Source organism: Siphateles boraxobius, unplaced genomic scaffold (genome assembly GCF_051911475.1).
Source record: "Siphateles boraxobius isolate OS27281-9 unplaced genomic scaffold, OSU_SipBor_1 1, whole genome shotgun sequence".
Classification (NCBI taxonomy): Eukaryota; Metazoa; Chordata; class Actinopteri; order Cypriniformes; family Leuciscidae; genus Siphateles; species Siphateles boraxobius.
The window spans coordinates 10,603,553-10,747,731 of NW_027508699.1; the positions used below are offsets into that span (position 1 = coordinate 10,603,553).

General features: G+C 40.0%; 5 protein-coding genes and 1 long non-coding RNA gene across 7 annotated transcripts in view; 3 read left to right on the forward strand and 3 right to left on the reverse strand.

The window, feature by feature from the left end:
- Positions 1 to 7,583: 7,583 nt before the first annotated feature.
- Positions 7,584 to 44,422, forward strand: ephb3a (eph receptor B3a). The gene is made up of 16 exons (XM_077202309.1): positions 7,584 to 7,995; positions 11,650 to 11,714; positions 15,077 to 15,361; positions 16,302 to 16,689; positions 20,656 to 20,811; positions 22,395 to 22,730; positions 23,355 to 23,479; positions 23,869 to 24,025; positions 24,849 to 24,957; positions 30,380 to 30,432; positions 31,122 to 31,244; positions 32,545 to 32,792; positions 36,457 to 36,672; positions 38,498 to 38,647; positions 39,596 to 39,789; positions 42,593 to 44,422. The coding sequence occupies exons 1-16, from the start codon at positions 7,932 to 7,934 to the stop codon at positions 42,699 to 42,701; spliced, it is 2,778 nt and encodes a 925-aa protein (XP_077058424.1). The 5' UTR covers positions 7,584 to 7,931; the 3' UTR covers positions 42,702 to 44,422.
- Positions 44,423 to 67,562: 23,140 nt separating this feature from the next.
- On the reverse strand, positions 67,563 to 85,491 carry mfsd8l2 (major facilitator superfamily domain containing 8-like 2). Its single transcript, XM_077213456.1, has 12 exons — positions 85,416 to 85,491; positions 85,056 to 85,241; positions 84,881 to 84,943; positions 82,913 to 83,032; positions 82,759 to 82,838; positions 81,417 to 81,714; positions 81,010 to 81,083; positions 73,112 to 73,325; positions 72,505 to 72,627; positions 72,218 to 72,348; positions 68,713 to 68,821; positions 67,563 to 67,750 (listed from the first exon to the last, which is right to left on the reverse strand). Exons 1-11 carry the CDS (start codon positions 85,489 to 85,491, stop codon positions 68,741 to 68,743), a joined length of 1,446 nt encoding a protein of 481 aa, XP_077069571.1. The 3' UTR covers positions 67,563 to 67,750; positions 68,713 to 68,740.
- A 7,288-nt stretch (positions 85,492 to 92,779) lies between these two features.
- kcnmb3 (potassium calcium-activated channel subfamily M regulatory beta subunit 3) lies at positions 92,780 to 102,185 on the forward strand. Its single transcript, XM_077214628.1, has 5 exons — positions 92,780 to 92,862; positions 96,484 to 96,696; positions 100,479 to 100,653; positions 101,507 to 101,533; positions 101,699 to 102,185. The coding sequence occupies exons 1-5, from the start codon at positions 92,780 to 92,782 to the stop codon at positions 102,086 to 102,088; spliced, it is 888 nt and encodes a 295-aa protein (XP_077070743.1). The 3' UTR covers positions 102,089 to 102,185.
- Positions 102,186 to 103,636: 1,451 nt separating this feature from the next.
- kcnmb2a (potassium large conductance calcium-activated channel, subfamily M, beta member 2a) lies at positions 103,637 to 115,603 on the reverse strand. Its single transcript, XM_077204354.1, has 4 exons — positions 115,506 to 115,603; positions 113,460 to 113,630; positions 113,127 to 113,322; positions 103,637 to 104,057 (listed from the first exon to the last, which is right to left on the reverse strand). The coding sequence occupies exons 1-4, from the start codon at positions 115,550 to 115,552 to the stop codon at positions 103,773 to 103,775; spliced, it is 699 nt and encodes a 232-aa protein (XP_077060469.1). The 5' UTR covers positions 115,553 to 115,603; the 3' UTR covers positions 103,637 to 103,772.
- A 441-nt stretch (positions 115,604 to 116,044) lies between these two features.
- Positions 116,045 to 127,389, reverse strand: LOC143723296 (uncharacterized). The gene is made up of 3 exons (XR_013197128.1): positions 127,289 to 127,389; positions 127,082 to 127,133; positions 116,045 to 116,341 (listed from the first exon to the last, which is right to left on the reverse strand). It is a non-coding gene; the product is annotated as an uncharacterized LOC143723296 (long non-coding RNA).
- Positions 127,390 to 132,170: 4,781 nt separating this feature from the next.
- tbl1xr1b (TBL1X/Y related 1b) overlaps positions 132,171 to 144,179 on the forward strand; it is a 34,203-nt gene continuing 22,194 nt past the window's right edge. Inside the window, exons 1-5 of one of the 2 annotated variants that reach the window (XM_077202419.1) lie at positions 132,171 to 132,427; positions 134,745 to 134,809; positions 138,000 to 138,100; positions 140,653 to 140,798; positions 140,885 to 141,095. In XM_077202419.1, coding sequence (XP_077058534.1) covers positions 138,043 to 138,100; positions 140,653 to 140,798; positions 140,885 to 141,095 — 415 coding nt within the window. In that variant the 5' untranslated portion in view covers positions 132,171 to 132,427; positions 134,745 to 134,809; positions 138,000 to 138,042. The remainder of the gene's footprint in view (positions 132,428 to 134,744; positions 134,810 to 137,999; positions 138,101 to 140,652; positions 140,799 to 140,884; positions 141,096 to 144,179) is intronic. The other variant, XM_077202492.1, reaches the window with a different exon arrangement.

A 144,179-nucleotide genomic window follows, 5' to 3' on the forward strand; every position in this document is an offset into this window, starting at 1 on the left:
TTGCTAGCTAGCTTACCAATTTAGGCTAATATTTACCTAAACGTTTAAATGGTTTTATACGTTGCTAAATCACCAATGTGCATCATACATATTTTTAGACCTGGACAAATTTGCTTTGATGTAAGAGCCATTACATCTGTTATGCTAAAATTTTACATTGACAAGCCAAAAACAGTTTTTAAAGTAAATGGGTGCCTGCCACTCCTCCCATGTGCATGCATCTCCTTTTCACAGTCTGGCAGAAATGATGGGTGGTTCCAAAATATATGTTCACTTGACAATAGAAGTGTACGGTTGCCAAGATACAGGGGTTCAGCTTACCCACTGGCTCATCTTACCCCACTCTCCCCTAACTTGTGTAATAAGTACAATGAGTGACAATAGTTTTCTGAAAATGCTTTACAATGAATCTGTCTGCCATCTAGGAGAACCTATTAAGATATTAAAAATGTCATTTATGAATTTCTCTCCTATGTGCTCTTTTAATTCTCAACAGATTGAATCAAAAGGGACAGAAAACAACATGTGGAAGGAATTCATGCTTTACTCTGAATATTACATACAGATTTGAGCAATTTCCTGCTGACCAAATGTTAGTTGATTGCCCTCTAGCATAATTTGGGCCACCGCAAAATGAGGATAAGTGATTTTTACCACGCACTTACAAGGCTTTATTTATTGTACTTGTCTCTGAGCCCTGGCACCGCCTTTGAATCAGCCTCTGGCACCGCAGACAAGGGCTTCAATTTGGGCTGTAGCCATTTTGTGGATTAATATCGGGCTTAATGGAAAGAGATGTGGCCATACAGCCAAGTGGGTGACATATAATTCATTAATGCAAACTGTTGGCCCAAGGTAACGCACTGACCTAGTAATATTTACTCAAGCGTAAATTAGCATCTAATGACTCCATACAGGTATTACGTGGAAAGGGGAAGCGACGTTGAAACTGACAGGAATCAGAGCGGGCAGCGGGGACCTTTCTGCATGCCCTCTACCTTTGAAAGAAGATCAGATTTCAGTGCTTTTCTGAAGTTTTAACCAGATGTGTGTTCTTTCAAAGACAACTGGCAGGCTCAGAATGGATATCAGTCGGCCTTTATGGGAAACAACTCTGTAAACAATTTGCACATAAACAATTGCAGGCAAATTGAGGAAACCCTCCCCCTTGTCCAGGGGACTAGAGTTTCAAATATGCACATGGAAGTCATGAAGACCATTACATGGTTTGTTTTTGTATGCAAGGGCCCAAATATCGTATGTCGGTTCATGCTTCTGCTGGAGTCTGTGTCATGGTGAAGCCAGATTTTATTTCCCCGGATAGTTTGTGAGAGTCTGTCGGTGTGGCAGTCATATAGAACAGCCTGGGTAAAATATTCCCGTGCCCAACTCCCCCCAACCCCCCACCCCCACCCGGAGAGCTGGTTTTCATTCACACTGTTATCTGAACCCACTCCCAAAAGACACACAGTCAAGCGATGCCAGACCCTGCTTAGTGTTTGATCTACAGCTTTAATTGATTGAAAACTATGATGGTGCCTTTGAGGGAGGCTGGCAAACGCAACGTCAGAATAGGTTCAAGGGTATAGAAGGAGACACGAATTTGGATTATTTGGCCCTTATACCAGCTGTTATCAATTCGGCGAAGGTAAAACAATGAATAAATAGCAAATTGAAACTCAGAAGGCAGGAAAACTGATCAACAGCACTGAATCGCATCTCATGCTTATCACCACCCTGATGTCAGTTATTGAGTTGCACCTGTTCAGCACTGGGATTTAGTTTAATAAACTGACTGTAAGTAAAAAATAGAAAAAGAGAAGGGCGTGTGCCAGTTACTGGTGCTTGGGGATTTAGTTATAATGAAATCTTCTGTAAAAATCACTTTTTGGGTGATATTAAAATTAAAAAAGGCAGCTATGAACCCATTAAGAATGAAGAAAGAAAATCTTTCAGCACTGTATTAGGAAAGATGATGTCTCAATACTGTTTATAGCAAAACAACTGAAATAAGTCTTAGGGACAATTATTAGTTCTGAAATATATGGGTTGGTTAATTTAAAATGTTTTTAATGGACAATGTACTGAGAAACTTTTTACTCAGCTGGAACAACAAATCAAATCTATCAAAAATTAAGGAATTGCTTTTGTGCCATGTGAAATTCAATCATCCCAATAAGCATGAAACTGCTTTTAAATGTCAGTAGAGATTCAATTGCTTCCATTTTAGTAATTGGTCTAGTACATTTTCTGTGATTTATTCTGCAGGGTCTCAATTCACTATCCAAAAGTTAGGGTCAAAGAAACTAATACTTTTATTCAGCAAGGACGCATTAAATTGATCAAAAGTGATAATAAAGACTTTTACAGTTATGAAAAAATGCTGTTATTTCTTTTTCTATTCATCAGAGAAATATGGTTTCCAAAAATAAAAAAAAATTAAGCAGTACATCTGTTTTAAACCATGATAATAATACAAAATGTTTCTTGAGGCGCAAATCAGCATAATAGAATGATTTCAAGTCAAGTCAAGTCACCTTCATTTATATAGCGCTTTTAACAATATGGACTGTTTCAAAGCAGCTTTACAGAGATAATAGGAAATTAACGTAACAGAGATCGTTTTGGCTTTACAGCAGCTCTAGAATTTCTGAAGGATCATTTGACACTGAAGACTGGAGTAATGATGTTGAAAATTCAACAATCTCAAATGTATTAGAAACATATATAAAAAAATATTGAAATATTTCACAAAATACTATTTTTTACCAATAAAACCAACTTTTGGTTGGACTATTATTTTCAGTAACCATATACTGGATTTTACGCAAATACTCATTATTCGCCAAAAAAAATCCTGCAAATTTAATTTAAATGCGAAGATTGCTATGTGAAGCCACAGGGATCACAAAACTCCAACCGCTAACTCACTCACTAAGCAAAACTTAATTCAAATTCCCAGACTGGGTAGATTAGTAAAAATACAGTGTAAAAAGTGCTAAAACCCAAACATAATTTCCTCTCCACAAGGACCTACTTAATCAATGCTACGGACAAGTGCAGACAGGGGGAACACTCTCCAAATGGAAAATGAATTCTGAGTCAGCCCACTGGAGATTAAAAACGGGCTGCAAATGAATAATGGAGGAAGACCATGGAGCAAAAACAGCACGAAAAATGTGCTGAGTCATCAATATACCTTATTGAGATTGTCTCCCAATGAAAAAGCACAGCTGAAAAAAGAAACAATCCTAATGGAAATGTTTTCAGTTCATTTTTGTTGTCTAGTTAAGGGATCCATTCCTGAGGTGGAAAACTGGGCAATGAAGAGATTCATATAATCTATCCTGGACTCGTTTGTATAAAGTTTCTCAAGTAAAAGTGCTGATATAGGATATCCGCCAAATCTCATTCCGCAGAAGAAGACCAAAACTAATCCAAAATCACCACCCCTGCCTTGAAACCTGACAATTATTTACCGGTGTGCGGCTCTCTTTACAGTCTTAACTACAGATGACAGAGCCTGCTCGAAATCGCAGAGAAGCATGACTGAATGTTTGTCTAATGAAAGTAACAGACTTGAAACATGAAGTCCTTTTTTTCACAACCAGCTCAATGACCAGAACTGAGCTCAAACTTGAACAAGTAGGCTTATTTGCAGATATGGCAGAAACACAACGCATAAACAGGTAAGTGATGATGCTTGAGATTGTTTGCAGATGAGATAAACTTGTATTGTTGGCTTTGGGTCTTTGTCTTACTGAATCGTTGGAGCACACACACATGAAGGAACAACATTTCCAATAACTCCGCACACTGAGAGTCTGGTTGGGCCAGACAAAATCACGGAAGATGCTGGATTGTAAACAGAAGCGTAGGGGTAAGGCATGTGGCAGAAAGATTTGACGAAATTGACCCAAGTTCGATTCCGCCTTTTGCTGAACTCGCTCTACTCCCTTTTCCAATCACATATCAGAAAGGCATTTATTATCAATAAAAAGGAAGAATATATTTGAAAAGTGGAAATAAAGTGTCTATAATCAAGTGTTTTTTGGTTAGTGTAGGTGTAGGGAGGGCTTTATTGTCCCAATAAGGCAGCATCCATTTAATAATTGTAAAAAAATATTATCATTTACAGTCGGTTATTATTGCATACCGTTTAAGGTACAACAACACTGAGGTGCAAATATGATCTGCCACTATTTATAAGTATAAATAGCATATAACTACTATTTGCACACATTGCAAAGAAAATACCTTTTTTAACGTTGTGTAAATAGAATCTATTGCTATTTTCACTTAGTGTAAATAGCATATCGCTAAGCAAAGGCTGCTATTTTCACTTCATCTAAATAGAATCCATTGCTATTTAAACTTAAAGTAAATAGCAGCAATCACTATTTGTACTTAGTGTAAATAGCATCTAGTTGCTATTTGCAAATAGCAGCTGCCATTTAAATATTCACTTAGTTGTCACCAAACTAAGCTGCCTTAGAAACCTGTCCAAAGTCAGTTTCGTGAGGTACCTTTGTACACAAACACTGGCTGCAAAGTCATTGCCTGATAAAGCAGCAAGGCAACAAGTCTGTTGCCTAAACTTTCAGACACAGTCCATGACTGAGGGAGTGTGTGCTCTTTATAGTGCTGGTGATGAGGGCTTGAGTTCCAGGTGTGCGTGGTTGGGTGCCAGGGAGGATTATGGGGACTGCTGTCCATGACACACATGATGCCACAGGAATGAAGTTGTGAATGGCAGTGAAGTGATTCAACTGATGGTGTAGGTCACATGATAATGACAAGAAGCGGGTGTAGTATTTACAGACACCATCAACCAACATGACCATATTAAAAGGTGGCGATTTCATATGAATTCGTATGACTTGATACTTTTTAGAGTGTTTGCTCATCTGCAATATGTCGTTTCCTGTCAGATGTAATACATTTACTGTAGAAGATGTCTTTAAGATGTTTAAGATTTAGAATGTATGTTAAACCGCCTTTTCTAAGACGCTTATCAGAAGTTTTTACACAGCAGATGCTTTCCAGATGAACAGATCTTTAGCAGACATCTTACAGACGTACCTGTGCTGAGTGCACCTTTAAAATAATGAAATAGCGAAACTGAAACAAAAAATATCACTGCCGATATCTATTTTCAAACAGTGGAGCATTCAAATTCATGAACTGATAATAAAAAAAACTTGAATACAAACTATAACTGAAGTGATCCTGTTCTTCAGTGTTGACAGGGACAAAGCTATTCAAAATAGTGGATATAATGAGACAAAATGTAACCTTCTGTGTCCCATTGTTTGCTACACCCATGCTGTTTTGCATGTCAACATTTGGTTCTTGTCACTGGGTAGTCTCTAAATCATAATTGAGGGTCAGTGAAGCCTTGATGATCTCTACAAAGAAAGGAAAACAATGTGTGTGATGAGGTGTTTTGAATAGCAAGAGGAAGTGGGTCACAGCTATGGTCTGTTGCTTCTGTAATGATCAAATGCTTAAACGACTGAAAACATATCCATTATCTGGTCGTAGTTTGCCAAGTTCAGGGCTAAAGAGAAGAGAGCAGCGACCATTGCGATAGCATTTACCAGCTTAACTCTTGGTTTCAGAGAAAGCTCAATATTCCTGTGATTCGCAGGCTCAGCAGTGACAAACTGAAACCTGTTTTCATCGCCACACCTGTCTATTGCACCCGTGTGGCCCGAGCAGCTCTATATTTCAGCAGTGTCTTGAAAGCGAGCCACAAAGGGGGAGTGCTTTAACCACCTCTGTCAGCTTACTGTATTGACTCGGCGTATGGCCCTCCGGTACCCTCCCTCTGTTCTCCTTCATCTTTCTCTCTTCTTCCTGTCTTCTGTTCCCCAGCCAACCTCTGCCAGTGGCTAACTGTCCAAACACTAAAAAACAAGCTCCTGTTGACATCCGCCTCTTGAAACAGATGTGAGGTTGCCCATGAATTTTAAGTATTGCGTGCGTTACAAGGGTTGAATTTGTGTAGCACATGGTGAGATCAGTGTCTTTCAGCATTTGCTGGTGAAAGCAGGACTAAATCATATGATCAGACGTTATCAAATCTCTGAGATTTAAGTGTTCTCTGAACCAGGTAATATTTGCATCATCAAAGATTATCTTACCCGAAGATCGAAGCCGTTTCCCTCAAGAGTCTGAATTGTGTTCCCTTTACCGCAAATCTTTGAATGATCTCCCCTGATTTCCCAGTTACCATGATGCAATGATTGGGTTAAAGTGTAGTGTAGTGTGTCTGTTGGGTTGTATTTCAGCGTGTGAATCATATATTTTCCCAGAGATTATATCATGTTCTTTGCTGTTATGACTTCAAACTGAAGTTTTTACAACGATCTTCCAGCAAGTCGAGGTGTTAAGACCAAACAAAAGGTTTTGTGAGAAAAAAGGGGTAAATTGTTTTGCATTACAGGTTTTTGCAAGTTATTTTTAGCAACAGAAGGGCAAAGGTGTAAAACTATTTTATAGATAATTCCATAATGAAATGCTTAAGTGAATCAAAAAATGTATTTAATAAATAAATAAAAGGACAACAACTGGAACAATCCGACAGTGCTGTTCATTATCTCCTAGACACAAAACAAAACACAATGAAGCAAATACAAAATCTAAACAAAACATATTCTAAATACATCTACAATGCATCTCTCTGTCAGAGTCCCCAAGTGGCTTTTTACTTGAAATGTAATGCATGATAAATTATCATTATTGTATGGTTAATTATACATTGTTGCAATCCTTCCTTTCTAAAAATGTCTTATTACCATGACAAAAGACTCATTTTTTTCTCACTAATCTTACTGTTGTTTAATTAAATGTATTTGTACTTGATGAGTGTTAATTGGTTTTTATAATGCACTTTAAAATTAGTAATTAGACTTTCATGAAAACATAAGTAATGAAATAATTTATGGAAGACACACTTACGGAAAATGTTATTCTCTCTGTTTCCCCTTTCAAAACTGTGCGTAATTTCTTCATGTGAAACCAAATAAAAAATAGTTAGATCAAAATGAATCCAAAAGGTTAGATTGGATTAGCTAAAAAAATGTGTTGTGTAATAAGTACCAGATTACATTTCAGAAGTAATATGTGCAGCACGAAATCATTCATTTACAGCTTTGAAGATTGTTTACAGTATCCCATAACCTTCCTGTCAACATGCAGCCCATTATTTAATCAGTAGAAAACTGGATGATGTTTTTTCTTTTTTTTCTTTTTTTTTTTTATTGGTGTTGGGTGACTATTACACAAATATCCTAGTCGTGGCCATTTGCCAAGTCAATCCCTTCTAAAATACAGAACACCAATTCCTGCAGTAAACAAACAGTGAGTGGCGCTGTGCATCAAAGAATACCCATACATTAGTGATTTGCCACAATTTGCCAATGGGGATTCTGTTTTCCCTTATAAAGGTATTTTCAATAAAATGGATACAGGTCGATTTAACACTCTCTTAAAAAAAATAAATGAAATGCATAAATAAAATAACTTGGGGGAGTACTTAGTCTGTAAGTTATCAGCGGAATCCCGCAGGGTTTTGCCTTGGGACCAATAGAGCTTTCGCCCCCCATCATTCCTCGCAACTGACACTCCTCCGTGCAGTCGCAGAGAATCAACAGCTTCTTTCACACGGAGGATGAGGATGATGCCACACATGTAGAAGACCATGATAAACTACGCTCACGAAAGAGGTCGTGGATTCCGTGGTGCGAACAGTTGTGAATGAAAAACCTGAAGACAACCAAACCAAGAGGAGCTGGGCATTTTTCTCAGGCTGTAATTTCTCAAGGCGTGAATTCGCCCCTCCAGTCTCTGTATGCTGAGATTTAACGAGACTTTCTGTCCCGCTGACATATAGACAAAACGCTATTCATGTTGCAACCTCAAGCTTCATGACAATGGATTATTCGCTGTTTTTATACAGCCTTTGGGTTCCCGTTATACTCGCTGTTGAGGGTAAGTGAAAACGCTCTTTGTTACGGTGCGACTCGGTCTCCTGGTGTTATGGTTATCAGCTGGGTATTCCTTTTATGAAATAAATAAATGCGGAATATATCATAAAAACTGTAGGCTACTGGACTAAAGCTTTTTCGTACCGCGCGGACTGTTAGTGCTCGAAAACTTCGCGTTCGACAAAAACTTAAATGTCTTGGTGCGATTTTGCCTTTTATTCTTCGGACAACATTCAGTTGAATATGCAGTCGGCTGCAAATATACAATATATTTGTGCGTTTAAAGTCAATAGGTTACATGAAAAGAGGGAATTCGGTATGCTATAGCCTTTACTAGCAATACCATGGTTTGTGTCAGTTACTGAATCATCATTACATTTGTGTCCCATTATTCTGAAGAATTCTGATTTCCAAAGGTATGTTTTATTCCGTATGGTATTCTATTTCTGAAGCTTTACCAGTAAGATGATCAGTGAGATGTTTGTGTTATCATAACACTGTTATGGCATGTCCATGTATTGATACAGACGATGTTTGTCCACATGCTCCTTGCCTTTGTTTTTATAACAAAACGTAAAAAAAAAAAAATTAATAAAAAAAAGACTAAATCAATTATATTAGTAATCGTTTTGTTAAATGAAGAAATTCTTTACACATCCAAGAATCTATTTAATTCGCTTGCAAGTGTTGAGTCTTGTGAGCTTATGATCATTGTTCTGCTTTGATCATTTCTAAAAAAATCGCATGTAGTTGTTATATTTTAAGATGTGCTTTGTGCTGCTTGTGACACATGGTTTAGGACTGCTGAAAGCCCCCTGTTGCTCTGGTGAGACACATTTCAGGTTACAGGCTTCACATTAAAGGCTTTTACCCAGGTTGTGATGATAGCAGCATCACGATCAGTGTAATTGCCACACATGTTAATTGGCTTGCATGATCACAGCTGTTCAAAGGACTATAGTACTTGGTGAGAAAAAGGAGTCGCTTCAAAGTAACAATGCATTTTTAAATTAAATCCAAGACAGTTGCTATCCTGAAACGTGCCAATTAACATTGAGCCTAGGTGTGGTTACAGAATAGCTATTGATACCTTAGTCTCCTCATCATATGTTCAAGCCCCCAAAGCCAAATGTAATTTAAAATTATACATTATATATTTATATAGAATTGTGTATATATAAAATAGGCATATACTGTAAAATATTAATAAGATCTATTGTCGAAAAATGCATAAAGGCAATTAGTCTTGCTTTCTTGTAATTAGAGTCTATAGGCAATTATTAATTTCACATTCAAAACAAATTACTGCTTAGCAATGTTCTATGTTACAAAATGACAGTCTCAAGGCAGGATTTTGTTACATATTTGTATACATAGCTGGCATCATTATGCACCTTGGTCACGTCCCAGTAATTCTTAACTACACTGAAGCCCGATACTCCTTCACCTTGGCCTTGACTACCTCGATTCTTCATCAGTTTCAGCGTCAGGATCTCAATCGATATGATGTGTGTGTGTGTGTGTGCGTGCGTGCGTGCGTGCGCGTGTGTGTGTGTGTGTGTGTGTGAGAGAGAGAGAGAGAGAGAGAGAGAGAGAGAGAGAGAGAGAGAGAGAGAGAGAGAGAGAGAGAGAGAGAAAGAGAGAGTAGGTGTTTGACTCATAGTTTCTGAACTGGTTTCTTAACAGACTATATTAGTGACACTTCCAATGGAGGTCAAGTGAGCGAGGCACCTCATGACAAGAGGAAAAGTGTAAAGCTGCATCCAGGCTCCCCTGTGTCAATTCAGTCCATCTGTCAGAAGCCTTCCAGGCACTATGGCATATAAATATAAAACAAATGAGAAGGGTTTTAGCCCAGTTAGTGGTTGTCATTACTGTGGATTAAAGTAGGGTGATTGCACCGATTTGCGCATTTCACTGCACTGCTTTCCCATTATTTTTCTATGCTAAATGAATGTGTTTAACTATTGCACTCACATCTTGCGTCTTTTGCAGTGTCTCGTGCATGACAAGGTTATAAAAAGGCCTCAAATTAACTGCCCCCCCCCCCCCCCCCCATTACACTATAGTGTCTCATATTTTTTAATTCAAAAACTCTGTGTGGATGGCCCTTTAATCTGACTGACAGAGAATATATTGCATATAACGCATAACACAAAAAATGATACACACTTGTAGCATACCTTGCTTGTGTTGTGTCCGCTGCACATCACTTTTGTACACGCCTTATGTTAAGTCCAATTGTAGTCCAATTGACATGTACACATTCTGAATGATACCAACCTACTGTACAATCTCATATCGAGTTTGCAAAAACTGGATTTGTTTGATTTAATTCGCACTAAAGGCTCGTTCATACCAAGAACAGTAACTATAATGATAATATTCCATACCATGTCTTGTCATCTGTTTACATTGCTTTTACGTCATTTGTTGCTTTAAATGCTCAAGTTCATTAAGGTGTAAGAATTCTGATTGGCTAATCGGCTGATTGGTAATTTTTTATCAATAGCATTCCTCTGTGTCGTTATCATTATAGTTGTGGTATGTACTTCACATCTCATAGCATTAAATAATTATTCAATTGTTATGGTTATCGTCCTTGGTGTGAACGGGCCTTTTTTCTGAATGAAAACCATTTTTTAAAATTGCATGTTAATATACTTCTTGTAATAAAACAAATGAGCACCATTATTATTTTCCTCCTGCAAACACTGTAAAACTGCCTTTAAAGGTTGTTTGCTTTTCTTTATAGTTTTACATTCTAAAAGTCTAGTGGAGTTACAAACTATATCAAAGGATAATGATGTGTTTTGTAAATCTGCTGACTGTACAATACAACATTTCAAAGAACATCCTGTACACTCATTTGTGTGAAACAGACAGCAATAAGCTCCTTTGTGTAAAACCGATGAAAATCGTGACTTTGTTTTCCACGATGCAGCCAAATGCACAGATGCAAAGAGCCTTAAAGAAAGACTGAATGCGATCATAAGGAATTGATCAAAGCATCAAAAGATCGCCCCCCAAATGTATGAATATTTCACACAGCGAGATGCCCTTACAGCTATTTCATCACACAATTAACTCTCTCTGTGATTTACAGCACCATTAAAGCTAGGTGTAGCCATAATCCAACACCATGTGTGTGTTTGCCAGCGCGTGTCGCATACACGTATTTACCGGGGCCTTAATCAGCTAAGTTGACGTTCTGCTCTAAATATTCCATGGATTTGCCTGCAGATGTGTGCGTGACACATTATATTGAAGCAAGCGCTCGGCTTCATCGGACACCGACTTACAAAGTGAATAAAACATTCGAATGTGTGGTTAATTTGCGGAAGCTGGCTCATGCAGTTTTGCTCCACTGATCGGAGTGTATTTAGAGAAACAGCGAGCATCCCTGCGGTACGCAACAGGATCTGTTCTCAGATCAGCCACAGGCCAGAGCTGGAGTGGGTAGATAAATGTGGTTCGCATTATTAGTGTACGGAGTGAAAACAGTGATTAGGCCCTTCCACATATGCAGGGAATTCAAATGAGTGAAGTGCTTTGATTTGTAGCCGGTTAAATTACAGTTTTTAGCCCCGTGATGCTCTGTTTGTGTTTGGAATGGAGGCTGCTGTTGTCGGAGCCTCATTGATTGCCTGTTTTGCAGAGACTCTTATGGACAGCAGGTGGGCAACTACAGAGCTGGCATGGACCACCTATCCAGAAAGCGGGGTGAGTATTGTAGCGTTTTCCTGTCTGTAATTGTCCATAAGGGTGGATATTAATCAGCACATGCATTGACTGGAAAATGGCACTTCTAATTACGCTAACCACCGACATAAAGCAAAACCTTTACAGTGAGATTTCGGATAGCACACGTACATCATGGAGACGTCTATTTGATGTGCGTTTACCTTGGGAAGATGCATTTTTTTAGAGTGTTTGCTCATCTGCAACACGTCTATAGGATGTTTCCTGTCAGATGTCAAATAGACGTTTAGAAAATGTCTTTAAGAAGTTTATGATTTAGAATGTATGTAAAACTGACATCTTAAAGACATCTGTCAGATGTAAGTTAACAGCAGATGCCTTCCAGATGAAGTGATCTTTAACAGACATCTTGCAGACGTACCTGTGCTATCTAAATTAATTTGTTGGTCCATATTGAACACCAAAATGTGTCACGATTTCACAGCCAATCCCAAAATATGAGATGTTGAAATATATGGATCCATGAAGAAGATTGTGAAAATGTTCTACCATTTTCAAGAAAAGTTTCAATTTAATGACTTCCTAATGACTTCCTAAGTCAGGTGCCTTTTACCCCGGTGCACATTTTGCCCAGTTGTGCCCTATACATTTTTTGAGAGTTGCACCACATAATATTTTAAAACCTGACTATTGAAGGTCAAATTACCAAATATTTTTGGCCAATTGATCTTGATACACAGACAAAAAGGTAATCTCTGTGATGTGTTGTTAATGGCCTCTTTCATTTGTCTTAACAAGACAAATGAAAGGAGGCCATTAACAAAGAATAATCGCTCTCAACCTCTCTGTTTGCAAAAATGCACTTATGTATGCCGGAGACTTACAGCAGCAGTTTATTTTACACATGTGACTGGTGAAGAAATTAACCACAGCGATTCTGACCTTAAAGCTTGACACCCCCCACCCAAATCCACTCGCTCCCGTTGCATGATTTGTCTTTGGAATGTGCATGCGAAGTCAGTCAATGGAAATGATGGGTTGCCATGGCAACAATCTTAAGCAGCTCAGCCCTTTCCGCAGGCTTGTGCTCGATGTCTGGCATCTCAAAAGGCATGCATCATCATAAGTAATGTGTTCCTTCACACCTGGAGATAAACACATGCTACCACTCGCTGCGATGCCTCTTAATTGTTTAGTGAGAAGTTCAGGGAACACAAATGTCACTTTTGAGAAAGCATTTCTATTTACCCTAACCACAGACATGAATTTAATTGAGCATTTGAGTCGTTCATTATTTCTACTTCCATTTAGTGCTGCTTTGGGTCACAACTTAGAAGTATCAATCAATAGATCTTATGATTTTTATGTTTTGTGTGACACTGTGTCCCAATCAGACATGATGCAACACTTTTTCCAGTGAGAATTTGCTTGTCCATATTGGACACTAAACTGTGATGCAATTTCACCGCCAATCCCAAAATATGAGATGTTCTATATATTGATCAATGACAAAGATTGTGAAAAGTTTCAATTTAATTACTGTAAAATTGGCATTTTCCATCAAGTAAAAAGGAAAATGTTCCTAACATTTTGAATACATGTGAGTGTACACATCTCAGTCATTATTTTCATTGTCAAACATGTTTAAGGCAAAAAAAGGAAATGTTTTTGTTTTTACAAATATCATGAATTAATCATTTATATATAGATTTTTTGGGAGTTGCATCATGTGACATTTTACGACCTGAATCTTGAAGGTCAAAGCATTGTATATTTTAATAAGATCAAATGATCTTGACACACAGTCAAGAAGGTCCTCGCTATAATGTTTCTTTTTCATGTTTTTACTGCATCTTTCTGCATGTTGGTTACATTTTTAGACTTTAAAAAGCAGTGAAGCAGTATTTCTTCTAAGAAATAATAATACAAGATCATGCCAAATTTCCTGAAAAAAGCATTACACTTTATTTCATTATGATATCAGGACAGTTGTATCATCCGGACATTTAAAAAAAATATCAAAATGAGTTATAATTAAGAAATTAAAGTATGGTCAGCAAAACAAGCAACAACAAAAAGATAGGTATATTTAAGTCATGACCTGCATTTATTTTTGTATAAATGAATAGATTCAGAACAAAAAAAGAGTGTTATGTCACTGATCCATTCAATTATGTGAAGAAAGATTGTGGACCAATGAGATTTCACTGTGGAGTACACTTGCCTAGTGTAGTTTCACAGAAATTGAAACAAAGCAATTGACTGTCCTGTCACAGCTGAGTGTCAATAAAAAAAGTCAATATTTGAAGATTTTTATCATATGTATCTTTTAGGGGTGAAACAATATATCGTGTCACAATCTATCGCCAAACAAAAATGCAACAATATGTATCGTGGATAGTACCCAAAATGAAAATTACTATGTGAGAAAAAATTCCAGTTTACAGAGTTTTTGTGTCAGTGCTACATTAAACTACGATATAATGTTGAATATAATGTAGGCCTATATAAATGCAATGGGGGAATATTTGTGGGTCCTGATAATGCCAGGTGTCTTATGTTACCAGTAAAAAGTGTCCTACGTTATTTTAAATATATCTAGTCTGTGACAGAGTGCAAGCATATTCATCTAAAATGATTCTGTATTTTAAGCTTCAGAATCATTCTGGTGTCACTACTGTCCTGTGCATTGGGTTACCAACACCAAGTCCAAGCCAATTTATTTACACCCACAGTGTAATACCAAATTTAGCATATTTTAGTATATTTTTTGTTAACATTTTACCATATGTCTTGGGGTATCGCAATAATATCGTATCGTGAGTTCAGTATCGTGATATATATCGAATCGTAACTTGAGGGTATCATTACACCCCTAGTGTCTTTTTACATTGCGCTTCATCAGGACGCTCAGGCCATGTCTCATTTCGAAGGCTGTGTCCTCCGTAGGTCGCATTTGTTGTCCGCATACTTAATAAAGGACGTCTTATTTCAGAATAGTAACCATTATACAATTGATTGTTATTCTTAGTGAAGCGTAAATTGTTGTAATTTCTTTATGACTTTTGAATGTAGTGGTCAGTTAACTGAAATGAAGCAGCCTCAAAGACGAATGCAGCCAACAAATGCGACGCGGCCTTCGAAATGAGACACAACCTCGGTTACATTCATTAGAAACTATATAGAAAATTGTAATATATAAATTTAGATTTTAATATATAAAGTGAGGAAGGTCACAAGTTATAGCCTCACTTGGTTCCAAGTTTTGCATGTTAAGCAACGCAGTAAGACTTAAATGATAAATTCCACTGCACTGGATCCAGTTACATTTCAAGAAAGTTGAAAAGTGTGCAGTCAGTGACAGTATGTTGTGCCCTTCTCAGTGGGAGGAAGTGAGTGGATATGATGACCACTTGAGCCCCATCAGGACATACCAGGTCTGTAACGTACTGGAGCCCAATCAGAACAACTGGCTCCGCACAGACTTCATCCCCCGTCGAGGAGTCCTTCGGGTCTACGTGGAGCTCAAGTTCTCTGTGCGGGACTGTGGAAGTATTCCCAATATTCCCGGCTCCTGTAAGGAGACCTTTAATTTGTTCTACTATGAATCGGATGGAGACATGGCCACAGCAAGCAGCCCGCCTTGGAGGGAGAACCCCTACGTGAAGGTCTGACTTTTAATTTAACATTTTGCATAACGATACATTTTGCAATGTTTTGGTGAATAGTGGCATTTAACTTGGGGATATAACACATATTCAAAGGGATAGTTTGGCAAAAAACAAACATTCTATTATTTACCCACCCTCATGTCATTTCACACCTGTTATGATTTTCTATCTTTTGTGAAACATAAAAGAATATATTATGTTTGTGTCCATTTAATGAATGTCAGAGGGGTCCAATATTATTTTGTGCTCTGCATAAGAAAGTAAGTCAAACAAGTTTAAGGTGCTGTCACGTTTACCATTGTTTCAGCAAAAGAGAAATCCAGTATTTCAAATTAGAAAATCAATCAATTGTAAGAAATATTTTTTTTGTCAAATAAATAATTGTACTATATTTTAGTTTGATAATGTTTTTTATTTAATATTTTGTATTTTTAGGGGGGGGGGGGAGGGGGGTTATACTAAATTATATTTATAAAAGATTAATAATCCATTTATTAACTTTTTAAAGCATGGACCTGAAAATAAAATTTCCAACTTAAACTGTCGTAAATCTTGAATGCTTTGGAGCACCGACTTAAGTTTGATCTCTTTTCAAACATGACACTTGGCAGATTATTGCTGATGCTGAAGTGAAAAAAAAGTTTAAAAAAGTTTACTTTAAAGCCATAAATTTAAACTACTTGGGTTCCAAATTTAAGCTTGATATCTAAAAAAATTTACTTTCAGTTACATTTTGTTCAGTACAAAAAGTTTACACTAGATAAAATTTGTCTCCCATTCATTTCCAATGAAGTAAAAAATTCTGCCAAAAAAAAAATAAAAAAATGTAAAATTTCATGGTCAAATATGACCGAAGAGCACCAGGTCCCTTCCAGATGTGATTGGACACAAACATCCAATTGAATGTCTTTACCTAATCCATTGTCTTTTATCCTAGGTGGACACCATTGCCCCCGACGAGAGCTTCTCACTGCTGGAATCGGGAATCGTCAACACCAAAGTACGGAGCTTCGGTCCTCTTTCCAAAGCTGGTTTCTACCTGGCCTTCCAGGACCTGGGCGCCTGCATGTCCCTCATCTCGGCCAGGATCTTCTTTAAAAAGTGCTCCACCACCATTGCCAACTTCGCTGTCTTCCCTGAGACGGCCACTGGTGCGGAAGCCACGTCTCTGGTCATTGCTGCCGGAGCCTGTGTGCCAAACGCCGCAGAGGAATCGGTCCCTCTTAAGCTGTACTGTAACGGAGATGGAGAATGGATGGTTCCCGTGGGAGCGTGCACCTGCATGCCGGGCTTTGAGCCGGCCAAGAAAGACACTCAGTGCCAGGGTAAGTGTTTGACTTTTTAAATCTGAGTAAAGCGGATTCTGGTTAAAGCTTTTGAGTGTATGCTGGCAGATGCTACAATATGGATTATAAAATCTGCATGGAAGCAACGCAAAGGTTACTTGCAGGTCAGAGAGGTTTTACTATCCTCTTTTGAGCAGTCACTGGCAATGCTAATTTTTTTTTTTTGTTGCAAGATTATTAAAACATACCTCACATTGAATAGCATGTCTTTCTTTTTTTGCTATATTTTTCACATTATGTGGTCTTATCATTTGAAGATGATGTGAACTAGTTTTTTGATGATTTGAACTAATTTCACATTTAGGGCTAGATTTACATAAAAGCTTATGCGAGCGCAAACCCTTTTTGGCCTTAAAAAAGTACTGTCAGGATTTACATAAAGGCATTATTTTTGCAGCTGAACTTATTGCATATGCATTTGTAGGAGTTTCCCTTTCAACATTTATGGGAGGAGAGTATTTAAATGAATCATACAACGCGATTTACTAAGTTTTGCGCTAGTCAATTGAATGGTCCATGCGGCATTATTTACTGCCAGAAACCAGATGCTAATTTGCGCTGCTCTTGGTAATTTAAAAAAAGTTTGCATTACATATGTGGCTCAATATGCATCATGTGACACTGAAGACTGCTGTAATGTTTGCTGAATATTCAGTTTTGACATCGAATTAATATATTTTAAAATATATTAAAATAGAAAACAGTTCTTCAATACTTCACAATATTACTGCCACAGTATAAATGCAACATTGATGAGTGTAAGAGACTTCTTAAGTGTTGCCAGATTGGAAATGTCCAAGTATCGTACCAGAAGCTCAAAATAATCGTATTTGGAAGAAAATTAACGTACACGAGTTAAACGTACAGAATACAGCTATTTATCTAGACCAACAACTTTTTGACATGACCTGCAAATTACTTTTTGCTAAACTATCGACCTCAGATTGGAAACAACTGACCTAAGCACCGCGGCAGCAACGTTAACTTGTCCTTGTAAGAGTCATTCTCCACGATGATTGGCCGAGAAGACATAACGTGAGATATGATGAAAGACATGCGTAACACCACGTTCACGTTCTCCTCACAATCATGAAGGTATACATAGGGTCCACAGCTAGATCAATGGGTATAGAAGCCCGATGATTACAATGACCATCATTTGAATTGTCACAAAATTCTGAAATGATCGTACATGGGATTCTTTTCATTATTTCGTACTTCGCAGAGAGCTCAAAAATATCGTACAAATACGATAAAAATACGTTAAAATATCTTACCGATCCCAAATTTTTTAACAGTAGTGGATATTCTATAAAAGCTACACCCTAATTATAATACTCAAATACTTTCAATTGAGTACACCTTCAAATGCCCCCAAAGGAAGGTTATGTCATATTGAAAATTTGTCTCGTAAGAACACAAAAGTGAACTTATTACACACATAGACAATTTAAATCATGTTCTCCCAAAAATTAAAATTAATTTACTATTTTCCCATAGGGTCCCATTAACTGCTTTTATGAAACATTTATGGTGCTTTTTTTTGTGTCATTTTGGAGCTCCACGCCCCGTATCACTGTTCAATTGTATTAAATGAATAAGAGTAGTCAGTACATTTCTCTATTTGTATTCAATAGAAGAAAGTAAATCATATGGGTTAGACACAAGTGGTGTTATAAGACTAATTGGATTCCTTTTTGCATTCTGGGGTTAAAGGGCCAAAACCGCTAATAGGGTTTTTAGGTGAATATAAAAAGGCCAGAATTTAGGAGCTCAACAAGGCTAGTATAGCCCGCCAGTCTAGAATCTGGAGTCTGGAGCCGTACTCATTCACAGTCTCTCCGCAGACCTTATCTGGGCTCAGCACAGAAGAGAGAGTGAGTCTCAGTAATGGGTGGAGGACTGCAGTGGTGTCAGAGAACAAAGCTGCCAACAGCGCAGCCCACAGCTTCCACTGACACATCAGATAGGGCCCTAACAGAGCGATATACCAGAGACGGATGCTGCTGCAGAAGGCGAGACCAATTCTCAAACGCGAGTCTGGGAGAGTAATGGGGAAAATTAAAAGATAGACTACAGAGCGCGAGCGAAGCGAATGGTGAGGTGGGCTCGGAGTAATAAAATGTGAATTGGATGGGCCTCCTGGACTGTAGTCTGGGAAGGAACTGGTGGACAGAGGGGGGACTTCCTTTGAGATTGCCAGTATGTGGCGGCTCATTTGTTTCCATCTGCTTGTTCAAGGTTAAGAGCTTGCTTTAAAGGACTGATAAACGACTCTCCAGGGCCGCGCTATACAGCCGTGAGATGCGCCGTGGCCAATGGAGAGTGCGTCTAATTTCCTTTATCACCTTCCAGCATTAATCCGCGCACACACAGAAGGGAAACAGCCAAGCACCGTTAACATTTATCTGTCAGGTTGGGTATGTTCTCACTTTTTTCTTTCTCTCAAAGCTCTTCCCGTCTCATTCTCGCACTCGGGCTGAATGCGGAACGCCACGCATGTTAAGGTTTGAGAGCAGGGGCCACTCGCTCGGATTTTCCACTGTCTTATTACACTAGCCGTGAAGCGATATGTGTCATGGGAAGGAATACTGAAGACAGGTTTTTTTTTCTGTATGTGCTATAATTCACCAGCGGTGTCACAAGCAGAACACGATTCTCAGCATGTTCCTCATTAACTGCAGCGTTTTGTGTGGAGATACGGGCGTGGTGGCTTGTTTACAGGGAAAACAGAGCTTTGTGGAAGCTGCAGATTCCAGGCAGACTGTTACATCAGCCATTTTCTTCCAAAAGAAACGGACTGAGTTTAGCGCGTCGTTATAGCTCAGTTTGGCCTCAACGGCGCGGTTAGCAAACTAACTTTATCTGAGCTTGGGTGATTCGTTATTATTATAAATGTTTCGAATAGTATTCTGAAGTGTGCCATTTTTGCAATGAAAAAATAATTTATTCCAGTGATCTGCAGCTGGTTCGTGACCCAGATTTTACTTTGGATATCAAGTGGCGACATGATACACTGTAAAAAGTGGTAATCTTAAAGGAATATTCCAGGTTAAGATCAACTGACAACATTTTTGGTTTAATGTTGATTAATAAAAATCAAGGTTTATGCTGCACTTACAATGGAAGTGAATGGGGGAGTGTTTATTTGAGCTTGTAAAGCGTTACATCATCAGGTCAATGAAGTTACAGTGAGGCACTTACAATGGAAGTAGGTAATTTTTTTGAGGCTTCAAAATCAGATGTGCTATGAAAGCATTTACATTAATGATTCTATTAAAACTGTGTTATTTGAGCTGTAAGGTTGTTCTTTTAATTTTTATGGTTGTTTAGAGTTTTAGTCTTTTCGTTGTCATAACGATGAAGTTACGGTACGGCACTTAAAATGGAAGTGAATAGGACAATTTTTGTAGGATTTAAAAGGAGACATGTAGAGCTTATAATATAAAAACATTAACATCTATGGTAAAGCTTGAGTATTATTTGAGTTGTAAAGTTGTTCTTGTTTTTTTTACGGGCATTTTGGGGTTTTAGGCATCATGGCAATGAAGTAAACTGGATATAACTTTACATAGCTTTCCTATGTTTTCTTTAGTAAGTGATGTTTCAAAATGTTTGACTTTTGATTGGTTCCATTGCGTCTCATTATAACCAAGATTTTTTTCTCTCTTTTAGAAGAAAAGTAGGGACTCGTTGTGGTAATTTATGCCACAAATGCGGTGAATTGAGCTGGTATTAAATCTTGAATTGTCCGTTAATGAGCTTAATGTGTTTAGGTTGATCCAGTGATTTAAAAAAAAAAATTCAATTTAGAAGCAAATGTTTTAGGTTAACCGTTTTTCCATTGTAGTAAATTAAAAATTTCACTTGTATTTTACTTTGCATAGTATTTTTGCAGTTCATTTTTGAAAATGGCATGACTTGACACCTTTTTTCTTTCTTTAGCATGCACCCCAGGGACCTTTAAATCCAAACAAGGTGAGGGTTCTTGTACGCCGTGCCCTTCCAACAGCCGAGCCAGCTCTAGGGCGTCCAGCATGTGTCCTTGTCAAAACGGCTACTACCGCGCTGACAGCGACCCCCCTGACACGGCCTGCACTAGTAAGTGATGACCATCAGTGCCACTTGTTTAAATTAAAATAGCTCCCACATTGTGTTAATTGTATGTTGAAAAGGTCTGCTCTGTGCATTCGCCCCGCTTGATGTGTCGGCTAATGACACAGAAAAGCGTGTTGATAAAAAGGTCATGATCGCTAATGTAAGCCCGTCGGTTCTCAGCATCTAGCACATAAAGTGTGCGATTATAACTAGTTAGCTTCAGCGCTGTTGAGTCTTGACACATGGATTTAATTGGAAATATCACATGAGTTCACACATTGATGCAATGTGTTGCAAAAACCCCCGGTTGGTCTTTTGAAACATTTTCAGGAAGCCTGAATGTTGTTTATAATTTATGTATTTAAAAAATAAACTGAATTGTGTTGGAGGTATGCAAAATAAGAGGGATTATTTTTTTTATAATTGTAACCAAAGCTTCCAGTTCCTTAGGCAGTTTTGCAAGGAAAATCCAGCTTCTGGATTTAATTAGTTTACATCATGATTCACTGAGCAAGATTCATTGGTTAGATTTAACCCTGGCAAGCTAACTATGGAGTGCACAGTGTCTACAAAATCAAAATCACAGTGAGACATTTTTGGAACAAATATGCAAAAATAAATAGATAATTTAATGACTGCTTGACTTTGAGCATTTAGACTTTTTTTTAATTAGTGTTGAATTTCTGTGTAATGATCTACAAATCCAAGGTGTTTTTTTATTCCTGACTAAGCATGTACTGTAGGATATGTGCAAGTGTTTCACTCCAGGACATCCTATTAACTCTTTACCCGCCATCGTTTTTTTAAAAAGTTGCCAGCCACCGCTAGCATTTTTGATCATTTTCACAAAATGTTCAGGGCCCCCAGAATATTTTGTTGTATGAATATATGAAAAGAAAGAACAGAGCCTCTGCTTTTAAACAAAAAACCTGTTTCATTATTTTATTTAACACTTGAATGTGGATAAATTTTATTAAAAAAGCAACATTTTGAGCAAAAAGCTAAGAAAAATGTGTCATGGATTGTCACGTGAACCAGTTACGATCTGTGATTGGACTTATAGGAGTACCTACGTATGCACGAGAAATTAGGAAGTTAAGACAGAAAGATTCACGTGTGTAATGTTACGACATGTTGGAATAAAGTCGAGCTAAAGACAATCTACTGTCTCCTCGTAATATACTATACAAAGATAGTAACACTTTACAAGGATCAGATTCATAATGATGATCAAAACATACAGTAGATGGAGTAGATTGAGTCTACTCAGCACCAAAGCTTCATAGTCCTATACCTATACCCTGGATTGACTATGATGGATCGAATGTTGAAGATCGCGTTATTTTACATACGCATCTGCTTACATATGCTACCGCTTGTCCCGCTTCTTCTTTGCATGTCTTTTGAACAGGATATTCAGTACTCTTTCAGAAGATGCGTAAGAGTGCCCCCTAGAGTATAACAGTGAAAACACAGAAAGCTGGAAAATTCCTTCTCATAAATGACAGAAATTTCCTTCAATGGTGGGGAAAGAGTTAAACTACACATATTCCACAAGGTATAACACTTTACCGTTGTCTTTCTAGCTGTTCCTTCATCTCCTTTAAACGTGATCTCCAGTGTGAACGAGACTTCAGTGTCACTGGAGTGGTCCGAGCCACGGGATTTAGGCGGGCGAGGGGACGTGGTTTATAACGTGGTGTGTAAAAAGTGCCTGCACGATGGAGGGTCCTGTGCACGGTGTGACGATAACGTGGAGGTGTCTCCTCGTCGACTGGGTCTGGCCGAGAGACAGGCGGCGCTGAGGAATCTACAGGCACACACCCATTACAGCTTTGAGATCCAGGCTGTCAACGGGGTGTCCCCAAAGAGTCCAGCCTCCCCGCAATATGCCACTGTCAATATCACCACCAATCAAGCAGGTGAGAGATTAATTTTCAATTGTCAAATAAACCAGTAAACCACAAGAGACTGTGCTTATAGTAAACCCCTTGAACAGGTAAACTCACAGTAAAGCACAGCCTCAAGTGCCTCATTGTGTTTATTAAATGGTGGCACAAGTGTCAATGACAAATGACAGAGTCTAGAATAAAGACAAGGAGAAATTGTTTAGAGATTTAAAACACACATGGCAATTTTTATGAAATGTAATCATGCTGGTTTTGAAAGACTATGCATATGGTTTTCAGAAAAAAAAACAATTAAATTGAATGACTCCTAAAATGTGATGAAAAGTAAAACATTTAAAACATATACATTCAGTATGTTTTCAAAAATGTATTTTATTTGTTAGAAATATCATAAATTATAAATCTATACGTATCATTATGTCTTTGGGGAATCGCACCACATGTCTGTTATTTGATGTCCAAAAGTTGTAATTATTTAAGAAAGAATTATTAAAGAAAAGATAATGTCAAACTACTTCATAAGGTTTTCTTTTTAAATCTTTCACTTAATAGGGCTTTTTTTCTTCATTACAATATCTGGATAGTTGTATTACTTTTTGTATTACTTTTTCTCTCTCCATCTCTTAAAACCTCCAGCTCCATCCGCGGTCCCCACCGTCCACTTAATGCGGGCCACAGCTGGCACTCTCAGCCTCTCCTGGCTGCCCCCAGAGCGGCCCAATGGCGTGATCCTGGATTATGAGATCAAGTACCAGGAGAGGGTGAGGAACTGCTGCGCATCTAAATCACCCCTTACTGAAGAACTCTTGAACCTGAGCCAGATGACATTACACCAAGCACCCAGCATGGGTTTAACTGGCGTGAGCTCAAAGTAACCCTGGCTCGACTTAAAGTGGAGTACAATGGAACAACAGATGGCCACTGGTCAAAACCCAATGGCTAATGCTAAAAAGAGTGTAGCTTAATTCCTTCTATAGGATTTACTAGCTGCCGCGTGTTTGGATCACAGTTTTACCCGTGGAATGCCTTTTCAAATACTTTTGATCTGCTAATTGCAGTGAAAACTGTTAACTAAACATTCACTTTAAGCATTGAATGACTCGAGAGTCTAGTTTTTGCAGTTCAGTGTGTGTGTTTTTCTTTTTCTCAGGGAGAGTCGTTCTCGCACACGGTCACCGCCCAGCACACCTCGGCCAAAGTGGAGGGTTTAAAGGCTGGCATGGTGTACGTCGTGCAGGTACGGGCTCGTACGGTTGCCGGGTATGGACGTTATAGCAGCCCGGTGGACTTCAGTACGAGTCTGTATGGTAAGGACACGTACTTTTATTTCTTTTGCATCTGTTGCAAAGATACTGAGTGGCCACGTGCAAACCATGTATACCTACGCATAGGAAAGGATTATCACAAATGAGATCTCTCAGAGATCTCTCTGTAATATCCAAATTGTTTCTCCAAGGCCCTGTTTACATCTGGTATTAAGATGCATTTTGGTCGATCGGATTACAAATGGACGATGCTAAATTCAGGTGCAAATAGGGCCTAAAATGTTTTCAGCTTGTCCACTTTCGACCACTTCCAGAGGTAGTCGAAAACACATTTGACCGGATTGCTTTCGTAGTGTAAAACGCTCATGTGATCGAATGAGTTCGAACAGCCACTAAAGACTGCCTTCTCCGCCTACTGAGTAAACTAGCGCACTAGCCAGACAGGATTTAAACTTTGTAGGTAAGACCCAAGTTTGGTTTGAAGATGAAAAACATACCAACCACAATGTTCTCTCACTATTCCTGATTTCTAACACACACTCACCGTGTTCAGCGTGATCTTGCTGCTGTTAGAGTTTAAACGAAAGATGATGCTCTTCGTATGTTTTTTTGTCATCTCCGGGCTCGTTCATATGTAAATTGTGTGAGCTTTTTTTTTGTCCATTAGATCGAAAGATCTAATAAAACACATACATTTACCCGCCCATAGACCCTCCCCTCAAAGAAATCAGGACAGAAGTGGTTGGAAGTGGTTCAGTACACTTTTTTAATTGTTTCTGGTGGATTTTAGAAGAAATATCATATGAAGCTTTGCCTATATTTCTCCATTATTGGTATTGTAAGTAAATTTTAAATCATCTGACAGATGACCCAGAGCGGTCAGTACAGGACCTGCTGCCGCTCATTGTGGGCTCCGCCGCGGCTGGATTTGTGGTCATCCTTGCCATGGTGGTCAGTGCAGTTGTTTGCCTTAGGTAAGTTTTATCAATGAACACCCATACATAACTTAGGGATAGTTCTGTCATCATTTACTCATCCTCATGTTGTTTCAAACCTTTGTGGCTTTCTTTCTTATGTCGATCAGAAAATAAAGTATTTTGTTCTTGCACTTATTTCTGACTGAATTAGTATATTTAATGAGGAAAACTAAAGGCAGAGGTGTAAATTGAAGAAAACATTCTCTCTCTCTCTCTCTCTCTCTCTCTCTCTCTCTCTCTCTCTCTATATATATATATATATATATATATACACTCACCTAAAGGATTATTAGGAACACCTGTTCAGTTTCTCATTAATGCAATTATTTAATCAACCGATCACATGGCAGTTGCTTCAATGCATTTAGGGGTGTGGTCCTGGTCAAGACAATCTCCTGAACTCCCAACTGAATGTCAGAATGGGAAAGAAAGGTGATTTAAGCAATTTTGAGCGTGGCATGGTTGTTGGTGCCAGACGGGCCAGTCTGAGTATTTCACAATCTGCTCAGTTACTGGGATTTTCACCCACAACCATTTCTAGGGTTTACAAAGAATGGTGTGAAAAGGGAAAAACATCCAGTATGCGGCAGTCCTGTGAGCGAAAATGCCTAGTTGATGCTAGAGGTCAGAAGAGAATGGGCCGACTGATTCAAGCTGATAGAAGAGCAACTTTGACTGAAATTTCCACTCGTTACAACCGAGGTAAGCAGAAAAGCATTTGTGAAGCCACAACACGCACAACCTTGAGGTGGATGGGCTACAACAGCAAAAGACCCCACCGGGTACCACTCATCTCCACTAGAAATAGGAAAAAGAGGCTACAATTTGCAAGAGCTCACCAAAATTGGACATTTGAAGACTGGAAAAATGTTGCCTGGTCTGATGAGTCTTGATTTCTGTTGAAACATTCAGATGGTAGAGTCAGAATTTGCCGTAAACAGAATGAGAATATGGATCCATCATGTTACCACTGTGCAGGTTGGTGGTGATGGTGTAATGGTGTGGGGGATGTTTTCTTGGCAAACTTTAGGCCCCTTAAGTGCCAATTGGGCATCGTTTAAATGCCACGGCCTACCTGAGCATTGTTTCTGACCATGTCCATCCCTTTATGACCACCATGTACCCATCCTCTGATGGCTACTTCCAGCAGGATAATGCACCATGTCACAAAGCTCGAATCATTTCTAATTGGTTTCTTGAACGTGACAATGAGTTCACTTTACTAAAATGGCCCCCAACAGTCACCAGATCTCAACCCAATAGAGCATCTTTGGGATGTGGTGGATCGGGAGCTTCGTGCCCTAGATGTGCTAATAGTTAATCTAACATAAAAGTTTTTGTTTACATACTATATGTGTGTATATATATTATAATATATATATTAGGGATGCACCGATACGAATTTTGGCCAATACGATAATTCTTTATATTTGAAAGCTAATAACCGATATATTGTATATTTGTGTATCATTTTTGAGTGCCAGATTACAAAAACAAGTCTCACCATTAAAAGCCACGTCCCAAACACATACACACACACACACACATATATATATATATATATATATATATATATATACATGCACACATATATACACACATATATACAGACACATATATAATGTAAACAAAAACATTTATGTTAGATGTGAATAATCACGATTAATTGATTTGACCGCACATATATATATATATATATATATATATATATATATATATATATATATATATATATATATATATATGGAATTGCGTGAACTGATTGAGTTATGCACAATTAAAGTGTGGTCACATTTACTGTTGTTTTGCATTTTTTTGCGGGCGAAATTCAGCCTTGGACCTGTCACGGTGTGGTACAGGCAGAAGACGAAGAAGAATCAAAAGTTCTAATGCAAACTTTTACTCACAAATTAAATCACCCAGGTACATAGAGGATGAGCAGAAGGTTCACACACGCTTACTACGACGTAGATCGGACAATGAACAAGGCAACACACAGGGCTTAAATACATAGAGAAACAGATCAGGGAAACGAGGCACAGGTTACAAGACTAACAAGGAAACAGATGTGACAGAAGAACTAATGGAAGTTACCGTGGAAACATAGGAGTTGCGGGAAAACAGAAGAAAGGAAGACGTGACTAATGAAAACAAGACTCAGACATAAACACAACTGTGACAGTACTCTCCCCTCTCCGCAAGATGCGTCCTCGCACCATTGATGGACCAACTGCGGAGGGAGAGGGCTCAGGAGGAGGATGAAGAGTAGGTGAAGGGCAGACAGAAGGCAGGAGGGACCAGAGCGGAGCAGACTGAGGGAGGAGCCATGGTGAAGGCAGGGCTGAGAACTCCAGGGGGCCGTTTGACAGGGGCAGAGCAGGTGGGAGAGGGGACCAGGGTGGAGCTGGAGAGCCGACGAGCCCAGGCGACACCAAGGATCCGGCGGGACTTGGCGAAGCCGCTGGCTCTGGCGACTGAGGTGCAGGCGGGGACACAGAAGGGCACGTGGAGACAGAGGAACAAGCAGGAACAGAATGGAGTGAGGAGTCCAATGGAGCCGTGGGGACGAAGGGACGTGGCGTAACCAGAGGAGTGCAGTCCAGAGGTGAGGGTAGGTCGACGAGCAACCAAGGTGGATCCGGGGGAACGAGGGAGGCTGGCGGAACTGGTAAACTGATAGGCCATGATGGAGCTGAGGGAGTTAGGAGCCAAGGTGGAGCTAATGGACCGCCAGGCTGAGGCGGTGTCCTGGTCGCGGAGGCTGGCAGAGCCACAACGACCCCACCTCCCCGAAGGTGGTTTGAGGAGGAGCTGAGGGGCTGACAGGCAAGGGCGGAATAAGGGTTAAGAGGTGGCAGATGGGAGGAGGTGGGAGAGGGAGGCTGGGTGGGAATTCAGGAACCAATTCTGGCTCGGGGACAGAGACAGGAACAGGTCTGGGAATATGGACAGTCCTTGGGGCAGGAACAGGTCTGGGTGTGGCGGTGTCCATCCGGGCTGAGGGCTCAGGCGGTGAGGCGGCGGCGGCCATCTTGGCTGAGGGCTCAGGCGGCAAGGCGGCGACCATCTTTGCCAAGGGCTCAGGCGGCGGGGCGGCGACCATCTTTGCCGAGGGCTCAGACGGGATGAGACTCTGGAAGGGTGGTCTCGGCGGGACGAGATTCTGGAAGGGCGGTCTCGGCGGGACGAGGCTCTGGAAGGGCGGTCTCGGCGGGACGAGGCTATGGAAGGGTGGTCTTGGCTCTGGAAGGGTGGTCTCGGCGGGAGGAGACTCTGGAAGGGTGGTCTCGGCGGGAGGAGACTCTGGAAGGGTGGCCTCGGCGGGACGAGACTCTGGAAGGGTGGTCTCGGCGGGACGAGACACTGGAGGGGCGATCTCGGCGGGACGAGACTCTTGAATGAACGAGACAATGAACAAGGCAACACAGGACTTAAATACATAGGGAAAACAGATCAGGGAAATGAGAGAGAGCTGACAAGACTAACGAGGAAACAGGTGTGACAGAAGAACTAATGGAGGTTACCGTGGAAACAGGAGTGGCGGGAAAACAGAACAAAGGAAGACATGTGATTAATGAAAACAAAGACTCAGACAGAAACACAGCTGTGACAGTACCCTTTTCAAAAACTGTGATGAACATCATAAATCGAGCAAAGTTTTTTTTATTATCATTTTTAAACAAAATATGTAATGTACATTTAAAACACTATACTTTGTGTTATATTATGTTTGCATTAAATTTCAGAGAACTAGTTAACGCTACTGCATTTCTAATTCAACTACTGAGGGATTGATGGCAAATTTCACATCTTTCTCTCATCTGACCAACGTAATCAATCTCTCGCTATTTTTCCTCTTTTGTAAAGTCAGAGAAGCGCAATGGTGGCTTTTTTCCTTTTGCTCTTAGAGCAAATGGGAATGCAAAAATTATATTTGCTCTCTCCTCCCATTCATTACTATAGAAGTTTACTCCAATATGACGACTTCTGCTTCTGAGAAGCCCTGAAATGTAAAAAGAGTCCATTCAAGTTGGAATTTCACGTGAGTGCGAAAGATTTCCAAACGCAGATTTCATAACATATTCAGGTTGATTCGTCACGTTGACCAACAGAAAGCTGTTTGGTTTGAACTTGACTTCTGAGCTATGCTAAATATATCGCTACACTATTGACAATAGACAATAGACCCTTTTTGCTTGTGAAATCATCCTGCAATTTTGCTAATGCGACCTCGCATTTAGACCAGGAACTCGTGGTAAGATAGTACGAAAGTAAACGGGTCCATTTAAATTTCATGTTGACTTAGCAAAGGGCTATTTGTATTGTTTATAATTTCAATGCCTCAGTACTTGGTGTCAAACAAACTCAATAGCACAAGATGGGTACTGCAAAACAGACTTCAAAGTGCGTCTGACTTCGGATATTTATGAGACTCTCACAAGATGCTCATTTGAGGCCACTTCGCCCAGATCCGAACGAAGACTGGGACGTTGCCAATCACTCCAGAGACGGCAGACTGCCACTGTGTCTATTTGACACATTCTTCTTGACTGTGACCGCCTTGTTGTGCCAAAGCGTCTCCTCCTCTCTGCTTCAAGCTCTTTCTTCTCTCTCATTCATGCCCTATGTGCTAGTATCCCAATGTTTTCTTTGTGTGTGTGTGCGCGCTGAAGCGTCACTCTTTTCCTCCTGACATTTAAATTGGAGATGAGATGCTAATTAGCAGCAGGCGTCATTGTTAGCACAGGTCAAGAGACAAAAGGAATCCCACAGATGGCGAATTCCAATAGGCCCCTTTGCTCCCGTTCCCTTTCAAACGTGCTACTTATGCAGAGTTAGTGAAACAAAGAGATCTTAATGAGAAGCCTGAGATTTAAATACACTGTTCACTGTCTTCAGACACTTGATACAGGCATGAACTGAGCACAGATTAGCATGTATGTTCCGGGCCTGGTTATTTGTTCCGTGCTTAAGGATTCAACCTATGATTTGGTGTTAATTGACTTACTGTTTTTAGAGTATAACCTACATTTTAGCTCATCTGAACCGTGTAATGGAGGAGTTCTGGTTAGAGGCGATGACAAGACAGTCTTGACGGTTGATCTTTCGTGCTGCTTGTTGTGGTGACCCGGCCTTTGAATCCTGCATGTACATCGTAATTAGGCGAAAATGACTAGAAATGGCTGAAAAGGCCTAGATCCGGCTTTTAGGGGTGTGAATCATCCTCATAACTTTAGATTGATTAAAACTAGCAATTTGAGGGACATAATTGATGATTAAAGCATATGAAATACCTAAAGCACTCAAATGTTCTCTTTCACAAGATGCCCCAGTTAAGAAAGAAAATGTGTGTGTTTGCCTGTACCGTGTAAATCCAGTCTTAAACCAGACTCTCAGTGTGTGTATAATCTGGTTACAGACGGCAGCGTACTGGATCTGAGCTGGAGTATACGGAAAAACTGCAGCAGTACGGTGAGTATAACTGCACCCTGTTTACAAAAATTATTGCTATACATATATACTGATGTGGCAAGAGAAAGCTTGTAAAAATGGTGCAATGATGTAACATATTTAAAAAATATATAAAATTTAATTAAATTATTAAGTCAGAGGCAGAGCCATGACCTGGTGGATACCTATTCTATCAAGAATACTATAGTAAAAAAAAATTCATAATATTTTACAGTGTGCTATAATTTTAATTGTTGAGTAATACAAAAATACTAATTGGTTTAAATGTTAAGTGGTTTAATTAATTTTACTGTAAAATGTATGTTTTTGGAAGTAAAAAGGTATGAATTACCATATCATTTAGAGTGAGATGTATATCTGTTTTCATCATGACATTATATATATATATATATATATATATATATATATATATATATACAGTGAAGCATGTGTCAAAAAGTTTTTTTTTTGGTAGGAAAAAATAGTTCCATTATTTATGATTAAAAAAACCGTAAAAGGACATTGAATTTGATTATATTTTATTTAATTTTTTTTTGTTATTGTTACATTGGAAGGTTTTTTTTTATTTTGTTTTTTTTAAACAGAATTTTTACAGTGTACATATCTATAAAAAAGCATGTCAAATAATAATAATAAAATATATATATATATAAATAACTAACATTCTTCTTTAACTATTTTCGTTTTAGTATCACCGGGTGTAAAAGTTTACATTGACCCTTTTACATATGAGGACCCGAACGAGGCAGTTCATGAGTTTGCCCGAGAGATTGACATCTCATGTGTGAAGATAGAGGAAGTCATTGGAGCAGGTAAACCACATTCCTCAGTATTAAAATAAAACCTGTCATCTCTGATTATTATGGTCGTTATGAAGAATGTATGTTTCCCAACATGCCTTGGATCACTAGTTTTCAACTGGTTTTGCTTCAGGACCCAGATTTTACATGACCAAAATTGTTAATCATACAAAAGTAACAAAAAAGTATTTAAAATCAAACATTGATATTTATGATTATTACCATGAATTGCATAGGTCCAACAGTATTAATTAAAAATCATAATGTTTTTGAAATTCGACTGCTATCAAGGCTGCATTTATTTGATCCAAAAATAAGGTAAAAATTGTAATATGATGAAATTATTACAATTTAAAATAACTGTTTTCTATTCTAATAGGCTATACTTTACAATGTAATTTATGAGTTTGCATTAAAAAAACTGATTTGATTGGAAGCCTCCCTTTTAATGAGATTGTTTGTTTTCATAAATATTGAGGACAGTATGATCAGTTGCATTTAATAATTTACATCCAGTGTTTCTCCCTGCTGTCCATAGCCAGTGTTTTGAAAAGATCTGCAACACACCAGTTGAGAACCACTGCCTTGGAAAAAAAAATTAAAGTTTTAGAATATGAATTTATAACAATAGCTATTATTTAAATAGCTTAAATGGATAGTTCACCCAAAAAATGAATTAATTTACTCAACCTCAAGTTGTTCCGAAACTTGTACGAATTTCTTTCTTCTACCGAACACAAAAAAAATGTGGGTCAGTAAATGATGACAGAATTAAAATTTTTGGGTGAACTATCTCTTTTAACCATTTTTATAATAAACTAAATTCATGGAAGATAACAGAGAGTATATTCTATAACTAACCATATGCATGCTGCTTGCTGCCTTTACCTATGTTCTTCTTTTTCTTTCTTTTTTTTCCATTCCTGTGATTGTTTTATGTTTTATGATCTGAATCACTTCCCTCCAACTCATCTTAAATGTTCACATCCAGAGTCCAGGCCCAGAACTCCCACAACCCTTAAACTCCTCTCTCCTCCCTCTCCACAGCCCATCCCTAAAATCCTCTCTCACCCTCTCTCTCCATCCGTCCCCTGCCTATTCAAACTCTAAACTGTTGCCATCTGCTCTTTTCTCTCTCTCTCTCTCTCTCTCTCTCTCTTGCACTTTCCTTGGTCTTTCAGCAGTACATCATTTCTTCCCTCGAATGATTTTTTTATCCTGAGCTCAAACCAATAATCCTCCCTCTCCCTCACGCCCCCCACCCCACTCCCTCTCTCTCTCTCTCCTCTTCCTCTCTGCTCCATTCATTCAGGAGAGTTCGGGGAGGTGTGTCGAGGCCGACTCAAACAGCCTGGCAGAAAGGAAGCCACTGTGGCGATCAAGACGCTGAAGGCAGGATACTCGGAGCGACAAAGACGGGACTTCCTTAGCGAGGCCAGTATCATGGGCCAGTTTGACCATCCCAACGTCATCCACTTGGAAGGAGTTCTGACTAGGAGTTGTCCTGTGCTTATTGTCACAGAGTTCATGGAGAACGGAGCGCTCGACTCCTTCCTTAGAGTAAGACTGAGATCATGTTTGATGCAAAACCATTTTACTGCATTAGCCTTACTTATTTACTTTACATTAAAAGACATTCCTGGTCTTATTGTGCACGATTCGTCAGCATCGGGAAGTGAGCCCATGGGCATTTTACACATTATTAGCGTGGCACGGCAAAGTTATCAAGGTTAACGTTTTTTTCTAACCCTGTTAAATTTGCCCACTGGTACATTTCACAAAAATATATTAAATATATTTTTAAAAATGCTACCATTATTTATATGCATAGCATAGCACACTCTCTTCTGGAGCTGATAAAGTCCACACTCGAATTTACACTGCTTTAATAAGTAAAATTGGGTTAAAAAATGCAAACATATAGAATATTATTTCATTGAATCAATAATTCATTTAAAACTGGTAATAGTAACAATAGTAAGTAAAATAAAAAACTATGAATTATAAATATGAATAAAAGAAGCCATCTAAACATAATGTTGATTATAAAACAAATAAATACACCTTTCCAGCTAAGAACAAAAAAAAAACTTTCAGTAAACCTTTAACTATAATACATCTCACACATTAAACAAAGTAAACATGAAAACACGATATTTAAAACTATATTTTAAAACATTTGTTTTACACAAAATGTGGATTTTATAAACAGCTTTAAAAATATTTGTATTTAAAATGTATTTATTTATTTAGTTTTGGGTGCTTTCCTGTAGCTCAAACAGCAGAGACGCTAGCAATGCAAAAATGTATTGACCTGGAACATAATACATCGATCAAACTTATTAAATCTGTATTAATGCATCCCGTCTTATATTCATCTGGTGGAGACATGGAAACATTTGCGAAATCCACTTTTTATCCCTATTCCTTGTGTAACATAGTCCACTGGAGGCGAGTGTAGTGAGAACCCAAGTGCAGTTTATTAATCCAAACAGGAACATAGACTAGACTAGACTAGAAACATAAAACTCACCAACAGTAGTAGGAAACAATACTAGGCGAGGAACAATGATAACATGAGGGCTATATATATTTGAAGACTTCAGATGCAAAAGTATCTAAGTCCATCTAAAGTTTTTGTTTAGTATTACCATTTATATCAGGCTCCTATCTATAGGTTTCTACCTAAGTACCGGCATTTCTGAATGGGCTGAGGCTGGGATTTAGTGAGTTTGAAGTGAAAGTATTTGATGAGCGCATACTATGTGCGGATAGCATTCACTCAATATTATTATCTAATTTTTGACAGAAGTGGCTTTTAGAGGCTTTTGCATCAGGGGTCTTCATATATGTATATTTATATATATATATATATATATATATATATATATATATATATATATATATATATATATATATATATATATATATATATACATACACACACACAGAGACTAATGACTAACAAGTGAACAATTAAGACAATGAACTAATGACAACATTGGACATATGACAGTGGAAGCACATGGCAAACAAGAAATATGACTATGACTTTTTTACAAAACTACACACATTTGAAGCGTATAGTAAAGCACCCTGTTTTATACGGCTAGCGACGCAGTGGGACGAACTAAAGCACTGCCATTAAATAGAAAGAATCTGTTGAGTCGTGTTGCATTGCTAGCTTGCGATCTAGATGGGGTGTTAAAATACATAAATCGCATATTAAATCAAGTTCCATTGCAATAAAAAAAATTGCTGCAGTGCATACATTAAAAAGAATGAAAGAAAAAGACTCAGCATTAAAAAAAAAACAAGTTGGAAAGAACAAACGCAGCTTTTGGAAAACCTTCAGGGCTTCGCCTAGTCACACCCCTGGTGGTAAGAAATAAGTTTGGCTTCATAACCTTCCATCAAAATGTAATAACTTGTTCAATCAATTCCCGATGGATAAAATCAAGTCCAATTGAATATTCTGCTTCAGTCTGAAATACATCACTTTACAAAACTTCCCTAGCATGAATCTGTGGCCAGACTGTCAGTAATAACTTATTTCGTGCTGACATGGGAATTTGATAACCCCTCAGCATTAAACACTTATTCATGGTTCTTTAGACAGAACCTTGGTTCACCTTTAACTTGCGTCAACATCTGGCTTTTCAAAATCTTTAAAAATACCAAAGTAATCTAAAGTCTTTATGTAATCCCTCAGCTGAGTTTCTACAGAAACACTTGAGAAACTGTTTGAACTCCAGAACCTTAACCAACCCATGCAGTCAATGCAGAACACTGAGAGTTTCGACATCCAGAGGTGGGATAGTCTCGCTCTATCTGAGCACCAGCCGATAACACAACTTAAAGCCCATGAACCCAACCAGCACGGCATCTTCCTACGGCACAGCCTGTACTCACACAAAGTCCAGCCGGGGACACAAGCACACTCATTTCCACGCATACACACAAACACGCTTCTAATATTATCCGTAAGAACAAGCTTTGGCATGATTCATCTTTAACTTTAGAAGAAGAAGAAGAAAAAAAAGCATCAACATCAAAATCTTGTTGCAGAATGTTTTTTGTCATTGGAGCCAAACCAAGTGAGACTGGCTAAGGACGTGATGATGTACTTTTGCTTCGAGGCTTAACATGAGCCATGTGCTATTTTTGAACAGTAGACTTAAGAATTCCCCATCAGAGGATTTCTTAAGCAGAAGAACTGTAGAATTAAAGTACATTTTATATTGACAAATCCTCAATAAAAGATCAATGATTTTTTTGTACAAAAGTATATATATATATATATATATGTATGTACAGTATATACTTGCAACCATGTAGGAAAACACGTCATGGCCAAGATCTTGATCAAAAATTGATGGAATCACAACATTTATTTCCATCAAGGGGTGCATTAATATTTGGTCAAGATCTTGTAATGACAATGCAAGAGTCCAGCACTCTGCAAAGTCTCCTTCAGAACATCCCAAAGACTTTCAATGAATTTAAGGTCTGGACTCTGGATGCCAATTCATGTGTGGAAATGATTCTTCATGCTGCTCCACAACCATTCTTTCACAATTTGAGCCTGATGAATCTTGACATTGTGATCTTGCAATATGGCCATGATGTGTCTTCCTACATGATTGCTTAAGAAATAAAAATCTACACAATCCATCAATTAGGTTTAGAAGAACTGTTGCCAAACATAATAACTGCAATAATTAATAAGCATTTGATTGTTTTTTTGTTGTTTTTTTGGCCGGGCAGTTTGTTCTCACTATTGACTAACTATTAACTAAGATTTTTGCCTCAACAAACTGCTAATTACTGCTTATTAATAGTTAGTAAGGTAGTTGTTAGTTTTAGGTATTGCAGGTTTTTATCCCTGCTGTCTGTGATCCTATCAGAACATTCTGCGACCCACCAGAGCACTTCAGTTTTTCTCTATTAAGAATATGAAAATGAAAACATGTGGGTTTGATATTCTATGTGAAGTGTGTTGAGTTACGCTTTTGCAAAGGAAATTCTTTCATGAGGATTAGCTTTTGTGGAGTTCTCTCTTAATAGCATTGGCATCCCGATACTATGAAGAAGATTACAGGCTGCAGTGGAATTAGTCCGACGGCACTGTCGAAGTCAGGCTGATTAGAACGAGTAGAACCGGGGTGGTGTCATGTTTACATCTGTTAATGTCACTCTCCCTCTTTTATTGTTTCTCTCTCAGCTGAACGACGGCAGGTTTACCGTAACGCAGCTGGTTGGCATGTTGAGGGGGATCGCAGCTGGCATGAAGTATCTGTCCGACATGAACTACGTCCATCGTGACCTGGCTGCTCGCAATGTGCTCGTCAACAGCAACCTGGTGTGCAAAGTGTCCGATTTTGGCCTCTCTCGCTTTTTAGATGATAACTCCTCGGACCCCACCTACACCAGCTCATTGGTGAGTTCAGATAAGGTCTGCTCTTTTTATGTAATAATATAAAGGCAATAATGAAATATCCTTGTTCCAACAAATCCTCCAATCCCCACTAAGCCGTTATTGTAGCTTATCTTAACGTGTATTGTCTGTACAAATGTACAAATTAGTAGTCAGTACATGGCTAAAGGAAAGAGCTCTTGCCTTTATTGATAATAAATTAAGTAATTATATAATTTTATTTAAGTTAATTTAAACAAAAAGCACATAACTGTTACTTATAATTTACATAGGTAAATTATTACGTAAAAAAGGAGGAAATAAAAAATTCTTCATAACAGAGAGAGGGTACATGTCCTTCATATGTCAGTACAAACATGCTACATGATAGTATTTTTTTTTCAACGACATTAGTTGTGAATGTGATTTCACCAAGTAAAGCATGTTCCTCACTGTAAAATATATAGCTTGGATGATTAAGTCATTTCAACTTAAATTACATTAAATTGACTTAAAAATTAGTTGAATCTTGTATAACTTATAAAAAAAAGTAGAAAATTGCTTAACTTATTTTGATGAGTTAAAGCAATGTAAAAACATATGTTGTCATGACTTATTGATCATATGAGTTTTTACAATATTCTGGAACAACATTCCAATCAACCAATCAGATTTTAGGGGCAAGTTTACAGTCAAGTTTAGACTTACAACCAGGGTTAGGTGCTCATACAGTACATAAGTGTTATTCACATATGTTTCCCTACGAGTTTAAGGAAAACTTATGGTTAGGGTTAGGACTAAATTTTCAAACAGGAATGTTGTACCAGGATCAACAAAATATGTTGATCCAGGAACATGTTCTACTCGCAAAATCACAATGACCTTATGTTAGCATAGATGACGATGCTATACATTTGGGTTATCATCATGGTATACATTTTCAATACCATGGTACACCATGATACTGAATAATTACCGTAATTAATACCCTGGTTTCTTTTGGGTTTCTATCGGATTCTATGATAGCTTACATATGCTGTGGTGTTTATGCACTTTATATATGTCCAAAAACCATATTAGTATGGTATACTGTTTGGTATTTTTTGCTATTATATTAACCTAAAAGACCCTATAAAATAATTGTTGTGGATTTTAGTCCATGTCTGTTAGCTTTGAGGGACTTCAGAGAACATTTTATCCAGGTTCCAGACAGAAATGAAAGCAATATCTGTGCTTTACAGATTCAGTGTGCATGAACAATTGATAAGAACAGCCTTGACCAACAGAATCGGGAGTACAGATGGCATACTTGATATGCGGTAGAAGCCTGTCTCCATCTCTGTCTGTTGGAAACATATGGAAGTAGTCAGTACAGTACGGCTTGTTCAATGTGTCCGACATGATAAGCGACAGATAAGGGAATTGAATGACTAGAATCCCTTTCAATTCCTTTCAGTTTATTTTAAGAATCTTTTGGCTACAAATGTTGAGTAAACATTTTTGTCATTACTGGGCATTCTAGTATTAGTAGAAGTGAAGATGTGCTAGCATGCTAGTTTAGCTCGTAATTGGCTTGGATTAGTCTATTGATTAGCTTCCACGTTAACGTTGTCTGTTTCATGGACAGATCAAACCGTTATGTTTAAAGTTAGAACCCTGCCATCTTATTTTTACTGGTTATCATCTTAGATTAATGAACCCAGCGATGGTGCCCTGTGGGGAGAGAGCCGTGAGTTGGGGCAGAGTCTTCGCTCTAATTAGGCAGCTGAAGACTCAAGCCATCTCATTGGTTTTAAAGTCTGTGTTTGAATTTAATGGCTTCTCTGTGTGAATGTCTGTTATCATGTAGGGGGGGAAAATCCCAATCCGTTGGACCGCTCCCGAGGCGATCGCCTTTAGGAAGTTCACCACTGCCAGTGATGTGTGGAGCTACGGCATTGTGATGTGGGAGGTCATGTCCTTCGGGGAGCGGCCGTATTGGGACATGAGCAATCAAGATGTATGTCAACTTTTTCATGTCATTAATCACATGTTTAAAGCCACATTTTAGACAAAAATGAGTGAGAAATTATATATATATATATACATTTATATATTTAAGAAAAGTGTGTTATTTATGTATAAAATATTTATATTTACATATAATATAACTTAAGTATAAATATATATATATATATATATATGCAAATATTTATTAAATATATATATATGCATATGTGTGTATTTATACAAAATAATTACTCACAGTATACACACAAACTTTTATTTTGGATGTGATTAATCGTTGCCCAGCACTAATATATATATATATATATATATATATATATATATATATATATTGGGATCTCCATTATTATCAATGGTGATTCTCATATTTAGGCTGATTTGAATGTAAAAATCAAGTTTTGTTGGACAGTAAGAGAAATACTGTAACATTAACGTTTTATGTAAATCAGTATAAATAAAAGGTAGGAAAACATATACTATAACAATACAAAATATATTTTGAATAAGATGAGAATGACATTTTTTGCATTACGTTAATGGTTTGTATAAATATAATAAAAGTTTTAAGAGCATTTTGTTTTGGATTATGTGGTGAAATACGACCCGGACATATTCCTTACAGGTTTCACAAGATCCATGCTTTCACACTAATAATATTATGTTAAAATACATGTTTTATAACCTTTTTTATTATACTGTTTACTGTCTCTATTCTGTGTTATAGCTTGTATTGTTTTGTCTATACCGCAAGCACAATGCTATATGTCTTATTCTGAGATGATCTTATGAAGGTTTTTCAACCCTATTAGTCTTTATTAGGGTTTAACTGTTGTAACATTCCAGTCACATACTGTATGCCTAATAAAACTCTGCTTATATACTGCAGAGTTTGTCCTAATGCAGAAGGACAGTGTAACTGCTCTGTCTGTTGATGCTGTAGGTAATGAACGCAGTGGAGCAGGACTACAGGCTGCCTCCTCCCATGGACTGCCCCGCAGTGCTGCACCAGCTCATGCTGGAGTGCTGGGTGAAGGAGCGGAACATGAGGCCACGCTTCGGACAGATCGTCAGCACACTTGACAAGCTCCTCCGCAACGCCGCAAGCCTCAAAGTGCTTACCAGTACACACTCAGGGTGAGCAGAACACGGGTCAATTCTGGCTTTGACTTACAGGAAAAGACGGATTTTTCTGCTGCAATGTAGTTTGTGAAATCACAATTGGCAGAGCAGAGCGAATGGGAAAGAGTGCTGCTAATGACTGCTAATTCGTCACATTGTCAGAATATTATTGACAGCACAACATTTTACCCCACATTGTGATTCTATTATTTTTTTTAAAAGATTATAAAAGAATGTATTGCTAATTTTTCATGTCTTAAGATACATAGTGAAGTTTGTGCTGAAGGCTGTTTCTGAGGTTTTGTAATTAGTAATTAACTACAAAATGTATCTATAAAAATGAAGGTTAAAATAAAAAAAAATCTCCATGATATTAAGCCACTCTGAAAAATAAACCACATTTGTGATGAAGTTGCACATGTGAGGTTTAGTAATGGTAAAGGTGAAATTACAACAAAAAAAAATTACATTGTGAGACGTAGTCGCAATTACAAGAAACAAAGCCAATATTAAGACAATCACGTTGCGTGATTTAAAATGTAATTTACAAGTTGCAATTGTGAGACAGTTACTTTGCGCAATATAAAGTTGAAATTACAAGAAATAAAAGACAAACTGCGAGACAAAGTCGCATTGTGAGATGTAAAATGCCAATTACAAGTCGGAATTGTGTGACATAGTAACTGCGCAATATGAAATAGAAATTTCAAAAACAAGCCACAAATTGCATAACAAAGTCACATTTTGAGATTTAAAAATGAAACTCTAGATGGCGAGGCTGATGGGAACGCAGCCTGGTGACTTTTACAAATTAACTACGTGGCACAAGTTGATTGGTTCCTGTTGCGTCTGCAGCCAATGAGCTTGCTGCCCAACGTTTAAATAGTTGATGCGTGTTTGCTGAGGAAGTTGAAGCACGCTTTCAAAGTTCCTCAGAAACCCTCCACCTTCCCCAGCTCCACCTGTATAGATCTGCTACAAGTCAATTTCATATATGCTATTTGTGCAGCAGCAGCATGTCTTACTTGCTCATAGCAGCATGTATCTGTGTGTATTTGCAGTAGCATATCTCTGTACTTGCTCTGCAGCAGCGTAGCAGATCTATTCCACCATGACCAAATACATTAACATTGTCATATCAATAACCGTTCTAAACTCTTCAGAGAGTTTTTATGATAGAATGGCAGTTACTCTAAATAAAGTTGCAATTGTGAGATATGGTCACAATTACCTTTTTATTTTTTTACTTGCAGAAACAGACAGAATAGAAATGGTAACATACAGTAAGGGTAATTGGAAATTTTTGTTCATATTGTGATCTCTGACGTTTGATTGATCATAGTAAATTTAAGCACAGTTTGTGCCATTACTGAGATCTCTACTTGAGGAGATGTGAGATTACTAGCTAAAAAACATCTGAGAAGCAGTAGACTTTGCTCTCCATTCCATCTCATTGCAGTCTAGGAGAAATAATTGAGATATTAAAAAGAGATCTCTCTTTCCTGCGGGTAAAGCACAAGCTGAATTTTTTAAACGAATATGTGCAGCAAAACAGCTATCCCCATAAGCTAACCCCTCCCCGCGCCTCACAATGCAAATCATTATTTACCATGTAGCCCCCCCAACCCCCCCCCCCCCCCCCCCCCCCCCCACCTCAGGATAAGCAGTTTCAACCACATAAATTATCCAGCAAATAAATGCAATCTATAACACTGCTGAGTCTTAGTCAAAATAAGCACGCTCATTTGACTTGCGTTTGTGAATGCGCTGCTTTAGCCTGAAGCGCTGTGAACCACACCGTCTTGGGAACGGAGTAACGGCTGACTTACACACAGTGCAGTGCCCTTTCCTCTTCGCTGGCTGCTGTGTCTGCTCACTGGGGAAGCTGGTTCAGTTCAGACTAGGCTAGCAGAGGTGGCGAACAGAGCTTAATAAGGGAGATGGAGGAGATGCTAAAAGAGAGCAATGACTTTAATTAGTCAGCTAATGAGCTTTTTAATGTGCCGGCAGTGGAGCCTCGTGTCCAGCGGTCGAGTGTGTGTGCGTGTGTCTCCGCGTGACGCTGCATGCTGATGGCCTGTGTATGATTCATTCATGTTTGCATATGTATGCACGAGCAGCGCTGGCCGGGCTGTTGACATGTCATGATCCAATCTCTAGAGACAGCTGTGTGTCTCTGTGCGTGATTACTATCCTCGTTTGAATGAGAGCATACACATTTTAGCCTTCTTTTATTGTAGATTTAAGGAATACTTTACCCCAAAAGGAAAATACTGTCATTGTTTACTCTCATGTTGTTCCAAACCTACATGGTGTCAAGGTAACACTTTATTTTATAGTACTTGGTACATGTTACATATGCTTACTATACTAATAACAAATAATTGAAATAACCATAAACCTTATAGTAATTACAATAATATTACCCAGCACTTATTTGTGTAATTACACTTTGACATGGACACTTTCAAATCAATCAACCACAGCAATTTTTTTCACTGTAACTGGATATTTTGAAGAATCTGAATGTAGCTCTATCCACTCCATCTGGAATTATGTTGAAAATGGAAATTCCAATTCAATTCCTAAATGTGAACTGAAATTGCAAACAGAATTAAAATTAGATAGATAGATAATTCCTTAATTCCTTTTACTGTCATTCATGTTCAAATTCCAATTTGAATTCCTCTTTGGCACTAAATAATGATAGAATCACCATGTCATGTGAACTATCCCTTGAAATGAAATCCTTCAGTGCTGTCACATGTCAATGTTTCCTTCGTTAGCTGATTTTTGCTTTGTTTTTCCCTCTCTGTAGTGATCTCTGTCGAATTGGCGGGACCCTGCCGGGACACCAAAGGAAGAGTATAGAAGATGCACAAGACATGAAACAACAAATGAGCCAAACTCTTCCCATACGGGTTTGACTGATTAAAAAAAAACACCTGCTGAGCCTCTAGGCTAGCATCAAAATCCCGTTTGAAGAGCAAACCTGACTGGGACAATCCCTAAAGCCCATGGAAAATTACTGGAACCGACTATTGCTTGAAGAGCCAATGGAAAACCTGTATACAATTTGGGACAATGTCGCACCTCTCCCAAGGAGCCTGTGGAAAACTACAGCGTGTCCAATGGAAAAGTGTATCAGCCTGTGTATGGAGCACCTGGAGAGTGCTGGGAAAACACAGCACATGTTAATTGGAAATCTGTATGATGGCGCCTCAGGCAATCGTCTTTGTTCTTTCCTTCTCTTTTGTCATGACTTTCTCATGTTTACACTGACTTTTCATTACATGGATTAAATTGGCGACATTTCTACTTCTCAGGTTCAGTTTGCATGTGTGCATGTGTTTCTCTAATGGCAAAAAAAAAAAAGATCACTCTCTTCCTTAACTCAAATCCCTTCCATTCTTCCTCTCATTTGCCGAGGCCACAAACGATGAGATGGACTTCAGAATTATAAGTTAACTGTAATAATGTTTAAAATATGTATTAAATGTAAGCCGGGACTGTTAAATGTTGGCTTGAGGGTATTCCCTTAAAGACTTGTTTCTTCTGATCTTTTCTTCATATTGAAGAAAGGAAAAGAGAGTGGAACACATGAAAGTTTCAAACTGGGCAGGATGGACTCAAAGTGTAACTTTCTGAAAGAGACGAGGAAATGTTCAAAGAATGGAAAGTCCTTTAAGGGCGAGCTGACTTTAAAGAAGTGGATTGTTACGATTCAAGACAGGTGTTTTATTTACCTCTGTTGTATTTTGTCTTCCATGACACGCTCTTGAGAAATTGCTCTACGCGGAGGACTTCGGACTGTGATTTAAGAATTCCTGTTTCCTCTGCTGGTGAGAGAAGGGAAATTGTGATCTGTGTGTGTGTGTGTGTGTGTGTGTGTGTGTGTGTGTGTGTGTGTGTGTGTGTGTGTGTGTGTGTGTGTGTGTGTGTGTGTGTGTGTGTGTGTGTGTGTGTGTGTGTGTGTGTGTGTGTGTGTGGGTGTGGGTGGGTGTACAGTATGCTCATGTGTGCTTGTGTGAGCCGGTCGAGCTCTACAGCTTTACATGCATGCCATATTCAAACTCAAACCTATCTGAGAGGGGAGATGACAACAGGTCGATTTGAGAGCTGTTGTTTGATGAATATTCCACTTATTTTAATTCCGTCTATTCAAATATGCATAACTGTGTAAATAAATGCCTCATAAGAACTGAAGAGTCATCTACATAATTATAACGGCTAATTTATGAGACCCATGACACCTACATGAAATGTTCCAATCTACTATATTCATTGTTTAAAGCAACAAAATGCTACATTGCTGGGGTTTGTTTCACACTCTATTTCACAAGCATTATTTGACAATAATCAAATTACAATTTCCCTTAAAATTATCACCTCTCTCTCATACAAAGCATTAGGAAGTCAAGTTCACTTTAGTGAATCAGTTTGTTCAGGCAGTTCATTTAAATGTATCCAGTCGTATGACTCCCTGCACAGAGGATTGCAATGATTTGATGAACATTGTTTGGTCCTGAGACTTCCACAGAAGATATATGTACATTTAGACCACTTCTATAATTGATTGCTATCAGGGTGTGAAGAGAGTTTCAACCAGTATAACAAAGCGTGTTTATTAAACAAATTGTCTACCCTACCTTTAATTTATGTATTTATTTATTTGTGTATTATTAATATTGTTAATAACTGTTAATATAATATATTATTAGTATGGTTTCATTAATATTGCAATTGGTATTCCACAATTGAACAGGATTTCTTAAATGTAATATATATTTGTATTATTTTTAAATTGATCTATTTTCATACTTAGTCTACTTTAGAAACTCTTAAAGTCTAACTTTTTGATACTTTTGTTAGTTTTGTTTGATTTTTTAAGAGTAGCTTGACTGTAGTTTAGCTACTTTTAATTATTGAGTCATTTTTATTTTGACAGTCTAATTTCATTGAAGATTCCTTAACACTGCCAACATAATGCCATTCCATGTGCGTATTGATGTCCAACATCCAATTATCCACAAGTTCGCCTGATAAAGTATAATCCCCCTGAATCGCCAGCACTTATTTCTTTACAAGCAGACTTGGAAGGCAGTTTGTCAGCATGATCAGAGCTTCTCTATCTCGTGTGTATCTCCCTGATTTCCCAAGTCAGATCTCCCTCCGCAGCAAAGCTCCGCATTCCCCACGATGCACAAAAGCACGTTTGATCTTTCCAATTACGCCGGCCGCTCTGTGCAAGCCTGCAGATCGGAGAGAACAGCTTGGCAGCAGAATTGGTTGCACATCAGGCTCTTTTACTGGCGGAGTTATTCGCCCAGAGGTTGAGATCCGCGTATCTGTCTTTGCTGCTGCCTCATCAAGAGAGAGGAATTGTTTGGGCCAAAAGTGCAGTAATAATCACAATGCGTGAACTCTCATTAAGATGGTGGAGGGTTTTGTGTGTGGGAGGTTGTGTGTTTGTGTTTATTTGTGAGTATCTGTGAAAGAGGAAGGGAGAGTGTTCGTGTGGGCGGTGGGAATACAGTAGCTTTGTTCCAAAATCTAGTGAGCCGCCTCAATGTCTACTGCCTACATAAGCAGCTACCTTAATCGTCTTCCTGACGGTCATGGAAGCTCATGAGTGATCATTGCAGAAAACAATGAACAAAATTTAAACAAACAGTATTCCACACAGTAGTAGAGCTCGATTTGCCCCTGATTTCAATGGTTACATGTTAGCATGTTCTCTAAAAGTCATAACCTTACATGTAACCCTTACAAAATGCTTGTAGGTAGCAACTCTAAATGTATGCTCTACAAACAGCATTTTGAATGGGATACACGCCATTTATTTCAAGGCTTCATGTTAGCATATGGCTAAGCTATGCATCCTCACGGACATGGAACCCCATAAGTGACTGGTACAGAACGCTCTACATAGGCAGCAACACTGCAGGAGTCGACTTGCCATTGGTTTTAATGGTTTCATGTTAGCATGTTGCTAAGCCAATAAGCATAATAATACAGATATATAAGTCATTACCTCAACTTATTAATTTGTTCCCTCGTTTTAGGAAAATTTTAGCCAGTTGTACTAATTCGCTTTCTTGTTTTCGTTAAATGGTTGTAACTTACTAATTTGATTCCTCGCTTAAATTTAGTTAATTTCATTTGCATTAATCTGTTAATCATCACAACTATGTTCCTTTTTTAGAAAGAAATGGTCTCTGCAAGGCTTTCCAGAAGGTTTTAGGATGTATCATAGTACTGAGACTGCTCTCATTAGAGTTATGAATTATTTGCTCTTACCATTAGATCATCTCTATTAGTGTTACTGGATCTTAGTGCTGCTTTTGATACTATCAACCACAATTTTTTTTTGAATTGACTCGAAAATTATGTTGGCATTAGTGGAATTGCATTAGCATTGTTCAAATCATACTTATCTGACCATTATCAGCTTGTAGCAGTAAATGAAGAGATGTCAGATCGATCACAAGTTCAGTATGGAGTACCGCAAGGCTCAGTACTAGGGCCGTTGCTGTTCACTCTGTACATGCTACCCTTGGGAGATTAATATGGATATATTTGAAAACAGGTTTTTTTATTACATTTTATGTATGGGCAGTAAGATGATTTAAAAGCTTTCTGACGTTATTCTGGATGAAGAGTGCTTTGAAACAAAAACGTTATTTTCAAATATATCTGGATTATTTTAGATGTAGCCTCAGTTAACTAAAATGAGAGAAGAATAAGTCAAATGTGGCCATTATTTAATTAAAATGAGGGTTAAAAAAATAATAAAACATGGCCACGATTTAATAAATTGTGGGAACTAATTCTTTTTTTTCTGCGGGGCTCCGTATAACCTTAAATTACTCTGAAGTATTTTAATAAATTCTTTTCGTATTTGCTGAAACAAGTTTATTTATAATCTGCGTTTTTGTTATTTCATATTGGATTTATTAATCACCACCCTTGCTCAAGTGCATTCTGGGAATGCTTTCTCTGTTAAGATTGTGATGCTAGTTTAGAATTTGGCCAAAATTTGAAATCTAATGATGCAGCATAATTAAGACTGGAATTAAGGTTTGGAACAGTCTTCACATCAGGAGCATATCCATGATGCCTTAGAATGCTGGCACCATAGTTTTGGAACAGAGCTAGCGTGCAAGTTTGTGCGGGGGAAAGGAAGATTCAGACAGACGGGCTGAGAGTGTGTTAGCATCTGTGTTGTTTGAGAGAAAGATAGCAAAAGAGAGTGAATGGTGGAGTGTAACCGCGCTGAAGACTCGGGGGGTTGTCAGAGACACATCACTGCATGCTGCAGAAGTTGCATCGAACGTATAACTAACGTTCTCTTGGCTCGTGTGTAAGTGGAAGCTGTCAAGACGTGCTTCTTGACTGTCGGCTCAGGCTTGAAATTCCAATTAGATGGACATGGCAGATTCGGCGTATACCGGATGGAAAACAGCTCGCAGTACAGTCTCACTACAGATGTAGGAGGAGGTGCTGACCTCTTTCAATTTACGTGGGTTTTACACTGGTGACAGCTTGATTTTTCAATTTTCTGAAGAAATTGGGAGTGGCGCTTTCTGTGCAAAACAAGCTGCGATGATGCTAAAGCATTACTATTTTGAGTTTTGAGTCGTTAATATACTTTTGAGTATTGGTTGCTAGGCTTGTCTGAATGGTTGCTAGGTGGTCTCTATAATATTCTAGTTTCTGAATATGGCTTGGTTCTCTCCTTCAATTTAGGTCTAAAAGATTTTTTCAAACATTATATCATCTGCCAGGCGAAAATGATTTCGAATCGCTTAGAAAAAAAAATAGCACGCCTTCTCAATAAACTACATGATTTGAGGTATCATTCATGTCTTTTCCACAAATAGTGTGGAATGAGTTACACAACAAAGTTTAATACTTAGGGTTAAGGGTTTAGAATATGCCTATAAATGTATGTGCAATAATAACTGATGTGTTTACCCTAGTAAATACTGCTAATTACAATTCTGTGCACTGCTTCAGCGGCGCTGTGTAATTTTCTGTAGCATCGCATCTCTCTTCATGGATTTGATGATCTTGCTTAGAGACCGTTTTGCCCCATTGATTTCCTCCCACATACACGCGGGAGCAACACTGTGACACCATCACACCATCTACTGACATTCATGCTCTTTCACAAGTGTTTATCCAGCGTCTACATGACAAGAGGTGTCGGAACAGGCGGAGGTGTATATATGTTGGTTTGTACTTGTTTATTTAATAACCACACACAAGAATGACATGGTTGTTATCTGCCACCCATGTAAAGGTGAATACAGTGTGCCTTGTTAAAACTAAGAGTGAACACCGAAGTATTGCATCAATTTATGTGGGTAACAAAAATGACGACCTAGTGATGGCAATGAAACTGAATTTGAATGGCATGTTTATAGCTGCCCAACAAGCCTCTAGACAGAGCTGAAAATATTTAAGACAACATGAAATAGCATTTGCAATGTAGGGAGGGACTAGATTATATATCCATGGTGACATTTATTGGATTGTAAAAATGGAAACTTATATACAATCAGACATGAATGTGAGATTATAGTCAATTGTAGGTGGCACTGAGATGTCTCTGATTAGAGTCCTGGTTGAGCCAGTAGGTCTTTCTGTGTGGGGTATCTGTGTGTTTTTCTTGTTGGCATGGGGATCTCCTACAATTCAAAACCATGCAGGACAGGCGAATTGGAGACACTAAATGGAAGTGTTTGAAGAAGCATTTTCTTTGGGATGTGGAACCTGAAAGTCAAGTTAAGTGGTCGACCGATATATCAGCCAACATTTGGCAATTTTAAATTATTGGCATTAGCCAAAAAGGTTTGGAAGTGTGTCTTTTATTTTGACATTGTCAGGACGTTTATATTGACAGCACTGGAAACACCAGCACCTAAGACTCTAGTTCCTATTCCCGTTCCCTGTCTTCATTCGTTTTCTGTCTTTGTTTAACAGGTTTATCTAAGGTAACATAACACTAGGCAAAAATAGCTGGTAACACTTCAGAATACTGTTCCTTCATTAATGAATAACTAAACAGGAACAAATGAGTAACGCACTATTAACATTCTAGTAACTACTATTAACTAACAAGCAACTCTGATTAACAAATTAGTAAGTGATAGCGCTCAGTTGAATGTGGTAGTTCACTATTAGCTAATCAGTAACTACTATTTTTTCATACCTCACTGAGATCTACTATAATTAACATGACTAATTCACAATTTATAATAAAAGGTAATGGTAACCTACTAGTAATGACTCAAGTGTTACTACAACCCTCTAAAGGAATTACTAATTATTTGGATCAGTATTCTAAAGTGGAGATCATGATAACTACCTAATATTGACTGAAGTCATTGAGATTTTTGTAAGATTTTGAATAGTAATTCCTTCCAATGGATTTGGTAACACTTTAGTCATTACTGGTGTGTTCCCATGATCTCTACTTTAGAATACTGATCCAAATAGTTAGCAGTTCCTTTAGAAGGATGTAGTAACACTTGAGTCATTACTATCCAAAACCTTACAAAAACCTCAAAAGCTTACAGTGACTTCAGTCAATATTAAGGGGTTAACGAGCTTTTCACTTTAGAATACTGATCCAAATTGTTAGTAGTTCCTTTCGAAAGATGTAGTAACACTTGATTCATTACTAATGGGTTACCATTACCTTATATCATACATTATTAATATATGAACCTGTATATAGTAGTTTTTAGTAGTCTTCAGTGAGGAATGATAAATAGTAGTTTCCCTGTCCACACAGCCTTGATGACATCAGCTGTTGTTTGATGAAAGATTAGAAAGACAAATATTTTTTTATTAGAATTGTGTGCACTGAAGAATCTCACAATAAGACCAGGAATGTGTGTGAAGAATGTAAATAGGGTCCATTTTGATTCATGTTGACTTGAAGCGTTCCATTACACTTTCACATGACAGCATTACAGTAACCTTTTTGAAGCACAGGCTGTGCATGCGTCAACCTTTCATCAAACATTTCTCAGACTATTAGTGTGAACGTCAAGCGCACCTAAACCTGCATTGTTTGAGTCTTCGGGGCACAGGGGGAGCTGACCTGAAATACCAGGCTTTAAAGGCACATTTAATGCCTGTCATTTATATTTATAGGGCACTTTGACTTAAACACCTAGTGAAGCGCTGCAGCCTTTCACTGTCTGGCTGAATGACTGAGTGACTTTCACCTTAGAAGGGCGACATCCCTCAGTATGGACTTTAAAGTGCCAGCAGAGGGGCTTTCAGGGGCCAGATAAAGACTTTCTTACCACACTAAAGCTGAGTTGAATTTTTGGAAAGCACAAAGCACAGATTAGAGTCCCTCTGTTTGCCGATAGGATTGGGGAGGTTCGGGACCCCCCAATGGTGTTCTTGCCAGCAAAAGCCAGATTGTAAATCCGAGGAGAGAAGCAAAGAGAAGCAGGAATAAAGAACCAGCTGGAAGCTCATACATTATCCCTGACGTCAACATACAGTAAGGATATAGGCCTGTGGAAAGCACAGTGGGTTCTTTTCAGTGGCCTAATAGGCACACCAGGTCTCAGAGACCTGCCGAAAAGACCACCCTGCTCAATTTGTATCGACTTTAAGAAAGTAAAGTGGCCCTCGTTGAAAATCCTGAGAAAATCCACGCCACATTCCTTTGAGTTTTCCTCCTCCGCCGGCTGCATTTTTCCTCCTCATTTCGCTTGTGCCTTTTTCTCTCCATCCGAGCTGCGAACTGACATTTGCCACCTGAGTCATAAAGACAGAGATGGACCAGTTACTCCCTTTCGATGAAGTCATGCCAATGACCCTTGTCCCTCCCCCACCTACCATTTGTGTTCCTATCCTCGCCTTCAGCGGAGATATAAATAGCATCCGCTCCTGCCTTAGTTTGTTTTCCGGCAGTTGCAAGAATGGTCTATAATATACCTTGATATATGGATGCTGCCATATAGGCTCTGTTCCAAAACATTGTGAGCTGCCCTTATTGACAGTATCATAAATGCCATTGAACCTCATAAGTGACTCATTTAGAACATCTTACATAGACAGCCACACAAACAGCACTCGGTAAGTGATTTTAATTGATATTGTCATTAGCATGTTGCTAAGCTAATGTTGTGATTCCCTCATAAAAAGAAAATGCATACAATATTGTAAAACGTTGAATAACATTACTTTTAAATGATACTTTTCAGTATTTATTGAAATACACACATTTATTTAGACTCTGGATTTTTCGCTGAGGAGTTTGTTGCAATGCATTCTGGGATTGTCTTTTGATTTCACTGAAGACATGATATGATACTCTAATAAGCATGTGAATAAATATTTGGTCAATAAATACTGAAAGATATTTATAATTTGTTGTCTTGCTTGCAATCTTGTTGTTGTTGATGTTGTTGTTGTTTTACTAAGCTTATTGCATTGCATTCTCTGTAAAGGAAACATGGTATTCTGCATAGAATCCACCTAAAATATGTTAATTATGGAGCAGGGATTTTTGTACAAATTTCTTCCCTCCTTTTAACTACACTGTGGACATATTCTAATACATTAAAACAAGGAAACAATTAATTACAGTGTAATCTCGATTTACCTCTTAATTAGTTGCCATAATGTCTTTTTTTTTTGTAATGTCATAATGTCTTTCTTGTTCTCCATAGGACTCCATGAGACTTCACAGGGAGTGCTCCCTCTGGCCTTATACAAAAACTATAATTCAGTTTTTTCGAACAGTTAAAAGACTATGTGTTCGAAAAACCGAACTCAAAATTTCTAGTGTGAACATATGTGATCAACACATTTAAACTAGACAGTTTTATCCTTGTCAAGGGTCTGCGTTATTTCTCTCCAGAAGTTATTCGAAAAAAATATATTAGTTATATACATCTCTTAATTCTCTCATACAGGAACTTGTCACTGCAGAGGTCTATTGAATGCTTGTCAATGTGGATTTCTCTAGTATTTTGTTGTTTTGTTGTTCCGTTTCTTTTTCGACTGTGAAACAACGGCCCAGGCTAGTGTCACTTTGTGGACAAACGAATTAGTGCAAAAACATTATTCACAGTATTCACATAATATGCATGGCTAGAAATATCGGGCTTTTGGCACTTTACGCATACCCTAGCATAAGCATAAAAACCAAATTATCCACTTTTTTACTGAGCAACCAATGTCATGATGGAGTCTAACTTCCGTTGAACTGTTGTCCTATTCTGTTCTTTATAGGAACTCATGTTAATACTATATCTTTACCTATAGGTAAAAAGAGTGACTGAATTAATTAATTCGAAAACATTTCGAATACTACGAAGAATAAAATTAGCTCAGGGTCGAGCTGTGCTGTATTTGCAACAACAGCAATACTTCAAGGAATTCCTGGAAATTACTTGTTTTGAAGCACCAGCACACCCAAATAAAGGAGGTCGTCATATGCATTGCATTTTGTGGCAAACACTGATGAGAGAAAACGTGCATGGCTTGGAGCGCTAAAGTTAAGATACTCCTCAAAGTAGGTATATGAGGGCTCTTATCATTTTGCGGACAAAAAGCCCTCAAAACTTCATAGTAATCCAGAGCTGAATGTAGGATATAAACTCCCACCTGTTATCAAAGTAGTTAACCTCGGGCCACTTCATGTCATCTACCCACTCATTAAGCTTTGACAGGTGAGCCACAGCCAAAGGATAGTTATTGCAACACTAAAATGTCAGCACTGTGGAGCCATTCGCTTTTTTAGCCATTTTCATAGGTTTAAAGTTTATATAATCAGCTAGGAAAATGCGCCATTTTGACAAACACCAGAGAGGATGAGGCTCAAACCCCTTCCAGCATTATGCCATGGTGCTCTCTAGATTCATAGACTTAATGTAGATCAGGTTATTATAAATTGCTGTGAAATTCCACTAAAAATATAATCAGGAAGGTTGGACATTTTAGAGGGCTCTGCTATACAGGAAATACGGCGTTAAAATGAATCAGTGGCGCAAATTAGTAGAGTAGACCCTAACCCAGGGTTAAATGTTTTTGAGGATGATCCAAAAAGCAATTAAGAAGCATGCGAGAGGAATGCGATGATTGATTGTTCTCCAAGGGCCGTGTTTTACAATGCCCCATGTCCTTGCCGAATGGTTGCTATGGCAACAGGAAGAAGGAGGTGGACTTCGGGAGCGGGAGAGGATGACAGATCAGTTTTGGAGCGTATTGACCCTCTGTTCCTTTCAACTTGTCTTCCATTTGAGGCCGTTGTGCGCAATACTGCATTTTTAATAGCCCGATTTAAAATGGGATTCATGGATCGGTCCCAGCAACTGCTGAGTCACGGTTTTCATAAGACAAATGAACTTTTGTATAAGATCAGTTTTGAGAGTGGACGCCGTCTGATCTCTCTGAGTTGGATTTACATGCTTTTAGTGATGTGAGGTGCATTCAGGCGGGAAGATAACAGCGCATCTGAAGTCACGAATTAAAATATTTGAGTTGATGCAATGATGACGGCGCTGACATGCTTCTGAGTACATTAAAGTCAATTAAAGTGTCTACCGCTGTGACATGGAAGCAAGCGCCATTATGTAGATTAAACACAATTATAGACGCAGTCAACCTTTAAAAATGACAGGAAACGAGGGAACTTGAATCTCCAGATACGTCAGTGTACATATTACCTAATCTTTCTCTTAAACTAATCACAACCAATTATGTGAATTGTAGCCTTTAAGGAACATCATGGCAACTATACAGTTTAGTTCTTGGCCTTATTTGTCTTAATTGGACAAGCCAATCTAGAGTACCTGTCTGTCCCATCTGTCTGTCTGTTTGTTTGCTTTTAAGGTGTGAGGAGGAAGTGTACTTCAATCCCATCAGGGGAGACCACCCAAACAGCAGCTGTGCTTTCTACTTCCCTAAAACTGCCAACGCCGTCTTCAAAGCGATGGGACAGATGTGCCCCGAGATTAGTTTTTGGCAGACGAAGAGCGTCTGTTCGGGCGGCTGATCACACAAGGTTGAGTACACGTATTCAGATATGAACTCTTGCTTTCGAGGACCAGGTGCGTGATTGCGACAAATAAACTGACTGCAAATGAATTCCTATTGTTCACAAGCTGCGTCTGGCTATAACACCCAATTACTTCAACTGTGTGTGTGTCGCAGAGAACAAAGGAGAGAGAGCGAAGGAAAAGGGGGATATGATCGGAATTGAAAATCAGCACAGGATATACTCTTTACTAGCTGCTGTTTTCAAAAAACATAATAGTATGTGAAACATTGTGCATTATGGATCAGTAGATATGACTGATTCTATAATTGGAGATACTGTACATTTTGCATTTCAGAACGTTTAAAAAAACTGTTCACTAACAGAAATTATTTTCAGTACCTTATTGAAAACATATTCAATTTTAATAATTCAATGATTGCCAAACACAAGTTACTTCCTTTTTTATGAAAAAAACTGAATATTTGTATTATAGTTTGTCAACTCTGTTACTCTTAATTCTGTTACATACTTTCAACATCGTTCCTTTACCTTGGTTTGACAATGTTTACACTTTTTAGCCAAAAACTCCACTTGCTAGCATAAATGCTAAGAGCACATGACACTAATAAAATCATGATTAAAAGACTTTTAAACAACACACTGTGTGATCAGTGGTAAATTCAGTTTTTCTTTTGATATTGTGGTACAATTTTGACGTTTTACAAAATAATTCTTGGTGTAAGAACTTTTTAGATTAAAAAATGTTCTCAGAGAGAGAGCACACATACCTCTCGGTGCTTCAGATCTTATCAGTGAGGGAAAGTCACATCATTTCCTGTATCTTTCAGTTGAGGGAGATAATTCCACCAATTTAAAGGCAAAGTATTGTACAGTAACAGAACTGACGCAAGATTTTAAAAAATGTAATGTTGTAGAATTAGGAAATGTAATATTTAAAAAATAAAATAAATGAAATATTACCATGTTGGAAAAAAACACATTATTCAGACAACAAGAAATCATGATTTTCAGCTATATAAGACAGTTTTTAGAGAAAATATTATATTGTTATGGCCTGTAACATCTTGTGAACCAAATTATTAAAATAATTAAAAGTATAACCAGTAGAAAATTATAGGATAACCCATATATTTTTTCACATGATCTCACGGAGCACAATAGTAAAAATCCCATTCATTTTCTCCATAGAGCTACTTTTGAATGGCCGTGTATGAAGAAACAAGCTTTTTGCTTGCATAATCGTGTAGTTACACCATCAAATGCTGAAAGGCATTGAAATGTAGGATACAGAATGCAATGTGCTCCTTTGCATACTGCACTTTTTGACAAAGGCAATTGGGTTACTCACACAGAAAAATTGCATACCGTGTACAGTATACTGTACGTACTGAATACTGCAGAAATAGAAGCTATTCTGACCACAGCCGGGGAAATCAGTGGGTGTATAAGATGGGGAAGACACATGATGCTTGATATGCTGAATTTAGTGGCAACTATTGTAGCGGTTTTGTGGTAAGCCTCAGCCTCAGACGCCACCAGAGGATGAAAACGTATGACACTGGAAGATATAAATGTTTTTGCGTCTGTCTCCTAGAGCTCACTCAAAGGAATATTTCAGGTTAATGTCACAGGTGGTCATTTCAAAAGAAGCAAATGTTTGAAAAGCAAACATAAATCATGTTTCCTGTAATGCACTTGCATTGAAATATCACTGCACAGTCAGCAAGTGTTTCAAAATTACAGATTTCAAGATTGATATTGTATAAAATGCACATTCTCATTTCCCCCAGTTAACACTCACTTAAAGTTAATCAATAAAAAACAATTTAATACTAAAACTAATAAATATTTTGTACATATGTGCCTGTTGTTGTGCTAAATTCACTTGGAGCATTTAAAATGATTGATTTTCACTTGTAATGTTCTGTGTTTAATTTATTTAGACAGAAAAGTATAGAATTGTAATAATTTAATGATAAGAATGTTAATATTGGTGCATTCCTTGGTATTCATAATCTGATGTTTATCCACCATGAAAATTACTCCGATTAGTTATAGATCAAATAGGCAATTTTACTGGATTATTTGTGTTAAGTGCTTTAAGCAAAAATACTAGCTTCACATTTCTAATTTTAAAGGGTAACTAAACCCCTGGTCAGAGCCTGACTCCACCCACTGGCAATATTTGAAAAATGCTGGAAAAGTGGGCAGAGCCCAGCGGAGGGGGTGGTGCACCTGAGACACATCTGTCTGTGTGGAACTTGCCTATGTCACCAACAACCCCTTACGTCACGAACCACCCCAAACATCCAATAGGAAAATTCAACTGCAGTAGCCACCGTTCAACCTGAAGAGGGCAGCACTCAGACGTTTTTACACCATATATTGTAGAATTAAAACACTTTATACACAAATCTCAAAAAAGTTACTTGAATCAATGAAAAGTACTAATAAAGCCCCATTCTTACAGATCATTAACTAAAAAAAGTTGGTTTAGGGTTTAGTTACCCTTTAAACCCTCCAAACATAGATATGCATTGTAAGTGCATTACTTTAAACAAGATTTTTTGTTTGTTTCTTAAAAAGACGAGTCAAAGATATATTCTACGGTAATTGCCAGCATTTCACGGATGCTGCTTCTGGAGGTTGAGTTATTTAACCCAGAATATTCCTTTAAACAAATCACACGGGACAGCGTGAAGTCGTTAGGCCCCTCGGGGGTGACTTTGACGCCCTTCAAAACGTCAGTACTATCGTTTAACAGCATTATATTACAAACCATTTAGAGCAACCTACTGTGGACCAACTGTGGAGTTGTAGCCCCTTGAATTCATAGAAACGTGCTCTTGAAGAGTTTTTTCCCAAGATAGGAGGCCCTCTTACTTACAGTTAGCGAATACAGACTGTGAAAGTGACACTGCAGCAAGGCTAAATTGGATTGATTATATGATTAATGGTGACACGGAGGTTAGCTGGAATTTTCTTTTGCTCCTGCAGTGGCACTGTCATCAAACGCTGGCATGTAGACAAGACTGAGGTCCCTTTAATCAGATTTGCTAAAGTGAAAACTCTCCTGCGCACAAAGGCACCATTGATACGCGGTGGGTGTCAACAAAGGAAGAGCTTCGACAAGGGGAATGGGCGGGGGGGGGGTGTTAGGTGGAGAAAAAGAGTGGACTTGGATGGGGGAGGGAAAGACTGAATGGGTGCATCTCATTGTAAAGTTAACATTTGTATGGGCTAGATGAATCTGCTGGAGGACTGCTGAGGAGCACAACTGTCACTCATGCGCCCATGAACATGTCAGCAGTATCTAGAACTGCTTAAAAATACAATGCAGAAGCTACATGGCTTTAAGAATTTAATTAGAAACCTCTGGGAGGCTGTTGTTTATGTGAATGATAATTTGTAGCTTGTTGATTACTTGAGGTACAGTCATTTTTGCAAAAAATTTCAGGCAAAAAGGCCATTGTCTATTGTAGTGATGTATAAAGTACAGCTCAAACAGAAGTTGCTTTCAAACCAAGCAACTTTCTGTTGGTCAATGCTGAAAATTCGCAAAATCAACTTGAACCCGTTGTGAAATCTGCGTGGGGAAATCTTTTGCCCTTATGCAGAATTAACGATTGCTCAGATTCCTAGTGACTTGATTTGCCTGTGAAAATGTGCCACACAATGGTAAATGTGACCACACTTTTACACTGGGATAAAAAGAAAAATAATATGATGTACAATAAATAAGAAATATTTACAATAAGGCTTCATTTGTTGCCATCAGGTTTTACACAAACTTGTGGAGTTCATGCAGATCGAGTGCTGCTGTCATTAATGCACAAACAAAAATGAAGATATTATTCTGACATTCATTTGAATATATTTAAATGTATATAATTGTAAAAATTTTGAGCTTTCTTCGAGCAAACTCAAAATGTTTTGCGAGTGAACGCAAAAGTATTGAAAAACATTATTTCCACCAATCTCATATTTCCATCACCATGTCCGCAACTATTCACTTTCCTTCCTACAAAGAACATTAGCTAAATTCATTTATTTATGTAAATGCATGATTACCACTTGAATTGTTGGTTTAAGGGATAGTGCACCCAAAAATTCTAATTTGTTTTGTTCTAAACCGGTATGAGTTTCTTTCTTCTGTTAAACGCAAAAGAAGATCTTTTAAAGAATGCTGGTAACCAAACAGTTGACGGCGGCCATTGACTTCCATCGTATTTTTTTCTACTATGGAAGTCAATGGCTTGTAATTTACTTCTTTAATGGCTTTACTTCTTCGAAGTATCTTCTTTTGTGTTCAACAGAAGAAAAACACTTACAGGTTTGGAACAACTGAAGGGTGAGCAAGTGATGACTAATTTTTCATTTTCGGGTGAACTGTCCCTTTAAGCAATTCAGTATTAGTCAATAGTTTCAAGCTCCTTCATAAAAAGGTTGTTTATGGAGAGGCTCATTAACGGCAAGTTCACCTACGTTCTTTAGACTCATGTGTGGAAAACATTGCATTTGCCGGTTTCCAAAGAAAACAGCGTGTCTCACATTATATTCCAGATCAGCTGAGGACTAGTATTCAGCACCATGGGGACTTTAATCCAATTCAGAAAGACTGAATTCATTGCCGCTGTCTCTGTCACGGTATTATGCGTGGTGGCAGGGCACACAAAAGCTGGCCTTTCACAGGAAAAAATCACACAAGTCTTTGGAAATGAAGTTACCATTACAGGGACAGCAGATTCAATTAGGGACAAAGCCCTGGACAACAGTGACCTTCCACTGGCCGGTTTCTCCAACACTGTATTCCAGTTGGGCTGAATTCAATGGGAAATATCCTTAACATACTGTAAGTGATATCAGATGATCTGCAGCCCAGCAAAAGAACATTCTACAGTTCTTGCGCCAAAAAAACCCTTGCTGGATGAATACATGAGATTTGGATTATTGTTAGTTCATTTTGGAATAAGTTGAGAAATTTTCCAGATATTAATATCAAAATGCAATGATTCTTAAATGATGTGGTCTGGACCCTTCAAATGTACACAGATTTTCCCAGCTAAGGCAATGAGTGCAAAATCCCAGCAAAGCATAAATTATATTTCTCAACAATACCTGGAACATCTACCACAAAAAATACAGGCCCACTTTGAACAAAATAAAAGGCTTTCAAAAAACGGATAACAAAGATTTTCATCAAATTTGATTTTCAAGGTGTGTGAGCGTCTCAGAGACACCAACCCCAAAGAAATGCTATTTCCACACTTGCATATTTCAAAAGACACACTCGATTGAAGAAAGAAAAGGATGGTGAGGCTTAAAATCTTTGTGGATCCGAAACAAATAGATGTCTTTATTGGTGATGCGCAGTGTGGCTGGGACAAATAAGCTGCCTGCTCTTCAGGTTCAGTGTTAGTGCCAAGAGGACAGCTGGAGAGCCGCCATGTTTGTGTTAAGGGAGAAATGGTGATACACAATGGCAAATTGGACTGAAGCCCCCCAGCTGAGCCATTGTGTCTCCCACTGAGCGAGAGATTCCTCAGAAAATGACCTGCGCTCACAAACGTACACACACACACGCGCTTGTGTGGAAAGAGGATCAGCGAGGTGTGCGTATAATAAGTCGAACACAAAACCAGACGTGCAGCGGCTTAGACATGCAGAATCCGACCCCGCCCCGTCTCAGCGCCGTAAGCGAAACCTGTGCTGAATTCGCATATACTGCTTTTATTATTTCTGCCAAATATTTGCTGCATCCGAAATCGCATACAATGTAATAAATGTAATTGATCAATAAGTTATAACTGTTTTTTACATTGCTTTAACTCATCAAAATATGTTATACAGTTTTCTTTTTTTTAAGTTATACAAGACTCAAATCCTTTTTAGTCAGTTTAATGTAATTTAATTAAAATGACTTAAACATCCAAGTTGATTGTACTTAAAATTTTAAGGCAGTAACTTTTTTTACAGTGTACTTCCCTACTATATATTAAGCGAAAAACAGTATGTGACAAAAGAAGTCCGAATTCACAGTACTCATAAAAGAGTAGGCAAAAAGTCTCTGGATGCTCTACCACTTCCAGCGAGATTATGAAGTGTGCACACGATGGACACTTTACTATCCCATGAGGCCACGGGACAGGATTTGTGAAGTGACATAACTGACACTGACAGATCACATGATAATGACGACATGGCGATGTAGTACACCCGGATTACATTCATACACACATTCATACTTTATAGAACATATGTTTTTAGCGGTCATGAAGTAATTACTTATTCAAAATAAGTGCCTACTCAAAGAGTAAGTGATTTCGGACGCAGCGAATAGTGAGGCTCCGGTGGCAAGAAAACCGGAAGTGTCGCCTTTAATCATAGGAGAGTAGCGAATGCGATGGCGTATTGTTGTGTTTAATGTAGAAATTAGTTATTCTAAAAATGTACATACATTTCTTTCATACTTAAGACTATATACAGTGAAAATCATTTATACAATTTTTTTTTCAGAAAGTAAAAAAATAAGCAGGAACGAACTATATCTACATATCCTATATTGGATATTAACATCCAATAGTGTAAATCGCGGCAGCAGCTTCAGGTTGGTAGTCCAAGGCATTGTTGTTTATCTTTACTTCCGGGGTTCTTCCCACCGGAGCCTCGCTTTCGATTTCAAAATAACGGCTGCGTGAAATAAGCGTATAGGTAGAATAATAGGAGTAATATTGCTAGTATGCTAGTATGTGGTTCTGAAATCAGCCCTGGTTTCTACCGGGAATCAAAAATAAGGCTGAAATAATGCAAACAGAAGGCTTCAACAAAAGCATACACCATCGATTACTAACTTCAGAGTTCACAACAGGTCTATCTTTAAAGGTGATCGTGATTTAAGTACAACATGATTTCTTGGATCAACGTCTTTGTTGATCCTAGTTAAAAATCAGTTTCCCTGTGGAGAAAATAAATGTAATTTTTACTTCTGGAAGCCGATTGTTGTTATTGAGAAATATCGTCAAGACCCATTGATACATTCGTTCGATTGATTTATTTGGGTGCAGTCGTATAGGCCTACTCCAGAATTGGACGAATGGAGCCTTTGTTTTAAACAGGCTCTGGATGGCTGACAAAAGCTGATTATATACATTTTTTGAAGTTTACCCCCTTCGGGCTGAGACGTAGCCGCTCGCTAACTGCTATCTTTGTTATTGCTGAGTAGCACACAGACTGGCTATTGTGTAAGGCAAAAGATAGGATTTGCATGCATGTTAGACAGGATTACACACTCCAGAGTCTGCGTTGGGAACCTGGACTTCACCAACCAACCATCAGTGGGCGTCTACAATGTTCCCTTGTAGACATATATTGAATGAAAGAGAAAAACAAACATGAAACTAAAAACTACAAGTTTAAGTCTAAAACAGCACAGAAATTCATCTGTCATCATCCAGTCCCACAACCTTGAATCGTCAGACTTGTTGATGGTGTTGTTACGGGGAGAACAGGACTAATCCATTAATCCCTGGTGGGTGATATACATATCAACTGCATTATAATCCCCCACCGCAGGATCTCAACGTTCAAATCCATTTGATTTCATGTCTGCGGTTCGCACGTACACGGTCTGTATGTCCATTTAGAGGCGACAGGATTGCTTTGACCGAGTCTCCTGGTGGTAGGTGTGAATTTGTGAGAGTGCAGCTATTGCTTGCACACCTCACAGTGACCGGCAGCATTAAATATAAATGACTTTTTAATAATACATTGATACACAGCGGTGAAATATTTAATGCTGTGCTGCTATCTGTATGGGGCCGGGGTGATTAGTGAAGGTGTCAGCGCAGCCATTAACTAAAAGTAACAAGTGGATTTGTCATGTGAAGTATTAATTAAGATGAAGGCAGCAGGGGAATTATGCAAAGTTGGACTCTTGCATACACCCAGGATTGCTTTAAAGGAATATTCTGGGTTCAGTGCGATTTAAAGGGATAGTTCACCCAAAAACGAAAATTCTATCAGTATTCACTCACCCTCATGTTGTTCCAACCCCGTAAGACCTTTGTTCATCTTCGGCCATTGACTTATATAGTAGGAAAAAAATACTATCAAAGTCATCGGCTGCCGTCAACTGTTTGGTTGCAATGCCAACATTCTTCAAAAAATCTTCTTTTGTGTTCAACAGAAGAAAGAAACTCGTACAGGTTTGGAACAACTAGAGGGTGAGTAAATGGTGACAACATTTTTATTTTTGGGTGAACTATCTGTTTAAGATGCATTCGAAATGCATATAAAATATGCAATATTCCCATCCATTTGAACTAAACAGTTCTAACATAAATAAACAAATAAGCTTAATGTGATGCATATTTGTCCGACATAATAGATGAACCCAGAATGAACTGAATGTGTAGACCTACACAATAACCAGGCTTATGTATTTTATAATCAATAAATCAGATTTATTTCAATCTCATACATTTTAAATAGCGAATATTGCTTGTTCCATAGCTTGATGTTTTAGCCATACTTTAAAATACTGAAAATGAATGTAATTGTTTGTGCAATAAACAGATTTATGTTTCTAAGCAATTTGAATAAATGCATTTTAAAATAAAATAGATTAAGTACAGAAATACCTGTTTCTTACCTGTTTCATTTATGTATGTGCGTTTATTAGTTTGTTTGGAAACTATGTGAGAAACTTCTTTGGAATTTTACATGGAATTGAAATACATAAAACTTACTGTGTGTGTGTGTGTGTGTGTGTGTGTGTGTGTGTGTGTGTGTGTGTGTGTGTGTGTGTGTGTGTGTGTGTGTGTGTGTGTGTGTGTGTGTGTGTGTGTGTGTGTGTGTGTGTGTGTGTAATGGTCCAATATATAATTTTAATAATAATCATTAAAATACTCACTGTTTCAATAGTATAGCCAGAACATGTAAACAATATGTGGGTTGACATGATTTTATTGTGGAAAAACCTTTTCTGTGAAATAGTGTTCATTTTGACAACAAGATGTCATAAAATTACTATTAAAAATATGACTTAATCAGTTTTACAGCACAAATAATACACAATATTAACAGAAGAATAAATGGAAGTGCTTTTATAAACTTATAAGTCACCCTTTTCAGCCTTTAAATTCCACACAAATTGGCTTATTGCCTTGCCGTAACCTTGATTCGTAGGCTACTTCTTTTTAAAATAAAATGAGAAATGAGTCAATATTATATTTTTTGTGGTAAATCAAGGCATATTCTGTTAAAAAAATGCTTTGCACCTTCATTGCAATATCATTGATGTCTTTTGAATATAGTGTAAAATGTGCGCTTGGCAACATTTCATCACAAGTAATGTGTTTACTAAGGTCTGTTGGTCAGTCTAAAGGCTCTTTAATATCATCCCACTGGATTTATTTTCATGCTAACATTCGATGAAGGGAACCGTCTTACTGGATGACTGGCTCATATTGTCATAATGACTTATCTAGGGTGGATGAAGTCCTGGGCACAAGCCCCGGCAACATGGCTGCTTGGCTCGAGATACGGCAGCGGGGATTATTAAAACTAATAGATTACCTGCCAAACAGAATGAAGACAAATGGAGGAGGCTGCATCACTTCAAGGTTGATTTTTTTTGGGAGCGTTTTTCAACTGACGGTGCATAGCTTTGCCCTACTGTTATCGGTGAGCTAATGAAAGGTATTTTTCTCACATGTGAGCACAGGTAATGTGGTTTAGGATCTCATGAAGGACAGACCTCGTTTTTTTTATTTTTCAAGCCATCCTCTGTGTGTTTGTGTGTAGGCTATGTGCGGGCTCGGTGCCCTTCAAAAAGACGCCAAAACACAATTAGTCATCGATCTCTTGTTGACCTCCCATGAAGTCCTTATCAATTTGTAATAACTTCCATGTGCACTTCTAATGCAATCAAGAGGCTCAGGAACGTCCATCTGACTTCCCACGGAAACCAATCATGGCTAATCTGTAAGAAAAACAATGCTGATGACAGTTTAGACAAAAAAAAATCTTGGTTTTCGTTGAAGCTGACTCATCCATCAGAGGGGCAAGAGAGCATAGATACACAGGTGCATTATATTGCTCATGCAAACGCATTTATTAGTGGTGTTTGTTAAGGTGGAAAATCACTACTATTTTACAGTGACATGTATAACTTTTGGAAGCTGGACATGTAAATTGAGGATGCTTTCAAAATACGCTAGAACAGCAAAGACAACTGTATCAGTTGTATCAATGATCAGTGAAAATAATCTTTCAAATATAAATATGAAGTTTAAGGCCTTGAAGGTAGGTGTGAAAAAGAAGTGCACTTCATTGTATTGAATGCACACTTGTAGTATACCTCAAATCATAAAAGTATTTATTTTATGAAATTTTACTTGCAGATAATATAATATTTAATAAGGTAGTACTTAATAGTATTAAAAGGCCACCTTTTTAGTGTAAACATTGGTGTCCTGTTTAAAGCAACCAGGAAGTGACTTTATACTACATGGTCACAGGAAAATAAATATATATCATTCCATTTTATATATAAAGGTAGTTTGTGACGTCAGAAATACCAGTGATTTCAAACCGCGTTTTTGAGACTGTCTTTGAGGCTGTCTTTGCTTCACAGCAGTTTTAAGGAGAAAAATACTCAGCAATGGTGTTGACTTATGATTTTACTTATGGTTTGTCTTAAAGCATATTAAAAACACCACATATGCATATAAACAATATTAAAACCTTGATTTTCACCACAAGGGGACTTTAAACTTTCATATAAAATGGAAGTGGACATTTTCTTAAGGTAAGCACCTCATTTTACTGGACATGATTTAGCAGAATATGTTTAATTTTTTTAAGAGTTTCAAGTGCGGAACTTTAATCTGAATTCAAGAAATCTTACAATGGAAAGCGCCAACGGTTGTCATGAATCTCTGTGTAATACTGTATAATCCCAAGACAATACAAGGAAAACTCTGAACATACACTATACTTTAACATAACATTGATGACAAAGAACAAAGAGAACAGAGGGACAGCACAGGGATGATAATCAAGAGAACAAGAAACAGGTGCGAAAATCAATCAGAAGCCATGGTAACAAACAATGAACGAGATCTAGGGAAAATGAAAACAAACAGAACATGACTGTGAAATACTGGTGTTAATTTCATGCTGGTTCTCAAGCTAGCCAAAAATGGTTAAAGCTAAAACTGTTTGTCTGTTGTTGTTTTTTTCTTACTTTTTCGTGCTCAACTAGCATGACTAGCATTCATATTCTTGCTCTTTTGAGATGCAAAAACGAAGGTTGCGTCCCACAGTGTAAGAGCGAACAATTCATTTTCACAATCTTTGTGTTTTTGAGGGGAGGCTAGTCTTGGATTGGAAGGGGGTTTATGAGTGTTTGCCATTACATTTATGTAAGTAGCGCAGCGCTAGCACACGGCTAATTGCTTCACCACCCGCTGCATAAATCTGATTTCATTTCTAGTAATTGCTCCAAATGTGCTTCATAAACCAATCATAAAATAATTACTTAATATAATTTACCTTAAACCTGATTTTCCTCCTCCTCCACAAACAGAATTTCACTCAATGCTACAAAACATTCACAATATATTATTAATGTTTCTTTCCTCTTGTCTTTTAGGTTTTGACAGCAACTCTTCTCTCCAGTCTCCACCTCTGTTGTAACTCTGACCGGAACTCTTTCGGATTACCCTCCGTGTTACGCTAAACACGTTTGGCCGACATGTTTAATCCCGAGCCGCTTATGACGTCTGACACATATTTTGTCAAATAGGATTTGAGAAATGTTATTCTATGATGTTGCCGTGACCACAACCTGCTGGATCCGAATGACATTTTCAAATGAGGAGGGAGAAGCTGTGCTGAGATGGACACGTAAGCCTCTTGAACGCAAATGCCAACCCACTGGGCAACCCATTATTCTGATGCCGAACATCCCGCAGGATAAAAGCTGGCATTAATTTACAAAAAAAAAGCGCTTGTTTTTCCTCTGTAATTTATGTCATTATGTTCTGATGTCCAAGGAATGTGTCTCATTAACATAAAAATAAGATGCTTTCTAGATGACGTGACTGGTATTGTGAAGGACAGTCGCTAATAAACAATTTGCAAACGGTAAAGCTATCAGGAGATACATTTTCCCAACAAAACTGGGCGGCTATCAGAATGATGTCTGACAGATTGATGACAGTGTCACAATTGCTCTGTGTCTTTCTGCTTATCACTGCTACAGATGTGAACGCGTATGAGGGATTGGGATTATAATCTTCTTTCACACAGAGCTGCTGCGGGATTATGAGATCATCTGGATTGAGGGGTGAACGGTTAAATGCTAATTCTCTGATGCTCTGGAATACATTGATTGGAATGGACTGTTTTCTCATCTTGTCGGGTTTGGTATATGGCAAATGTTATCGGAGAAAAATGCACTATTAAAGGGATAGTAAACCCCAAAATGAAAATTCTGTCATGCAAAAAAAATTTATTTTGAAGAATGAAACCAAACCATTTTGGTTCCCATTGACTTATATTGACAAGAACCGAAACAGTTTGGTTACCAACATTCTTCAAAAATAGATATGTGTGTTTCGCATTCGAAAGAAATGCGTTCAGGTTTGGAACTACTTGAGGGCGAGTGAATGATTGGGGTAAACTATCCTTTTAAATTTACACTTTAAATAATAAAACACCCTCAGCAATGACTTTTTTTCTAGATTAATGCCACTGTATTACAAAACAAAGTACAATGATAGCTATAATAAAAAATGTCCATTAAGGGAGACATTTTTTTGTTGTTGATAGGATCACCCTGGTAAATTACAGATGAAATACGTATTTCTGAACTCTGTAAAAAAAAGGTCTGTCATAGCCATAATCCAAAATCGTAATCAAATATTTACAGTACATAAATAGAATATTAGCAATAATGTATATTTATAATATGTATAGAAAAAACAGGACATATAAGGACACCAGAGCAAAAGCAGGACTATTGAATAACAGAATGGTACAATAATGCTGGAGTTGGATTCATTCATTTGAAGCTTCTATACTTGATTAACACAGCTTTTAATGAGTTTACAGTAATAATATTTCAAAACAAAGAACAAAGAGCAGATCATATGCACCAGAGGACACATAAATATATTTCCCTCTTAAGCTGAGTACATATCCTAAGAAATTACCAATGATCTGTGCAGAATAACTACACAAATCATTTGTTTTTGAGAAACTTAGTTTTTTTCCCTTTATAATCCTGCTCTCTCTCTCTCTCTCTCTCTCTCTCTCTCTCTCTCTCTCTCTCTCTCTCTCTCTCTCTCTCTCTCTCTCTCTCTCTCTCTCTCTCTCACACACACACTCACTCACACACACACACACACACACACACACACACACACACAGAGAGAGAGAGAGAGAGAGAGAGTCTTGCTGTTCTGTCTGTCCAATGTCAATCTCTTTAAGGTACAACAGCGCCATCATGTGTTCATTCACTTCAAATATTTATACTCCTCCACATCAGCAAATCAGGAGATCCTCGAATCATACAAGACATGAACATTAAAAGAGTCAGTATCTAAATACTCTATGCAAAATGAAACAGAATGGATGAGGATATATAATGGATATGGATATATAAATTATAAAAAATACAGAATCTAAAAATATGCAGTATAAAACCAAATTTTGTGTGGGTGTGTGCACGCGCGTGTGTGCGCGCGCGCGTGTGTGTGTGTGTGTGTGTATGTGTGTGCCCGTTTGTGTGCCCTTCTTGCTGTTCTCGGTCTGCTAGCCCTGGCAGGGCCTCTTATCTCCCACTGTTTCAGCATCTGCTCTGTACAGGCCCACACGAGCGCCAAACTTTGGCAGACACACCACAGAGAGAGGGGCTCTTGCTCTGTGCTGAAATATGAAAATCACACAGATAGACTCATTTACCAACGACAGCTTTTTGTCATACAGCAAAGAGTGTGGTTTTGTGTTATAATGTTGCTTGTCGCAAGCAGATTATAGCATTTTTGTTATTCAGTGGCCCACTTTTTTACTTTTCGTTTTCAGTTCTGAGATGTGTCTATATTGTAGTTTAGAGCTGCATGGCTGGAGTCTGTATCAGTTTAACTAAGTTTAAGTTATGAGTGGAATTTCAGCCTGACACAATATGTCATCCAGATTGTACAGAGTGAAAAAGCAAATGAACACAATTAGTTTTTTTCTCTTTAAAAATAAAATATGTAATGTCAATATTTGTGTATTGTCATGAAATGTGAAACGTCAATTTATTTCCCATGTTAAAATACATTTTCCCATGCAAAATATTAAGTACACTTTAGCATACAGTTTAGTAGTCAGGGTGATCCCCCAACCCCTTACAGTATTTTAAATTGTTTACACACTAAAAGTGGAACATGAGGCTCACTCAGTGAAACCATTCATTCATGTACCTAGAGTAATCTTTAGACCAAGTCCTACAAGCACATTACATCCTTTAAACTCAGTTTGCTATTTGCTATTGTAAAACAAACTACTCATTTGCCATTGATCCCAATGATCATGTGTGAAAACTTATACACAAATTGATCACTTAGAAATCGAAACTAAGTGTTTTGAGAAAGAAAGGAATAATTTTAAGCTTTTGTATTTCTGTTTATAGTGTGAATATATATATTTAAATATATATGTATGTATGTATGTATATATATATATATATATGTATATATTTATGTATGTATGTATGTATGTGTGTGTATGTATATATATACTATCTGTTTTTTTTCAACCAACTATTATTTCAATTTCATTTTGTCATGTTGCTAAAACAAAAATAACACACTTCCTCAATGAACAAGCTAAGTCCACTGTCTCACCTGTATCCCATAAAGCGACAGGTGGTGTCTATCCTCCATTCTCTGAGTCCTGAGCATTCTCCACCCTGGGCGGCTCCACCAGCTTCTCGTAGGACAACGCCATCATGATCTGACCAAGTCACCGAACGTTAGACTCAGTGTTAAAGGTCAAACAAAAAAATTTGAGCCGAAACAAAAGGTACAGTATTTGTCCCTCATTAACATATAAATAAATATGATTTCACATTGAAGATCCGACACCAACTTTTGTTTGTTGACAGACAACAGACATTGTTATGTGTTATAATAGACATTTTTCACATAATTCATCTTTGTTTAATATTTCCTCAATATATGAACAAGGAATAGGCTATATTGATTTTAAGAATTATTTTCCTCTTTAGTTTACATCATTTTAAAGAACTACAAAACGCTAATGTCTTTTTTTTTCTTTTCTTTTTTTTTTAAATGCACAATTCTGCAAAAATCTGCAAATAAACTCATGGCAAAGATTTTATTTTATAAGGACCTTTTTAATCACTTTTTCTTATATTTGTTTAGCTTTGTCAGATGGGGACAATCCTAAATTTTCAACCCCATTACCATGATTTTTATTATAGTAAATAATAATAATTCAAAATGACCATTAATGGAAGTTTCAACATTAAATTAAATAAATAAACTTCTTGAACTGTTATCAAAAGATGAATAAATAACTGTCAATAGTGTTACCTTTCTGAACATACCAACATATATGTAACTTGAGATTGCAAAATTGTAGTCAACGAAGTCGACGTGTCGACTGTTTGGGATCACGCTTAGGGAGCCTGTCATCTTCGAGTACTGTTAAAACGAGCCAATGCACATTGCGTGCAAGATCTGCATCTCACACTCCGCCCCGCGGCGCGGGTATAAATACAGAAGTGGATGCACGCACCAGTTGTCTTTCGCTTCGGTCTTCATATCGATGACTCTGAAGAGTGTTGTTATATTACAACAAGCGAGTGTTTCGGTGTTCTTCTGGAAGACTCTCCCAGTGCTGGTGGTTCTACAGCACGAGTGCAGCGGTGATCGAGAGCTTCTGAGATTTCAACTGCTGTTTTAACAGCATCACTTTTGTGTGTTTGTTGACGGTTGGTTTGAGGGCAAAGAAGTGAGTCCTTCACTGTTTCAGTTCACTGTTCAGTGTTGCCGTGGTCATTCCCCTGTATGCTCCGGCACTGGTGACGGGTACCATTTCCTGAAAGAGCAACACAGGTGCGTTTGTGTCTTTTTCAAGATGTCATCCCATCCATGCGTTTCTGAATGCGGTCGTTCCCTGTCCCCCTCTGACGGTCACAATGGTTGCATCACGTGAAAAAAAAAAAAAAAGAAGAATGTATTTATATATATGTGTATAAAAATATGTTTATATATGTTTATATATTCAGCATGCCGAAGCAGTTTTTGTGGATAGTTCATGTTCTCATTGCGAGAACATGACTATCGCGGTGTTGTGATTGAGACTCGCCTTCATGCGTGAAGGTGGAGTCCGCATTACAACGCCCCGCTACGGCGCCATTTGGGATGGGTGATCAGAGGATCATAGTGAGGCTTCCCCGTCTGGTACCCAATCCCTGTGGGCCCCTCACTCCTCTATCACACCGCAGCCGGCGGAGCCCCCGTTGAGCATGCTGGTCCCTCTGTAATGGACCGACCAGCCATTTCATTCGGGGCCCTCCAGAGGACAGGATGCCGATTGCAGCATCTGAGGGTGAGCTGACCTCTGGAAATGATGACTCGGCTGGGTTATCTCCCCCTGTGAGTGTAACGTTGCCCGAGCCAGATCCTGAAATGTCAGCTATGCTGAAACGGGCCGCCGAGGCTGTCGTGCTCGAGTGGAATCCTCCACCGTGTCCCGAACAGTCTCGGTTGGATGATTGGTATCTTGGAGCGGGCCACGCTGGTTCTCAGCTTGCCGCCCCAGTGCCTTTCTTTCCCAAAGTGCATGGAGAACTTACCAGGTCGTGGATGGCACCTTTCTCTGCCAGAAACGGCCTGAGTGGCTCCTCCCTCCTCACTATCCTTGATGGAGGGCCGGTGGTGGGTTACGAGTCTATCCCTCCAGTGGAGCGGTCTGTTGCGACACAGGTGCACCCAATTTCCCAGGTTGGGCTGTTTGGTGACGCGGTGGAGAACTGTGCCAAACAGTTCTCTGCTGCCCAAGCGCAGATGGAGGCCATCCGGCACATCCTGCCACGGCGGCCCACTGCTGCCTCCACCCCGCTGCCAGTGCCAACTCCTCCGCCTGCTCGTCACCGAGGGCGTCCCCCTGCCGCCGCCCCTGCTCCTGCTGGGCCTCCATCCAGGCCTCAGTGTGGAGCCAGCAGGCAGGCCACCCAGCCTGTGTTAGACGCTGCCAATACAAGTGGCATCCCTCCTATGGACTGGATACGTGCGCAATTCTTGCTACAGTAGAGTTCCCCTTATTAGCCAAACCCTGTCGAGTTCCTCCATACCCTTCGGCAACGGATGTGGGGGAATGTCCGAAGCCAGGCCTATCACTCGTATGCACTGGTGGAACCTGTGTTAGGCTGGGTCCATATGTTGTGATCCCTACGGCGATCCCATATGTGTATTCTTCCACGGTACGGCTCCCTGCTGCGAGTCTCCCCCCTGTCATAGACTGGAGCCACCCCAGTGACATTACATATGTTGTACTGCCCAGTCTTCCGCCCAGTCCATAAGTGTTTTCTCCACATGTTACTTCCATTCGGTCAGGATTTGACTTCCACAGCGTATTCCTTTTCAATGAAAGAGAACGCTTTCTCAGTGGTCTTGTGGAACAGCAGTGACTTCCCTGGTCTAAGCCCTGTCCCATCTCCGACTAAAACAATGTGGGGGGATCAGAAGGCTTTTGTCTAGACACTGTAAAGAGGCAGCACTAGTGGCGTTTTAATTGGGATCCCAATCAGTCGACAAGTCGACTACGTTGAACGTGAGCGACTGAAAGGGAAAGTCTTGGTTGTATGTAACCCTCGTTCCCTGAAGGAGGGAACGGAGACGTAGTCCCGTCGCCACTATTGCATCCACTTCCGTATTTATACCCACGCTGCGGGGATGAGTGTGAGATGCAGATCTTGCACACCAATGTGCATTGGCTCGTTTTAACAGTACTCGGAGATGACAGGCTCCCTAAGCGTGATCCCAATCAGTCGACACATCGACTACGTCTCCGTTCCTTTTTTCAGGGAACGAGGGTTACATACATAACCGAGACGTTTCACTTGAAGGCCTTCTCTATCTAATGAAATGTTTCATTTTTACTTATTTCCAAATCACCTCTCTGAAAGGAAAAGGCCAAAATGAACCTACAATCTCCATTCAATAGAGATTTTTTTCAGTTGACTGGATCCGTAATAGACTCTGTTTGCACAAAGCAATAAATGCAAACTTAATTGAGCTGGTAAATGATGTGTGTTATGGCATACTGAGAGAAATATCTGATAATATTACAGAATCAGTCATAATGAATCTGTGTACGCACCATGATGAGGGTCAGTAGAAGCATCATCATACCCAGCATCACATACAGATTTCCTATTAGACCCCCTGCCCACAGGGGACCGAGGATGGTGGCAAGACCCCCGACTGAACGTCGCACACCCTGACTAAACCCTGCAGACACACACAACACACAGTCATTAGCATGTAGTTTTGAATACTTTAAACAGTGACAAAATGTGACACCTACAAACGTGAGTGTTACATGTTTACTCAAGATCTCATCTATCTTTTTCTTATGTCTCTTATTGTATTCTCTTTGTTTCTCACCTTGTGTTTTCTCAGCTGTAACCTTAGAAAAGAGGGACACCTGAGACACGGCAACGAAAGGAAGTCCCAGTAACTGCAGGAACACTCCGATGATAAACTCAATAAACTCGAACACAAAACCACCTGATCAAAAGACATATTCATCAAGAATGACAGAGAGAATATCGAAGACCGAAAAAGACAGAAAGGTACACACATAGACGAAAATAGACTGTCAAATGATAGATAGCTAGACAGACAGACAGACAGACAGACAAACAGACAGACAGATAGTCAGAGAGATAGACAGATAGTCAGATCAAATGCCACAGATGGACAGAGACAGACAGACAGGTAAAAATAAATAGAGAGAAAACTAACAGATAGATAGATAGATAGATAGATAGATAGATAGATAGATAGATAGATAGATAGATAGATAGATAGATAGATAGATAGATAGATAGATAGATAGATAGATAGATAGATAACAGTTCCAAAAACATTTCCAAACTAATAATGCATATCATCGAGCTGGCACCAACTGAGCAGGCATATTGTGTCTGTCCATGCCCAGGTGTATGCCAGTTTCTCTGGATGTCTGCCAGGCACACACACAAACACACACCCTGTGGATTGGCCAGGAAGATGAGGCACCAGACACAAGCCCCGCTGCAGATGAGCAGCCCCACGGCCAGCACCACCCGGTCCTCCAGCATACGGCTTAGCCAGCGCACCAGGAAGAAACCCGCGATTACCTCCAGCCCACACAGGCTGTACATCACACTGTTCCCCAGCTCACCCAAGCCAAAGTACTTCTGCGTCAGGGGGGTCACCATGGTCTGGGGACGAGAGCAAGACAACCACTCACAACACCCTAGCAACCACATAGCAACACGCTTAGAGGGACAGTTCACCCAAAAATGAAAATTAGCCCATGATTTACTCACCCTCATCCAAGGTGTATATGATTTTCTTCTTTCAGACGAATACAATCAGAGTTATATTCAAAAATGTCATTGCTTTACCAAGCTTTATAATGGTTTGTGTAAGAAAACATATTCATATTTAACACGTTACAAAGTAAAATTCGAACTTCTGGCCAAACGAACGCAGTCTACTTGCGTCTAAAGCGTAACTTAAGCAACTTGTGACATCGGAAGTAGCGTAGTGTGTCATGGCGTAAATATCAGATGTACGTCACATTACTCGCATAAGTTGCGCTTTAGACTTAATTGGAATCCATATGTTCATTTGGCCGGAAGCTAGTTATTTTACTTTATAAAGTTTTAAATATGGATATTTATCTTGCAAAAATGCATCGCTTCGCTTCAGAAGGCCTTAATTAACCCCCCGGAGCCGTGTGGAGCACTTAGATGATGGATAGATTAACTTTTATGGACTTCAAAACAGAAACAGCAATTCACTGCCATTATAAAGCTTGGCAGAGCCAGGACATTTTTTAATACAACTCTGATTGTATTCGTCTGAAAGAAGAAAGTCATATACACCTAGGATGACTTCAAGTTCAGTAAAACATGGGCTAATTTAAATTTTTGGGTGAACTATCCCTTTAAAGCAACTCAGAACTAATAACAAGTCTTACATGTTCTTCAGGCAATGTAAAGTAAATGGAAAAATTATAATGCATCCAGCACGTGCTTTTTCATAGAGAAATTTGAATTAATGTGAAGAACAAACCTAGGCATGATATATCTGAGAGGGGAAAATCTAATGAAAAGAAACATCCTAAACTTTATTATTAGTTTGTCATGTATCTAGGTCAGGCAACCGAGAAGGTAAATGTGTGTCAATTTCAAATACCTGATTATATTAAATCAAAGATTAGATTGCATTAAATTAGATTTAGATGGTTCTACTACTGTGAGCCTTAATCAATCATAATTGGGCAGACATTATTTAGTGACTCAAATGAATTTAGGACAGTGTGGGGGGTCTGGTGACTGGTTTTCTGAAGCACGTGCCCATTTAAAGCACATGTTGATTGCAACTTTCAAAATAGCACCATAATAATGTTTTAATGATACACTGTGTTTTTATGAAATTATAAGCTTCACATTTCCGCTTTTAAAAACTCCAAAATATTGACCCCATTCAGTTACACTGCGAGAGCCTAATTTTCTTTTTTAGCACATAAGCAAGTTGTAACATTTTATGTTGATAGCATTTTACTAACTTTTTTACCACGTTGCTGTTACCATATTTTACCACATTGCTAACATGTTTTAGCATGTTGCAAATTTTGTTAACACACTGATAGCATTGTTTTACCATTGCTAGCACATTTCTAGCATATTTTAACATGTTGCTAAAAAAAATTACATTTAGCGAGAACTGTATTGTAGTATGATGTTTGCATGCTGCTAACATGTTCCCTTTCGAAGGGAACTCAACAATACGTCAACGACGCTATGGGGAACGCCTCAGGCGTGACAGGTGTCTGAAATCACTATCAAATCACGTCAATCATATTGACCGGCGACAGCCCGTGAATCATTAGCGTGAATGATTAACGTGCGACCTGGAAGTATAAAGGGGCGCCTTGCAAACATGACAAATCATCTCATCGTCTTCAGGGACTGTCTGTTTGAAAACGCTACTCAATGAAACGGTAAGAAAATGAAATGTACAGCACACGAGTGTGTTTTTTCCTGCCTGGGAGAAGAGCGTGCACGAGAGGTTCTCGAGGGAATCCTCTGTGTGAACTGAGAAGCGTTTTTCTCTTAAAACGCTCCGCTCTCGTCTGGCCCTCTTCTCGAGTGAAGGGGGTTCAACGTCTGGTCCGCGTGGTCCCGCTCGTGCCGAGGCAGAGCGGCGACTTGCATCATGGGCTTCCAGATAGAGCTCATCGATCATCTTGAGAGTCCTGTAAACCTCTCAAATGATTCGACGGCTGACGAGGGCGAACTGCAGGCACCAATGGTTTCCTGCAGTTGCTGCTCTTCAGGACGAGCAGGAGATGGCTGAGGAGGTTTATAATCAGGTAGATCCTGAACCCTCTCAGCCACCCTGCCCCGTGTATGCAGACCTGGTGGATGTTGTGGAGCGCGCCGCCAACAGGCTGTAGCTGCCATGGCGACGCGCTAGAGGAGAGACCGCTCGCGGTAGGCTTGGCGATCGGTTTCTCCCCTGCCATACACACCAGCTCAGGTGAGCCTTCCATTCCTTCCTGATCTTCACACGGAGATCGAGAGGGCATGGAAGAGCCCATACTCTGCCCGTATTCACCGACATCAGCGGGTTAATTTCGCTGATGTTGAGGGGATCGCAGAGCATGGGTATGTGTCGATGCCGCCCATTTGACGAGACGTTTGCGAACTATCTCGTGTCTGGGCAGGCGTCGACACTGAGAGCTCCAACCCTGCCATCCAAACCGCTAAAGTCAACAGCACGTTTGAATGGCAGAGCATACACGACAGCGGTTCAGGCTGGTGCTTCCCTGCACACTATGGCGGTGCTGCAGGCATATCAGGCCGACCTGCTGCAGGATCCTGCATACCGCTGAGATCCGGTTCCACACCCAGGCAGGCGGGAGGGCCTGGCCCTTTACGGTCCGAGGACCGTAGACAGGGCCAGAGAGCCAGTGTCGCCTCTCGTGCGCCCCCTCTGTGGAGGAACAGGGCGCAGAAGAGGCGTGACTCCCGCGAGAAGAGGGATCTGAGGGAGGTTATCCAGCACAAGCGCACACAGTGTCGCTGATGGATAATCTCCCCGGAGGGCTTCATTAAAAAGAAATCCAGCCCTCTCCTCTCTTCTGACTCCCCAGACGTTCATTACATCAGGCCTGGGGCTGGGCCTATGATAAGAACGATGTTCCAATGGCCCGCCTAGGCTTGGCTAGTAGAAACGCCTCTTTCAGGCATGTAAAGTGGTGGACCCCAGGGTCATAAAGAACTATCTGGCGAGTCTTCACTCCGCACGCCGCAGGTGAGCTGACTGGTCTTTTAAGAGTAATTTTTTGTGAATTAAAATTCCGAGATGTATCTCTCTACAGACCTCGTTCCCTGTATAGAGCTATGGGGTCATGTCAAGGTTATAAGGTAAGAGAAGTTTCCTGGATCATTAGGGCCCTGAAGTGCCCCGTTAGGTGGGCAGAACGATAACTATGTTAGCCTTCGGGCTGTTAGCCACCTCAGGGTAGAGTAGTTGGTCTCTCTCTTAGAATTTTTTACTTAGAGTGTTGACTGACGCTAGAGCTTCAGATAGATCTTATGTCCGGCCCACGGGTCCGTTGACTTCTTCCTGAGTATTTCGCCCCTTGAGCTCGGTTTGGGTTTCATTAGGCTGAGCGATTCTGCAGCCCTTTGTATGGAATAATACAGACTATATTCTTTAGTAAGGCTGTGGCTCCTCCGAGCCCTCAGATTGATCTATGCTTGCAGGCTGGCCCTCACCAGGGCCGCCTCTGTAGCTGGCCTAGGCTGTGCCTGGGATAATAGAGGCGCTCTGCTAAAAATTTTAGCATTTCTTCCTCTGACCCTTCACTGTGTGAATGTTGGTTTCTAGCATCCCTGTATAAACAGCCTCCTCCCGTGGGAGTCGTTAGGCCAAGGCCCGCCCCCTTCTCTGCATTCTGGGGTGCATAGAGTAATGCAGCGTGGTGCTGAGGATGGTTTGTAAGGACATGGTAGGCCTCAAACAGGCCTCCGTGGTATATATGTCTTTATTGAGCAGGGTTAGGCCGTCTTTCGCTTCACGAAGAAGACTGGGTTTCCTGCCCGACTCTGCCATGCAGAACTGGCCTACGGATTTAGGCCGCCAGTTTAGGCTTCACTCACCTCGCTGAGCTACTGCTCGAGCGCTAGGTTGTAGGTGGTTGGCTTTCATTCAAGCCCCACTCCCCTAGGTTGGGCACAGATACATTTCTGTCACCCCTAGAGCCGCTGGCAGGCCCGCACCCTGGTAACCTCAGGGTGAGGTGTGAGTATTCCCCTGTGATACAGGGTAGGTCTGAGCACTTCACTCCCAGTTCTGTTTTATCCCACCTCGCACCACTATGGCTCGGGTCGAGTATGAAGTAAGCTTCACTTCTTCTTTGGTCGAAGTACGCTCCCCTGAAGCCAGAGCATTGCCCTGAGCTGACGCCCATGCATAGATGGTAGGCCCCTGACTAACTGGGGCCTCCGTTGAGGCAGAGTGGCGTATGTTGTACTCCCCTTGTTTTAAGGGTGCTAGCTTTCTTGCGGAGTACACTGCCATGGGCAATGTGATTAGGCACCAGGATGCTGTAGGCGCTGTGTAAACAGTTTTTCTGCCAACGAAGGCTGCGCCATTAGGTAGTAGGCCTCAGCAGGCCTCCTTGATTGGACAGCCCCCCAGAGGGCACTGTAGGCCAGCTCACTTTACGTGGTTGGCCTTGGTGGTTCGGGCAGTTGACTCACTGATGGGTAGTAGGCCTTAAACAGGCCTCCTCGGAGGTGAGTCCCAACATTGCAGGACATACCTTATAGCGCTACTGGAAGCCCATTAGTGAATTATGCTGTGTAGTATGGTTTCCAACAGTGTACTTTATGGCAGAATATGACTTGCTATTAGCTAGTAGGCCCGACCAGGCCTCCCTGATAGGCGAGTCCCAGGCTGGCTGGCCTTAGCAGACCACCTTATACTTTCACCCGGACTCAGGGCTCAAAGCTACCAGTGGTTATCAGGTAGTAGGCCACTCAGGCCTCCCTGAAGGTGAATTCCCACTTAAGATGGTTATCAGGTAGTAGGCCTCACCCGGCCGCCCTGAAGGCGAATTCCCACTTACGTTGGCTATCAGGTAGTAGGCCTCTCTGGGCCTCCCTGAATGTGAGCTCCCAAATATTGTGGCTGTCAGGTAGTAGGCCGCTCTGGGCCTCCCTGGATGTGGGCTCCAAAATATTTTGGCTGTCAGGTAGTAGGCCTCACCAGGCCTCCCTGAAGGTGAGTTCCCACATGCTGTGATTATCAGGTACTGGGGTTATCAGGTAGTAGGCTCCTCCAGGCCTCCTTGATTGAGAACGGTCAGGTAGTAGGCCTCACCAGGCCTCCCTGAAGGTGAGTTCCCACAGTTTGTGGTTACCAGGTAGTAGGCCTCTCCAGGCCTCCCTGAAGGTGAGCTCCCCACATACTGTGGTCGTAGGGTAGCAGGCCTCACCGGGCCTCCCTGAAGGTGAGTTCCCACGTACTGTGGTTATCAGGTAGTAGGCCTCACGTGCCTCCCTAAAGGATCAGGTAGTAGGCCTCTCCGGGCCTCCCTGTAACGCTCCCTAGTGGTGCTGGGTTTATGAAGCTAGTGGTCTCTTGCTATCAGTTTCAGCTAGCCTTAATAGGCAGCTGCTGAAGGCGAGCTTGCGCCCTGGCTCGCTAAAGTGTTCATTCTCTGCTAAAGGTTCCCTCCCGGAACCTTTTCTGCCTACAGCCTGGTTTGCCTACCAGGCAGACCTTGTGCTCCCCTCACGAGGGTCTCTTTGAGCATGCGGCTTCCTGAGTCTGGTCAGACGGTCGTAGGCCTCTCGTGAGGCCTCCCAGTTAGATCAGCCCTTAGGCCTTCACAGGCCTCCTCAGTGTTTTGAAACACAGACACTGGGTTGATCCGTGGATCGAGTAGAGAAACTCCCCTCGCTAGCAAGGGTCGGAAAGCACTATGCTGAGTCATACTCTCCGGGATATCCCGTCTCTGAGATCCGGGCCGAGTGGTTCACTGCCAGCTTCGCAGTCCCTCGGGTTGGATGCCTTACTTAAGGCATTTGTCCAGAGGCTCTGTCTTCAGACAGACAGGATTTGGCCAGAATAAGTGTCTATGTACTGGCGCCAGGTCAGGCCGTCCTGGTGGCATTTCGGGGTGAGTACGTTCACCTGAATAGTGACTGGCTGGGGTTCCCTTGGGTTCCCTAGCCACATTCCCTAGAAGGGACCCCTTCTAATTGGAAGCTGAGGTTCCAGGCCCGGAGCCGGCCCAGGTAGACCTTTCATTTAACCATGTTTATGAAGGTTTTTCTGTGAGGCTGTAGCTTGGGCTATGACCGTAGGGAATGCTGTCACTGACAGCCCAGTGTGACCTGAGGGTGAGTGGTTCTAGCGTTTCATTTGAAGTTGCTGGTTCTGACAGTTGTCACTGCCACTTGGCATGCACTCCCCTTAGCATGGCGGCGTTGGTATATCGTTCCCCATAGCGTCGTTGATGTATTGTTGAGTTCCCTTCGAAAGGGAACGTCTCAGGTTACGACTGTAACCTATGTTCCCTGAGAACAGGGAACGAGACAATACGTCTCCCTGCCATGCCACGGGGCTTGCCTACCGTACAGTCCCTTCAGACGATAAGGTGATTTGTCATGTTTGCAAGGCGCCCCTTTATACTTCCAGGTCGCACGTTAATCATTCACGCTAATGATTCACGGGCTGTCGCCGGTCAATATGATTGACGTGATTTGATAGTGATTTCAGACACCTGTCACGCCTGAGGCGTTCCCCATAGCGTCGTTGACGTATTGTCTCGTTCCCTGTTCTCAGGGAACATAGGTTACAGTCGTAACCTGAGACGTTTTAGTATGTAGCTTGCTAGTTTTAACCATAGATACATAGATTCCTTATTAGCAGCCGTTTCAATGGGCCGCTATAAGTAAGCTGTCCGCCATATTGGAGCGGTCCCTCAACATTTGAGAGCAAATTGATTGAGCGTCTGCATATATGAATATCTTTATATGAAATAGACTCCAGCAGATGATTTTCTGAACTAACACAATATACAACAAGACAAAGGCGTGAGCTGACACAGTATTAAATAATTTAAAAGTTACCGTAGTGGAAGTAAAAACATTAAAAGTACCATAGTAAAAAAAAAAAACATATATTGAGTTAATACATTAAAAAAACACAAACCAACACATTCTCGCTTGTGAAAGGTTATCCCATTTCTTCGGGAATGTGGCGTCTACGTATACATATCTATGGTTTTTACATTTTGTTCACGTGTTGCGAGCATTTTCCCAACACAGCACATTGCTAGCGTGTTTTGACACCTTGCAAGCATATTTTAGCATTCTTCTAACATGTTTTAACATGTTTCTAGTACATTGCTAACATGTTTTAAGATGTTGTTAGTATGTTTTAGCATATACATTGCTAACACGTCCTAGGTATAGGCCTTGCTAATGCTTCCGTAAAGGCTCTGGTCTGAGTTTGGTGGTAATAAATTTGGGGAAGCTTTATGCTGTTTCACTTTAAAAATGTTGGTCTTAAAAGAAAAAGAAGCTGCTTGAATACCAGATCAGTAGGTTGGCTTTGATAAGCCAAAATAATTACCGAAGGCTGGAATACACTAAATTTGCCTTGATTTAAAGTCTTGAGTCAGTTAAGGCTAGTCTGATTTGGCAGAATTTAAGAAAATTATAGTGTATTGTGGGCACAGACTAAGTCGGCAAGTATATGAAGCTTATACTGTTTTAAAATCAGTTCAGATTTGAAAAAGTCGTGTAGTGTATTTTAGTGTACAAGTGGACCAGGACCGCCACTGGTGCCAACCCTGAAAATGGTGACTTTTACCTCGAGTGCTGTCTGATTGAAGAGAGTGATGAACTGAGCAGTGAGGAGAACCACCACCTCCTCCCTCAGAAACTCTACACAGAGAGAGAGAGAGAGAGAGAGAGAGAGAGAGAGAGAGAGAGAGAGAGAGAGAGAGAGAGAGAGAGAGAGAGAGAGAGAGAGTTATAGATCTCAGGCTGCCAAGACAGGATTGAATAAAATGGAGATATCTACCACAAACACACACACACACACACACACAGCGATCATAGAGCAAAGACAGAATGAAGTGATCAATAAGGCGTTTTCAGACTGATACTCTCAGATTAGCACCTTAGATGCAACAAATAAGGAATCAATGCCACACAACTTGAACTGCACTGCTAAAAAAAAAGCACTTTAATTTAACATTAAACTCTGGGCTTCACCTCGACTGGCACTGAAGTTTTCAAAGGGGTCAGAGGGATCTGGAGGTGGTGAACCAGAAGGGGATGATGGGAGTTCGGATGAGAGCTGGGTCTCGGTCTGTTCTGGAATGACCAGGCCATTCGAGTCCACTGCTGCAGCCCAGTCTTCATCTTCCAGACTCATGAGGGGCTCATCTTCTTCACCTCTGACATCTCTGAGGGGCATGTGCTGCTCAGGGAAGGAGTCAAGTGGTGGGATGTCCCAGTAAAGGAACATCACTGCAAACTGCATAAGCAGCCACATCCCACACATGAAGAGCTGGGTCGAAAGAGCACGAGGCAGCTTGAATTTAAGAAGTCAACTTACTTAAAATAACTTAAAAATGGCAAATAAAAATGTTGTAATAAGATAGTTAACTAACGTTAACTAATGATATCTTATTGTGAAGTGTTGTCGCGTATAAATGAGAATGAGATTTTTAGCATCACAGTAGGCCTAATACAAATGTAGGAGGAAACTTGTCATGGAAATAATGTCACAAAGAAAAAAAATTAGCCATGCTTAAAAAGTGCTTCATTTTCTTTACTCCAAGTGAAGTGAAATATCCGCCGGACATGCTCTTATTTTATGAGATCCTCTGAAAGGATGTGTGTTTCCCAGCCCTGTTCCTATTGAGCCCCCTAGCACTTCACTTTGGATGTCTCTCTCTCTTGATCTGATGCAACAATTTCTGGCCTTGGATCTTCTACTAATGACCTGAAGAGTGGAATCATGTGTGTTTCATTAAGAAGACATCTGAAATGTGCAGTGTTACTACATTCACATTACAAGCTGCATTCATCATTAGAATACGCATGTGTGTGTGTGTGTGTGTGTGTGTGTGTGTGTGTGTGTGTGTGTGTGTGTGTGTGTGTGTGTGTGTGTGTGTGTGTGTGTGTGTGTGTGTGTGTGTGTGTGTGTGTGTGTGTGTGTGGCCTGGTAAACCCTACATTATGGGGACAAAATGTCCCCATAAGGATGGCAATATCTGAAATCCTTGTTCGTGTGGGGACATTTTTTGGTCCCCATGAGGAAAACAGCTTATAAATCATACTAGGTGATGTTTTTTGAAAATTTAAAAATGCAGAAAGTTTTCTGTGATGGGTAGGTTTAGGGGTAGGGTTAGTGTAAGGGGATAGAATATACAGTTTGTACAGTATAAAAATAATTATGTCTATGGAAAGTCCCCATAAAACATGGAAACACTACATGTGTGTGTGTGTGTGTGTGTGTGTGTGTGTGTGTGTGTGTGTGTGTGTGTGTGTGTGTGTGTGTGTGTGTGTGTGTGTGTGTGTGTGTGTGTGTGTGTCAAAACATACTTACCCCAGGTGAGGTGTACTTATTTACAATGAATGGACCCAATTTGAAATCACACAACCTTAGAAAGATATTGAATGCAGGACCTGAAAGTAAAAATGCATATTGTATATATATTATTGCCACTTATTGCATGGTGGAAGTTGGAACACTGACTCACCAATCAGAAGTCCAGCCTGACGGCATGCCATGACAGCAGCAAAGACTCTAGCTCGCTCATCGGGAAGGGTAGTGCGTGTAAGGAACCCAAAAATGGAGGAACCAGCTCCTGCTCCAATACCTGGAAGAAGGATGCAGTGTAATCCAGAACTCCATTATGGGAAAAAAACATTAAGTGCAAATAGCGATAGATGTTATTAACACTAAGTGTAAATAGCTATTATTTGCACTAAGTGAAAATAGCATTTTTTCTTAGCAACAGATGCTATTTACACAAAATGCAAATAGCTGTAGATGATATATACACTAAATGAAAATAGCGATATGTTCTATTTAAACTAGCCTATTTAAAAGTAGCAGTTCTTTGCAATAAGTGCAAATAGTTGTTAGATGCTATTTATACTTATAAATAGTGTGCAGATACTATTTGCACCTCAGTATTGTTGTACATTAAAATGATGCAATAATAACATAGTGTAAATTACTGTATTTATTAAAATTATTAAATGGATGCCACCTTATTGAGAAGATAATAAATATATTTTCTTAATAATAAGAAAATAATTTCTTAATTTTTATTGAAAATAAATGCCTTTTTCTGATCTAATATGTGATGAGAAAACGGAGATGAGGAGTTTGATAAAAGGTGGGTTCGAACTCGACATTGGTGGTCGGGGTTAGTTTAAATTGCCTTTGCCAACAGGACAGGCACTTTGCACTTGCAAATAGATACTATGAAAAAGTTACTTTGACTACTATGTGCTGTAAATAAAGTCAGTTTATAATGATCATTTAGTACATGGCACAATCAGATTGCCTTGGTCAGCATTTAAATAGACCCTCTACCTCCCCCAGCTCCACCTGCATATATATATATATATATATATATTAGGGGTGTAACGATACATGTATTTGTATTGAACCGTTCGGTACGAGGCTTTCGGTACGCAGCATTACAAACCGAACGATTCTTTGGACCATTTTTCCTGCTGACCAAAATCCACCATCACAACGTTTTTGCGCAACATCAAATGTCAAACGTAATGAAAGCTGAACGAAACTGCGCTACTCATTATTTTGTGCTTCATGGATCGTTTATCAGTTCGGACCATCAACATTAGTGCAGCGCGAGCCGATCTTGATCAAGCTACACTGTTACACAGCGCTGAGAGATCCAGTAAACAAAGCATTTGAATTCTCCACTAATAATAACATCGCTGCGAGATCTAGTGAGAAGCATTACAATTTCTCCGTTATTAACGGATCAAACAGCACTGACGTGGAAACCAGGTTATGAATGAACCAGTTATAGGTTTTAAGTCCACAGATCAGCAACATTCACCATGGATTTAATGTAGTAACACTCACTGTAACCATGAAGTTTGGCAGAAATAGTCAAATGCTTTCAAGTACATCACAAATCTTTTTCCAGCACTTCAAAACTCAAATTTTATCATATTTAAATGTTATTTTTAATGTGATGACCAAAACATTATTTGTTCATCCTTCAAAGATGGGTTAGAGCCCATTTATAAAACTAAAAGTTTCAAGATGTAGGAAAACTCACACTTATTTAAAAATATTTTTTCTTTTAATAAATAGGAAATTTCTCTGGCATTTTTCTTTTTGCTGTATCGTATCGAACCGAACCGAACCGTGCGTGACACCACTGTATCGTATTGAACCGAATCGTGAATTTTGTGAACCGTTACACCCCTAATATATATATAACATTGTATAAACAATTTAGGAATGGGTCCGGTCAGGATGATTCGAAATTCTGCATTGCAGAAATTACAATCTAATGAGAGTCATCACTCATCAGTCAGAAAGAACAGTCTCACTGTTAGAATCTGTTGGATGTCTTAAAATCTCATTAATGTTGATGGTTTACACCATAGGAGCACAGAATCTCACAAACAAAGTTTATTGTGACTGATAGAACAGTGCAGCTTCAAAATATCCTCACCTGCAACAAGACGGCTTGACAGCAGGAGCCATTTTGAATATCCCATGAAATACATGAAGTTTCCTTTAAGACAAATGTGTTGCAATGGGCAAGTCAAACAACATCATCAGGAGATCATAACTGCACAAGAACAAGGGTTATTTGATATATATATATATATCTTAGGTATACTGACCCACAATTTCAAACACATTGGAAAAGAGAATGATGGTCTTTGTAGTTCTGGTCTTGTCTGACCAGTGACCAAACACTGGACCTGACACCAGCCCACTGAAGCTGAACGCGGATAGACCCAAGCCAAGAAAATAAGGTGGTGCCTCTAATATCTGCAGATATCGCCATATAGTGGGCAGAATGACAGCTGAAAGAGAGAGAGAAGACAGTTTATGCAGTTGATGTGCAAAATGCAATCAATACATTCACCATTTACATATTAATAGTTTAATACTTTCTTGCACTATTGATTCAAACAAGTTATTTGCTGCAGAAAAGAAAAAAAAAGGAAAGGAAAGGAAAATAATTCTTGGCTACTTACCATATTCTACACCACTCAAAAGAAATATCAATCCAATAGTGAGAAAAGACAGTTTTCTTTTTTGTCTGTAATCCATTGTAGTGTTTCTGTAGGTTATTTTCACAGCACTTGATCATTCCTCTTCCTCATGGTCCAATTGTTGTAATGAGAGGGATGGTGTTCTCCATTACTGACTCTGTTATGTAACCGCTCGTCTTACTGTAGGCTATTTCTCTTTTTTTGTAGATCATAGCAAATGTATCAATAAGCAAAAGACAAAGTATAAACCGTGTGGCTCTGGCGAGTTTAGGAAAAGCTAGGGATTTTTTTTTTTTAATGATTTAACGCAAACACACTTTTTGATGTTCAGTAGATCCCTTCCTTGAATATGCTCATTCAGTTCCCAGTCACGGGGCAACTTTAAATGCCCTATAATTTCTTCATTGATGCAGCATTGCAGATAAACAGGGCTCAGGCTCTTCCAACAGTCTCTGTACACTGTACAAGCACCAGATCTAGTATTACCTGTGAGCTTGTATCCATTATTTATTGTGTTCAGGTGAAGTGGACTGTAATTCTACTCCCTTAAAGCTGTATCTTCACTACTTTATAACAGGAATTCAGTTAATTCCTGACTATCTAAACTCCTGGGCGAAATGGCTAAACAGTAGGGGTGTAACGATACCCTCATGTACCGATTCGATACATATCACGATACAAAACTCACAATACGATATTATTGCGATACTGCAAGACATATGATAAAAGGTTAACAAGAAATTTACTGTTGATTAAAATGCTAAATTTGATATTACATTGTGAGTGTAAATGAATAAGCTTGGACTTAGTGCTGGTAACCCAATGCACAGGACAATAGTGACAACAGAATAAAAATATTCCTGATTCTGAAGCTGAAAATACAGAATTATTTTAGACGAATATGCTTGCACTGCCACTGACTAGATATATTTTAATGGGCCACTTTTTACAGGTCACATAAGACATTTGGCATTATCAGGACCCACAAATACGGTATTCCCCAATTGCATTATTATACATTAGATTCATTATTATATATTGTAGTTTAATATAGTACTGACATTAAAACTCTATACTCAATTACTCAATTATACTATACTCAATTATACTCAAACTCAATTAAATGCTTCTTTTCTACTGAATACTACTTTTTTTCGTACACAGTAATTTTTATTTTGGGTGAACTATACACAATACATATTGTCACTATCCACGATTGTAGCGTCTGCACCAACCACATACACACAAATTATGCATTATATTTAATTAATAGTCCGGCAAACTCACTCTCTCAACAAAGATCTGAGTAACTTCCCCCAAAACTAACATCACAATGAACCTAACACCACTGGCAGAACTCAGGGTCCTGTTACATTGAGAAGAATTTTTACGACCCCAAAAAGGGAATTCCTGAGAGATGACACTCACTTAATTCTTACTGAGAAGGAGAAGTAAAGCCTGTTAATCCTATACATTCTATATATATAACCACTTGAGAAATGTATAAACATAACCAATTTCTCATCTCATGATTTTGGCATGTTTGGTCTCTATAAACTCCAATCTTCATTCCCCATTTGTTAATTTGCATTACATTTTGCAAACTTTGTGACGCATGGGTATTATAAGAATCTTGAAGATTCTTTTTCTTAAACACCCAAAGAAATTACAGATTCAAACGCCTTGCTCGAACACATAGGGTCGTAAAATCTCCCTCCAAAGGGACAACTTCTTATTGGCTCACACATCTCCAGAGGGTGTGATATCTTCACCCTTTAAAAATCACTGATCAAGATCAGCTCTGCCTCTTGACTTTCTTGACCATCTCGACTCTCTTAGCTCTCTTAGCACCCTCTCTTTCTCTTGGCCCTTCCTGTGAAGTCCTGATGTGAAGATGATGCTAAACTAGAAGTTTTTTAAGGACCCCCAAGCTTGCGCCAGGCTGCGGCCTTCACCAAAAATCCTCCAACCGGTTCTTTCTCATCAAGACAACATCAGCAAAGATCAACTGGAGCCTCAACAAATTGCATCAGTACAGTTTAATTCAAATGGGTGACATGCAAGTATCAAACTTAGTCTCATTATTTGATACTTCAAGTATCCTTACCCCTTTTAAAGGAGGGCCTGTTAGAACTAAACTGATGGTTTGCTCAAGGCTGTTGATCTGCTGAATTTCAAACAATGCTATAACTTCTTGCTTTCCTGTATTCTGCTTCAGCTCTCTCTTTCCCTTGGTAAACTGTATGCATGTATGTATGTGTATGTTAGAGTAGTTTACATGTTTAGTCTAGTTAATAAAATCTTGTTCATGTCACACGTAAAGTTGTCTGTGTCTCAAGCTCATATCTGGAGTCACTAATCATATCGATCTTGACTACTTGCTCTTAGTAGTACTTAGTAAGAAAGACATTTCCCATGCCCCGGAAATGTACATTTCTATTAATTAATTAATAACCAATATTGAGGGTTCACATACTGAACTGAGTAATTGGTTGTAATGTTAATGTAGCTACATCAAGTTAATACGATTAACTGACCCAAATATTCATAATCAATTATAACAAGTTGTAATATTTTTTTTTTACTATATATTTTGAGACAATATATTGTTACACCCCTACTAAACACTAAGCTTTTAATTGTATTAACCACAAATTGTTGGTCAGGAAATTAGCTAAATTTAAGCAAATGCACTACTTAAAAAGCAATTGCTGTCTCAGAATTTGCATTTGGAATTTGGCAGAATATGGGAAGTTTGTGTGTGATGAATCACAATGAAACACAGTGATGCTCCAGAGCAGCTTCTTCTAAAATCTGCCGAGAAATATAATAATAAAAGCATCTCTGCCACAGTGAAGCATGGAGAAAGAGTGTCAGTGTGTGGGGAGTCTTTCAGATGAGCATTGATGAACTGCTTCACTGGGAAAACTCATTTAATGCTTTGGAGTACGGGAGAATAATGCAGAATGGCTTGCTTCCCACAAATGAAATGTTTTTATCTAAAAAGGAATGATCAGATGTTATTTTTCAACAAGACAATGGTAACACTTTATTTTAAGGTGACGTAGTTACATGTACTAACAGTAAATTATGCATAATTACAATTAACCCTAAACCAAACTCTAACCGTAACTCTATAGTAAGTACATGTAGTTAATTTATATTACGTCACCTTAAAATAAAGTGTAACTGACAATGCTCCTGCCCAAAGTCCAAAGACAACCAAGTGGCTTGAGAACGAGTCCATCAGGCTCATGTTTTGCCTGGTGAGAGTCCAGATTTGAACCCTGAAGTGAATGGTTGGTCTCACATTAAACTCAAATGAACCGGGAGACATTTTTTTCAGCTACTCGTGAACTGTTTGAAGCCACTAACATAGTGTGGAACTGGAAAAACAAAGACTCTTCTTCCTGTAAAAAGCTGTCTGCAAGTTGGAGAAGGCTGCATCAGCATTAAATTACTTTATCTACAGTATTTGTGCAATTTCCTGATTAGTGATTTGTGATTAAAATGGTTAAGCCCATTAAAAGACATAAAGCCAAGGGCTGTCGCAGGACCATCATCTATCACGGCTTATAGATTGTCTAGAGATGTTGGCGGTGTTCCAGGCTCTGAAACACTTCCTAGCAGACCTGAGAGGTCATCATGTGTTAGTTCAGTCAGACAACACGTCGGTGGTCTCTTATATAAATCATCAGGGGGGCCTGCGGTTTCGCCGGCTTTACAAGTTGGCCCGTCAGATCCTCCTGTGGTCCCAAGGGAGGTTACTATTTCTGAGAGCAATGTATCTTCCTCGGTATTTGAATGTGGTAGCAGACTCCCTGTCGAGACAGGGGCCGAGGCCGGGGTATTGGAGACTCCATCCCGAGGTGGTGGAGCTCCTTTGGTTGAGTTTCGGTCGCGCCGAGGTGGACCTATTCGCTTCCAAGGAGACCACGCATTGTCATCTGTGGTTTTCCATCAGCCATCCAGCCCCTCTGGGGTTTGACGCTATGGTGCAGCCGTGGCCGAGGTCACGTCTGTTCGCCTTTCCCCCGATTGCTCTGCTACCTGGAGTTCTGGAGAGGGTTCGCCGGGACGAGGTCAGCCTACTATTAGTAGCCCCATTCTGGCCGGCCCGAGTATGGTTTGCGGACCTGATTTCTCTCCTGGACGGCTCTCCCTTGGAGCTCCCGGTCAGGAGGGATCTACTCTCTCAGGCGGGCAGCATGATATTTCACCCCCGCCCAGTATTGTGGGCTTGGCCTCTGAGGGGGCCCAGCTCATGAACTCTGGTCTCTCAACCGAGGTTGTTGAGACCATTCTTCACTCCAGAGCTCCATCCACGAGGAAGCTTTATGCCTTGAAGTGGAAACTCTTCACTTCTTGGTGTGGAGAGCACCTGCAGGACCCAGTTAACTGCCCAGTGGGGTCAGTGCTGGAATTCCTGCAGGAGCGCTTCTCCACAGGGCTATCCCCCTCCACACTAAAGGTGTATGTGGCGGCACTGGCTGCTTACCACGTCCCTTTCAGTGGAGTTTCTCTTGGGAGACACCCGCTTATAACTCGTTTCCTTCGTGGCACACTGAGGCTGAGGCCAGCAGTTCGTACGAGGGTGCCGGCCTGGAATCTGGCCATCGTATTAGAAGGTCTTTCCCTAGCTCCTCTTGAACCTATCGAAGAAGTTCCTGAGAAGTTTCTCACGTTTAAGACTATCTTTCTTCTTGCTATCTCCTCACTAAAGAGAATCTGAGATTTGCAGGCTCTGTCGGTTTCACCCTCGTGCCTGGAATTTTCGCCTGGCATGGTTAAGGCTTTTCTGCATCCTAGACCAGGTTACGTTCCCAAGGTCCCTACTAATGTTGTTAGACCTACAGTTCTGCAGGCCTTTTGTCCTCCTCCATTTCTGTCGTCTGACCAGGAGAAACTTAATTTACTCTGCCCTGTTAGGGCGTTAGACGCCTATGTCCACAGAACTGCCCTGTGGAGGAAGTCAGAACAACTATTTGTGTGCTTTGGGCCACCCAAGAAGGGGTGTCCCGCGTCTAAACAGAGAATGAGCAAGTGGGTGGTCGAGGCTATCTCACTTGCCTATGAGTCGGCTGGTCAGCCTTCACCTTTGGCTGTACGAGCCAACTCTACCAGCAGTATGGCGGCTTCTGAAGCCTTATAGTCAGGAGTTTCCCTCAGTGACGTTTGTGATGCGGCTGGATGGTCTTCACCGCATACTTTCATTAAGTTCTACGACCTAGACTTAAGTTCTACCCCTGGGGCACAGGTCCTCTCGTCCTCTGTGCGCTAGTTCTCACATGGCGGTCACTTGGTCCTATGGCGACGTGGGTATTAGCGTTCCCACAGCGTTTGACGCAGCTCGAGTTCCCTTGAAAGGGAACGTCTCGGTTACGTATGTAACCCTAGTTCCCTGATAAGGAACGAGTCGCTGCGTCATTCCACCATACTCCCGGCTTTCCCGCTAGCGCTTCCTTCAGGCCTATCAGAAGCTGTTGCGCTTGTGTTTATGGGGTGCTTTATAGTTTCCTGGTCGATGACGTCACCCGCCTATGACGTTCCATCTCTCCATTGGGCTGATTCCATACGTGCTTCATGACGCACAACGCAGGGGCGTTCCCACAGCGTTTGACGCAGCGTCTCGTTCCCTATCAGGGAACTAGGGTTACATACGTAACCGAGACGTTCTGCATAAACTATGATATTAAATGATATTTAAACCAATAAAACATTTTGATTTGTACTCTTCTGGCCCATGTAGGCTATTTGTCCCTTACATGTTTCATTTTGTTTGTATTTTGTTTAGGCTATTAAATAGACATTAATATGTTTCACAAAGGCCTCTGAAAGTACTTTCATTATGTGCATTATCTCGGGAGAACCCAGAACAGCCATCAAACGCTTAACAACACTGGAAGATCATCAGAACATCTAAAGCAAACTCATTGCAGCCACCTTAAGATTAGTTTTTGATGCAAGGACCCCTTGAAACGAGTCAATTCACCTTTTTTACAAAGTGCTTTATACAATACATATAGTTTGATACAGATAGTGATAAACAGGAAAATAATGATTAATGATAAACAGAATTCAATTCCGCTGTAAATCATCTGTAAAAAGAGCAGTTATAGATATACAGAAACGTTTTTCCTTTGCGCTTTTTGCATAGTCTACAGACGACAACGTTGTCAAAACGATCTGCGAAAATTACTAAAAAGCTGTATTATTCATGCCAGGCCAGTAGGTGGCGATGTCACTTTGTAAAGAAACATTATGCACCTATAGACAGAATATTTAATACGCAAGTGCATGACGTCAACGTTTTCACAATTTCGCGTTTTTGTTGTTTACACCGAGAAGATAATGGTATCAAAAACTTGAAAACGGTCTCGCGTAAACGGTTAACGGTAAAGTTATTTAAAAAAAGTATACTTTTGTGTTACCTGCAACTGAATCCGTGTCTCTCCCTGACAAGTTCAGTGTTGATTCAGTTCGGTTCAATAAAGTTTATCAGTTATGAGTTCAATTCAGCTACAAAGCAGCAGTAAATACGAAAAAAATTGTCATCTTCTCAGTTCATCACCTCAAAAATATCTTATTTAAGCAACAGAACATTGTCAGCAGATGATGACTAGGTGCGCAATGTTGTTTTGATATATTGAATACATTTGTATATACAATAAGTCGTTCATTAAAAATGAATGTTATTTTGGATTAAAAACACATTAATTATTGATGCACTGTTGTGCTCATGAAGCTAAAAGTTGAAAGTTTTGTCATTTGGTGTCGTGAATCAGTCTAGTTTAAAAGCTACATGAGGCTATTTTATGAACAGAAGAACGCATCTTTTGAGGTAAGACATCGTTTGGGACTTACACCATTTTAGAATCTGTGTTTCAGTAAAGTAAACATAATTACGTGAGTTTCTGCTGACAGGCATGGGATCTGGACACTTTGTATAATGTTTTTTTTTTATTATTCTATGCAGGTTTTTTTAAGGTTTGTTCATTTACTTCATAGTTGTGTCCAGGTCATATATATATAAATATAAAATAATAAAAAACTGTCATGAGTGCTTACAATCCCATAGGACATAATTATGGTCTGGCTGTAGGGGTTCCCATAGAAACCCTCTGTGGCATCCCTGATCAGGCAGAGGAAACATATTCCACTGATCTCATCTGGATGAGAAGAAAACAATCCCTTAAGTGCACTCTATTGTGCACTATATGTCTGATGGCTAGGCAGCTCGGTGGTTCTGTGTTCAGATGTATAGTACATTGACCTTGTCAAAGTGGGGTTGGTGTTGTGTTAATTTAGTGCTGTAACCCAGTTAAGGGTTACTTAATAAGATAGAAATGCTGCTGAATCATTCCCCCCGAGGGTCTTTCAGTGTTCCTGTTAACATCACTCTGCATGGCGCGCGGCGACGAAACATTCGGTACGTATGGAGATCAGATCCACATTTTATTACAGCTTATTGTCCAGTTGTGACACTAGTATGAGGTAAAAAGTATTTTGCATGAAGTTATTCCAAATATGACAATAGAAGCAACAAGTCCTTGAGTTGGATATGTTGTTAGAACATAATATAAACCTTAAACAATTTTTGTCTCCACCAAGTAGAAATTATCTAAAATCTACGAACTTCGGTCAATATTTACTCACCCTCATGTTGTTCCTGTAACGTATTTGCTCAGTTTTGGTTTAGTATTCAGTGTGTTCTGTTCTCCATGGTTTTTGATTGATTTATGCCCGTGTTTCTGGTTTTGTAAATTATCTCTGTGTATTTAAACCATCTGTTCATTCAGTTTGTTTGTCCAGTTTCGTCAATGTTAACGTGGCTGTGCTTGAATGATTATTGTTTGATTTATAACAAAGACTTTATTAGTGATAGGCCTATTCCTTCGTCCTGCGCTCATTACAACCATTCGTGACAGTTTCAACACTCATGCCCTTGTAAAAAAGAAGTGTACTTAATTGTAGTCAATGTGCACTTATTGTGTACTTCAAATCTTAAAGTTTATTTATATTTTTAAACTGTACTTGCAGATAGTTTTAATGAAATAAAAACGCCACTGTAGTGTACTTAACGAGTGTACATTCATGACTGTTTCTTAACACACTTAAGTACACTTTTAAAAGGGCACTTGTAAAAATGCCAAATTAAAAGTTTACTTTAAAGTACATTTTAAATCATTGTTTTAATAATCTTTTGTTGTGCTTTAAAGAAGTATACTAATTTTGATTTGTTGACTAACATACTAAAGCACATGTAAAGGATTTGATTATAATTTTACTGTAGTGTGTTATTTGATATAATATTTGAAGTGAATGTGTTTTAAGTGTATTAAATAGCTGATTTATCATTACAAATGTGTAATTACAAATATATAACAATTGCAAATAAATTATAATTTCAATAGAAATTACATTAAATCTATTTAAGTTTACCATACATGCTTTTCAGTACATTCAACATTACACTTGAACCATATATAATTATGAAATTACATATAAAAATGTGCTTAAGTCCTTCTGAAGTGGGTCAAAAGCACTCTAAGTTCAACTAATTGCATTTAATATAAATTTAAATTATAATAAATGTTAATTTAATTGTAAATAACATGCAATTAAGTGTCGTAAAACATTAAATTCAGTGTAAGTAAGTTAAGTATATTCAGTTACATATATTATTTTAAAGTATATGATTTCCATAATCATGCTGGTCCCACTTTATATTAAGTGGTTTTAAAGCTGCAGTAGGGAGTTTTGAGAAAATGTTGACTTAGCCTGAAAATTTGAACAAGCACAACTTACAGGTCCAACCCCCTTTGCTCTCTGCTGCGCTACAGCCCTCCCTCCACAGCTCCTCCCCCACAGCGGAGCCTGCCGTGGACGCGCAGGCTAGTAAGCAGGACCACCGATGACGGCGGATTATAAAGAGTTATGGCACATTCACTAATAGGCATGAAACATCAACAATATGCTTTACATTGACTATGGCCTGCCCATACTTTGACTACAAACTTGGTCCTCAAATCATTATGTATTTTGCAATACATGTAACTTTATAACTTTCTATAAGTTATAAATAGCTAGTAAGATAACGTTAAAGGATTAGTTCACTTTTAAAAAACTTTTGCTGATAATTTATTCACACCCATGTCATCCAAGATGTCCATGTCTTTCTTTCTTCAGTCGAAAAGAAATTAAGGTTTTTGATGAAAACATTCCAGGCTTTTTCTCCACATAATGGACTTCAATAGGACACAAACGTTTCAAGGACCAAGTGACAGTTTCAGTGCAGCTTCAAAGGGCTTTAAACGATACCAGACGATGAATAAGGGTCTTATCTAGCGAAACGATCGGTCATTTCAAAAATAAATAAAAAACTTTAAGTTTTATAAGCACAAATGCTCGCCTTGCTCTGTTCTGTGATGCACGTTCGTGACTCTCCTGTTCGAACTCGTTCATCAAAATGTACAAATCTTTTTTTGAGTCATTTCGTTCGTTGAATGAATGAAATGACTCCGAAAAAGACTTGTTCAAAATGAACAAATCTTTTTTCGAGTCATTTCGTTCGATGAATGAACGAAATGACTCGAAAAAAGATTCGTTCATTTGGATGAACGAGTTCGAACAGGAGAGCCACGAACGACGGTACGCGCTCGCGCTGTGCAAGAGAGGGGTGATCAGCGCCTACACGAGCGTGATTGACACCGCTAAGACATTCCTCCTGGCTCTGATTGGTTGTTTCTGACCGGGAGCGGTGTATTTCTGCAAATGGCAATAGGACCACAGGGAGGAGCCAGAGGAGCTTGTTTTTTTCACAGATTATCTGTCTCATATTCTACTGTCAGGACATAATGACAGTTTTAACAAATATTTGTTTACAAAAGTTACCTACTGCAGCTTTAAGTATTATGTACTTTGAAAAATATGTAGAATGTACTTATTGTGTTGATGTTGTATTGTAAAACACTTGTGCTGCTATTGAGGTGTAATACGGGTAAGGTTAGAGACAGGTGTGGTGTTATGGGTCGGTTTAAGGGTGGGTTAAGGTGTAAGAGAAGGATCATCTGTGTAATTACTAATGTAATTACATACATTAATTACAGCTGTAATTACATGCAGGTATTTTTAAAATATAAGTACAATGTAAAAACATGTATGTACACAATAAGTCCATTGTATCAAATTATTAGTTTCAATGTAAGTACATAGTACTTAAAGCCACTTAATATAAAGTGGGACAAAGATATTTGTATTTTTTAACCCCATACAATGAAACTCAGTGGGGTTCATAATTGTTTGGAAATGAAATTAAATTAAATGAGTAAATGGTGGCTTTTCCATTAGTTGAAGTTGCAGTCTGATATGAATATATTTTTCGATTGAAATAAAGATCTTGTAAAATAAAGCCTGTGGTAAACATAACTCGATGCTACTTTGACGTTTTGTTTGTAAATTACACACCCATTGCGAAATTGCAAATTATGAATCTGGGGAGTTATGTTCATTTCTGAAAACATAAGCTGGGGAGTTATGTTCATTTTCGAAAACATAAGAACCCCATGCCCTGCATGATACATCCTCAAAGCTGTAAAGCTGTAAGTGCCATATTCCATGAATCAGTAGTGTCAATTTAGACTTCCAGGATCGGACATCATACCTACACCTATCTATTCTGTTCTGTTCTCGTCGGTAGATCACGAGCAGAACTTTCCACTCCCATCGGCGATTTTTTGGAATTGCGCTCTCACGCTTATTTGCTCTGTTTAGTAAATCTGGCCCTTAGGCCTTGTGCATGTTATAGTAAATCTGCAGAAATTGATTTAAAGAAATAGTTCACCCAAATGGAACATGTCATTCCAAATCCACATGTTATTTTTTTCTTTGTTATTTTAGGGAGATTTACAGAATTTTCATGAAATTTTGAAGATTGCTCAGAAATTCTCCTTTTGTAATCCATGGAAAAAAATAACACCATATAGGTTTGTTATGAAATAAAGTTGGGTAAATAATTTCTGGGCGAATTATTCCTCTAACTGTTTCTCAGGGATGCCTTCCACCAGCAAGGCCAACTGCAGGAAACTGGAGGAAACTGGAGGAAAGAAAGGGAGCTGAGATGCAATGAGAAAGCCAGAGCTCAAATCCCAGAGTCTAGTCTGGGAGAAGACAGAGCCATCCTCTTGGGCTTCACCATGATGACCTTCTCAATCCTCATGTACTTTCTGGTTGGAATCGCAATGGTGAAACCATGTCTCCATAGGTTAGTAGCAGGTCTTCAGGTAGACTGCTTAGAAAAGGACACTTTTTATGTTGTAATGTTCTTGTTGATGAACTTTGCGATTAAAACAGCTTTTGCTAATAATCACTACAATTAAATGTGAAATCTCTTTAAATAAATATGAAATAATTTGTCAAAACATAGTGAGCTGCCTAGAAAGTCCTCCAGTTTATTTCTATTATTATATTCTATTATTTCTAAAGGGTCCTATGCTTTTTCACTTTTTCAACTTTAGTTAGTGTGTAATGTTGCTGTTTGAGCATAAAAAAGATCTGCAATGTTACAGAGCTCAACCTCCACTCTAAAGGGAGATATTTTATGTAACAGAATCCACTTTTCAAGAACTACAACGATCGGCTCATTTGGACTACAACACACTTTATCCAGATCTTATGAAGTCATAATGTTCCTCATTTAAATAATAACCCCCCCCCCCCCTCCCCCCATGAAATACACAAAAAAGTTGGCGAGACCTGGTTGAGCTGCGCTAGAGAAGATGAAGTGTTGCCGCTGTTTTATCCACACCCCGGAAAAAGTTTGTCCTGAGGTTTACAAACTTAGAGTGGTTAAAATTGATTTTTAACACTGTTAAAAGAAAGACAAAGTACAATGCAGGCTATACGCACAAAAGCTTCTCCTGAAAGACGTAGCAGTTTCCATTTTTTTGTTTAGGGATCACAACTTGTAAGTTTGTCTTATTATTTGTAGTAGTTTTTTCTATTGAAGCTCAATTATAAGCTTTATGTAGTTGCTATGATATAAACAAAGGGGAAAGCTTTGTCTCCGCTATCCTGCTAACTAACATTACAGTATTGATGTAGTGTTTCTCTATAGCTTTTGTAAGCTCTTGTTTTTTTTTAAGACTTCACCTCCCCTTAGGAAAATTATTTCCCGAACTCGAGCTAAGCGGTGCTAATCACAACACACTTGGCCAGCTAACCAATCATAGCCCATTTTGTAATTCTGAAGGAGGGGCTTCATCAAAAACTAAGCATTCAACCAGACTGGGGAGAGAGGAGCTGTAATAATGTAAAATATGTGAAAAAATAATGAGTTTTTTTAACAATCAAGCATGAAAACACATTCTAGTACACACCAAAAACAAAATCAAGACTTCATAAATTTGCATAATAGGACTCCTTTAAAAGAAATCCCAGCACAGTTTTATCTCAAATGCTGTATTGTGTTTAATTTACAGAAAAAAATGGCAGCTGTGGTTGCCAGAATAATTCTGTAAAAATAGTTCAAATGTAATGTTCATTAAAAATGTAAACATATTTACAGAACAATCTGTAAATTTTACAATTTAAAATGTTTGGGTTACATATGTAACCCTGGTTCCCTGAGATCACTCCAATTTTATTGGCCGACGAACATCTATGACGTCATGAGCGGAGCGCCTGTGAGTATGAGAGGGTGCCTGGAAAATACATAATGAACTCTTTTCTCTTAAGGAGACATGCAGGCAAAGCCGATGCATAGTAACACAACACTATGTCTCGTTCCCCTTCAAAGGGAACCAGGGTTACATACGTACCCCAGACGTTCCTTTTCGACGTGGAACTTAGATGCAGAGTCGTGTTCACCTAGCTGGAGTCAAAGCAGGTCAACCCTCAGGGCGCACATTTCGACTCATAGACTGCTTAGAGCTGCCACTCTGCCAAATCTCAGCTTCTATGGCTTATTGCAAGGGAAATCCCAGCCTTTACAACCTTCCTCCCTTCTTTGCGGGGCAGGTAAAAACCATAAATTTCCCAAAGGGCACAGCTTTAATAAGGCAAGCTATGTCAATGTCTGACAAAGCCCTCAGGGGGTAGCTTACCAAAGGGGGTAACACAACTACAACCTTCAATCTACCACTTCTTCCCAGGGGGAGAATATATCCCTCATCTCACAGAAAAGATGCAGATACGTAAGGGACATAGAGCAAAGGCTCTCGCCATCTCAACTCAACCCCTAAGGAATCCGCAGGGGAGCTTAAACTCTTCTTATTTACCCTAAAGTGCTGCTAATAAGGGAGACTGTTTCCAGACAGGCTGCCCCTATTTGCCAGGTATAGGTCAACCAGAGACTTTGCAAGATACCCAGCTACAGGGGAGGCCTACTCCAAGACCTAAACGTAGTTGGGGAGGGAATAAACAGAACTGAGGGGCTTTTTTTTTTTAAATCACGATTCCCTAAAGGCTATGATAAGAGCAGCTCAAGAAAAGGAGCATGCCCCTCCAAGAGGGAGCCTTATCCTACCCATGGAAGGAGGGAAATTAAAGCAAGGCATAAGCAGTGTGCCAAATAATTTTAAGTACCCAGACTCCAGACCCCAAAGAAGCCACAGGGGAGCTAGGCTTTGCTTTAAACCCCTAATGTATCTGAATGAGAGCAGCTCATACCCTGCCATGAGTAAAGGTTCTCTTCCTAAGATCCACTACTATTAGAGCCTTGTATATCTCATTTGGCTCTAGGCCTTGTAGAGTACCCTCCCAAACTCCAACCATTGGAGAGGGATGTAAACGAAACAGAGGGAGCCTTTCTTAAGAGCAGATTAAGAAAGGGAGCCTGCAAAGGTTACAACCTCCACTATTGCTGCCCTTTCAAGGGGGAGCATAATCCTTACTCCTACTCAGGAAAGGAGGGAGAATGAAAGCAGGGCATGGTACAGTGTGCCCACCACTCTTATCACTCAAACTCTCAAACCCCAGGGAACTACAAGGGAGCTTAGGTTCTACTGCATGACCCCAGTTTAACTGGGGGAAAACAGCTTAAGCCTGGCTTAAATAAAGGCACTCGACCTATATCACGTGACAGATAACAAGGAGTGCCGCCAATAAGCAAACTTCCTCTACTCATTAGTACTGTCGCCATGGTTGAGTACCCATCCAAAGGGGAGCAATATCCTTGCTTTACGAGCCAATAATATTTGGGGAGGGAGGGAATAATATATGGTTCTATTCAGCCCTGCTCTACCTAAGGGGTACCTAGGCAGCCTATCACAAAGAGCAAACCAGGCTCCTTAGAAATGCCACTGTTCCGAAGGGAAGTCTATGTCCCTATTGCCATAAAAAGGGAGGGAAAAGAAAGCAGAGCATAATGGAATGCCCAGTAATTCTGTTGCCTATGGCTCTAACCCCAAAATAAGCCACAGGGGAGCTCAGGCCCTACTTAAAAAATCAGCAGCTCATACCCCATTTAGAATAAAATCACTCTACTCAAATCCTGCTATAGTTAGCGAATAGCAGAGCACTTATCCAAAGGAGAGCGATACCCCTACTTCAAGACCCAATGTTAGTTTGGGAGGGCAATAAACGAAACCTAGCTGAGGTAAATACTAATATATAGAAGGTGCACAATGCCAAACACATAATACAAAATACCACCATGGTAACACACAACACTAAAATAATGCAAACATTAATTTCACAACATATGATGTAACATAAAACCCTAATGTACATAACTGATAACAAAACACTAAGCATAAACATTATTATTAAAATAAAAAGTATCACACAGTTTACGGCTTTTCACTGCAAATTATAAGATTTGGGTTTTTTTTTTAACTTCCAAAAACAGTACATTTAACCATGTTTTACTGTAACATTACATGAAATGTAAAGTTAGATCAATTACAGCTTTTCCCTGTTTATAGTAATGGAACTTACTGTTAACCAATTAACAGGTTTTTACAACAATTTTTATATAGAGCATACCTTATTATGTTTTTACATTGTAAGCATTCACATAATAATTCATGTTTATCTTTCCAACAGCGACTGGAAAAATTCTGCCAACTGCTCGTTAGTCCAGATTGATTTGCTGGATGAAGTGATGGACTGCCGTGGCATTGTCAGCTTTAAATGCCTGCGTGTTTTGGTAATCATTTCGTCCCCTGAAAAAACACTTCGACTTTACTACAACGAAGAGGCTGTGAAATCCAGGCCGAAGGTACAGTTGTCAGTGTTATTTAACTGAGTGGAGGATTTATTCATCCTGTCATTACAAATTCTATATTATTTTCATTCCTCTGGTTTTATGGACTATGATTTTATTGCCAAACTCCAAAAAGAAAGCACCATTAAGGTACAAGCAAATACGTTTTTTAAAAACTATTATTTGCTGAAAAACCTTCTACTCTCCTGTACCTCTCAAATCTCATTTGCAAATACTGTATGCATATTAAAATGATGACACACAAGAACCAATTGGCATTCGGTATCTTTACAAATTTGTGCAACTGAAAAAGAGATTTGACAATAACTTATATTTCAGTCTGTTGCTCACACAAAGCTAAAATGATTTTTAAAAAACTTTTTCTTATACACTTACGGTGGCAATGGCATTTAAAAAATATCTAAATCAATTTTAAACAATCAATCCTACATTAAATATATCTTCTTATATTCAAGGTCACAATAAACACTTATGAATAATAATAAGAACAATTACAATAATATTTTAACAATTTATTATCTTCTATATTTCATCAACATGTTTATTGATTAAAATATCTTATTGTTGATATTGAACATAACATAACCTTTCAAATAGATATGTATATATATATATTTTTTTTTTATTCGTTGTGACTAGTGAAGTAATACATAAATGTATTTCATAAAATTCTGTGTTTTTATTTTGTGGTACTGACATTAAAATGTATGATGATTTTTATGTAAACAATTTATTTTAATTAAGACATTTTAATAGTGTGATTTTTGAGTCAAAATACTGTATATTACAACAAATATTGTTTCATTCTATCCTTTTAAAATTATTCTTTTATCACTTTTTTGAACAGGGAATTATGGAGAAAAGTAATGGAGCGGTAAGATTTTCAAAATTAAAATGATTATTAATATCAGTTATTTTAAAATAATGTTTAATGTTCCAATGTATGGATACAAATATGTTTTAAAACATATCAATCAAAACAGTGAGAAACCATGTAGTGTATATATCTATTTCAGTTTGCCATAATCTTTTCCCTCAGTGCTTCTACACTCCGAAATGCCAACGAAACAAGACAGAACAAGAGGCTGAGGCCGGCAACATCAAACAAGTGTTAAGTACACAAGGGGAAAACATGACATGCTATCTCAGTGCTATATACCCAGATGACGCCATCTTGAGGAGGAAATACTCCATTCAAATGGCCTTCTATTACCTGCTGTGGCCCAGCCTCATGTTGTTTGGTGGAATCCTCCTGGTGGGACTGGTGAAACTCAACCAGCATCTTGCTTTCCTCTGCACTGAGATCAGTAGAGAGGAGTTACTCGGCAAGCAGAGTAAACAGACAGAGGGAAGGATCTACCGGCTCTTAAGATGCAGGCCTGGGGGCAACGTGGAGCAGCGTGACCAAGTTACAGTAGCTAGAAAATAGTATAATGTGCCTCTAATGTAATGGTCAAGTTAGTAGTTATAATGACTTAATTCATCATTCAGTCTTATGAAATAATATTAGTGCCTTATGCCCTAAATATGGCCAAAGTTTTTATACATTGTGATTGTTCATTAAAGTCAAATAAAGATGGCATCTGAAAGTTGCAGCTGGTGGTCAGTTTCACCACTTTCGATGTCATTTCTGGCAAGAAATGACTATTATAGTAATTAAATATTCGCTTAGTTATCACCCAAGTACATTCTTTTTTTCTATAGATCATTAAACCATTGGGCTGCCTCTGAAGTCTGTCTGAAATCACTTTGATTTCATGTGCAAATGCTGCCTGCAAAGTCATTGCCTGATAGGGCAGCGAGGCAACAAGTCAGCTGCCTAAGTTTTTTGGGACACAAAGTTTTTTTTTTGAACTTGCAATTCTGATTTTTTTGTCAGAATTGTGTGATGTAAACTCGAAATTGTAGGTTTTTAAAAGACTAATTTCTAAATATATAAACTCGCAATTATGAGAAAAAAATCTGACTTGTGAGATAAAGTCTAAATTTTTCAAGTCTCTTTTTTATTTTTTTATTCTGTGGCAGAAACAAGCATCCATAAGTTAACGCACATTTCCTTCAACCCTAAAAACCAACACAATGCAATGCGAAAAATCAATACAGAAATGTTCATATTAATTGGGCCCTATTTTTACAGACTTTTTTTAGGGTGTAGAAATATTAGCAAATCCCCGTGGAGTAGGACCGTTCAAAGTTATTGTGTCAGTTTATTGTTTAAAATGGTCCTTATGTGCATATCCTGGATGTTTAACAATGTCACACGTAATGCGTGACGCTTCTCAGAGATGGTACAAGACCGGCATTTATGGTTAAAAAGTACATAACTTTTTTTTTTTTTTTGAAAATGACTGATCGTTTCACTAGATAAGACCCTTATTTCTCGACCGGGATCATGTCAAGCCTTTGAAGCTGCATTGAGACTGACATTTGGACCTTTGAACTGTTGGTTGCCATTAGTCCAGTATATGGAGAAAAATCCTGGAATGTTTTCCTCAAAAACCTTAATTTATTTTCGACTGAAGAAAGAAAGACATGGGGGTGAGCAAATTAACAGAAACTCTTTATTTGAAAGTGAACTAATCCTTTAAATACACTGAGAGTGTAATAAACTTAACAGAAACATGTGTGGGATAATTAACATGAAACACAACTATGAACACAGGCAAACAGGAACAGAGTAAGAACGAAACAGCTTTTTTACCTATGAAATTTTGTTGATAAATTATAATTAATCAGTATTTTCTTTCTTTTTGATTTATCATTATTGGCAATTTGTCCAATTTAAACTCTTTACATTTTTTATCCATCAACAACAAAAGATAAATGTTTTCCAAAGGCTTATAACAGATAAGATTAGAAACAGTGTCAGAAAGGTTAGATATTTAATGTATATTATTTTGCACTATTAAAAAGTCCTTATCTGAACAGCACTAGCTCCATCTGGAATAGCGCTTCAGAGATATGATTTGTGGTTACAATATAGCTTAGCCATGGAAGACTAACTTATAAATTTCTAGTCAATCCAGTCAACAGCAGGAGACCAAAACCCATTTGAAAGAGATATTAAAGCTCATCCATTCACTTCACCAAGTCTGTCAATGACTGTGCCCCTTTCACTTTGGTGCTTTGCAAAATTGTCCACACAGTATGGAAAGGTATTGAGTGAGCTTGACCATGAGTATGATGAGGGTTCCTCCAGAACACATGCAGGAGGGCCAGAAGAGAGAGTGGAAAACTGCACTGCTGCCATGCGGATGCTTCAGAAGGATACTGGCCTGATGCTCGCTGGAGTCGTGGTAACATGTTACCTGCTGGTGCGTCTTCAGATGTTCTGAAATATTCTGGACCATAACACGCAGGACGCTGTGGTCCTTCTGGCATTTTGGCACATAAAAACACTGTGGAAATATTTTTAAAAAACTACTTTAAACAGTGAAAAGTTTTGTATCTAAAGAAAATTATTTACTTTAAATGTGCAATTTTGGATATATTTTAATATCTACACTTCCATTCAAATGTTGCTGGTCAGTGAGACATTTCCTGCTGAAAAATCCAGCATAAGCCTGTCAAGGTGGGTTGCAGCAAACAGACGATGAAGAGGAAGATCAGGCTAAAAATATTTATCACACACTCAGAAGGTAAATCCAAATAATACAGGCGAATAAACTCAACCAATGCATTAATGAGAACAGACAAATGAACACTGAAAATATTGTAACTTAAATACAAAGCAAATGGGAACTAATGACAAACACCTGTGATGATTAATGAATCTCCATAGTACATTTACAACCATCCTTGTCAGAACAAACTTTACAAGAATTAATATCATTCTGGGTTCTCTTACGAGAGTATCTCTCGTACTGCGTAATATCTTACGCTATGGGGAAAACCTCTTTTCCACGAGATATTGAAGCCAAAAATTATCCTTAATTTTGAATCAATGTAAAACGCCGAGAGAGGTCCTGCGTGACGGCATATTTAATGAGGGTGCTTCGCGCCCATTACGTCATGTCCAGCCAGGATAGGCGTGGCCTTGGCCTATAAATATAGCTCGATAGGCTGATACAAACTGATTTTTATCTCTTCAGCGAAGCTCACGCATCGCTGGATCCGGAGTGAGAAGCCGTGCCATTGAGACAAGCCTTCTGCGGGACGAGCCTTGAAACTGAAGCAGCTGGCCTTCCGCTGATGCCTATGGTGACTCTGAGGACTCGCCTGGCATCCTTCTCGGAGCCCGCACTTCTGCCCGCTGTAGTGCCGCGCCGTAAGAAGCGCCGTGCTCAGCGTGCCCCCGAGCCTTCTCCTGCCCGCCAAAGCTTGCCGGTTCGCCCACCAGCTTCGCCGGCATCGCTCGAGTCGCTCACCGACGGATAACGGCCGCTGTCTGCCGCCGTTCCACCATTGAGATCAACGAAGCAGCCGAGGCCTGTTCTATCCTGTCATCGGAGAGCCCGCGAGCCTTCTGGGAGACGGGCTGGCATTGAATCAGAGTTGATGCTTCTGCTCTCTCAAGCCGTCGACAACCTCGGCCTGACTGGGAGGCGCCCGTGCAGCCCGCGCGCAACCGGCTGGATAGATGCTTCCTCAAGAAGGACCACGCCCCGTCACAGTCTAGACCAGCGCCTTTCCTTCCTGAGCTTCACGAGGAAGTCGCGAAGTCTTGGAACGCCCCCTTCTCGGCCAGGATGCGTACCTCTGTCTCTGCAGCATTCTCCACTGTGGACGGTGCGAAAGATAGAGGGTACCTTTCTCTTCCTCCAGTGGAAGCAGCGGTAGCATTCCATCTCTGCCCGCCCTCTGCTGGATGGCGTGCTCAGACGGTGCTGCCCTCGAAAGCCTGCCGAGTGACATCAGCCATGCACGGTCGCGCTTACACCGCCGCCGGGCAACCTGTGTCAGCGCTGACCACAATGGCTATACTGCAGATCTTGCAAGCCGACCTTCTCCGTAAAATGGACGAGGAAGGACCGGAAGCGATCAGCGTGGCGGATTTGAGGAGCGCTACAGATCTGGCTCTACGCGCTGCGAAATCTGCTGCACAGGCCGTTGGGCGGAACATGGCTTCTCTCACTGTGGCTGAGAGACACCTTTGCCTAACATTGTCTGAGATGACGGAATCGGAGCGACTCTGTGTTCCTCGACGCGACCATCTCCTCAGCTGGCCTCTTCGGATCTGCCGTCAAAGATTTTGCGGACAGATTCCTAGAGGTTCAGAAGACATCAGAGGCAATGAAGCACTTCTTACCGAAGCGCTCTAGCTCCGCAGCAGGTCGTTCAAAACAGCCGTCTGCCCGGAGCTCTCAGCCGCAGCCTGCACCCCCCGCCGCCGTTTCTCAGCGCCGCCAGGCCCGAGACCACAGACCGCGCTCTAGCGAGCTGTCTTGCCTATGTCTGCATGCTGCCGCAACGCGTTTTACATTGATTCAAAATTAAGGATAATTTTTGGCTTCAATATCTTGTGGAAAAGAGGTTTTCCCCATAGCGTAAGATATTACGCAGTACTCGTTCCCTCTCTAGAGAGAACGTCCTGGTTGCGTATGCAACCCACCGTTCCCTGAAGGAGGGAACGGAGGACGTAGTCGACGCGACTGAAATGGGATCACGCTAGGGAGCCTATCATCTTCGAGTACTATTGAACGAGCCAATGTAATTGGCGTGCGTGATTCGCATCACACACTCCGCCCCCGCGGCGCGGGTATAAATACGGAAGTGGATGCACGCACTAGTTGCTTTTCGCTGAGGAGCCGAGAGTAACCCGGGGTCAGCGGTGGTCCAGCGGTAGTGGCAAGGGGACTACGTCCTCCGTTCCCTCCTTCAGGGAACGGTGGGTTGCATACGCAACCAGGACGTTCCCTTTCAGTCGATAACGTCGGACGTAGTCGACGCGACTGAAATGGGATCAACCATTGAACACGCCACTAACGCTGCCACCTTCCAGTGCCTAAACCAAAGCCTCCTGATGCCCCCGTAAACTTAACGCGGGGAAGGACAGGGCTTAGGCCAGGGAAGTCACTGCTGTTCCTACAGGACCACTGGGAAAGCGTTCCCCGTACGTTGGAAGGAAGGGACGCTGCGGAAGCCACATCCAACCCGAGGGAGGAAATGTGGAGAATACACATATGAACTGGGCGGAAACCGGGCAGTCTAACATATGGAATGTCACTGGGGTGGCTCCAGCCTAAGACGGGGGGAGACACACCGGACAGTGACGGCAGAGAGACTCTGCCGAGGGAAGACACGGGCTCACCGCAGGGAGCCGTATCGTGGAAGAATACACACATGGGGTCACCGAAGGGACCGCAACATATGGACCCAGCCTAACACAGGTTCCACACTGCTTACGAGTGGTAGGCCTAACACCAGACGTTCCGCACGTCCGACGTCGGAGGGGTGTGGAGGAACTCAACAGGGTTCAATTTTAAGGGAACTCAACTGGAGTAGAAAGGCGCACGTATCCAGTCCATAGGAGGGGAATGGCGCAGCAAGCCGACACTTGAACCGGGCTCACGGTGAAACTGGCTTCATGAGAAGGGAGCCCATGGGAAGCAGCGGTTCAACTAGGTGTCGTCCAGCCCCCAACTCTAGAATCTGTTTAGCAAAGTATATCGTCAACGCCCAGGCGGAGCACTTTACACTCATCATAGAGGAGCTCAACACCTAAGTGGACATGTTGCATCTCGGATCTTTGCCGAAATGAAGGCAAGCACTAAGTGCAACTTTGCATGGAAACAGCCTTCCCTCTCTGCTGAATTCCAACAGATATTTGAAGAGCTGGTCTGAGGTCTATGACTTGCATTCTGTACACGTCCAAGCGAACGGACAGAGAAGCCAGGGCTGGATCTGCCTCCTCCAGGGCAGCGCTTGCAGGCTCACCACCTGCTCCTACTACGGGAGAGGTAGGAACCTTGGGCACAATCCGAGCCGGGGTCTCAGCTTGTGAGAGTTAGCCGGCCCAGACTCCAGGCACAATACGTTGACCGAAAGCGAGCAAGTCCCTACCCTCTAGTAGAGACCACGCGAGCAGGAGAACTGATATAACAGAATTTTTAACTCACTACCTGCAGTGGCTCAGGGGCGGTCTCTGCAGTGCAGTCGCACCAGGGACAAGGCCCAAGAGGATAAAGAGGGACACAAGGATTTACAAGACCTTGCTCCTCAGGAACCTGACGATCAGAACGTGCTTCTGCATACTTCTGCAACACGATGAGCGTCGTTTAAACACCGAGGCAACATAATTTTGAGGGTGATTTAGGAAAACAGCCTACTGCAACCCATTTTGCAGGAAAGAGAGCACTGAAGTGATCGAAAGCTTTCAGGATCTCCTCAGGGGAGAAGACGCACTCAACGACTAGGTTCCACTTCTAAAGGCGTAAGCACGCTACCCAATTCTAGGGGGTGCTCGCAGAAGTGATGGTAACTATCACATGTTCTTGTGATAGCCACCTGAACCTCCGCGTTCAGATGTAAGACCGCCCGGAATCTCCGGGGGAAGAACGCGTGTGCCATCGTGCCCCGTCCCCGAAAGAGTTTCCAGGGGAAGTCAGGAAGGCTGTTGAAGGGAACCAGGTCTAGTTGGGCCAATAAGGGGCAACTATGAAGACCTGTTCCTCTCCTGACATGGCACGTAGGTGCAAGTGACGGGCGCAAAAGACAGGAGCATTGCTCAACACAACATGTGAAGATCACTGGGCTTCAGGAGCATTTTCTGCTCAGCACTTGGGTGTGACAAGTTCACTGAGCTTCAGGAGCATTCCTGCTCAACACCTGAGTGTGATAAACTCACCGAGCTTCAGGAGCATTTCTGCTCAACACTTGAGTACGAAGAACCTCACTGAGCGACAGGAGCATTTCTGCTCAGCACTTGAGTGTGACAAGTTCACTGAGCTTCAGGAGCATTACTGCTCAACACCTGAGTGTGATAAACTCACTGAGCTTCAGGAGCATTTCTGCTCAACACTTGAGTGCGAGGAACTTCACTGAGCACCAGGAGCATTTCTGCTCAGCACTGCGTGTGATGAATTCACTGAGCTACCTGTGATGGACTCACTGAGCTACAGGAGCATTGCTGCTCAACACCAGAGTGCGATGAACTTCACTGAGTTTCAGGAGCAAATCTGCTCAACATGAAGAGTGATGATTTCACTGACTTGCAGGCGCAAGGCGACCATGAGTCGCAGTCACTTTTAGAAGGCTCACTGGGGTTAAACGCATTTCTGCGGGCCCCTGGGGCCGCTGAGTCCCAGTGTTTGTCCAAGGGTAGTCCGCTCGGTTTACCCAAACACTGGCGGAAAAATAAAACCGGGGGGGCAACTGAGCGGCCCCGGAATGGTCATGACCCAGCCGGACCCAGGGGATGGAGTCTCCACTTGCCCTGGCTATAACTGTCGTGAGGCTCGATGGCGGCACGATTGAGTAAGCGGGAGGAGTGGAATAAGGCGCCCTCAGAAGCGTCTGACTCCAAGGAGGAGGTGACGGGTGAGTTTGTGACATGCAGGGGAAGCTTGCGCAACGGTCGCAATGTCTAACAACTCGAGGCACGAATGCCCGTGTAGTCGGGGGTCGCCCAGGCCCCCGTTAAAACACGCCCTTTGTACATGGCCGCTCTGTTGAAGAGGGTTTGGCAGCAGACCGGGATGAACTATAGTCACACAGGGTGAGCTGCTCTGCCACGGTCACCTCGGGACTCGATCGTGAAGCTAGCGCTGAAGCGGTCACATATGGAGGGAGCCAAAGGCTGCGACTACCATATACCCCAGGAGCCTCTGAAAGTTCTTTCAGTGGGACCCTTTCTCACTTCAACACCAGCTGAACACATTCTCATTGGAGAGACATGTTGGACCGAGTACCTCTCCAAAACTAGAAAAGAGATACTCAGCCCGTGGGCGAGATTACTCTCTTCCAGTTGACCTGAAGACCCAACGGGCTCTGGAGCACTCGAGGGGAAGGACACTGTACTGATACTCCACCCTTAGACGCAACACACAGGATGGCCTGCGGTGCGGGAGGTAGAGATCTGAAGCACATGTCTTTCAGGTCAAAGCTGCAGACCAATCTTGGGCCAAGATGGTCACGACCCACCACCTAGTAGCACGAAGAACGAGTTTACAACTGGCCTTCGTACCGGCTGGAGGAGCGGCTATATCAAATCCTTCGCCAGCAGGATAAGATAAGCACGCACAAGTCAGGAGCACTGCTCAACACTCGGTGTGATGAATATCACTGAATTTTCAGGAGCACGTCTGCTCAACACCTAATGTGATGACTATCACTGACTTGAGCGGGGTAGCCGAGCCTGAGGTGGGGCAGCAAAGTAGAGAGAGTGGTGTTAGTGTGCTGTGCAACACTTACCTGTCTCCACAAGCGGCAGGGGGCGCGTGAGAAGGCGGATGACCGGGTCCTCGAACGCACCAAGCTGCCTGCTGGCGACCAAGGGGGAGCTGAGGGGTGTAAGGCTATACAGGGTCACACCCGCCAGACTGGCCCTCTTGGGACCCAGGAACAGATGAAATTGCTCTCTCTTTGAAGTGTGGGTACCGCTTGCTCCGCTTTTTTTTTTTTTTTTTTTTTTTTTAGGGAGCCAGCGGCGGAACAGACACACACAAACAAAGGCTCCACCCGGCCCTCACCCGGGGGGAGGGAGTGATCATGCCACTCCAAGAGCATCTCATCCATTCCTGGGCGGCCCGCTCCGGAATGCTTTCGCTGTCGCTTGCCACCTGGCTTGGCAGCGCCTGGAGCGGGCTGGGCGTCTCTACTGCGGCCGGCTCCCTGCTGAGGCCTGGGTGGAGGCTGCTGCGGAGGCCCAGCAGGAGCGGCGGCCGGAGAACGCCCACGGCGACGAGCAGGCGGAGGAGCTGCCACCGGCGGCGGGTGGAGGCAGCAGCTGGCCACCGGGGCAGGATGTGCCGGATGACCTCCGTCTGCGCTTGAGCGGCAGAGAACTGTTTGATGCAGTTCTCCACCGCGTCGCCGACCAGCCCAACCTGGGAAATTGGGGAGACCAGGAACCGAACCTTGTCCGCATCCGCCATACCAACCAGGCTGAGCCAACGAAGGCGCTACTGGACCACCAAGGTGGACATCGCCAGACCGATCACGCACGCTACGACACCCGTACCCCGGAGGGTGAGGTCGGATGCAGTGCGGTGCTCACCTATGAGCGCACGGTCTGGATTACCCTCGTGCATGCCATGGGTGCCCTAGCCTGCAGCAACGCCATGGCACGCAAGAGAAAGGGGCTTGCCCACAGGCTTTGTAAGCTCTGCCCGTCGGAACGGACGAAACTCACAGGCCTTAGGGGGGAGACGAGGATCCCCCCAAAAGGCAGCGGCCGCCGGACACAGGTGCACCTGTGTCGACAGACCGCTCCAATGGAGGGACACCTCGCAACCCTTCACCGTTCCTCCATCAAGGGTAATGAGGGGGAAAAGCTATTCAGGCAGTTTCTGGCAGAGAAAGATGCTGTTCACCACCTGATAAGCTCTCCATGCATTTCGGGAAAGAAAGGCACTGGGGCGGCGAGCTGAGAACCAGCTCGGCCCGCCCCAAGATACCAAACTCCAGATTCCAACCGAGACTGAACGGGACACGGTGGAGGTTCCACTCGAGCCCGGCAGCCTCGGCGGCCCGTTTCAGCATAGCTGATAATTCTGGATCCGGCTCGGGCAACATTGAACTCCCGGAGGGAGACAATGCAGCCGAGTCATCATCTCCAGAAGTCAGCTCACCCTCTGATGCTGCAATCGGCGTCCTGTCCTCCAGGGGAGCCCCGAGTGAAACCGCTGGCCCACCCATTACAGATGGACCAGCAGACAACACAGGAGGCTCCAGTGGTTGCAGTGGAAGGGAGGAGTGAGGAGCCCACAGGGAATGGTTACCGGGCGGGACATCCAACACTATCCTCCGGTCACCCATCCCACACAGCACCCGAGGGTGGGGCATGGTAATGGGGACTCGCTCTCCGCGAACGAAGGCGAGTCTCGCCCTCAACACTGCGACAGTCATGTTCCCACAGTGAAAACATGAGCTGTCCACAAAAGCTGTCTCAGCGTGCTGTAAGCCAAACACGTGACACAACAGTTGTGACCATCAGAGAGAGACAGGGAACGACCGCACCCAGAAACGCACGGGCGGAATGACATCTTGAAAAAGACGCAAACGCACCCGTGTTGCTCTTTCAGAAAATAGGACCGTCACCAGTGCCGGAGCACACAGGGAAATGACCGCGGCAACACTGAACAGAGAACTGAAACAGTGAAGCACTCACTTTTCCGCCCTCTAACCAGCCATCAACACACATAAAACATTTAGAAATTTGTTGCTGTTAAAACAGCAGTTGAGAGCTCAAAGCTCGCGATCACCGCTGCACTCGCGCTGTAGAACACCAGCACTGGGAGAGTCTTCCTGAAGAACACCGACACACTCGCTCGTTGTAGACAACAGCACTCTCAGAGACATCAAACGATCGGCTCCGAAGCGAAAGGCAACTAGTGCGTGCATCCACTTCCGTATTTATACCCGCGCCGCGGGGGCGGAGTGTGTGATGCGAATCACGCACGCCAATTACATTGGCTCGTTCAATAGTACTCGAAGATGATAGGCTCCCTAGCGTGATCCCATTTCAGTCGCGTCGACTACGTCCGACGTTATCGACTGAAAGGGAACCGAGGTTACGTTAGTAACCGAGTACGTTTTTTTCTTCTAAACTTCCTACTTTACTATCATGAAAATTGTCTTTCTAATGCCTGCTACAGACTGTGCGATTTGGGCAATCCTATAAGATCATTACAAATCACACTGTACGACATGGACCGAATAAACCTGGGTACAACATGTGGGCTATGTAGACTGTTCGATGATAACACCTATTGAATCACATGCTACGAAGCAAGTTACGAAGCATGTGATAGTGGTGAACAAATAGAGCGATGAATCGCACTTTGGCAATTGTGGTTTTTATGTACACTGAAAAAAAAAAGAGCAGGCAAAAAAGAATATGGACTGGGTCATGGCTAGGGAAAAGAGGTCAACTTGACATGCCAATTTTGCAAATGGAGCTTGAGGTAAGTACAGTAGTTTTAAGTTTTAGAGTCATGTCGCGTTGATCAATAGGCTATTTCATGTTGCATTTTTATTTGCTAGTCAGTAGAAGTGTCAGACACTGTCAGAAAATTATCGGGTAATTTTTATTATCATGTATGGACACTTTACTATCCCATGAGGCCACGGGACAGGATTTGAGAATGACAGTGAAGTGACATAACTGACACTGGTAGGTCACATGATAATGACAACATGGTGAATGTAGTGCATCCAGATTACATTCATACTACACACATTCATACTAAATATAAAGTACTTTTTTAGCGGTTGTGAAGTAATTATTTATTCAACATAAGTACCTACTCAAGAGAGTATGTGATTTGGGATTGCTGTTTAGGAGAAACCACAGTTGAAAGATTCACCTCAGAACTGAAGTCCAGCATCTCCTCATTGTGAAACAGCAGCCCGATGCGGCCGGTGGCGTTCAGGCTGACGTAGACCTGTAGACAGGGGAACTCAGAGCTTCTCCAGCAGTCAAAGCCACAGTTGTATGAACAATTGATATTCTTCGTAAGAGTGGTGTTACGCACAATACAGGTGGTCTCATCTGTCAATACACTGCATAATACAACAGAAAGAAAACTTTTAAAAGAAAGATAACTCTTATAAGTCACACTTAAAAGTTCCAAAAACATAATTGAAATACATATAGTTCAGGGCTAAATATTATTGAAGCAGTCGTGATGTAACACTACCTGTCTGCATACGCGCGCACCATGGTGATACGGATCACAAAGTACATCATGACTGAGCTGAACACCATACCCAAACCCAGCAGAATGGCCCTGTCCTCCCCGGCTTTCAGAACTGTTTCTTTCCTTTTATTGTCCTTTAACTCATATCCCCACAATCTCTTGTGAATTACCCTGGGAAAAAACGTCCAAACCGTGAAATATATTATAATGTATTAAACATTTAGTTCCAGTCCTGGGTGTTGATTGGCCACATATGATGACACGGATAACAATTCTTAACTTAATTAAGTTAATTCTAACTTTGAACCAGTTTCACCAGCGCAGCTGGCAGATATTGTCTCTAAAATGAACGGAGGTAGCTGCAGACTGGATGTTCTACCTACTCATCTTTTTAAAGATGTTTTTCCTACTGTGAGTTCTAGCCTAACAGCTATAATTAACAGTTCTCTAATGAACGGAGTGGTACCCAATAGTTTTAAACATGCAATTCTTCATCCCTTGTTAAAAAAACCTAACTTGGATCATACAGTATATCACAACTATAGGCCAATTTCTAAATTACCTTTTATTTCGAAAATTTTAGAGAGAGTGGTTTATTCACAGTTATATTCATATCTGAATACTTATAATATTTTAGATACATTCCAGTCAGGCTTTAGGACCTGTCATAGTACAGAATCGGCACTGCTCAAGGTCACTAATGATGTATTATTATCGTTGGACTCTGGATCACATGTTGTTCTGGTTTTATTGGATCTGAGCGCTGCCTTCGATACAATAGATCATGAAATTCTTCTCAATCGCCTGGAGTGTTGGGTTGGTGTGCAGGGTATAGCTCTTCAGTGGTTTGCTTCGTATTTAAAAGGCAGGCAGTTGCTGTGAATCTGGGAGACTTTTCTTCCACATTGGCCCCTTTAGTTTGTGGTGTCCCTCAGGGGTCGATTTTGGGACCGTTGCTGTTTTCGCTCTACATGCTTCCTTTAAGCAGTGTTTTTCGAAAGTATAGCATTTCATATCATTGCTATGCAGACGATCTCCAATTTTACTTTCCTGTGAGCTTAGATAAAACCTTTTCGTTGGACAAAGCACAGGAATGTTACAGTGACATTAAACTCTGGCTATCTAGCAACTTTCTCCAATTAAATGAGAGTAAAACTGAGGTTTTGATTTTAGGCTCTCCCGTCTCTTCTTGCTTTCCTGATCATTTGGGTTCTTTATCCCTAAAGACTGAGAATCATGTAAAGAGTTTAGGGGTAATTATGGACTCATCACTTAACTTTAAGAAACAGATTGGGGCTGTTGTCAAAGGAAGCTTTTTTAAGCTGAGATCAATTGCTAAAGTAAAGCATTTTTTATCTAGTGAGGATTTAGAAATTGTAGTTCATTCTTTTATTACATCTAAGCTTGACTACTGCAATTCTTTATATATCGGTCTCCCCCAGACTCTTCTTGTCCGCCTACAGTTAGTGCAGAATGCAGCGGCAAGGCTTTTAACGGGGGTGCGAAAGAGAGAACATATTACTCCGGTACTGCAATCCCTACATTGGCTACCGGTCAAATTTAGGATTGATTTTAAAATTCTCTTGTTTGTTTACAAGGCATTGTCAGGCCTTGCCCCCCAGTACATCAGTGATCTTATAGTTCCTTACTCTCCTTTTAGAGTTCTCAGGTCCTCCGATCAACGACTTTTAAAGGTACCTCGTTGTAATTTAAAATCAAAAGGAGATCGTGCTTTTTCCGTGGTAGGTCCCAAACTTTGGAATAGTCTCCCATTCCATGTGAGGTCAGCTCCATCGATTACAACTTTTAAGTCTTATTTAAAAACGTATTTATTTTCTTTAGCTTTTGAATAAAGTATGTCTGTTTTGTTGTATGACTTTCATGTTATTATTCTGTAAAGCACTTTGGGGCAACGTCTGTTGTTAAAAAATGTGCTATATAAATACAGTTGCTTGCTTGCTGCTTGCTTGCTAACAATCACCAAAATTACATTACTTGTAGCCTACATATATAGGCAGGTAGAGCAAGTGGTAAACAGATGCACACCTTTGTTGAGTATCTTGTGTTGTTTTGACCCCCTTCACAAAGAACATCTTGTCTGATACCGGTCAGTGAGATCTGAAAGATCTGAGTTCTGGAAAGTCATAAAAACAGAGAAATCCACATTTTTTTATATTTACATTTATTCATTTAGCCGACACTTTTATCCAAAGCGACTTACAAATGAGAACAATAGGAGCGGTTAAACTAACAATAGGACAACAATATGCAAGTGCTATGACCCTTCCCAGTTTAATCTAACACAGTACCTGTATTTTTTTAAAAAAATATAATAGATATAGAATAAGATAACATGTTAGTATTAATGGATCAAGTGTTCCCAAAAAAGATGCGTCTTCAGAAGTTTCTTGAAAATGGACATTGTTGTGGAGTTTTGGAGCAGCAACTGGCAACCAGTGCAATTTTGTGAGAATTTTGGATCAGTTGTATAGGTTTGATAGTGCAAGCTGGAAGACCAGCCAGGAGAGCATTACAATAGTCAAGTGTGGATAGAACAAGTGCTTGGACAAGGAATTGTGTAGCATGCTCTGATAGGAAGGGCCTGATCCTCCTGATGTTGTATTAGGCAAATCTGCAGGACTGGGCAGTTCTAGCAATGTGGTCTGTAAAGTTCAATTGATCATCAATCACAACTCCAAGGTTCATGGCTGACCTTGATGGAGTTATGGATGATGAACCTAGCTGAATGGAGAAGTTGTGGAGTAGTGTTGGGTTGGCCAGGATCACCTTCAAAGGTTTAGTTCAAGGTGGTGGTCTTTCATCCAGCCAGAAATGTCTGTCAGACAGGCCGAGATGCGAGCAGCAACTGTCGGATCATCAGGCTGAAATGAGAGGTAGAGCTGTGTGTCATCAGCGTAGCAGTGATAGGAAAAGCCATGTTTATGAATCACAGATCCTAGTGATGTAATGTAGATGGAGAAGAGAAGTGGTCCAAGCACTGAGCCCTGAGGCACCCCAGTAGCTAGATGTTGGGTCTTAGACACCTCACCCCTCCACGACACCCTGAACGACCTACCTGAGATGTAAGACTTGAACCAATGAATTGCGGTCCCTGAGATGCCCAAACCTTGAAATACTTGGATAAGTTTACACAACATTTTATATTCTTATTTATATTCAGTCACACTGAACAGCTGCCACATGCTCTTATGTCACAACCCTATGTTTGTATATTACAAATCTAAAAATATCCATCTTGAAAATGGTTTGAGATTATACAATTTCTATTTCAGTTCTCTTATAAAACTATCTGACCATAGTTTGACATATTTTGTGTACAGAAGCCAGAAGTATTGATTTTACAATATACAGCTTTTACTATATAAAGTAACTATTCACTGACAGAGCGTTTCAGTGATACATAAATCAGCAAAGAATGATGGTCCATAACTCTGTAAGCACAGTTTATGAATAAATCTGATGGCCTTAAAGGTGCTCTAAGCGATGTCGGGTGACATCACTTTTTGTTGACGTTTAAAGTATTGTCAAACAAAACGAATGCTGGCTAGACCTTCCCTCCTCCACATCCGCGCACTAACCCCCCAAACCGCACCCCCAAACCCTTCTTATCGGTTATTGGCTGGAACAGTTTGTTATGTTTCGTGGTGCGGGTAAGCCCAGTTTGTTTTTGTTGCCGTTTGTGGAGCCTGGGGTGTCTGCAGAGACCGTATTTTTTTACAGTGTGTTCAGGGGACAGGCAGCTAGTGGATAGTGAGGAGATGTTTGTTGTATATGACAAAAAATGTTTTGGCCTAAAAAATGCGTGACATCGCTTTGAGCACCTTTAAGAAAGCTTGAGGATCTTATGGTAAGAGTAATGCCTTTGCAATATCAAGTGTTTGTTTTTTTCAGTTAGTCTACATCCATTAAAATCTAGTTTGAAAAAGAATGTTTTGTATATAGATATTTTTCTGATCCCCTTCAACACTGACTTTTTCAGAAAACTGAAACCTACCCAGAGAACTGTGCATCAAGTATGTCATATCTTGCCTTTTAAATTCAAGAATGGAAGTGAATTGACAGGATGCAGAGTTATATTGGAGTATGGACTGAAATTCAAAGAAATTCACAGTTTTAAATAACACATTTACTTATTGAATGAATTGCCCATAAACACTTTATCAAATTGTGATCAGAAACATTGCATCCACCATTAAATATTAATGAAATTCATTAACCTACATTGAAATATTATGTAGATTATTATATAAGAATATTCAGAGACCGTACTTGTATATATAACGTCTGTAAAGTATAGGCTAAGTTTAATACTGTTTTTAAAAAAGCCATCATTCATACAGCATATACACTCACTGGCCACTTTATTAGGTACACCAGTTCAATTGCTCATTAAAGCAAATATCTCATCAGCCAATCACATGGGAGCAACTCAATGCATTAGACATGGGCTGTGTCCGAAAAAGCCTCCTATACAGTTAAATAGGCCACTATCTGAGGGGACAGCCATTTGTACTGGTGTCTAAAATCATAGCTGGAGCACTGCAATAACAAGTGTACAACCGATGTACGCTCAACAGCTAGATAATACCCATAATGCACTGTGAGAGTCACACGCTGAATGAATTCCAACATTTGACCAGAAGATGGCGCCCGCAGTTGAATAATCCATCCATCCATTTTCCAAACCACTGGACCGATGTGGATAGAGTGTAAAATCATACAGGTATAAATTACTTTTTAAATTGATTATTAAATTGTTTGATTAAGGTTTATACATGCTAGTTTTCATGACAGAGTTCAAGATAAATCATTTCATCTTACTACTGGAACTGCCAAGTTGCTAAGTTAAAAATAATTATTAAACAGCAAGCACAAACTAGGCAAAAGCAAAAGCCCTTCAGTACACTCAGTGTCCGTTTTCATTCACTCCCTCAAGTGAACTATATAAGTGGAATAATCTAGGGAATAGTGATTTTGAACACAGCCTTGGACAAGACAACCTGCTGTTCAAAGTTTAAACGGAGCATCAGAATATGGGAAGAAGGGTGATTTAAGTGACGTTGAACGTGGCATGGTTGTTGATGCAGAGGACCTGGTCTGAGCATTTCAGAAACTGCTGATCTACTGGGATTTTCACACACAACCATCTCTAGGGTTTACAGAGAATGGGCAGAAAAAGAGAAAATATCCAGTGAGTGGCAGTTCTATGTGAGAAAATGCCTTGTTGATGGCAGAGGTCAGAGGAGAATGACCAGACTGGTTCAACTGATAGAAAGGCAACAGGAACTCAAATAAACACTTGTTACAACCGAAGTCTGCAGAAGAGCATCACTGAACGGATAAACACGCCAGTGCAAAAACATGCATGATTAGAATGCTCGATAATGCTCCCGAAACATATTTGGAGGTAGCCTATGCATATTCAAAGAAAGCTTGAGTGATGAGGAGTGGGTCATTAAAGGGGTCAGAAATGGAGTTGACGGTTGATAGAGCCCCACTTTCAAAATTGCCTTGCCATTACTAAGAGCATCAGGGCATGAAGAGAATTGCATTATTATTACAAGTACACACTCACATATGCTGTGTCGACAATGTCACAACACAACATGCACAACATGCTTTTGCTAAATGCAGAATGATGCCAAACATAAAGCAGAGTAAATACATTATTGATTCACTGAGCCTGGGTTTTGGAAAATAGCCCAAATCTTTATTCCTGAAACAAGTCTATTTGGGGGGGGGGGACGGGGGACGGGGGGGGGGGGGGGGGTAAAGCTCTTTCCTTTTGTCCAGTGTCCCATGATTTTCTAGTAATGAGATGATTGAATGCACTCAGCAATGAGGAACGTACAAATAATTTTACAAGTTCCTGTTAAGAATGAATATGCCTTTTCTATCACATCTAATCGATAAAGGTTTTTGGTTGATTAAAACCATCTAAATCGTTGTATCCATTTGATAAATGGATTTCAAAATCAATGCACACAAAGACCTTTATTCTTAGGAATTCAAAAATAAAATATGCTTTTCATTCACATCAACAGACAGCGACTTATTGCCTTTCTATTGTATTTTTTCATGTCTGACTTGACATGGCTTTGTAGAGCATGTTGATTTTTACTCCAAGACATCTTGAATCAAATAAGGCACATCAGTGAATGTATTCCTGAAACATTTTCCCTCCATTTGCTCTGCTATCCTCTGAGCACTTATCAGAAGGCAGAGAAGCATTCAAACCCATCATGCTCTATCTTACTAATCAATCAATATGTTTAAAGCTTTCCATTTAGGGCCTATATCTCTTGCAAGGCCAAGGTCTCTACATACCTGTATTGATAGTTTGGATCCAAAGTAGAGCAATGAAATTTCAAGAAAGCATGTTGAGTCAATAACCGTCAGCCTTCTCTTGCTCCTCTTGAGACCCGTAAGGGTTTTTAAAATACCCGATAATGATGCTGGCAGATTTGTGGCTTTGTGGGCTGTGTGCCAGAGTGAAACTGTGTAGGGCAGCAATTTCCTGCCAAATGATGTGTGGAATGAGTCCTTCCTAGCCGGCCCGACACCCTGACCTTGCCCCTTACCAGCATGGAGGTGAACAACTGAACAGAAATAACCATGTGCCGCTTTTCGTCAAACCACTGTCATTTAGCTTGCATACATGATTTATGGGGTTTACTAAATCAAGCATCACTACTATGATTATTAGGGATGTAACGATATTCGAACCGAACCGAAAAACCGCGATACAGAACACACGATTCGAATCGCGATACTCTCAATGCGTACCGAACACGCCCCTCCCCGCCCCCTGCTACCCCGGCCCCGCCCTGCCCCTGCCCGGCTCAATGGACCTCATGTCTTCTGTGTACAGTACACAACGAATTCAGTTTTGTAGCCTAACCACCATTAACACCAAATAACAAGCTCTGTGTTTTGTTACTTTCGATAATAAGCAAGTTGTAATCTTTCAAATTCTGTCTATTTGATCACGAAATTCAAACAATAAATGGCGTTTTGGCGCTCTTTGCTGTGGCGTGACAGACCGCTGTAGGCCTACTAAGCTCTCATTTCAAGCGGCAGCGCGGCGCGTGGGTAAACGCGATCATCTCTTCCTCAGTTACAGAATGGACAACGGATGGTATGTTGAAAGATGCAGTATACTTACTGAAAGGCATCATAACTCGTGTAATCGCAGAATCAGTGTTTCAGCAGCGTAAAGACGTCAATAAAACAGTATAGCTTGTCACTAGCATTATATTTACCTCAACAGGCAAGTGATTCAGTGTCCACTACTTTGGTTCCTATAAATGAACTCTTGCACTAAATAAATGCACCATGTTAGACTATATATTAAATTTTACTTAACCTGTTAATGATATCTTGATTATTTAATGTATGTTTAAAATATCTTTCATGAAAATGACAACTGTGTAAAGTATTATATTTCAATAACAAATTAGAGTAAAAACACAAGTTAATGCAAAAACTGCCTTATGTTCAGTTTACATGTTTTCATACAATGTGTTGTGTGTTGATTATTATATCTAAAAAATAAAAATTTAGATTAAAAGTCTAGGCTACAACCTTTAATGTTATAGTAATGTGCGGCTCCCTATATAGTTTACAGATTTAGCAGATTTTTTTTTAATCCTTGCGAAACGTTTAATTGTAATTGAATTAATTTAAAGACAAAGACAATTTTTTCATTAAACCACTGTTTAAAAAAAAAAAAACAATTTTAGCTTTCTAAACCGAACCGAACCGAGACGTCAACACCGTGGGAAAACCGAACCGTCAATTTTGTGCATCGTTACACCCCTAATGATTGTCCATAGGTACTATTAGTAGATTTCTTCCACTAAATCCGAGGGCAGAAACAAAGCATTTTTACACAATAAAACCCAATGATTTTGTGCACGCTGAGTAGCTGTTCCTTTTGCTTTTTAATTTGAACAGGGTCCCTTTCGAGGCAATGCAGTTCTGACCATCACACTCGACAGCTATTTCATTCAAGTGTAACTGTCGTAGGCCAGTAAGAGCTGTGCGTGCAAACCTCACTCCCCTGATCTCAAGATGTGTTTAGCAACGGTGGCAAGCGGCTCTGTTCTTTAGCCTCCTTGTTAGAGTACCTGCCTCCCACGCCAGAGACCAAGGTTCAAATCCTGATTGGAGTGGCTCAGTGGGGCCGGTAACATTTGGCGCCGTTGACCCGGATGGGAGTGAGATTTAGGGGGTGAGTGTAACTTCGTAGGCCAGTAAGAGCTATGCGAGTAAACCTCCCCTTGATCTCAAAAGGCGCTCTAGCGACTGATGCTAGAGGCTGCGGTCTTTAGCCTGCTTGTTAGAGCGCCCGACTCCCACTTCGAAGACCACAGTTCGAAACCTATTTAGAGCGTGTTGAGTAGGACCACTTACATTTGGTACCGTTGACCAGGATGGGAGTGAGATTTAGGGAAGTGAGTGTAACAGATGTAGGCCAGTGAGATCTGTGCGTGTAAACCTCACTCCCCTGATCTTAAGAGGCTCTCTAGCAACTGAAGCTTTAGTGTCCTTGTTAGAGCGCCCGCCATGGTTTGAATCCCGCTCAGACCGGGTTGCGTAGGACTGGTTACACAAGTGCATTTCTAATTGAAATACAAAAATCTCACATTTAAATAACACATTAGCAATAACATCTGACATGACTGGTATCATATACGGTTTCTTATGCTTAAAAATGTGTAATGCCGTGTAGAAGGCTGAGGGCATGTTATACTTAAGAACGCACTGCAGATCATTCACGTAAAATATTTGTATCTAACTTGCTCAGCAAGACAGTTGTAGCTTCGCCATGATAGTTCTGTCACAGAATGGGTAGATTCAAGATGCGAGGACTCAAGTGCAGGAACAAATGGGTATATTTATCAAGCAAACTACAAGCAAAACTCCCTCGTAGGGGATAACGATAAGGAAACACAAGGAACTTGAACAACGAACCAGCACAGGACTGCAAACACAGGGAGACTAATTAGGGAAGCAAACAAAAGAGGGAAACGAGGCAGGCAGGTGGGACAAATTAATCAATAATGAGATAACAAGATGGGCGGGGCTAGACAATTGACAGGAGAGCACATAACACAAGGAAATACATGACAAGCATGTGCTAACAACAGACCAGACTAAACACAAACACATGACAAACCGGGAGTGTCAGAGCACTGTCACCAAACCAAGATATAAACAAGACAGAAGTGACAGAACCCTGACAAGTTGACCTGAAAGAGAAAACTGACTGTAAGATTGAATGCCTGTTCACACGAAGGACTATAAATATAATGACAACTATAACTAAAGTTTTAATAGTCATTCTAATTCTATGAGAACAGGGAAGTCCACAACACCAATTATAACGATAACAACACAGAGGAACAATATCTTTGGAATCACTTTCAGAACATTTTTTTCCAGCTGATGAATGATAAAAATTTTGAGAGCCGATCAGAATCCACCTGACTTTAAAGAGCTTGAATATTTAAAGTGACAGACAGCAAAACTGCATTGCACGCTTATAAACAGAGCGTTAGACCTTATTCACAGCATCGCCATCTTTGATTTTTAACGGGAATAAAAGCAAGGGTGTGAGGGATAGACATGCATCTCTTAATTTATGCATTGTACTCTTCATTGTAATTTAATGTGTTTTTGGATTGTTCTGCTGACGAAACACTGTAAAAATATCTTTCAGAGAAATTTCTGTAGACTGAAATGAGCTGTGGAAAATTGGCTTTATACAGCTTTTTACAGCTGGAAAACAAAGTTAGTATATCACAGCTTCACTTTCATACCTGTCATGGCGCTGCTCTGAGTAAGGTCTGTTGGTGTGGAAGCTAATATAGTTATTGTTATAGTTATCATTTTTTTGTGTGAATGGGACTTAACAATAACTATAACTATACTATAACTATAAAGTTTTGATAATCATTCTAATTCTATGAGATAGGGTAGTCCACACCACAACTTTAACGATAACGACACAGACAAATGCTGGAATCACTTTCAAAAATCGCTTATAACAAATGGAATATTATCGTCTGATGGTGTGGACGCTATACTAATCATTGTAAGTGTGAATGGGCCTTTGCGCCAATTCCAACACAATATCATGGCAATTCATAACTATTTTATATTTTACTATATAAACTATTTTGGCGAATTGGTGGCTCATTTGTATGAATTTGTATGATCTTATCCGTACGTTTTCATAGGTTCTGCTTACACCCCAGCGATGGGTATGTTTAGGGGTGGGGTTAGGGGTGCTTAAAAAATGTATGCTTATTTTTTTTAATAATCGTATGTCTTGTAAGAATTCACATCATACAAATTCAAACAAAATCACCACCTTGTAACAGTTACGTTTTCCCTTAAGAACAGGTTAGAATGCAAATTGTACTTGCACTAGAATTGCACATGACAAATATCAGAACCAGAACCACACACTACTATGTTTAGTTCGTTTCCATTATAATTAAACTTCACTGTATAACTCGTTGTGCACCATTTGTGCGAAATACAGTACATGAATATGAAATCATGCAGCATTCCTTTTCTGTTAATTGGTCAGACATACAAATTTCACCTGACGGATAATAAACAGAATGCAACAACTCTTCAGAACACCCTAGCAACCATAATAATGCATTAAATATAACCAACCACACACATATTGCAGCGGTGAGAATTGAACAAACTCTAGTTTGAGGCTACTCTTATGTACAACTTTTTTATGCGTCAAACACACATTATGCCGAAGATTAAGATGAAACTAAGAAATATTAGGTGGCAAGCATTTAAGCAAAGGATCACACATGTCAAACAGTTTTATTTTAACCTCTGAGAGACAGACGGTTTCTTTGCTGACTAAAATTCTCTACATGAAAGATAACAGATAGATCATTTTGTCCCAAGGGCAAACTGATGAGAAGAAGCCAGAACTGCTGTAAGTGCAAGACACACACTTTTATCTCTGTGCAGTTTGTCCATGTGAATGCACATAGCGACGATAATTGGACTTTTTGATGGTCTCTTTTAAATTCTGAAATCCATTTAACACTTTACACATTTTGTCACAAATGGAATGGAGTCAAATCTTTTCATAGTCGTTTTTTTTTCCTGCAAAGAGCCCATTTCTCAAAATGATGCTATCTTTGACTGAACTTCATCTCTGAATGCTCTGCTGAGGCTGACTAGTTCTTTTTGGGGGGAAAGTATTACATCCACATTATATTCTAGATTGCATCAAGCTTAGAAATCCCCAATCTTTTATTTGACAATCAGACCAGTCATGCACCCTTGTGTGTTTTACAGAGTGTTGAGCAGATCCTTAACGGTTGACATTTACACCTGTTGCTGGCAATGTGTTTGTTTCATTTTCCTCTGTTCATGTGTCTATCTAGCCCTCGGAGAAATCTGCCTGCCCTTTCCCAAGAATGTTCCAGGTAGTATTTTCTCTCTTGTGTTGGATTATTATAGCACCATGGACACATGTTCAGAAGGGTTGAAAGGTCTTTAGAATGGCCTCATCATCACAACATACTATACATTTCAAAACATTGACATGTCAATTGATTTAGCACATTTACTGTGGCCCCAAAACATCACTTAAGTCACACTTAAAAATGTATTAATTGCATTTCATTGGTGAATAAAATATTCAAATCAAGTGGCATCTGAGAATTCTTAGGCCCTGTTTACACTATTACATTTTCGTTTTAAAACGCATAACTCTTGCTACGGTTACGCCTGGCGTTCACACTGGTCCAGAGTTTTCGGCCCTCGAAAACTGAGACTTTTGGAAACGCTGCAGACCCCCATTTTAGTTTGAAAACTCAGGGGTTGCATTTTAGTGTAAATGGACCAAACCTGTGGCTGAACCCGAAATACCCCCTATGCCCTAGGGCATTATTTGAGGGGACAGCCATTTGTAGTGGTGTTCGAAACCATAGTGGACGTTACCGAGTGCACTCATTCAATCCCACATTGCACTGTAATATCAACTGTACAGCCGATGTACGCCCGGATTCGCTTACTCGTTTTTATTCACTCCTTCAAGTGAACTGTATTAGTGGACTAACGTAGGGAATATTGATTGAGGGTTTATGGGGTGATTTCAGAATAAGACAGAGACTTTTGAAGACGAAGGAGTGGCTGCTGATTGGGTCTTTTGGATCATTGCGTATCCTTCGATTCGTGAAGTCATATGACTATAATGGCAAGTGGAAATATTTTCAGTGAATAAGTGCATTTTGGTCAGCTACAAAAAAAAATGCAATTGCATAACTTTAGAACATTTGACAATATAGTTACTAAATCGATTAAATATCACTTCGTACAGTACAGAATATACAGAAAGATTTCTTTAATGTTTTTGAAAGAAGTATCTTATGCTCACCAAGGCTTTATTTATTTGATCAAAAATACAGTAAAACAGCAATATTGTGAAATATTATTACAGTTTAAAATATTGTTTTCTAATATATTTTACAATGTAATTTATTCCTGTGATGGCAAAGCTGAATTTTCAGCATCATTACTCCAGTCTTCAGTGTCACATGAGTCTTCAAAAAACAGTCTAATATGCTGATTTGGCACTCAATTATTAATAGTTAATAATCTATTGGCCAACGCTGGTCATGTGTGTGATGCGTGTGACGTACAACAACAGATCATACGCTGTTAAACTAGTAACCTGACTCGAGGCCCAGAGAGAAGGAAATGAATTGAATTGAATTGAAAATTGAATTCTTAGGTCAAAACATTATTCGAAGAACAGACAAAATTGGTTCTAATGTGCTGAAATGTGGTTTTGAGTCCAATCTGACTCGAAATCAAATCCCAGTATTAGTTGTTGTTGTTGGCCTAGCACTAAAAGCCTCCCAGCTGCAGCAATTACAGACGTTTGTTTTTTATATATAGAGACATGCTGGGTGTTCAATCTGTATCTACAGGGTATTTCTGGAGCGCTGCGAGTTATGAATGTACTGCTAAGTGTGCCATCTCCTCATACCTTTCATTAATCAGAAATAATATTTCAGGTTAATGGTGCATATGCTAAAGTTTCACAACACTGTAATCTTGGGAACACACAGCTCTGGAAACCATCCATCTAGTAGCTATTGTAATGCCAGACTCAGACTTCGCCGCAAAGACCGATGACCTTTCCATGATCAAAACTGAAATCACATTTAGATGGATTGAGCAGTTTCACAGCTTGGTGGTGCATTAAATCCGGGGTTTATGCAATGCAGCATAATGCCACATGGGCCTGACACAGACGTGCTTGGATTATAACACATATAATAAATGATCGTGCTTCTCATCTGAATTTTTCATAGATAACCTGAGCAAGTATTATTTCTTCCTGTCTTCTTTCACCTTCAGTGTTTCTTTTGCCAAGGTCTTTTACTACCAAAACAAAATCACCTCAGACAACTGGAAACTATTCACAACACAACATCTTCCCTCTATCCTGTCCCCATCCACCTCCCACCTCATCCCTGACTGCTGGTGACTTTGCCAGCTATTCAACTAATAAGGTGGCAACCAGTTGTCATAATCTCACTTACCCACAACCAACCTCCATCCGCACATTCCACACTTCCTTAATACCTTGGCTCCCTGCTAGATCAATGCAAGTAATATATTTTTTTTGCAGGGTTAACAGAGTTATATTACACGTAACATACAGTATAATTTGAATTGTTAAATAAAACATAAATAGTAATTAAATTAAATGGTTAGTTCACCCAAAAATTCTGTCAGTAATTACTCACCCTCATGTTGTTGCAACCCCGTAAGACTTTCGTTCATCTTCGGAATACAAATAAAGATATTTTTGATGAAATCTGGGACCTGGCTCACTCCTTCATGTGCTAGGTAATTGCATCTGCCGGCACAGAAAAGTTAGTAAAAAGATCGTTAAAATAGTCCAAGTGACTACAGTGGCTCAACCTTAGGTTAATCAATACATTTTATGCGCAAAAACATAACAAAAATAATGACTTTATTCAAATATTTATTTTCTTCCGTGTTGGCCTCTGACGTGAGTTCACGAGAGCGCCACAACGCATGTGCGAGAACTGAGAAGATGGTGCTCACAATCATTTGATGGGAAAGTGTGAAAGGTAAGCCATTCATTTTGCGCCATTGGTAAGCCACTCCTTTTCTGTCAAAAACTCTTGAAAGAGTTGTGTTCAATAAGCTCTTTGCCTTTTTGATCACAGGACAACCTACTCGACAACAACCAGTCTGGCTTCAAAAGTGTAAACTCGACCTCCCCTGTGACCATTGATAAAAACTTTATGGCTGGCAGGAGCAAAATTTTCTTTCCTTATTCTAGACCAGTCTGCTGCCTTTGACATTGTAAACCACCAGATCTTCCTGTCCACCCTTTCTGACTTGGGCATCACATGTATGGTACTTTGGTGCCTTTAGTCTTACCTCACAGGCAGATCTTTCAAGGTTTTAATGGAGAGGAGGGATGTCTGAGTCACATCAGCTAATCACCGGGGTGCCTCAAGGTTCAGTGTTCGTTCCTCTTCTTTTCTCCATTTACACAACCTCACTGGTCACGATCATAAAGGCATATGGCTTTTCCTGTACTACAATACAGATTATACGCAGATTTATCTGTCATTTAACCTGATTATCTCACTGGCTCAGTTCGTTTCTCTGGCTGCCTTTCAAATCTGTTTGAATGAAGGAGCATCATCTACACACTTCAAAAGACGGAGCTCCTTGGAAATTCTGCAAACCAGTCATTTGACCACAACATCACTGTTCAGCTGGGGTCTACAACAGAAATGGCAACCAGGACCGAAAGGAACATGGTGGTTGTGTTTGATGACCAACTGAACTTTTCCACCCATATTTCAACACCAGCCTGGTCATTCAGGTTCACGCTTTACAACATCAGGAAAATCACACCGTTCAATTCAGAGTATGCGGTGGAAATTCTTGTCCAAGCTCTTGCCATTTCAAGACTGGACTACTGCACCTCTCCACTGGCAGGCCTTCCAGCCAGAACAACTAAGGCCCTGTTTACGCAAGGTATTAAGATGCGTTTTGGTCGATCGGATTACAGGTAGACGAGGATTCCCGTTTACACCTGGTGTAAAATCCGTCTCTTTTGTCCACTTTCAAACACTTTAGTCCTGATTTCTTTGAGGGAAGGGTCTGAGTAAATTGACTATTCCAGATCTTTCAATTTAATTGATGAAAAAAGCTCACGCAATTTATACATATGAACAACCGGGGGAAAAAAACTGAAAAACATACGGAGAGCAGCAGCTTTCAAAGCTGAACACGGTGAGTGTGTGTGAACATTGTGCTTGGTACATTTTTCATCTTTAAAACAAACTTGGGTCTTCAGCCGACAAAGTTTAAATCCCGTCTGGCAAGCGCTCTTCGCATAATATTTTCCCATTAGATCAGTAGGCAGAGAGTAGATGGTCTTTTGTGGCTGTTCGAACACATTCGACCACATGAGCGTTTACACTACGAAAGCAATCCGGTTTAATGCGTTTTCGACTACCTCTGGAATTGATAGAAAGTGGACAAACTGGAAACGTTTTAGACCTCGTTTACACCTGTATTTAGCGTCATCCACTTGTGATCCGATCGACCAAAACGCATCTAAACACCAGGTGTAAACAGGGCCTGAGCATCTGCAGATGATCCAGAATGCGACGGCATGTCTGGTATTCAATCAACCAAAAATATGTCACTCCAGATCTCACTCCACTGGCTCCCATGCATCCAGAATCAAATGTAAAGTTTTGAGACTGGCTTTCAGAACTTCCACTGGAAAAGAACTTCCCAACCTCAATACACTCCTACAAATGTACACTCCCGCCCACCAGCTAAAGTCACTGAATGAGTGATGCCTTGTCAATTCTTCACAATGAGGCAAAAAGTCACTCTCCAAAAGTTTCACTCTCTGTTCCTCTGAAATGAGCTGCCAACCTTCATCCGAACTGCTGAGACCATCACATCTTTCAAGGAGCAGTTGAAGACACACCTCTTCCACAAGCACTTAACCACCCCCTTAATCCAACACACACACAGGCACGCACACACACACACACACACACACACACACACACACACACACACACACACACACACACACACACACACACACACACACACACACTTTCCTTCTCTGTAATTCTTCCCCTTCTATCTGGCTTGCTTCCTATATTGTCGTCAAACTTGGCATTGTGTATTACGAATATTGTTGCCTGCTAAATGAATTGATTTTATTCCTCTCTTGTAAGTCACTTTGGAAAAAAAGCATCGGCTAAATGCATGAATGTACATGTAAATAATTTTGTTCTAAATTCAATTATTTTTACAGAATATTTTCCCAAAAACATTACTCCTGCTCAATCTCTGTTGGCCAAAACAGTTCCCCAACTGAATCACAAAGGTCTTAGTAATTAGAGACAATTGTGCAAAACCAAAATGCTTTGGTTCCAGTTCTAATTAAACTGTCAATATGTGTTTTGATAGACCGGTTACAGAGAATCTCATCCAAAAGTGTAATGTTTCACACCATGCATGCTAAATTTGGTGTAAAATGGATAATCGTGCCTGGCTCTAAGTGTTCCAGTTTTTACTCTCTTTCTGCCTGCTTTATTTTCCAGCATTAATTTGATTGCCTCATTTACAGCCAGCGCCAGTGCTGTTGCCAAGGATACAGGAAACATTTTTATTTGTCTGTTTGTATCCAATCTTTGTATAAAGCTGGCATTGAAGCGGTGAAAAACTACAAACATATGACACAATTGATGGGGACATAAATTCATGGCAATCATCAATGACAGAATTATTGGCACATTAAGCCACTCTGAGCAAGAAACATGATTTTTTTTTGTCCTTTTTGAAGCAATTTTTAATATTCACAACAAATGACTGAGTGCTTTGGATACTGCTAATGAGATATACACAAATGACTGACCTTTACTTTTAGGTCTGTCATAATAAAGAGAGAGGGATAATTGCATCTTCAAATCAATGCACTGCACAGAGCAAATTCATATCAGTATAAAATCCAATAATCCAATCATTGCTTGCTTGGCACTGTGACATTCAGCATTTAAGATGCTTTTCTTCGCCACCACGGTTATAAACAAAAATGTCCAATATCACACTTTCAGGTTATTGAATGCATTTCTACCTTGTATACATATTTTTTTAAGTGAACGTGACTTCACCAAGTCCAACATGTTCCTGGATAATCATCTTTGTTGTTCCTGGAACAACATTCAAATTAACCATCAGATTTGAGGGACAAGTTCGTGTGAAGTTGAGACTTATACCAAAACTAAATTTTAGTATTGTCCTGTCCAGAAATGTGTTCCTTCCATAATGCTCAAACACTGCTCTCATTATAGCTGTATGAGAACAAATTGTAGACCAACCGCAACCAATGATATATGGATTATGATCTGTAAGGTTATAATTCACTTGGAGAGCATGTGTGCTGGTGGTTTATCTCATGGGTTGAGAGTTAACCTCGTCCTCCTCAGTCCTATCCTTTAACATCTTTCCAGCAAGCAAAGATGGTTTAAGATGTTACAAAGTTGTGTCATCATCTCTCAGATGAAGTGGGAAAACAAGCTTCGTACAATTAGGCCAGGTGTTATGGAAATGTGTGTGTGTGCGTGTGTGGGCTGGTAAACCCACAAACATGGCAATATCCGAAATCCTTGTACTTGTGGGGACTTTTTTTTTTTGGTCCCCATAAGGAAAACAGCTTATAATTCATACTAAGTGGTGTTTTTTGAAAAAGTAAAAATGCAGAAAGTTCTCTGTGATGGGTAGGATTAGGGGTAATAGGCTATACAGTTTGTACAGTAATAAAAATGTTATTAAAATTGTATTAAATATAAAATAACAATAGGCTAATATAAACGGACCTTTATGGATACATTATAAAGAAAAAAACCATATACATGTACAATGATGGTCTTTGAGTATAATGATCAAGGCAGTAATTGGTTTCTGAGAGTCAGCAGCTGAAAACATTTTTTTTTTTTTTGCAATGTATGGGTCATCATCATCATCTTCTTCCCTTATCCGGGGCCGGGTCGCAATTTATATAATTTACAATACAAAAATACAATTTATGGGTCACAGTTCTAATAGGCACAGGCTGACTGTGAGTCACAAGACAACTGCGATGCTTTTACAATAATTAAGGTAGATTGAAAATAGCAGTGTAATACGCAGACCAATGATGTCAGTCTGTTATTGAACGGCTGTGCGGAGGAGATTGTAGGTGTGGCGAAATCGCAGGCAGTGCCCAGCCAGGCAAAATACAGCTCTGTCCCAGCGGTGGGGGTCAACTGTGCTGTTTATCATGAGTCCGATTTTTTGTAATATTTTTTTTGGAAATAGCTGCTTTCGAAATACAATGGGTAATTCTAATCTCACATGTCTCCAATTATAATTGAATACCGCCAAACAACTAAACTGATGTAGGCTACGCAAAACACTTCGCTTTCACAATCATAATCTCACATTTAAAAATAGTTTAGTAACGTTACATAATTTTAATATAATCGAAGGGTGTATTTTTATTTTTCATTTTTTTTTAATTGGAAGGAGGCCCCACGATGCTGTTACCTCATTTTCGCGTGGAAAGTCTCCGCCCTACTGCTAGTCTGAGGCCGTCGGCTTCCTCTGAAGCGCTTGGCTGGCCATAAGCTGCTACATGTTTCTTCTATTTCTTTATATTTAATACAGACCACAGGAAAATAGATATTATTCCAAGACAGAAGTAAGATTGTGGAGTGGAAAGGTCGAGGAATACCCTTCTGCCGGATTTGCGTCGGCGCTGTGGCACATTTGTTCCGCACTTTAGCTTCAGAAGCTAGCGGTTGGTGAGAGTGGAAGCTTCGGCACGAGTAAGACGAGCCTCTCATTCGCCCATTATAACACACATCAGCACCTAGTTATGCACGAACTGACGGCTATAGTCTCTGTTCGATTTTTAGATAGCTGGAGTGCGCTTATAACTCGTTAAAAGTGTTCATTTTGCAGAGTGAAAGTGCATATGGCGTGTGGCCGCACGCTGTGGGGGATGGGCGCTCAGTTTCCTCGCGCTGTGTGTGTGCACGCGAGATGGACGTTGAAAACAACTAGCTTGTATTTAGCCGACTAGTTAGCTGCGTTGCTATGGAAGCAGCCACGTGCTGCTGAAATAGAATCGCTCATTTTTGCACTTGTTCGGGGAGTCGTGTTGTTTCCGGTGACGTTTGCCCACGATGCGCATTTAGCCGTAAGCTCAAACTCGAATGACATGTAATTGCGCTTCCGGTAGAGTGTTAGCGTGACATGTTCAGATCAGATTTTTTTTTTGCGTTGTAAATGGTAATTACATTAGGCATTTAATTACTTTAATTAAATAGCTTGTTATAAGTACGCTGGAAAGGTAATTGTGTATTTTACTGGTAAAGACGTGAATTCAAAAAAACAACAACTTTTTTTTTTAAGATTTACGCATTTCAGTTATTAGTAAAATTGCATCAAGTTGCATTTAGTACTTTCATATTATGAATTAATAATTTTAAATGAGTGATTTTTTTTAAAAATAAATCTTAAACTTTAATTTAAATATTTTCTTTTTTTTTAAATGTATTAATACGAATCACATAAACTAAATGGTCCGTTCCATTAAGATTTTACAAACAGTTTTATTATGCTGTATTCTTTTACTTTAAAATTAATTCATAATATGAATAATATGTAAGGGTTATTCAATTTAATTTAATTTTACTGTTAATTGAATTGCGTAAATCTCGAAAAAGGCTTAATTTTTTTGGTGTAATTTTTTGTAAGTCAATTACAGAATTATGCATATAATTTAACCATGAAGATGCAATAGCAGATATATTTTCTCTGTCACTGAAGTGATGTATTATCTTTATCGATTATAGACTGTACAAGGACTTTTAGTTGATTGCATAATTTCATGATAGCTTATAGTTAAAGGGGGGGGTGGGGGGGGGGGGGTAGTTGTTGCCTCAGTAAGAGATGCTTTGTAACAGATTAACTTGTCTAGGTCTTTCTTCATATACTGCACGACTTCTTTAAATCCGAATGGATTTTAAAACGCTAGGCATCGTCAGTGTTGCCAGATTGGAAATGTCCAAGTATCGTAACAGAAGCTCAAAATTATCGTACACAAGTCAAACGTACAGAATACAGCTATTTATAGGCCAACAACTTTTTGACACGACCTGAGAAATACTTAATTGCTAAACTATCGACCTCCGCTTGAAAAAAAACTGACCTAAGCGTCGCGGCAGGAACGTTAACTTTTTTTCACTTTTTTCTTCTTGCAAACATACAGAGATGACATGTTAATGTTATACAACTTTGTATAGGCTACAATATCCAAAAAGAACATCAACTTGTGAGAGAAAGAGTCATTCTCCACGATGATTGGCCGAGAAGACATAAAAATGGAAGACATGGGTAACATCATGTTCACGTTCTCCTCACAATCATGATGGTAGACGAGAATCCACAGCTAGATCATTGAGTATAGAATTATAACGACCATCATTTGAAGTGTCACAAAATTCTGAAATTGTCGTACATTATGGGATTTTTTCATTATGGATCGTACATAGGTCAAAATTATCATACAAATACAATAATTTTCGTACACGTCTGGCAACATTGGACATCATACACTTGCTGACTTTGTAAGAGGTTACAGAGAAAAGAAATGGGGCATTGTACACTAAACCAGGGGTTTTCAAACTGGGGTCCGGGACCCCCATGGGGCTGCAAGGAAAAGTGGAGAGAAAATAAAACAAATAAAGATTCGAATTTAGAATAAAATGCACATCATCACCATGCGTAGATGTTGTATGACAGTGGTGCCATTTTTAGAAAGATTATGGCCTTTCAGAGCATTGCTAATTAATGACTGTGATTGGGGTACTCTTTCTCAAATGATATGGTCTACCTTCTGCTTGTGCTTGGAACATAAATAGGATAGTTGTGGTGCATTAGGTTATTTCCGTTAAGTTATTACCAAACCTGGAAAGTTACCAAATTTCTGGGTCTAAATTTTTGCTTTGTCAACAAGCATTTATTTTACACTTGTATTCTGTTAAACTATTGACTAATTATAGAGGAGGAGGAGGAGGAGGAGGGGGGGGGGTGCTGACTGTAAATCTGATTATAACTAATGCAATGTTTTATTGACAGGCAGATTTGCCTGTGCTCCCATGGATGGCAAGAGTATGAACATCTAAATATCACTTGGTAACATGGTGAGTCACTGCCACATCCTTCTAAATCACATCCTTCAAAATCAACATTTAATGTCTTAAATTTTACCCTCCAAAAATGTAAATCAGTATGAAGTCTGAAATATCCTACATTGCATTTAAAAAGTAGCTCGCAAAAGCCCTTCACACACAGACAATAATTTTTTGAGAGGAATGATCTTAAGACATGCAAATTGTTCATCAGATCAGCAAATCAGATCATCAAATTGTTGTTTTTCTCTTCAGAAAACAAATCTACTGGATTATGTGATTTATTATGAGTGTAGGTTAAGAGAATTCAGTGTAAGACATTTAGCCAGTCTGACTTTATACTGCTCAAGAGCCTTTTCATTAAGTTGTATAAGCCTGGTTTATTTGATTGTGAATTGGCAACCTGTTGACTCTTCGTAAACAACAGGGATTCTTATCAAATGATGGGTTGCTGTTATACGTGAAGGCTTATAACACTGTGAAGGAGGCTTAAAGAACAAACTAAGCAGCTGAATGAATGAGGACACCTGGACCATTTCCTCGTTTAACACTTAACACTTGTTTCCCATCACAACATCAGTCCCTACAGTGTAGCAGCTTAACAGTTCTTTCCAGCGGTGAGAAAATGGATGGAAAATTCCCCCAGGGCTCAAAGGGGCTTCTGTGAGAAAGTTCAGTCAAGAAGTTTAGGTTCAGTTTTCTCTTTGCTTAAAAGGATATTGTTTAAAGAGGCCAAGGGCAGGTCTGTGCTCACCCTGGGTCCTAACGCCCCAGTACAGTGATGGGGACAGTGTACTGTCCAGTGTTGAGCCTGAACGCGTTCATTGAACGATAGTTCATGAACTCGTTCATATTTTGGGCGGACGTGAACTGAACGTACTGTATTAATGCCTGATGAATGTTACTGTGAACTCGTTCATTCTGGTGTCACGGCGCGCTCTCAGTTTAACTTCGTTCAATAGGGTGCCAGATTTCTATAGAGCCTTCCAGGCGAAAACCCGGCTAAAACACACCGTAAACAGGCCTTAATATGTCGAGAAAAAAACACTCAATCTGGCAACACCAGCCACCAGTGTCGCACCGCCGCATGCGTCATCAAAACAAATGCAGCAAGGAAGCGCGTCGTATGATCATTTAAACGAGTTTTATGACAAGGTCGGTGAGGATGGGAAAAATCTTACATTTCTGTTCAAACTTTGCCCGCCGATAAAATAATTGCTGTCTGTAGTTCTATATGGGCTGTGGCAATCATTATGGAAAATAATAGCTCGCAGCAACATATGGAAAAAAAGAACTATGAATGAACTAGTTTAAAATTTTAAAGTATGAACTGAACTGAACTAGTTCATTTTAAAATTTGTGAACTGAACTTTTACTAGTTTATGCAGAAAGTGAACTTTCCCAACACTGGTACTGTCAAAAAAGCACAGTCCTTCGGATGAGACGTTAAATCGAGGTCCTGACTCTCTGTGGTCATTAGAAATCCCAGGATGTCCTTCGAAAAAAGAGTAGGGGTTTAACCCCGGCATCCTGGCTAAATTTGCCCAGTGGCCTCTGTCCATCATCACGATTCATGGTGTCCTAATCATCCCATATATACTGATCAGGACCAAAAAAATCTGTGGTTTGGGAATATTTATATATAATATATACAGTCAAGTCACATTTATTTATATAGTGCTTTTTACAATACAGATTGTTTTAAAGCAGCTTTACAGAGATAATGCAACAAAGTTTGTTTCCAGAAGAAAATAGCATCACAGTCCTGCTTAAGTAAGTTCAGTGATGCAAAGCCAGGTCATTTGCAAGACCTTTCAAACCATAAATGCAGTAAACAGTATTGAGCGCTATTTAAACAGAATGCGTTTTTGCAGTTAAAAACAGGAGACGCGTTTTCTAAAAAGTTGAACAACTTTTACTATGAGCGTCGTGTTGTCATGCGCGAGATGCTGCAAAAGGCATAAAGAAATAACCGACGATGTCACATGACATTTATGCAAACATGGGCAATTAAGCCGGCTTCCAAAAAATGATACACACAAGTATGTGTGTAAGGAAATACTTATTCCTAAATGACAACGATTCCCCTGTCAAATACACCTGGTCACAGATCTTCTACGGCGGGTATTTTTTGTCAATGCCCAATGAATGTCCGTGTTAATAAATGAGACGTCGACCGTCACGCTGCTTTTCTGATGTGAATGCTCACATTGGACAAAACATGTTGCTCGTGTTCCGCTGACGTTTGCGGTGTGAAACTGTTTACACCAAAGAACTTAAGGACTTTGGTTATCCTTTGAAATTACGATCATCACACTTCAACATTCAAATCTGCGTTGGCACTGGCGCTGATCCGGAGAGAGCAGCTGCCATGTAAATGTACAGTATGAAGCAGCTTCACAAACAGTCCTTTCAACCACACACTATCATTATTTATGTGGTACAATACAAACATTCAAATAACAGGGGATAAAAGTTTATAGTTTGGGTATAATCATTTTGACACTTGTATTGTAGTCTATTTGCTCATCCTTACGACAGGAGGTGGCGACAAGTTACAAAAAGTGTTTGTCATTGAATCATTTATTTAAAAGGTTTATTCACAAACGTGGATTTATCCAATAAAGAAACAAGTCTTAAGGAATAAGAAAATCAAATAATTGTTTTAAATTTAGTTCAAATTAATATTATTTATAATGAACATTTTGTCAGAATCTCTCGTTTTTCCCCTTCAGACTCGTAGGAGAATTGCGGTCTTCATTTTACACAAAACAATCATATATAAAACAAATGTGTAGCTTTTTACCTTGTCAAAACAGTTAAAAAGCAGCAGGTCAAATTAAATTCACAAAATTATAGATAATAAATAAAAACAAAAACGTGAAAATGTATTCAACCTTACCAAATATGAATTTAGGTAATTGTGCATGACTTTTTTTTGTTTATAAATGACCATAAAAATAGGTTTTTAAAATTGTTTTAGAATATCATTTTCTTATTAATGTTGAAGACAGCAAAAGAACAGCATTTACTTAACTGTATTTTTTTTCTAGTTGTTTTTGTAACTTTTGATCAATTTAGTGAATTCCTTCTGAATAAAAAAACCCTTTTGAGCAGTGGTGTATACTGTGTCCAGAGTTGTTCTGATGCTTTATTTGCTGTTTTTGAGGAACAGTAACAGAAAACCTGTCTGTTATTCCAGGCTCCACTCTCGCCCTGACCTCTTGGTTCACCCAGGATCCAAAATGAGCGTTAGCAGTGATGAGGTCAATTTCCTGGTGTACAGATACCTGCAAGAGTCAGGTGTGTATGTTCATCGACCCTCTTCACTTCACTTAACAGCTTTGTGTAATATCCTGTTTCATATCGCATGCAGGTTTTTTTTTTTTTGTCCTGCCATGTTTATTTCTAAAGAACTAATTAATGGTTTAACCACCTACCTAAAAACCGGCCAGTGCACCAAAAAAACACTCAGGGCAACAACAACTCCCTGGCAGCATCTTGACAGTGTGTTTTAGGAAATATCATCCACGTTTTCTTCAGGAAATGTGAAAATGTAGTGTTTTATGTGCTGTTCTTTAAGAGTAAGGTTTAATAACCAAATGAAATGTCAGTTGTCAGAACTAATACCAGTACCATTTATAAAAACAATTTTAACTATTTAACATGCACAAATACGCGTTTGAAACTGTTATTGTAATATAATGTACATACTATTATAGTTTTATTAGTCATTTTTATTATTTATTAGGTTTTTTTAGGTAGTTTTTATAAATTTTTATTTATTAGTTTTAGGTAATTTAGTTACTTTTGGCAACTAGCTGAAATATAAAGTTAAGGTTTTTAAATGGTTTAGTTACGTTATGAAAATGATTTTTTTATGGTTTTACTTATTGATAATAGGTAAAACTGCGAGCGCTTAACTGCAGCCAGCTGAAAAAAATCTCTCCATATTCTTGCTTTTACTGTCCTGAATGATGGCTGAAACTTTGTATTAAAGGGATAGTTCACTCGAAAAAGAAAATTCTGTCATCATTTTCTCCCCTCATGTCATTCCAAACCTGTTAGGCTTTCATTCATCTTCGAAACACAAATGAAGATATTTTTGATGAAATCTGAGAGATTTCTGTCTCTCCATTGGCATCTACACAACTACCACTTTGATGCTTCAAAAAATTCATAAAGAGATCGTAAAACTAATCCATATTATGAATTGAGCAGTTTAGTCCAACATTTCTGAAGAGACTCTATTGCTTTATATGATGAACAGATTGAATTTAGGATTTTATTCTTATTTAAACATTGATCAGTGAACATAAGCAAAAGGTCAACCGAAACTGCTTGATGCACGAGATCAAACCTCTTGCTGAAACTCAAACGTGCAGCGTAACACGAGAATGAACCTCAATGGTTCTTGCTGAAGCTCAAACGTGCACAAGAATCTAGTGCACGAATCTCATTGGTTCTCACATGTCAAGCGAACCTGCTTGAGCTTCATTTACCACAACTGATGTGTAATATTTGTGAATTTCATTATGAACTTATCCATTTCCCTCCCTGCGACTGTCATCAAGATTAATCTCTGGTGCCGTGCACCGCCCACACGCTGTTCTGATCGTAGCTGTGCCGCGTTTGGTGTGGACAGACAAATTGCTTGTTGCAGGAATCATATCGCATTACGTCTGGTTAAGACATGGTGAAAACTTATCAATTCATATGGATAGGGTTGGGAACCGAAAATCAGTTCTTATCCAGAGTCGTTAGTGTTTTTGAAAAATACTGCAACCGTGCAAAATTCGTAAGTTTCGGTTCCGAAAGCATTTTACTATTCCTGCCAAACTTCCATAGTTACAGTGAGTGTTACTACATTAAATCCATGGTGAATGTTGCTGATCTGTGGACTTAAAGCCTATTAGTACATTCATGGCACAACGTTTCTCCTGGTTTCCACGTCAGCGCTTTTATTACGTTTGCCATTTGATGTCGGGCAACGTTGTGGTGGTCGCGCCAGTGCGACTGCTAACAAAATATTGGTCACACCGTTAGAAAATATGGTCCAACGAATCGCTCGGTTTGTAATGCGTACCGAACGGTTCAATACGAATACGTGTATCATTACACCCTAGGACAATACAAACCTCTTAAACTGTAAGAGATATTGGGCTGTCAATGTGGTGACTCAACCGAACACGAGAGCAACACAACCTGGCTGTTTAGATCTTATTGGTTGTGTTCTTGCCAATGGTAGCATTCTGATTTATCAAAACATCTGATAGGCTGTTTAAGATCTACAAGCATGCATTTTAATGAAAATATTGAGCGCTATATCGGAAAAAAATTATATGGTGTACGTCGATAAATACCGATACCGTTTTATCGCCCAGCCCTACTCTTTATGAACTTTTTGAAGTTTCAGTTGTGTAGCTGTCAGTGGAGGGACAGAAAACTCAGATTTCATCAAAAAGATCTTTATTTGTTTTCAGATGATGAATGAAAGTTTTACGGGTTTGGAATGACGTGTGGGCGAGTAAATGATGACAGAATTTTCATTTTTGGGTGAACTATCCCTTTAAAAGCGCTTCTCGTGTTTGCTGCTTTAGATAAATCGCTTGTTATTTTTCTCACTTTGGATAAAACCGTCTGCTGAAAGATTAAATGTAATAACCCCCGTTTGAAATCAGACGCCTGTTAGTCAACCATATCGGGTCAGTATTGCAGAAAAAGACTTATCGATTATGTAACATTTTTACGATTTCTTTGTTGACTTGGTATCAAAGTACCAATACCTTTGACCTCACTATCCAAAAATACTTGTTCCTCAATGGTAACAAGAATGGTCTTCTCTTGCCCTGCAGGCTTCTCCCACTCAGCGTTCACCTTTGGCATAGAGAGCCACATCAGCCAGTCCAACATCAACGGCGCTCTGGTGCCCCCTGCTGCCCTCATCTCCATCATCCAGAAAGGCCTGCAGTACGTGGAGGCTGAAGTCAGCATCAATGAGGTCAGCACTGGTATCAGTACCGCATTTCTCAGCTTCCCCGTTACACATACGAGAAGATGCTCGATCTGGCATGATTTTGCTCTCAGGACGGCACGCTGTTTGATGGCCGGCCGATCGAGTCGCTGTCGTTGATTGATGCGGTGATGCCAGACGTGGTGCAGACGAGGCAGCAGGTTTATAAGGATAAACTGGCTCAACAACAAGCTGCCGCCGCCTCCAGTGCCACGACGGCCTCCGCTGCCAAGAACGGAGAGAACACTGCTAATGGAGAGGAGAACGGGTCCCACACGCTGTCTAGTAAGCTCACAGCCTACACAGTACTGTCAGAACAGAACTGTCATAAAGAAACACCATTAAGACCGTAAAACAGCTGGATCTGTGACTTTGAGGTCACAAAAAATAAATTGGGGAACACTTTATGTTTGATAGAGCTACATGTCACCTACCAGTCATTAGAGTATTAGTATATTGTCTGCTTAAAATCTGCTGACACTTTATTTTGATGATTCCCCAACAGACATTCTACTGACTATAAGTAACTTTACAAATGCATGTCAACTTATTCTGACCCTACCAGTCTACTAATACTCTAATGAGAGTTAGTTGACATGTAGTTGTAAAGATACTTCTAGTAGAGTGTCTAAAGTGGACCATCACAATAAAGTGTTATCATAAATTAAACTGTTCAATCTTTAGGAATCAATTTTAGGGTTAGGAACCCTATTTTTCACGTTTTGAGGTTTCACACTGCACGTTGGTAAACCCTAGGTTAATGTTCTCATGAATATTTGCTGTGTCAATATCGTTGATTGGAGGAACACAGCATGTGACCTAATTAAATGAGCATCTTGTCATGTTTATATTCCTGACCACCATCAGTTTACCAGTTTCTGACCTCAATCATTGATATTTTAGTATTATTTTTTATTTTTGTCATATTTTGATTTACCTTTTATTTTTATATTTTCAGTTATAATTTAATTATTGGCTATTTTTTTAATGTGCTTTTGTCTTTGTTTTCATTTTTTCTTTTTCTTTTCTCTCAATATTACTATATCTTCTATTTATTTTATTTCAGTTAGTTGCCAAGAAAACATTTGTAAATAAGAATATGTTTTTAATCTAACATTTGTAAATAAGAATATGTTTTTTAATCTAACATTTATATTTTGCTTTATTTCAATTTTATTAATTAAAGAGAACTATTTTGGTAGTTTTAGTTAACAGTAACTACACTGACCTGAATAAAACAGTCTCTTCACTCCAGTTATCACATTTAGGTTTTTCCCTGGAACGCTGAAATGAAATACTGGGGGTAAAAGAGTCTGAGACTATACAATACAATACAAAGTTTATTTATAAAGCACAATTTAAAAACAACCGAGGTTGACCAAAGTGCTGTACAAAAGGAGATAAAACAAACACAAGCTGTAAAATGCACTACTGCACTACACGCCCACACTGCTCGCTTTGACTGTTGCCCTGCGATCGACTGCTTTTGTCGGCCTCGTTGCCCGCTGTGAGTTTGTTTGTTTGCGCGGATACGGTTTGAGCATTGGTTGTTGGTCGTAGAGCGAGACACCGCTTCACTGCTGCTCGCCCTGCGATCGACTGTTTTTGTCAGCCTCGTTACCCGCTGTGAGTTTGTTTGTTTGCGTTTGTTTGTTTGCGCAAATACGGTTTGAACGTTGGTTGTTGGTCGTAGAGCGAGACACCGCTTCACTGCTGCTCGCCCTGCGATCGACTGCTTTTGTCAGCCTCGTTACCCGCTGTGAGTCCGTTTGTTTGCGTTTGTTTGTTTGCGCAAATACGGTTTGAACATTGATTGTTGGTCGTAGAGCGAGACACCGCTTCACTGCTGCTCGCCCTGCGATCGACTGCTTTTGTCAGCCTCGTTGCCTGCTGTGAGTTTGTTTGTTTTCCCGTCTATCCTGCGTCTATATTACACCCATACCACTAAAAAGACGGTTATACCCAAGACTTGAGTCATAAATTAGTATAAATATTAATAGCATCACTGGTTGCATCATTGCTAACTTACTGTCCATCTGTTAAAATGGCGAATATATCAGGTGTATGTTATCTACCTCTTGGTGCAGATGAGAACAAATCTGAATTGCTTGCGGTGCAGTCTGAATTAGAAGCTGTAGAAAAGCAGATCCTTGACCTTCTAGAGAGACAAGCTGAGCTGAGAGACCGGCGTTTAGCTCTTGAAACATCACGCGCTGATGCACACGGATCAGTGATTAACGTTAGTAACCCGCTGACGCTGACCTCGTCTACTCCGTGCGTTTCTCAGCATTGGTCCCGAGCGTCCAGGTCACGATCAGCCATGATTTCATTCACTCCGGCTCCAACACACCACCACGAAGCCTGGGTGGTTCCGCGGAAGCCGCGAGCCAGGACAAGAATCTTTTCGCCCCTCCCGGTTTTCGAGATCTCCACTCAGAACCGCTTCTCCCCTCTTCGCGAAACGGAACGCGATGCTGTGATCATCGGCGATTCCACCGTCCGACACGTCCACGCTACGTTAGGTAAAAGTAAGGTGCACAGTCACTGCTTTCCTGGTGCTCGTGTTCTCGATATCACTGCGCGGGTAACTGAGATCTTGAACGGTGACGAGCGCGTCGGAGCTGTTGTGCTGCATGCGGGAGCTAACGACACTAGGCTGCGACAGACGGAGGTTCTGAAGAAAGACTTCAGGAGCCTTATCGATACGGTACGCAGCACATCGCCTGAAACATCGATTATTGTGTCTGGACCGCTTCCTACGTACCGACGAGGGCATGAAAAGTTCAGTAGATTATTCGCGCTAAATGAATGGTTATTGTCATGGTGCAATGAGCAGAAATTGATTTTTGTAAATAATTGGAATCTGTTTTGGGAGCGACCAAGGCTCTTCCGCGCTGATGGCTTACACCCAAGTAGAATCGGGGCAGATCTTCTGTCGGATAACATCTCCAAGATGTTAAATACCATTTGACTAGTAACCAAAAATCCAAATCACAGTCTCTACTGCACCAATTTAATTGATATTAATACTAGTGTAGAACATTGCATAGAAACTGTGTCTATTCCTCGTTTACTAAGATCAAATAATAAATCTACTGCAGGATCTAGAAAAAATCTAATTGTTATTAAAACAAAAAATCTCGCTATTAGTGAACAAAAACAATTTCTAAAGCTAGGTCTTCTAAACATTAGATCGCTCACACCTAAGGCGGTTATTGTAAATGAAATGGTCACAGATAATAATTTCGATGTTCTGTGCCTTACTGAAACCTGGCTTAAACCAAATGATTATTTCGGTCTAAATGAGTCTACTCCGCCAGGATACTGTTATAAGCATTAGCCCCGTCTGATCGGTCGTGGCGGCGGTGT

Bases quoted from the DNA above. Each gene is read 5' to 3' on its own strand.
- ephb3a (XM_077202309.1), top strand. From the start codon at position 7,932: ATGACAATGGATTATTCGCTGTTTTTATACAGCCTTTGGGTTCCCGTT. The intron at 15,362-16,301 runs GTCTGACTTTTA...CTTTTATCCTAG, and splicing joins GGGAGAACCCCTACGTGAAG to GTGGACACCATTGCCCCCGA. The intron at 24,958-30,379 runs GTAAGTTTTATC...ATCTGGTTACAG, and splicing joins AGTGCAGTTGTTTGCCTTAG to ACGGCAGCGTACTGGATCTG.
- mfsd8l2 (XM_077213456.1), bottom strand. From the start codon at position 85,491: ATGGATTACAGACAAAAAAGAAAACTGTCTTTTCTCACTATTGGATTG. The intron at 84,944-85,055 runs GTCAGTATACCT...TTTGTCTTAAAG, and splicing joins CAATGTGTTTGAAATTGTGG to GAAACTTCATGTATTTCATG. The intron at 81,084-81,416 runs GTGAAGCCCAGA...CTCTCTGTGTAG, and splicing joins AAACTTCAGTGCCAGTCGAG to AGTTTCTGAGGGAGGAGGTG.
- kcnmb3 (XM_077214628.1), top strand. From the start codon at position 92,780: ATGCTGCTGAATCATTCCCCCCGAGGGTCTTTCAGTGTTCCTGTTAAC. The intron at 92,863-96,483 runs GTACGTATGGAG...ACTGTTTCTCAG, and splicing joins GCGCGGCGACGAAACATTCG to GGATGCCTTCCACCAGCAAG. The intron at 100,654-101,506 runs GTACAGTTGTCA...TTTTTTGAACAG, and splicing joins CTGTGAAATCCAGGCCGAAG to GGAATTATGGAGAAAAGTAA.
- kcnmb2a (XM_077204354.1), bottom strand. From the start codon at position 115,552: ATGTTCTTTGTGAAGGGGGTCAAAACAACACAAGATACTCAACAAAG. The intron at 113,631-115,505 runs GTGTGCATCTGT...GTTTTTTCCCAG, and splicing joins ACACAAGATACTCAACAAAG to GGTAATTCACAAGAGATTGT. The intron at 104,058-113,126 runs GTGAATCTTTCA...ATATTTCCACAG, and splicing joins TGCTGGACTTCAGTTCTGAG to TGTTTTTATGTGCCAAAATG.